At 37.2% G+C, this 144,179-nt stretch overlaps 5 protein-coding genes across 13 annotated transcripts in view; 3 read left to right on the plus strand and 2 right to left on the minus strand.

Annotated features, from left to right (window-relative positions):
• Nucleotides 1-234: 234 nt before the first annotated feature.
• LOC126811368 (dnaJ homolog subfamily B member 13) lies at nucleotides 235-7,767 on the minus strand. The gene is made up of 7 exons (XM_050536937.2): nucleotides 7,618-7,767; nucleotides 6,173-6,279; nucleotides 5,343-5,504; nucleotides 2,515-2,672; nucleotides 1,905-2,037; nucleotides 1,184-1,355; nucleotides 235-424 (listed from the first exon to the last, which is right to left on the minus strand). Exons 1-7 carry the CDS (start codon nucleotides 7,683-7,685, stop codon nucleotides 271-273), a joined length of 954 nt encoding a protein of 317 aa, XP_050392894.1. The 5' UTR covers nucleotides 7,686-7,767; the 3' UTR covers nucleotides 235-270.
• A 294-nt stretch (nucleotides 7,768-8,061) lies between these two features.
• Nucleotides 8,062-63,794, plus strand: LOC126810676 (cilia and flagella-associated protein 47). The gene is made up of 51 exons (XM_056098781.1): nucleotides 8,062-8,262; nucleotides 9,516-9,670; nucleotides 10,629-10,836; nucleotides 11,261-11,307; nucleotides 11,720-11,948; nucleotides 12,829-13,141; nucleotides 14,268-14,528; nucleotides 15,071-15,229; nucleotides 16,158-16,398; nucleotides 16,990-17,142; nucleotides 18,708-18,811; nucleotides 19,578-19,660; nucleotides 21,024-21,120; nucleotides 21,994-22,097; nucleotides 22,764-22,876; nucleotides 23,623-23,756; nucleotides 24,319-24,429; nucleotides 25,162-25,292; nucleotides 26,961-27,083; nucleotides 27,769-27,978; nucleotides 28,993-29,061; nucleotides 29,388-29,469; nucleotides 30,730-30,827; nucleotides 31,282-31,563; nucleotides 35,313-35,514; nucleotides 36,164-36,362; nucleotides 37,306-37,397; nucleotides 38,011-38,140; nucleotides 38,487-38,586; nucleotides 38,869-38,898; nucleotides 39,749-39,943; nucleotides 40,369-40,583; nucleotides 41,059-41,272; nucleotides 44,222-44,399; nucleotides 44,906-45,052; nucleotides 47,498-47,600; nucleotides 49,278-49,490; nucleotides 50,094-50,319; nucleotides 51,463-51,658; nucleotides 52,256-52,353; nucleotides 53,419-53,535; nucleotides 54,045-54,179; nucleotides 55,155-55,418; nucleotides 56,590-56,607; nucleotides 58,898-59,189; nucleotides 60,128-60,382; nucleotides 60,836-60,975; nucleotides 61,543-61,801; nucleotides 62,402-62,607; nucleotides 63,097-63,240; nucleotides 63,729-63,794. Exons 1-51 carry the CDS (start codon nucleotides 8,113-8,115, stop codon nucleotides 63,792-63,794), a joined length of 8,091 nt encoding a protein of 2,696 aa, XP_055954756.1. The 5' UTR covers nucleotides 8,062-8,112.
• Nucleotides 63,795-79,563: 15,769 nt separating this feature from the next.
• Nucleotides 79,564-98,890, plus strand: LOC126811364 (DNA helicase B). The gene is made up of 14 exons (XM_050536932.2): nucleotides 79,564-79,833; nucleotides 81,406-81,685; nucleotides 83,078-83,196; nucleotides 83,982-84,151; nucleotides 84,442-84,836; nucleotides 85,617-85,766; nucleotides 86,682-86,974; nucleotides 87,790-88,557; nucleotides 90,064-90,136; nucleotides 90,542-90,837; nucleotides 91,439-91,551; nucleotides 92,444-92,602; nucleotides 94,021-94,239; nucleotides 96,318-98,890. Exons 1-14 carry the CDS (start codon nucleotides 79,632-79,634, stop codon nucleotides 97,272-97,274), a joined length of 4,194 nt encoding a protein of 1,397 aa, XP_050392889.2. The 5' UTR covers nucleotides 79,564-79,631; the 3' UTR covers nucleotides 97,275-98,890.
• Nucleotides 98,891-100,343: 1,453 nt separating this feature from the next.
• On the minus strand, nucleotides 100,344-114,051 carry LOC126811365 (nucleolar and coiled-body phosphoprotein 1). Of its 3 annotated transcripts, XR_008786006.1 has the most exons (7): nucleotides 113,929-114,051; nucleotides 110,194-110,246; nucleotides 109,737-109,808; nucleotides 106,451-108,998; nucleotides 105,262-105,354; nucleotides 103,556-104,020; nucleotides 100,344-103,520 (listed from the first exon to the last, which is right to left on the minus strand). XR_008786006.1 is itself a non-coding variant. In XM_056098688.1 (6 exons), the coding sequence occupies exons 1-6, from the start codon at nucleotides 114,037-114,039 to the stop codon at nucleotides 103,865-103,867; spliced, it is 3,033 nt and encodes a 1,010-aa protein (XP_055954663.1). In that variant the 5' UTR covers nucleotides 114,040-114,051; the 3' UTR covers nucleotides 100,344-103,864. The 3 variants fall into 3 exon arrangements, 2 of the variants coding, with proteins under 2 accessions (XP_055954663.1, XP_050392890.2); XM_056098688.1 differs by having other exon boundaries at nucleotides 100,344-104,020; XM_050536933.2 differs by lacking the exon at nucleotides 100,344-103,520 and having other exon boundaries at nucleotides 103,841-104,020; nucleotides 105,290-105,354.
• A 16,699-nt stretch (nucleotides 114,052-130,750) lies between these two features.
• Nucleotides 130,751-144,179, plus strand: part of LOC126811363 (trithorax group protein osa) — an 89,848-nt gene continuing 76,419 nt past the window's right edge. For 5 of the 7 annotated variants that reach the window (XM_056098860.1, XM_056098861.1, XM_056098867.1 and 2 more), the window contains exon 1: nucleotides 130,827-132,053. In XM_056098860.1, the coding sequence (XP_055954835.1) occupies nucleotides 131,280-132,053 (774 nt within the window). In that variant the 5' untranslated portion in view covers nucleotides 130,827-131,279. Of the gene's footprint in view, nucleotides 132,054-144,179 lie in introns of all 7 variants that reach the window. The other 2 variants (XM_050536930.2, XM_050536915.2) reach the window with 2 other exon arrangements.

The raw sequence follows: 144,179 nt of genomic DNA on the forward strand, positions 1-144,179 counted from the left end.
ATTTTTTAAAATTCTCACGAGGTGGTAAGATGGACAAAAAGTTTGTTTATAAAATTTAACAGTCAACACAAGATTAATATTAATGCTGTAATATATGGAGAGTTTTTCTGAACATTTATTTCATATTCAATTTAACCCGAAGAGGGAGGTTGTTTTATTTTAGAAAAAAAGTTTGTTCAAGTCTCACATACTGGTAAATAAATTTAATTTGTAAAATTTTCTGAATATTTCATAATTATTTTTCGAGCACTGAGATTTTTTTTTGTTTTTTTAATATAGGAGAGCTCTTCGGACCATATCTTTTCTTTCAGGTGATAATGCTGGAGGGAATTCGATATCAAAATCTATAATAAGATCTCCTTTTTCTGTTGGTTCTGTAGAAATAGGCATACCTTCACCTGGTACTACTTTCTTATAACCTGGCCTGGAAATAGTAAACAGATAATATTAAAGTAACGATGCTTCATAGGAATTTTTTGCTGAATTATAAAATTTCTGATATGTATTCAGATTAATTATTTAACATTTAAACATACATTATGCAAGAGCTAAATGGTAAATCTGCATCCTACATAAGCTTAGGGAGAGAGAGAGAAATGGGGTTTAATGTCCACTCGACACAAACTAGGTCATTTCGGGACTAACACATTGTTCAATTTTATTTCAATAATTCGCTTGTGCGTAGGGGTCTTTAGCAGTGGGAGGAAACTGGAGGACCCAGAGAAAACCCACGAGGTTGGACAGGCGACCCTACTCCTTGTCACGTACAACCGGGGAATCAATACCATGCCAGTTGACTCAATGACAGACTGTATGATACATCGCAGCGCGCACGTGCTAACCATTCGGCCACCTAACCCCCCCATAAGCCTAGGGGGTTGAGTGACCAAATGGTTTAATGCATGCACTTTAAATCATAAGGTCTGTCATTGAGTTAAGTCCAACTTGGGTCGCCTGTCCAACTTTTGAGTTTCTTTCCGGGTCCTCCAGTTTTCTCTCACAGCTAAAAATTCCTACGCGCAAGCGAATTATTGAAATAAAATTGAACCATATGTTAGTCCTGAAATGACCTAATTGGTGTCAAGTGGATTTTAAACCCCATTTCTCTCTCCCTGACTTCTCCATAAACCTCAGACCGGAGTCCCCAAATTCAACTATGGTTACGGTTAATTTTTTTACGCACTTGATAATGTCGTTTATTGGTATGTGTAAGACTCGATCATCCAGTGTATTAATTTCTACTGTACATCCTGTTAAAGCTTTACCAAGCGGAACTTTTGCTGTGTGGATTAAATTGATACCTTCTCGTCTAAATCTAGGATGGGGTTTGTCTTTTACAACAAAAACAATATCAGCTGAAATATCAAATAAACATGGGTTATTGATATATTACTGTTGATAACATTTAAATAAACATGGATTATTAATATATTACCGTTGATAACATTTAAATAACAGGGAAAAACAGAACCGAGAGGGACATATAACAGGGGTTACTAGGTCATTTCAGGACCAACATATCGTTCAATTTTTTTTCAATAATTTGTTTGTGCGTAGATGGGTTTTTAGCAGGAGGAAGAAACCAAAGAACCCAGAGAAAACCCTCAAGGTTGGAGACACAACCTTATTCCGTGTCATGTACAAGCAGGGAATCAAAACTACGCCTGCATTCGGTTAAACCACCCCTTACACAAGGGAACATGGTTTATTGTCCTCCCATTCTACTGATAAACACCTTGTGAGACCGAAGGACACTCCCTACCATCTGACAAGTGACAGTCCCGCCTAAAAAAAAATCACAAATGATTTCATCGTGAGTCAAGTATCCCAGCAGCAAGAGTATCGATTGAGAGGTAAACTCTTAGTACAAATTGCAGCATCCACAAGACTATTGAAGAAATTACCTGGTACATTATTAGGTCCCTGATCGCCTTCTTTAGGGAACGTAATTCTTGTTCCTGGTTTCCATCCTTTTTTAACAATGATTGTTAAAATTTTATCACGAATACTTGATGTATGTCCATCTTCATTCATAACCTAGAAAAGTTTTTAAAATTTTAAATACACATACAGGACTCTTATTATTGGATAACTTGAACATAAAAATAAACACACTTATATGCATATAAGGGGATAAGCCATAATCTAATACAAACGTACCATTACCCAGAAAACTAAAATTGAAACTGTTTCTGAACTAAAAGTTATTCCAATTAAAAAGTACTTTTCTGTAATTCTACCCGCTCACTTCTCCAGACATACCGACCCACCAGGGAACATGTCAAAACATTATTCAAGAGGGACAATAGTGGGTGACTTGCAGTAAAAAGATACAGAGAATGATGAGAAAACCAAGCTTGGGATGGAAACCATACCACCTCACTCAATGACAGAGAGAGAAATGGGGTTTAACATCCACTCGACACAAACTAGGTCATTTCGGGACTAACTCAATGACAGACCTTATGATCTAAACTACATGTGTTAGATCACCCAACATTAAATCAGACTTACCCTGCGAGAAATTTTCATTTTTTTGGTGCAGCCATGAAAGACTTCCTCTAAAGCTAATTGTAAATCTCTCTGTATGGCTGGATCTTGTTTCTTGTGACCTCGACCATTTAAACCACCGAATCCCATACTCAAATCACCATCTACACGATCATAGAACTCTACAAATAACAAAAGCATATGGTTCAATTTTATTTCAATAATTCGCTTGCGTGTAGGGGTCTTTACCAGTGGGAGGAAACTGGAGGACCCGTAGAAAACCCACGGGGATGGACAGGCGACACTACTCCTCGTCACGTACAACAGGGAATCAAAACCATGCCAGTTGACTCAATGCAGACTTTCTGATACAATGTGTACACTTTATTTGTCAACCTAACAGAAATCAAAACTTATTAAAAAATAACATAAATTGCAAGGCTAAAAAATATGTCAGGGCCTTACAAAATCATAGAAAGAGAGACAGACAGGACTTGGCTATTACTTACTTGTAGTAACTGACACCATTGTTAAAATAACTTGTTTATTTTTTCCTATATATCTTCATTCAACAGATTATGAAACCTCCAACCACAGAATGAATAAAATGAGGTTTAAGTTCTACCAAAGACTGTATAATCTACACAAATATAAGTTCCTCAAAATTCAGAAAAGATATCACTGACACTTAACTCTAATTAAATCAAAATATTCCAAACAAAAACTGCTCAAGATAACAAAAAAAAAAAACTATCGTTCAGAAATAACTCAAAATAACTCTGATTGAAATATCCCAAAGATAAAGAATCCTTTAGTTTAGAAATAACTTAGACTGTCTCAGTCTCCACTATCACTGTAATTTGATTGAAATAGAATACAGAACTATTTATAAGAAGTAAAGGTGTGATATACAACCTATTATATATACTGACATCAGAATAACTAGAATAGAATAGATAACATGTGGTTTTTTTTAATTACAACCAATCTATCTGACTACATGATATTTATAATTAATGTACAGTAATAAATAATTCAATAACAAGTCAAGATTCTTCTTTCTTGATGTTTGATTACCTGACAAACTAACACCATGTTTCTAAAGTCTATAGATAAATCAATAGAAATGATACAAAATGCGGTTTAACATATTTTTCTGCTTCATCCTGACTAATTAAGACAGGCAAATGAAATGGGGTTTAACGTCCTACTGTTCTCTTCCAACTGGGCTAATGAAGACGGGCATACTCCATACAGTGTGCTAGGAGGGAAATTTTGCCTGGACAGCGACGCCACAGCCTAATCTTATTTTGAATTCCAACTGACAAGAGTTTGTTAACATGCACGCTGAACCTTGGTTTTCCATACAATACGAGGGACTAGACACAGTTCATGAAACCGCAGATTATATTTTAAACATTGGCCACAAAGTACCAGTGAGTAAAAAAATAATAACAAGAATGACTGTAATATGTACCAGACACCAAGACTGGTGACAAAGCTACCATTTTCATATAAAATAACTATGTGCAAATCTATCAATCCATGCACAATTGTCCAAGAGAACAAGCATGCTGCTAAGTTTCATGTCGATCGTACTTCAATTGGCAAAACTCTAGCCCTGTTTTGAAGAAGTTCAAACATATGAAAATGAGCTCTCAGGGCTTATGACAAACTGATAAGTAAGATATCTAGAACAGAACTAAGTACATTGGGTCTTTAATCAATATATATATATGACCACCCAAGAAACAAACTATAGAGATCAATAGACAGACTTGGTACTTAATTAAATTTTGATTGAATCTCGTTAAATCTACCATAGTTTAATTACTTTAGTTACAATAAACATTGTATACTTGAAACGAACACTGAATAATGAGAGATTAAACATTTTTATCAGGCAAGTTTAAGTTTTATTTACCAACAAACCTTTTCAAAAATATGTTATTTTGTAATTAGACTATATTTTAAAGAAAGGTTATTTTCTTTTCCACAAAATCAAAACAAATCTGTTTTTTGGAAAACATACCGTAAGAAGCTTAAAGGTGAATCTAGAAGCCATGAATGAAGAACTGTATAAAAAAGTTAATTTACCGGTACTATCAGGGATAGAATTTCATCTTAAATGATTTAAGCAAAATTTTGCAGATTAATTTGAAATAAACAAGCACACATTAGATTCTGAAGAAATTCCAAGGATAATAATTTTATGTAATTTATCTTACGATATTTAGTCTAGAACAAAATAATGTATTTATATGTAATATTTGGTGTAAAACAAAATAATGTATTTACAAATGTCTTTCTGTGTAATAATTATTCAGGAAAAATACAATCAAGCTTATTATAATAATAGTAATAGAGACATGTGATCTGATACTATAAATAAACCTTTAAAACGCTGGATGTCGATGTGCGATTTACATTTTGCTCTGTTACTATAAATAAACCTTTAAAACACTGGATATTGATGTGCGATTTACATTTTGGACAACCGGAAATATAACCAATAATTAGGAACAGAATTTTGCGTAAAACTTTTCTGTTCAGTAACAATATGTGAAAATGTATCTTTGTATCACACAGTTTACAAAAACATTTATTGTGTATACGTCCATCAAAATCAATCGCTGTTCAATAACAATATGTGAAAATGTTCCACCGAATTTATTAAATTCACCTCCATCAAAATCAATCGCTGTTCAATAACAATAAGTGAAAATATTTACATGAATTTATTAAGTTCACCTCCATCAAAATCAATCGCTGTTCAATAACAATAAGTCAAAATATTTAAATGAATTTTTTATTTTGACATCCGTCAAAATCAATCCCTGTTTGTAGCTTACCTTGGAATGGATTATCTCCCCCGAAGAAATCTCTGAAGACTTTTTCTGCATTGCCGTGGAAGGTATAACCTTGAGTCCATGCCCCAGCTTCACCGCTGCCTTCTGGTACTCCATTCTTTAAACCTTCCTCACCAAACTGATCATAAACCGCTCGTTTACGTGCTGGAAAATAAATTCACATCAATAATACACAAACCATCTTGAATGAACAGTGGAAATTTATTTTCTTCTAAGATATTTGTGAGATAGTAATTAGCAAATTTCACTATTTATAGAAATTATCGTTGGTTAACCAAATCAATTGAAGGAACAACTTTAAGAGTGCTTTGTTTGTATGAAGGTAACACTAACAGGGGTATGAAGGTCACAGGGGTATGCAATAAAAAAAGGCAAAAAATCTACAAACCATGATTCATTGGAAGACAAAGAGGCACAAAACTCTTCACAGGTTGGATAAATATGAACAAAGAGAGAAATCAGGTTGACTGTTGAATGTCCACTGGACACAAACTAGGTCATTTTGGGACTAACACATGGTTCAATTACATTTAAATTATTTGCTTGCGCATAGGGGTCTTTAACAGTGGAAAGGAAACTGGAGGACCCAGAGAAAACCCACGAGTTTGGAAGGCATCCTTACACCTTGTCACGTTCAAGTGGGGAATCGAAATCATACTACTTGACTTAATGACAGACCTTATGATGGAATGTGCATACCACAAAACCCCCCCAAATACAAACAATGTAAGCTTATTGAAATGACCGAATAACCAGTAACACCCCATGCCATTCCTGTATCTCAAATATTGATAGTAATTTATTAAACTTACGATCAGATAAAATATCATAGGCTTCTGAAACTTGTTTAAATTTATCAGCTGATGTTTGATCTCCCTTATTTTTCTCAGGGTGGAATTTTAAAGACAATTTACGGTAACTGAAATAAAATAATTTGACTATAAAAAGCGTGACCAGAAACAAGAAATATGTAAACCAGACTTCATAATTCATTAATTTTTAAATAAAACATTCACTAATAATACTACATTATTGTACATGAAACAGTTACCTTCAGTATGGATTGTTTAGTCCAAATTGCCTCTGCTTTGACGACAAAGAACAGATATCGGTCTTCTAGATAAATAGAGTCATATTTATGGTACTGTAACTGGTTGTTCACGTACACTTCATGCAATGAGTTATTGGAAATATTGTCACAATCCTCAAGCTAACAATGCATTTCTCACACTTGCAAAGAGAGGTGTTGGTTATTTTTCTTCTCAACCAACAGTGAGCTGTACAGATGTCTCTGTATTAGGCCAGCTGGTGAAAAACTTGGTCTTACGCAAATGTAATGGGACCGACTTATTCTTGTATCTAGTACCGCATGCGCACGTGTGCCAAACACCGGCAACGAATGTTTATGTTCAGGCGATGGATACCAACTGCAGGATTCAGTTGTATGTTTTAAATAGAAGGGGAATGAATAACCTTTGAATAAAAAGGCACCGGACTCGCTCGGACTGTAAAGATAATTCATCATGAGGTCATTTATGTGGTATTCTCACAACTTTCCAGTAAGCTTACACCAGTGCGATTTGGGTATTGGTTTTTCTTCCTCGTCAGATTGTCCATTGGCAGAAACTGCGGCTTCAAATGCGGTTATTTTCGCAAATAAAAGACTGGCTTTTCGCCTCGTTTTCGAATTTTTACTCTAGCTGTGGGGAGAAAGCTAAACATCAAAATGAAAGTAGAAAACAACGCGATTTTAGGGACGGATACCAGGGTTATAAATAACATATTGATTTGAAAATATATTCAACTTTAATTCTTGCAATCTTTGTTCTTCAGACAAAAGGGGCGCTAATTAGCGACAATTAATTAGGCATAACTCAAGTTCATTTTGGTGTTGTTGTAAAGCTGTTGGACAGCCCTATCCAGAAATAACAGAATTAAAGCCATACGGGATAGTTGAATTTTTTGTTGTCAACCCTAAGTACATGGAAATTCAAACAAATCGCGCACGCAAATGATGACATTTCAAGTATCGGAATGTCACATTGCAAAGCACAACAATCGGACAGAATCACGCCGACATAAATACCAGGATAGGATAGAAATCAAGACGAATACAAAATTGTTAGCTATGTAAACTTGCAAGACTATGTGGCTATGATGTGTCACTGACAAAATCTATTGTCAATTTCAGGCGATGTGACACGCCAATCAAATACTGATATTGGTTCAAAATAAACAAAGAAGAAAATTGTATTACCTTTTCTTGATATCTGCATCGGTAGCACTTCTTGTTAAACTCAAAATATTGTAGTAATCCACCCCCATGGCTGATGTTCAATTCAATTTTGGATAAACCGTCAACACGCTTTCACATAAAAGTTGTTTATAATCAAGAAAAATGGCGGCGTCGCGTAGTAACCGAATGAAAATAATCAAATATAGTTTCGTATTATTTCAATTGCATTCATTTTCTTTGAAAATGGAATCAAATTGAACGATAGTAATAATAAGATTGATTTAGTTGATAGAAACAGAACCAAATTCAATTTTTTTTATGACAAATACCGATAATTAAATTATTTTATGGATACGAAACCTCCACTGATTGACCTCTTTGAGCTAAATCCCTGACAACATCCAAACAATATGGATTCCGTGCATCGTCTTTGAAACAAAATTTACAGAAAAAAGTCGAATATTTCTTTTAAAATTTCATGCCGGCTGTTTTTATTAATTTTGGCAAACTTTAAAAATGCAAGGCGACGTATCTGGTGTGCGAATTACTCCACCAATCTTGGAGTTTTACGATACAAAGCCAGATAATGTTTTTCAACTAACCGTAAATGTCAAAAATATCAGTAAAATCAGTCGAAACATTAGATATTATGGACCAAAGAGTCAAGTAAGTTCTTATTGAAATATTACATTTTATTCTGCATTATAAATAAACTATTTGAGTAGCCATTAATGAATCACAAATTCGTTGTTATGATAACAATGTCTGAATTATGAAGCGAATATTTGAAATTGGATTTGATAAAATTAGGCTTGAACCACGCCGCCATGACATAAAAGGCTTTTTTTTTTTTTTACGAGAAACCGATTATGGTTAATAGATTAGCTATTCCTGTTCAAACACATTTACGGCAAAAGTTAGCCAAAACGGTTTCACCTAATTGTCGTATTTACCACGACGATTTGTCAAATCGATTATGCAAATCTTCCAACTTGCTCGCCTGCAGGATTGACGATTCAATTTCCAAGATGGCATTCCTAACAAGGGACACTACGTACCTGACGTTAGTTCATTTTCTTTTGAAATTCACGTTATGATCTGAATATCATGGACATTCCTAATAAATACGAATAGGCCTATGGCTATGGGTCATTTTGGAACAGTCAACTGGTACAACTTCTCGTTTTTATTTTTTGGCCTTGTCTTCAAGAACAGAATAAAGAAAAATGAATTTTTTAACATTTTACCTCAATTCTTCAGTCTTCAGCCATCTTGCAAGGCAACTTGTTGTGTTTACTTTAATCGATTCAAATACCAACTCGAGACCTACGTCATGTATAAAACGAGATAGGTAATCGAAACCGATTTGTTTTCTGGTAAAAAGGCCTTATGATAGGCGATATGATAGAACTATATCCAAACCTTTTTCCAACCCAGATTTCTGCAGGTCAAATTCTAGGCCTTCCCCCAAGAAACCTGGATCCTATAGCTGCACTGTCACTATCAGCACACTTTAACTTAAGTTTAATTTCATTCGCATTTGTGAGTTATTTTACATAGTTTACATTACCGGTATAAGCTTACCTCTACTAGGCATCTTGGAGAGAGAGAGAGAAATGGGGTTAAAGGTCCACTCGACACAAACTAGGTCATTTCGGTCCTAACACATGGTTCAATTTTATTTCAATAATTCGCTTGCGCTTAGGGGTCTTTAACAGTGGGAGGAAACCGGAGGACCCGGAGAAAACCCAAAAGGTTGGACAGGCAACCCTGCTCCTTATCACGTACAACTGGGGAATCGAAACCCTGCCAGTTGACTCAATGACAGGCCTTATGATACAGCACGCACATGCTAACCATTCGGCCATCCAACCCCCCCAGCCACCTTGAAGTAACTTTGTATTTGATTTTATTTCCAGAAATTCAGTATTAAAGTAAAGAATCCTGATCAGCCAGTAGCACCAGGGTTAAGTGTTCAGGCTATTATAGAATATGAACCAACTGATAAAAATGAAGTTAAAGATAGATTAGTTATTACTGTAGATGGTGATGTTATTGAAGTACCTATCAGGGCGTAAGTTTCTTGTCACATTTATTTATTGTATTACCTTTATGTAGAGGATTGTAATCGATCACTCACACTTAATGGAGCTAAATCGCTAATATTTGGGACTTAGAAATTGACACAAATAGGTTGCAACGCATGTAATATAAATGTATATAAACTGATTTACATTACTGTAATCAGTTATGTTTGACAAAATACGCGAAAAGTGCAGATTGAATGGCAGTCTTTGGCATCTGGTTATTCCAGCCTACATCAGTAGTATTCTTCTGTGGGATATTTTTAGCCTCGTTCATCAAGTCAATTCATCACATGTGGTGCTCAAAAGCATTCTGGCATGCATGTGCCAATTTCAAAATTTTCATTTTATCTTAAATATTGGATATCAAAAGTCTATCTTTGCACGGTAATATAACAACATCAATGTTGATTTAAATTGACCAATAAGACTGTGGATGATATTGAGTTAGCGACTTGCCATCTTGAACCTTTCATCTGAAATCGGGGAGCAAAATTAAACTATTTTCTTCCCAAACAGTAATAATAATACGTTGGAATGAATTGGTTATTGTTAAAAATAACCTGAGGCAAGTTAAACCACAAGCCCCCTCTCTCCAAATCGTGTTTTAAACATCAGAATTGGATCATCCAAGCTTAAAAATGTTACAATAATTCAGTAACTACCAGTGGGTTTATATAAATTGTAGATTGTGATGTTTGTCTACATCGAAGAGTTCAATACAAACGAAACGAGTCACTGACAATCGGGATAACCAGGTCTTCATAGCCACTTTTATCTCTTATATATAAATTCATGGAAGAGTGATCCTTTCAGCCAAATCAATTTGATTTTGGGATGTTGATAATTAGCCCTGTATCAGCAATGACAGTGGGAATTCACTTTAAGGTGTATAAAATGTTTAATAAGCTTATACATGCAATAATGATATTTTGTCTCTTTTTCTAGGTTTCCATCACAGCCTGTATTAGAGTTAGAAAAAAGTGTAAATTTTGGTCACATTGTAGCAACAAGTCGTGTAATTGGTAGAGAAATAGCATTAATAAATCATGGATCATTAACGGGACAGTTTAAATTAGAATATAACGGGAATAAACATCTATCCGCACATCCTGCTAGTGGTTCCGTTCCACCGAATAGTGTACAAATAATTAAGGTAAGTTGTGCTGAAAATATATTTATCTTCTCCAGATTAGCTGACAACACTACTCCAATAAAGGTGACAAGGAATAGGGTTGCATGTCCAACCTTGTGGGTTTTCTGAGTTCTTCAGTTTCCTCCAACTGCTAAAGACCCCTACGTGTAAGCGAACTATTGAACACAACACAACACAAACTAGGTAATTGCAGGACTAACACGTGGTTCAATTTTAATTCAATAATTCGCTTGCACATAGGGGTGTTTAGAAGTGGGAGGAAACTGAAGGTCCAGAAGAACACCCACGAGGTTGGACTTTTATGTTGGAATATTATTATAAGTAGAACCTTCATGAATTTTCAAAGTCATTTCCAGCTTGAATGTACTGGAGCTTTAACTCTAGACCTATAGTCACAGAATGATTTCTTACAATTTTATTACAGATTGAATGTGTTACAAAAGAACCTGGAAAATTAGATGAAACTTTTTCGTAAGTTATTTGTTTGTTTTATGATTATGAAATATACCTGGCATTTTTATCTTTGTAGTGGATATGTATTATACATACCAATAAAGAACTAATCAAAAAAACAAATCTCTAACAGACAAAATCACGGACACCAAGCCCTGAGTTCACAAATCATTTTCAGACTTGCGTTAAGAATTTACTCAACTTTTAATCATTGTTTATGAGAAATATCTTTGATCCAGAAACACCAAACTTTGCACATAGTTTCTTTTTGGTGTATTTAATACGTTAAAACAACAAAAGTTTTTAAAAAGGGCTATTTTTTAGTTAAAATAAAGCAACTTAACTTAAGTCTGAGAATGTTTTGTGAAAAGTAGGATGTTAAAAACCATTTCATACATTGTTTAATGAATTTGATTTTGTGTATTTCTAGAGTAACGTTAGAAGGTCAAGAAGATAGTATATTACGAGTAACAGGGAATATCGTCAAACGATCATTACAGTTAGTATCTATACATGATGAACAAACGATAGAATGCGTTAAATTTGGATCAACATATTATGGTACGGATAAAACAGAATACGCTATATTACACAACAATGGACCAGAAACTATCAACTTTGTCGCCATCATGGATGAAGAAGCAGAAGCACAGGAATTGGTAATTATCTGTTGTTATTCAAAAAGGTGTGGGAATAAAGTGTTGCACATGACGTTATTCCATCTGCTGTTACTGCTGTTACCAAGAAAATAGGGGATCACGGTGGGTAAGACGCTGGCTCGATAGTCTGGAGGTTGCGTGTTTGATGCCTGCATTGGCCGAGAAATTTCATCCAGATTTTTCGATGTGATTCCTCCTTGTCAGTGATGCAGGACGGAGGGCCTGACAAGGACAGTTGTCTAGTCATTCAGATGGGATAAAAGAACTGAGGTCCTGTGTACACATTGGTGTGCATGTAAAAGATCCCTTGACAGTTGGAATTCGATATAAGTGTTGGCCGTAGTGCTGCTGTCTGGGCAAAATTTTTCTCATAGCACACTGTATGGTGTATGCCCGTCTTCATTAGCCCAGTTCGGAGCAGAAGAGTAGGACGTTTAACCCCATTTCATTTCATTTTACCAAGAAAATAAAACATTTACTCTCTCAACCACGAGAGATACCATAGAATCAGATTGGTCCAGAGTCCATCTTGTTGAATGGAGATACTCACTCAACAAAGACACATAACTGAAGGATGACCGGGCCTACCTGTCCAGTTAATTCAACGGACAATCTCACCTCGGTCCACAAAAGAGTCTGTACTGGCAGTGAACCTTTCCGGTATTATATTTTTTGGAACACCCAGTGATGTTGAATCTGTAGATTAGGTCTAGAGAGATCCTTCATGTACATAGCTGTTCTACTGACATTAAATGAACACAGAAAACAAGAATCAATTAATGTCTGAAATTAAAATAGAAAATTAATTATAAGACATGATAGAAATAATCTAAACATTTATTTATTTCGTTGTCTTTAATATTTTTTGTTTTGTTTTCAGGGAGTTGATCTCAGTCAAACAACAGCTGCTGCCTTGGCTGAAGAATCAAGTAGTGGATTGAGTAAAGGCAGCACCAATATTTTAACATCATTAATAACAGCCATACCCAATCAAGGTGTTTTACGACCATATGAAAAAATACCTATATTCTTTAGATTCAGTCCAAGATGGTACAGCTCAAAACAAGGTTGGAAATGTCAAGTAACACCGCCACCAAGAAAAGATTTTGCTTTGTTTATGCGTCTACAAATCATTGGTTCAAATAATGGAATATCCAATCAGAAAGATGATGTCGCTAGTGGCAACAAAGATGGTGGGTGATCTGCCTTATTTGTTTAGATTTTAATACATCTGTGCATTTAGTTTCATACGTTATGCTTTATATTTTTTCTCAATTCTACAGAACATGGCTTTGTTTTTCAATTACAGAAGTGAATCGAGACATTTTCAAGGCCCACAAAGCACAAATAAGATTATGCATAGGCCTACACAATCTGATTAAAAACACCGATCTTATTTTGTTTCATATTTTACAGTTCAAAATTTCGTTTTACTTGTCTTTACTACACTAGGATCTGGAAGAGTTGTTATATGACAGGCATTCTGGTTGATGTTAGGGATTAGCCAATGAAACGGTTTGTTGCGGCAAGTTCTTGGCGTGCGTTACACGTAACTGTGGGTATCCTACTAGAAACATCAACGCTGATTGGTTTATCAAATGTCTGATATCATAGGGGCAAAAGCTGCTCGTATGACTCATGATGCGACCTTCCATTACAACTGGTCAGATCTTCATGTAGTGTAGGCCATCGAAAGTATTCGGGTGTTCAATCCCTGCATTGGCCGAGAAAGTTCATCCAGATTTTCCGGCGTGGTTCTCCCTTGTCAGTGATGCAGGACGGAGGGGCTGACAAGGAAAGCTGTCTAGTCGTTCGGATGGGCCGAAAAACCGAGGTCCCGTGTACACATTGGCGTGCACGTAAAAGATCCCTTGGCAGTTTTAATTCGATATAAGAGTAGGCCGTAGTGCCGCTGTCCGGGCAAAATTTCCCTCATAGCACACTGTATGGCGTATGCCCGTCTTCATTAGCCCAGGTTAGGAGCAGAACAGTAGGACGTTAAACCCCATTTCATTTCATTTCATTTCATTTCCATCGAAAGTATAAAAAACAAAAGGAAATATAGATCTGTAATTGAATCAGAGAGAGGCCTACAGGATTTTTTGATTCTCTCTATTTTTTCCTGAATATCACAAAAGGGTTGGATGGCCGAATGGTTAGCACGTTGTATCATAAGGTCTGTCATTGAGTCAACTGGCGTGGGTTTTGATTCCCCGGTTGTTTGTAACAAGGAGTTGGATTGCCTGTCAAACCTTGTGGGTTTTCTCCGGGTCCTCCGGTTCCCTCCCACTGCTAAAGTTATTATTGTGTTTTATTTAGGTTGTTTTGCGGAGGTAGCTCTAACAGGAACAGCATTACCAGTGTTATTAGATATTTCTCCAGCCCCAGTTTTTGATTTTGGGGAATGTCTGGTCGGAGAACATGCAGATGTTCTGTTTACTTTGAAAAACGATTCCACCATCTTGCCAGTAACTTTCCAGTTTAAAAGAATTGCTCATTTTTCGACTCATCCACCAAGCGGCAAGATTTCTCCTGGTCAGACACAAGATGTTATATTCTCATTTTCTCCACGTCAAGTTGGTGAGTTTTGATTTCATTATTTAATCAGATATTTTTAATTTTGAAACCAAAGAACATGTCCACGGCACGGCACTGCATAAAAGATATCTAAGCAAAAAATTATGAAATAAAATCTAGTTCAACGTCCAACTTTTCTGAACCAGACCAGGCTATTTAAGATTGGTGGTGTGTAGTACACTGCACTGTGAGAGAAACTTTTACCTGACAGCGCCTCAGGGCTTAAAGTTCAGATTTTTGTCAGCTGGTCAATTTGTGACATATTTTGTTTGACTCACATTAGCATATTATATAAGATTTAGACAAGAAGCTGGTTGTTCTTGCTATAAGAGTTCAAAAATAGCCAATGAAAAATTGATTTGAAAATTTCATTCAAATTACTTTATTCTGTACCAAGTTATCACTGTTTGAATTTTTGTTAATCGAGACTCAGCCTCGCTTCTCCATTTTCAAAAGAAAAACCTACAGTAGGCAGATTTAGCTCTTAAATAATGCATGTTTATGGTTTAATTGATTGAAGTTATTGATTGAAATAATGTTTTCAGGAACATTTACACCCCAGCAGTTAGTTGATGTTCTGGGTCATATTGCTGATAATCGTAACCCGACCTTGACCCATCTTAAGGTCATACATGTTATGGGTATAAAGTTTAAAGGGACCAGTGATCCCGTGGTAATCAAACCAAGTCCACGATTTAATCCAGGTATTACTTCCGTTCTTTTATAAATACATAATTATTACATCCCAGGTATTACTTTTGTTCTATTGTAAATACATTTTATTATATCCCAATTCAGCCTCATTTCAAATGATATCATTTTGTTTTGGTATTTTTTTTAAATGTATTAGGCTGCGTAATTAAAATTGAGTTTAGTAAAATAAAATTGTGTTTAGTAAAATTGAGTTTACTAAAATGAAATTGAGTTTAGTAAAAAAAAATAATTGTTTTTAGTAAAATTGAGTTTACTAAAATGAAATTGACTTTACTAAAATGAAATTGAGTTTAGTAAAATAAAATGAAATTGAGTTTAGTAAAATAAAACTGAGTTTAGTCAAATATAAAATATGAATGGAAATAGTAAATGGAAAACATCTTATGTTAATCAAAATACCAATTAGGTTGAACTTTCTTCTTTCTTTGGATTTTGGCCTCTAATTCCCTTATGTTAAACCAAAAGGGTTAAATTGATATTTTATGTGCCCACATTATATGTGGACGCATATTGTCGTCACCCCTGTCAGTCCGGACCTATAACGTCCGTCCAAAATTTGTTTGTGGACAGTCTAGAGGTCACAATTTTTATATGGACGTATATTGTCGTCACTCCTGTCAGTCTGAACGGTCTACAGGTCACAATTTTTATCTGATTTTGACGAAATTTGAAATATAGATTTATCTCTCAATGATCTTGGTTCCTTTCGATATTGGCATGTATCGGATAGTAACTTCATGGATTGGGGCCCCTGATTGTACGAAAAATCGAGTTTTTAGCTTATGGACACTCTAGAAGATCAAGATTTGTATCCATATTTCGGAAAACCAAATTCACTTTGAGTGGATATTCAACCCGTTTTCTCTCACTGTTTCAGGTATAAGACCTGTATAACACCTGTATCTCTCACTGTTTCAGGTATAACACCTATGATAAGTAATGAAGTAGGTTTGTACGTAGATGAGACAACATTCGTAAAACTGGATACAAATAAACCTCGTAATGCTCTTATTGGTGCCAATAAAACAAGACTACATGCGTTAAAATCAGCAACAACGTCCAGAGATGATGAAGATGATGATGATAGTCAAGTAAGAATTGCTTATCCCAACGATCGTGCCCAGAGCATCAGGCCGACAGATAAACGGGAACGATACAAGTAAGTTGAGATTTCGTTATTCATATCATCAGGAGAAAAGGGAGACAATTTTTTAATCTGATTGAATACAAACTGGCAGATTATCTACCTTTGGGAGCCACGGTGGCTAAGAGAGTAAGATGCTGACTCGCTAGCCTGGAGGTCGCAGGGTTGATTCAGGTGTTGGCCGAGAAAGTTCTTGGGATTTTCCGGTGTGATTCCCTGTTGTCAGTGATGTAGGGCCTGACAAGGAAAGCTGTCTAGTCGTTCGGATGAGACAAATACCAGAGGTCTCGCGTACACATTGGCGTGCACGTAAGAGATCCCTTGACAGTTGGAATTCAATATAAGTGTAGGCCGTGGCGCCACTGTCAGGGCAAAATTTCCCTCATAGCATATGACAGTCTTCATTAGCCCAGTCGGAGTAGAACGTTAAACCCCATTTCATTTCATTCCTACTTCTGGTGTTATAATGAATAGTAGTATTACTTCACAAAACTGCCCAGTTTGAGCACATTTTAGTTTGGATTAAGCAATGGAAAATTTATATTTTCCAAAGAATGCAAATTACAAATATAAACTTTAATGTGTTCTTTTGTTTTCTTTTTCCAGGACAATTTTTACAAAAGCTGAACGTCATCATTATATTGATCCGGACTATGCCTACACAGACGAGGAGGAAGAAAATATTCGTCAACATTCCAATAAATATCTGGATTTTATCAGAAACTTGAGAGAAAATAGACTCAATAAACAAAAACACAGGTCAGTCGTGGTGAAACTAATTTATCAATAATTAGTCACCAGTCATTTGATTATGATTCATAATATGATTTTTTTAGTCACCAGTCATTTGATTAAAAGTCAGAATGTGAGTTATTAGTTATCATTCATTTGATTAAAAGTCAGAATGTGAGTTATTAGTCACCAGTCATTTGATTAAAATGTCATAATGTAGTTTATTAGTTATCAGTCATTTGATTTTTAAAAAAGTCATAATTTATCCCCCAATAGATGTGTTACCCTGGCAACAACTTTTATTTAAATGCTAGCAGGGGTCAAAATTCACGACGGCACCCGCGGCAATTGCCGTAGTATTTAGCGAAATTGCCGTAGAAAATAAATAATAACTACGGCATATTTAGCCATGATAATCTATTTAAGAATATCACGACGGCAATTTTCCGATGTTGACAATAAAATCACCGTTGTATACGAGCGTAATCCACAGCATAATCGAAAGTAGGAATTTATTGTTTTGTTTCTTTCCTGAGTTCTCGTGACTGTATTTTTCTATCTGACCTAATTCTACCGTAACATCACATGCTGGTGGCTAGAATGGAAATACACATGGCTCGTTGTCTTAGTGTATTTAATCATTTAAGAAGTTCAAAACAATTTCCAGATATAAAGGCTATGAATCATTTACTGGAAAATATGACCAAATAAAAAAATTAGGTACCACAATACTTATATTTGGTGGAATTCACGTGGATACGGATTATAGAATTGCACGAATCTTGGTGTCGCTGAGCCAAAGCAGATTCGCGGACTTGCAAGAATTTTTAGGTCTTCTGATTTCGAAGAAATAAAACGGATTCATATTACGATATTCATATGGACTGCGGTGTACGTAAATTTAAGGGTGTTGTGGTGACCTAATTCTGGACAAATTCTGTAATAATATCGATATATATGTCAAAGTTTCCCAGTTTAAAAAAATGCCGTAATGACGAAAGTAAATTAAAAGTTTTGCCTTAGTGCAAATAAAAACTGCCGTAGTGACGAAGGAATTACTGTGGCATTTTTTTAAAAAAATGCCTTCGTTCCAATTTCACGAATTTTGACCCCTGTGCTAGTTTTCCCTTGTTTATTACATTTCCTAACTACTTAAACTATTTTCAATTCAATAGCTTTAACATTTCAGAATAAAAATTTTTGGATAGCCTTAAACCATTAATTAAATCAGTCATGAAATCATTTGATCACCCAGCTTTATCTTTCAGTCAGTCATTTGATCATTTATACTGTCATTGGATCAGTCAGAGTCATTGGATCATGTATGTGATCATTTTTTTTTTAATACACAATATATTTATTCAGATTTGTATCTGATTAGGGATTTTGGAACAGGCATATCCTAATCAAAACCCTCTCTCCCTATCAGATATAAATACATGTAGTTACCACATAACTAAACAATGCACAAGTGAAAACATAATTACAATGAGTGTGCTATAGTTGTTCCTGGACTTAGTCATTTTAGGAGATCCTCAGTAAATCTATATTATTTGTCTGTTGTTGATATCTTGATGTTTAATTTCTTCCAGTGAATTTACCAAGACCAATAACTCTGTTGATATAGGATTAAAATCAGCTGGTGGATTACGTCCTTTTACCATAAAGACCGATCATATCAAACCAGATCCACAAAGTAAGTTGTCTGATCTGAATTAAATAATTTTTGGCATGTAAATAGCTAAGCTAGTGGTTAATAAAATTATGGGAGTGTTATTTCATGGTGCAAATAATAATGCCAAAATTCCAGTAAATCAAAAAATTTCATAGGTCTTATGTAAACTGGTCTGAAATAAAATCTATTTCATATAATCACAGTTCGTCCAATAGAAATGTTCCCCCGGATGTAGGCTTCAATTTGATGCCAAGTTTGTTTAAATCGGTTGAGTAAAATTTGGATTTTTTCATCATTTTCCTTGGTTTACAAAAAAGGTCCTGAAATATTCATAAGGTAATGCGATTTGTAAAATATTGGACAAAATATCATGAATTAGCAATGAGTAGACTTTCCCACTCCTGTCTGTGTAGTTATGAAAAATTGTATGAGATCTTCGTCCCACAAAACAAAGAAAACAAATAGAGCCAATATTTTCGTTCTCGGCAGCTGTCAAAAAGACTGATTATTTGAGAACAAAATTGAATATATCAAACGAAACACAGCAAGGAGTATGTGAAGAGCCCAGGGGAAGAACAATCTAAATCATTTCTTCCATGAAATTGTATAAGGTGGAACAATTGATTTCAGATAAAATCGATCTGAGTCACATCGAACCAAGGCCCTTTTGAAATGGCCTCCCGGGTGAGAATAATGTGACTTGGACTGTTCTTCCCCATGAGCTCTTCATATGATTATCCCTTTTTAAACAAAAACATAATTGGTTTATATATCTGTTTTTTTTTAGTTCCTCCTCCACCAAATGCCAACTGGAAGTTATTAAGTGCTAAAGAGTTGAGTGAGATCGAGAAGATAGCCATGACCAGAAATGTAAGTTGTTTCTTAATGAATTAAAGTTGAAGCCGCCACATACAGTGTTTGTTCTGTTACTACGCAAGAAAGTCAAAGATTTTAAAAATACTCAAGTCGCATTCCTTGTTATATGCAATGGTTAGCGTGTTGTATCATAAGGTCTCTCATTGAGTCAACTGGTAGGGTTTCGATTCTCCGGTTGTACCTGACAAGGAGTAGGGTTGCCTGTCCAACCTTGTGGGTTTTCTCCGGGTCCTTTAGTTTCCTCCCACTGCTAAAGACCCCTATGTGCAAGCCAATTATTGAATTAAATTGAACCATATGTTAGTCCCGAAATGACCAAGTTTGTGTCGAGTGGACATGAAACCCCATTTTTCATTTTCTCTCCTAGTTATACATTTCTGAATCAGACATTTTACTGATCCTATTACCTGGGTTTTTATTTCAAGATTTTGCCAGTGGGTCAATGTTTCACTCATTTCGTTCAAATCTGATTTCAAGATATTTTTATACACCAAAATTTTCATTTGTTTGTGGACACTCTTCAAGTCACAATTTTTATCCAATTTTGACGAAACTTAAATTACAGGTTCATCTCCCAAAATATCTCGGCTATTTCAATATTGGCATGTAGCGGATTGTAATTTCATGGATTATGCCCCCTGATTGTACGAAAAATCATGTTTTTCGCTTGTGGTCCCTCTAGAGGTCACAATCTGGGTATATCTTGGCATGGCAACCGCTTGTTTAAAGAACGTGACAATTTTAACAATATTCCCAATCAAACTGTATTTACTGTGTGAAAGTTTAAATCTAAACTGACTGACAGACTCTTCATTCAGTTAATTAGACTGCCACTGTCATTTGTAACTCCACTAAACACATAGTATAGCTTCTATTCCTGGCGAAGAAGTTTTCAATCTGTAACAAGATTTCCACATATTGATAAGTATTTTTAGTATAGTAAATTATGGAGGAAATACTCCATTGTTGCTCCACTGCTTTGTAAAAAATAAAGAAGCAACTCAGTGAATACTTGCAAACGGGATTTTGGTGCCTGTCCAACCTTGTGGGTTTTCTCCGGGTCGTCCGGTTTCCTCCCACTGCTAAAGACCACATACGCACAAGCGAATTATTGAAATAATATTAAACTATATGTTAGTCCCAAAATGACCAAGTTTGTGTCGAGTGGACGTTAAATCCCATTTCTTTCTCTCTCTCTCTCTCTCTCTCTCTCTCTCTCACTCTCTCTGATTTTGGAATCATAGATCTAACTGGCTGGTTTGAAAAAAAATGAGAGGACTGAAATGAGTTTTCATAATATCAGTTTCCAAAATAAGTTATCTTGAAATTTGACAAATTCCATTTCATATGTTTTTAGGTGTCTGAAGGTCTGAATGCAGTCCCTACCACACTACAAGAGAAAAAAGATTGTTCAAAATGGCTGACACCCCAGCAGTTACATCAATTAGTAATAGGTTAGTTCAATTCAAGTAAACTTAACTCCTAATTTTATTTCTATTTTGAAGTGTTTGGATGCCTGAGTTGTATGACCATAATATCTGTCGTTGAGAGTGGGGTTGGGTGGCCGAATGGTCTTGTCATTGATTTAAGTGACGTGATTTTGATTCCCTGCTTATACGGGACTAGGAATGAGGTCTTGACAAGGAGTAGGGTTACCTGTCTAACCTCATGGGGTTTTCTCTGGTGACCTCTCACTACTAAAGTAAATGTTCTTTAAATGGCATTTAGTAACTGGATAGAGTAACATTAACAACAAAACACATACTTATGGAAAACAGCTACTAGTGTATTTAAGGCGACGTTTCGTAGAGTATTCTCTCAACGTTATCAAGCTAATACAGTAAAACAGGTATGAGGCAAATATATATAGACAAAATACAACAACATAACCGAAACCATACAAAGCAACAACATGATCAAAGGCCTAAACCAACACTTATTAAGATATACAATAGCAGATAGAGAGTTAATTAACTTATAGTCCATGAGAGAATACTCTACGAAACATCGCCTTAAATACACTAGTAGCTGTTTTCCATAAGTATGTGTTTTGTTGTTACTAAAGTAAAGTGAATTATTGAAGTAAGTTGGTGTTGACTGGATATTAAACCCCTTTTCTCTCTCAAGAAGTAGTATAACCTGCCTAACCTCATGGGTTTCCTCTGAGTCCCCTATTTTCCTCCATCAGTAACTTGATTTGTGTGTAATTTGGTAATTTGATTAAAAACTCTATGGATCATTATTATAAAATCATTCTGTTATTCTATTTGACTAATTCACGATTATTCTGACTCTATATAATATTATTAAACAATGTTTATTTACAGGCCCATCAACAATAGATTTTAGTAAAGTTTGTTTGAGGTCTGTTAGTCAGAAAGATATTGTTATTATCAATAACTTGGATCAGTTTGTACATATAGTAGCAGAGGTAAGCAGGCTTTTACCTTGTCAGTTGTGAAAGGGGGAGCGGGGATGTCATTGAGTCTAGTGGCCTGGTTTCGATTCCCTGCTTGTACGTAACAAGGGGTAGAGTTATCTATCCAAATTTCAGGATTTTCCCTTCAGGTCCTCCAGTTTCTTCCCACCGCAAAAGACCTCTTTTGAACCATATGTTAGTCCTGAAATGACTCTGTCTCTTTTGCCATTAACTACTCAATTTCTCATTGATAAGAAATCTTGACCACTGCCTGGGTAGAATCCTACCCCATTTACAAACTTATTGAACCATATGAAGCTCCACATTTCTTAAATACATCGGAAATCTATGATTTTTAAATTAGTTCACTTAAAACATTGGTGTGCACGTAAAAGAAACCTTGGCAGTTGGAATTCGATATAAGAGTATAGGCCCTATCGCCGCTGTCCGGGCAAACATTTCCCTCATAGCACACTGTATGGCATATGCCCGTCTTCATTAGCCCAGCATAGGAGCAAAACAGTAGGACGTTAAACCCCATTTCATTTCATTTTCGGATTTAATGAATGTACAATTTCTCATCGATAGCACATTTTACGGGGTATGACCGTCTTCATTATCCCAGTCGGAGCAGAACAGTAGGACGTTAAACCCCATTTTATTTTATTATATTTATAGATTGATTGTAAAGAGTTACGACAGAGTAGTCCATTATCACAAGTTCTACCACCCATGTCTAAAGCTGTAATACCTGTTATATTCGAGTCTAGTATACAGGGAACTTTTCAGAGGTAAGTTATAAAAACATTATAGAAATATTGTTCAAAACCTTCACAGGGGGTTGGATAGCCGTATGGTTAGCGCGCACATTGTATCATAAGATCTGTCATTGAATCAACTGGTGTGGTTTCGATTCCCCGGTTGTTTGTGACAAGGAGTAGGGTCATATGTCCAACCTCGTGGGTTTTCTCCGGTTTCCTCCCACTGCTAAAGAAACCTATGCACAAGAAAATTATTGAAATAAAATTAAACCATGTGTTAGTCCCGAAATGACCTAGTTTTGTTGAGTGGATCTTAAACCCCATTTCTCTCTCTCTCTCAAAACCTTCATGTATGTTGTAAAAAGCAATTGGTAGTGTGATATCACCCTTGATGGAGAGAGAGAGAGAAATGGGGTTTAACGACCACTCGACACAAACTAGGTCATTTCGGGACTAACATATGGTTTAATTTTATTTCAATAATTCGCTTGCGCATAGAGGTCTTTAGCAGTGGGAGGAAACCGGAGGACCCGGAGAAAACCCACGAGGTTGGACAGGTGACCCTACTCCTTGTCACGTACAACCGGGGATTCGATACCACGCCAGTCGACTCAATGACAGACTTTATGATACAGCACGCGCACGCTAACCATTCAGCCATCCAACCCCCCACCCTTGATGGAATCGAACATGCATACCCACAAAGAAACAAACAAATATAATCACCACTGTCTCGGCAGAATCTTCCATATCAGGACGTTTGTCTTTTATTACAGGTCAGTATTATACACAGTGAATGGATTCTATCAAGATCATGTGACCGTATTAGCTGAGGTTGTACCGGTCTCAATAGAGTTATCTACCCAAAATCTTGTTCTTAAACCAACCATTGGTTCGCCAGCAGATGCAGGTAAGGGGATGTTACTCTCATTGTTTCTTTATGCATAAAGTAACCATGTTGGTCCTAAAATGACCTAATTTGGTCTTTACCACAGAATATGTTCAATACATAAAACCTACCGCAAAAAAGTTGTATCCATGGTGATAATATATTTTAAACATGTATCCATGGTGATATTATATTTTATACATGTATCCATGGTGATATTATATTTTATACATGTATCCATGGTGATAATATATTTTAAACATGTATCCATGGAGATATATTATATACCTGTATCCATGGTGATAATATATTTTAAACATGTATCCAAGGTGATATATTATATACCTGTATCCATGGTGATATTATATTTTAAACATGTATCCATGGTGATATATTATATACCTGTATCCATGGTGATATTATATTTTAAACATGTATCCATGGTGATATTATATTTTATACATGTATCCATGGTGATATTATATTTTAAACATGTATCCATGGTTATATATTATATTTTAAACATGTATCCATGGTTATATATTATATACCTGTATCCATGGTGATATTATATTTTATACAGGTATACGTGGTGTTATTACATTATATAACAGATATAATCATAATGCTGATTTCGGATGGTCGCCTAAAATCGGTGAAAAGGGCACAGCATTCTCTATTAGACCAGCTTCAGGTAGGACAGGTTTTAACTTGATTTACATTCATTTTAATAAATATCTGTATATTTGATCAGCTTCAGGTACAAAAGGTGGTGTTGCATGGCCGAATTGTCTAACACTTGGACTTTTTGTCATAAGCCCAACCTCGTAGGTTTTCTCCGGGTGCTCCGGTTTACTCCCACGACTAAAGACCCGTATGCACAAACGAATTAATGAAATAAAACATTGTACCATTTGTTAGTTCCAAAATGACCTAGTTTGTGTTGAATGGACTGGGAAAACTCTTTCTCTCTCTCTGTGTCGAATACTACTTTGTTAAAGGGCCATTATAGGAGATTAGATAAAGAGCTGACATTTCTCACTATAATAGTTCAAAAAAAAAAATAACGTAAAGAGAATATGCTGAAAATTTCAGTCCAATTGCTCCATACTGAACCCCGAGATATTAGAGATTGAATTTTAGGCCTAGCCTTGATCATCATTACTAAAGTTGGTACGATAAAAAACAAAGTCTTGACTATCCATTTTGACATTAAATCATCCTTCACAAAATGTATTCAAATCCAGAAAATAACGCAGGCTAGCGAGTTGATTATGGTGTGGATAAGTTTAATAATGTCTAATTAATAATTTAGATAACATTTTAGGCCTAAAGAAAGACCTGCAATAGGCAGATTTAGCTCTTGCATAATATATGTTTAAAGAAAAATTCACAATGCCTTCAATTTATTTTTTTATGATTCCAGGAAGCGTGAAAGCTTTTAAGTCTTTAGATTGTGAAGTAGTCTGGCATCCATCCTACCTGGCACCATTAGATGGAGAATTTTCACTGGATATTATCGGCGGTACGAGTGTTCCGTTACAGTGTTATGCTGAGGTTAGTTTGTTATAGATTAAATTTTATCGCCGGTTGAATTGGGTTGTTGCTCAGCATTCTCGTTATCAGGGGGAATAGTACCTGTTTGTTTGGATGGGAACAAAAAATGGGTTCACATGCATACCATTGGTAGGGTGACCCATGTACTCTACAGAAATAAAGTCCACCGCTGATAGTTCGAGACTACCACTGAAGCGTGCACATTCGCCGTGCCGAGACCAACTTTCTGACAGTATGATACTATGAATAGCCATGGCACGTGCAATTCTCTACAAATCTATCAACTATTACAGCCGTAAAAAATTTATTGTTGACGATTTTGAATAGCAGTGAAGTTAAGCTTCTTGGTTATTACAGCAGATTTAGAAATTACGTTCGTTTCATTTTTTAAATCGCTTTATCATTAACTGTACCGTTAAGAGCGGCATCTTTTGGTTTAGTACAAATAATATCTCTGAATCACTCGGTTTAGACAGGAACATTATACTAGCAGTAGTTTCATTTTACTTTTACAAGGTTCTTAAAACGATTGTTGAGCTACCTAACGTGCTTATTTCTAAATTCAATTTCTTGTTCTAGCTTTCTGTTATGTTTCGTAAAAAAGTAATCTTCATTATCCCGACCTGTCAATCAGACGTAGAATGGTCGATAGACTGGTTAAGCGAGACTAATTTCAAAACAAGGGCACGTAACCTATCTTTTACTCAAAAGTGTCTGGATGTTATGGACGACACTTGGAACCAGTTTTCAGTCTATTATTTATAGATGATTAATGGTCATAGCTTATTAAGTACAACATGATCGTTTATTTAGTGACTATAATTGTGTGAAACTGATTTGAGGCTTGGCATATATATAAATATTGTGGCGTAATTGTCGAGATATATGGAGATATATGAGATATTTATTTATGGTGGGCCACCCTACCATTGGAATCACGTTAAGGATCCCCTGACAGTTGGGGATCAATAAAAGTAGGTCGTAGTACATGACAGTTTCTGATCAAAATATTTAATTTTATTTTACCAGTAACAGTTCGCTAAGTGCTACTCATCTTGTTTTTATTGTTCTTCTTCTTGGGGTGACGCTCTTCGAAAAAGCCTAAGGCTCCGTCAATTAATGAATGGCATACTTCATCTTTGAATAATTCTGCATCGATTTGGTGAATTAAATTTTTGAATTTCATCGAACATTATGGTCAGTTCCTGGTCCATAAAACGATCGTAATTGTTTAATTATTTGTTTACTTTAAAGCATATTAGTATAAAGAATGCAATTTTATTATCATTATATTTTATTATCATTATATTTTATTATATTTTATTATCATTATATTTTATTATCATTATATTTTATTATCATTTTATTATCATTATATTTTATTATCATTATATTTTATTCTTTGAATGGCATATATTATAGTAATTGCAACATTGTCAAATAACAATTACTATGGTTTATTTCACTGCAACATTTCAATGAGATTTCACAAATCGTTAATCGAACATATATCAACACATATTTGTGTATATGTTTGATAATGACTTGTGAAATCTCGTTAAAAGTCACCCTGTAATAAACTATAGTAACTGTTATTCCATAAAGTGTGTTATTTGATTATTATTTATTGTTGTTGTTATTTTACATTTGTTTATATTTATTTTTCAGTTGGGTCATTCAAATGTACATTTTGTTGAGCGTCGTATTATGTTTGGTCAGGTTCCTGTTAATTTATCAACAGTTAGAACAGCTCTATTACATAATACAGGACCAAATCATGCTTACTTTCAGGTATATATAACTCTACTTTCATTTTATACAGGTTCAAACCACGCTTACTTCTATCTATACACAATTCTGCTTTCATTTTACACTGTTTCGATACTGTGTCAATCTGTACCATGTTCAAGTGTTAGTGTTGACTGAGTCAGTTCTGCTGGATTTTCCAGCATGGTAAGGAGACAAGTCTTTCAGATTTGGAGAAAAACCAAGTGTTACCTGTGTAATCTAATCTAATCGTTAACATCTGTGTAATTCCTTGAAAGTTGGAAGTAGAGCAGTTTACCTAATATGAGAAACATCCACGCTGCAATACACTGAACGATTGTTTCGCAATGAAAACTGTGGTAAATCAAGAAACCATGAAAAACATTTTCTCCATGATGGAAACCTTTTGTCTTCGAAACACTCGTTCGTTGTATTGCAGAGTGAATCTTTCTTGTATGAGGTAAATTATTAGAAAAAAGTATAAATTAACGAACAGGCCACCGTTTTTTTGTCTTCCTCCCGTAAGTTTAAACCTGTCATGTTTGTATTTATTTGCCAGCGAGAAAGCGACACCTTGTTTGGTAACCTGCTTCAATAGCCTATCAATGTAAAAAAAAACTGAGAGTAAAGAAACACTTTGTAGGAGGAGCCAATTTGAAATCTTCCTCGTGTAGAATTAAACCTGACCTGTTTGTTTTTTATTTTCTAGGTTTTAGATCCGAATCCATTCCCAGGATTAACAGTATCACCTGTACATGGTGTAATACCAGTAGGTGGCACCACAGAGATAAAAGTAGCGTTAACACCAGACGCGGTATTAAAGTTTGATACAAGGATACAGATTTCAATCAAGGGAGGTAAATGTATTGAGTTACGAATGGGAGGTACCGTGGAGTCACCGGCTGTTGATATTGATCTGGTACGTTCTATATTTTATACTGTGATTTTATGTCGCAATATATGGGCCCTGGGGCCTTAGTAATCATTTTATGTCATGAGATAGGGACCCAGGGGCTTTATTAATCATTTTATGTCATGAGATAGAGGTCCTGGGTTCTTATCCTTGATTCCATGTTGTGGTAGGGGTCCTGGGGCCTTATTAATCATTATATGTTATGACTGAGGTAACGTCATGGGTCCTTATTTAGGATTATTTTTTGAGCTACAGATTGGAGGTGTATCGTTGAGTCTCCTGTTGATATTGATTTGGCATGTTTTATCTTTTATTCTGTGATTTTATTTTCTAAGATCAGGACCCAGGGATTTTGTTCTTTATTGTATGTCATGAAATAGCTAGGACTTTGGGCCTTATTAATGATTGTGTCATGAGATACAGGTCTTAGGGCCTTATTCTCAATTGTGTGTCGTGAGATAAGGTCTTGTTCATGATTTTATGTCAGGGGATTTAGATAGATGTCCTAGGGCCTTGTACTCATCCAAACTTAAGCTAAAATATTTGAAGAATACTGATTGGCCAAGCACTAAAATCGTAACTCAAAATTTAGCTTTCAGCTTTTAGCTTTAAAATAGACATAAAATAGACATTAAATATTATTGTTTATTGTTCCTTTAAATATTTTGTATGTAAATCTTGTTTTATCATCAAAGTATTTGTTGTTTTTGTATTGGTCTCTCTACCATATTCACCATGCAGTTGTGTACGGTAGCGTTATTATTTATATATATTTATAGAGGGTCCAACCTCGTGGGTCTTCTGTCCCTCGATTTCCTCCCACTGCTAAAGACCCCTACGGGCAAGCAAATTATTGAAATAAAATTGAACCATGTGTTACTCCCGAAATGACCTAGTTTGTGTCAGTGGATGTTAAACTCTCTCTCTCTCTCTCTCTCTCTCTCTCTCTTTATTTATTGAGGTTTTGTGAAATTCATTGTATTAGTTTAGCATATATTATTATATTTGTTATTTTTCCAGCCATCTTTCCATCTTGGTGGAGTTTATTGTGGATCTGGAACCCAAGTTCCCTTTAAATTGATTAATAAGGTAGGTAACTCTTACATACATGCCGTTTCTTAAGAGCTAAATCTGCCTTTTGCAGGTCTTTATTTTGGCTTCAAATGTTCTATATAAATTTTTATTGAGACATTTATTATCAAGCCCATAATCAACTCGATCAGATGCACATGATTTACATGTTGAGACTGACCACAAGATTTAAAATTTTTACAATAATTTGGATAATCGATTCGAGACTATATTTTTCAATATATTAATTTTACATATTATCTATTTTTGAACTATTATAGTACGAGCAACCAGTTCTTTATCTAAATCTTACATAGTATATCTTTAACAATTTATAATTACAGACAGTAACTAAAGCAAAAGTAGAATTTGATTTGACAAGATTTAAAGATTTTACTCTCAATTTTCCTGGATCACAGTCACAAGGTAAATATCTGAGGGAATGAGAAGTCATTTAACGCCCGAGTTTAGATCATAAGGTCTGTCATTGACTCAAGTTGTGGTTCGATCCCAGACGTGTATGTAACCCAGGTCGCTTGCCTAATCCCCAGGAGTTTTCTCTGGGTCCTATGGTTCCCCCTGAAAAACTCATAATATCTATGCCATATTTATTCAACCATTAATAACATCAATACAAGCATGTATAAAAACCTGATGGCAAACACAAATTCAACTAAAAGACATGAATTGAAAACTTACCCCCCCCTCCCCCCCCCCCATAACTAAAGACTTATCGAATAAACATTACCATATTATGTTAGTCCCAGAAAAAACTAGTTTATGTACAGTGGATGTTAAACCTACTTTTCTATTGGGAGAATTGCTATGGTGGAAACTGGAAAGTGGAATTGTGTATCCTAGACAATAATTATGGTCGTCTACCCACCCTTGTGGGTTTTCTCTGTGTCCTTTTGTTTCCTTCTCACCCGGGGGGTTGGATGGCTGAATGGTTAGCGTGCGCGCGCTGTATCATAAAGTCTGTCATTGAGTCGACTGGGGTGGTTTCGAATCCCCGGTTGTACGTGGCAAGGAGTAGGGTCGCCTGTCCAGCCTCGTGGGTTTTCTCCGGGTCCTCCGGTTTCCTCCCACTGCTAAAGACCCCTACGCGCAAGCGAATTATTGAAATAAAATTAAACCATATGTTAGTCCCGAAATGACCTAGTTTGTGTCGAGTGGACGTTAAACCCCATTTCTCTCTCTCTCTTTCCTTCTCACCCCAACACAAACAAATTATTTAAATATAGATATCTTACTTTCTGGTGAGTGATTACATCCCATTTTGCTCCCAATAAAGAAATGAAATAAAAAGGGGTTTAACGTTCTACTGTTCTGCTCCTACTGGGCTAATGAAGACGGGCATACGCCATACAGTGTGCTATGAGGGAAAAGTTGGTAGATCACTGGGGATACGGCCACTCTTATTTTGAATTTTGTCCGGACAGCGGCGCTATACGACCTACTCTTATTTCGAATTCCAACTGTCAATGGTTCTTTTGCATGCACGCCAATACCCAAAATCATGGGTTGTCTTTGGGTCCTCCGGTTTCCTCCGACTACTAGCCATATGTTAGTTCCAAAATGACCTAGTTTATGTCCAGTGGGCGTTTAGCTCTCTCTCTCTCTCTCTCTCTCTCTCTCTGTACAATATGTCTCACATATTAAAAAAATAATTTCTATATATTGTAGATGATTATACCTATCAGATGATGAATCCGGGAATGTACAGCGTCGGTCTTCGACCTGAAGAGGTTATAACGGGGGAATTAACATTCATGCCAAGAGAGGTAGGAATATATAAGTTGTGGTCAGACTGTAAAATAAGTCACCTAGGTAACCGCTCAATGCACTTCTTGTGTTATTGATACCTGCCCTGATCGGCTGACTCAAACAGTCATATTCTTCTCAGATTCGTTGGGAGGTTGGATGGCTGAATGGTTAACGTGTGCGTGATGTATCAAAAGGTCTGTCATTGAGTCAACTGGCGTGGTTTCGATTACCCGGTTGTTCGTGACAAGCAGTAGTGTCGCCTGTCCAATCTCGTGGGTTTTCTCTGGTTCCACCAGTTTCCTTCAACTGCTAAAGACCCCAAAGCGCAATCGAATTATTAAAATAAAATTGAACCATATGTTAGTCCCAAAATGACCTAGTTTGTGTCGAGTGGACGTTAAACCCCATTTCTCTCTATTAAACAGTTTATGTATTCATGCATTATATTGAGAGAATAATTTCTGTTTTCAGGTTGCAGCCTATGACTTCATTATGCCAGTGGTTGTAAATCATATCGGAGCCCCCTCACCTGCTCCCACCCCCTTCCCCCCTACTCCAGTACCCTCCCAGAAGAACAGCTTGGAACACATCATCAACCCTCGACCTAGACCTGCTATAGTTGTCACGCCAAGAAAGCATGTGGTTGCCACGGCGTTGCGTCAGCCATTACAGTTATCAACTAATCGTATTGAATTTAATCTGCCGTCAAGTTTTAACGATGTTACGATGAATACAGGTTTTGGAGGATCCAAGGTTTGTTGATTTATTGTGTCTCATTTTAAAGGAGCTAAAATTCTTTGATCTGGACTCCATGTGGCTTATTCACGAAATCTTAAGTTAAAACATTTCAAAGGAGCTAAAATTCTTTGATCTAGACTCCACGGGGCTTACATACATGTGATACCTCCCGCAATTTGCGGGAGTCTCCCGATTTCACCCCTGATCTCCCGAGCTCCCGATCAGGAGACAAATACTCCCGCTTTTTTCAATTCTTGTAATTTTATTTTTTGGGAGTCAAAATTGTAATCAAATAGCATCGAAATAAAACGAGACAGACTTTTTTTTTGTTAAGTGTTGAATGTTGTTACTATAATTAGTAACACGGCGTTACTATAATTAGTAACACAGCGTTATTATAATTAGTAACACGGTCTGAATACATTTTCGATGTTTTTGTATTTGGAACAATACCATTTAAATAACACGATAATTATTGTTTTTATACGAAATTAATAAAGTCCTGGTCGTAATATTCATGATTTTCGATGTTAAATAAATTTTACAATGACCAACACAACGCTCTAATATTACGTAATTAGTCGGAAGCTACGGGCCCCGGAAGCTACCGCTTTGCAAAACTGAAACTTTGACATCGCGCGCTTACGTCAGTCTCGTATTCACGGCAATTTCTGCACAATAAAACATAATTAAAGTCTCCCTCTTTTGACCTTAATTCTCCTGACATTTTTACAAAAATCTCCTGACATTTTACTTGTGGCCAATCACATGTATGGGGGCTTATTCACGAAATCATAAGTTAATGTTTCAAGATATTTATTCATTTTACATTGACAAACCAAAGCACATGTTCTTGGATCCAACAAACAAGATGGCAGACCTCACCTCCTGGGCCCGGTTCCTTGAAAATTCTGAAAAGTAAGCACAAAGTCATGCTTCCCCTTTTTCTTGCGTAAGAAACTGTATAAATTACCGTCTCTAGAAAATTCTTAAGACCGTTTTTACGTAAGCACAAATCAAGTATCAGTCTAATAACGTGTTTGTGCTTACACTGAAATCTACTTTAAATCTAAGCACAAGAACGTTCTGAAAAATTTTCTAGATATCAGGCCCAGGTGACCTCCTGCAAAGAAGCTTACCAAAGACTTCCAATCAAGGGAAGTAACCTACATATGACCAAGGGTTTAGACCACAAATATCATTTAAAACATTTTAAAATGCAGACTTTTGATTGGATAGGCGTTAAAATCCTAGTATTAATCCTGGCTGTTGGCTAACGAAAAGGATACCGTACAGTGATTTAAGTTTTTCTGAATAAAACCCCAGGATTAAAGGAGCTAAACCCCAGGATTAAAGGAGCTATTAAGCAGACCTTTTTTTTTTTTAAATGATTGAAATTTTGTCTACCAATTTGATCTATATAGGTAAAATGTTCATGGTAGACATATTGTCATCTCACAATACAAATCAACATATAAAATCCATGGCAACTGAAAGGTTGTTTTAACCAACATCAAAATAATTATTTTATTCGCTATTCCTTTCTGTACTGCTTTACTAGATTTGCTTGTTAATTAACAAGAATTTTAACAATAATAATAAACTTGTTTCGCTATATATGTTTTGAATTTTCAAACTTTATGCACTGTATTTTGTAATACATGTTTATGACAATTTATATAGGTGGCTTAGTGAGTATTCTGCTAATCGGTTGAAAAAGTTCTTCAGGATGACTGGTCGAACCGTTGCGCTTTAGATCATCAAAAACTTTTTTAAAGAAATAAATCTTATTCCCTTTATTGATTATATTTTTTGTTTGTTTACAGTTAAATGAAAAGGTAGTTATATGTTTGGAGACAGATGTTGTTGTTTATAGTATTGTTCATATAATATCATTAATATCAGTTTGTTCTTTATTGTTCCTATAATATCAAGTTGTTCTTTATTGTTCTTATAATATCATTAATATCAATTGTTCTTTATTGTTCCTATAATAATATTAAGTTGTTTTTCTAACATATCTAATGGTTGCACAGGGCCCTCAACTTAAGCGGTGTGGTTACACAGGGCCCTCAACTTAAGGGGTTTGGTTACACAAGGCCCTCAACTTAAGCAGTGTGGTTACACAGGGCCCTCAACTTAAGGAGTGTGGTTACACAGGGCCCTCTACTCAAGGGGTGTGGTTACACAGGGCCCTCTACTCAAGGGGTGTGGTTACACAGGGCCCTCTACTTAAAAGGTGTGGTTACACAGGGCCCTCAACTAAGAAGTATAGTTGCACAGGGTCTCTACTTAAATGGTGTGGTTGCATACATCCCTCAACTAAGAAGTATGGTTGCACGAAGCCTCTGATTAAGGGATGTGGTTGCGAAGGGTCCTCAGTTAATATTTTTGTGAATGTATATAACAGCTGATGATGTTGACTGACAATTGCATGGATGCATGTGTTTAAATGTTTATACATTTGTCTTCTGTATATATAAAAATTGTAACTGAACATACTGTGACCTCTTTTACCAGGTAAATGAGCATGCCATGACCTCTTTTAATTGAACATGCCGTGGCCTCTTAATTGAGCATGCCACAACCTCTTTTAAATAAGCATGCCATGACTTTTTTTAATTAAACATGCCACAACCTCTTTAAATGTACATGTTATTATCATTTTAAGTGAACATGCCATGATCTCTTTAAGTGAACATGCTATGATCTCTTTAAGTGAATATGCCATGATCTCTTTAATAGGACCATACCATGATCTCTTTAAGTGAATATGCCATGATCGCTTTAATAGGACCATGGCATGATCTCTTTAATAGGACCATACCATGATCTCTGTAATAGGAGCATGCCATGATCTCTTTAATAGGAGCATTCCATGATCTTCAGAATAATTCATACATTAAATTTCTTCCAGCCAACTTCTAAACACGTAATTTTTTCAGGCATTTCGGTTTTGTCCTCACCCCCACTTCCCAATTCATTAATTTTCAATTTCTCAAACTACATGGACATGCAACGAAAACACATACTTATGGAAATCAGCTACTAGTGTATTTTAAAACAATTTTTGAAGAGTAGGCTATTCTCTCAACGTTATCAAGCTAATAAAATAATACAAATATGAGGCAAATATATATATATAGACAAAATACAACAACATAACTGAAACCATACATAACAATGACAAGATGAAATGCCCGCACCAATTTAAATGTACAATGAGCAGATGAGGGAGTTAATTAACTTGATAGTCCATGGCCACGGAGGGTGAGTTAGCTTGATTGTCCATGGTCAGTCAGGGTGAGTTAGCTTGATTATCCATGGTCAGTCAGGGTGAATTAGCTTGATAGTCCATGGTCAGTCAGGGTGAGTTAGCTTGATTGTCCATGGTCAGTCAGGGTGAGTTAGCTTGATTGTCCATGGTCAGTCAGGGCGAGTTAGCTTGATTGTCCATGGTCAGTCAGGGTGAGTTAGCTTGATTGTCCATGGTCAGTCAGGGTGAGTTAGCTTGATAGTCCATGGCCAGTCAGGGTGAGTTAGCTTGATTGTCCATGGTCAGTCATGGTGAGTTAGCTTGATTGTCCATGGTCAGTCAGGGTGAGTTAGCTTGATAGTCCATGGTCAGTCAGGGCGAGTTAGCTTGATTGTCCATGGTCAGTCAGGGTGAGTTAGCTTGATTGTCCATGGTCAGTCAACAAAAATGGTCATGGTTAGAATTATAAAACAAAATTAACATCAAAACTCTTACTGATTTTTTTCAGAATTTTGTATTGGTCAACAACAGTGATAAGATGTTAAAATGGGCATTAGATTTATCCCAACCGTCGAGAGCGTTGGATGAAGGTATCTTGAAGTTCCTTCATCCAACAGGATTACCGTTTATGAAGAGTGGAAGTGGTTGTGGTATAGAAGGAGAATTAGATCCAGGAAAAACTCAGTCTATAGTTATTTTGTTCTGTCCCAGTAAGTATATGTTCATTAGATATTTAAAAATGTCTACTGTCTCTGCCGACATCATAATTTCACCCAGCAGCTACACAGATCTGCCAGCCTGTCCATTCGTTCGTTCGTTCCTAATGTTTTACATCCAATTTCACCTAAGGTGATATCATAGACAAGGCCTGTCCAGTCTCTGCTACTTTTTAATAGAGTGTTGTCGTCCCCTCTCTTGTTTCTGCTGTCCCGAAAAAAATTCCCCCATAGCACACATTCTCGGTATCCGCAGTGGTCTCATTCCATTCTACTCCAACTATGGGGAGACATGTATTCAAATTATCTGCCCTTGATGACTGTGCTATTTTTAACGACCAATCAAAAAAGTCGTTAAATACAAAGGAAGTTGGTGAAAGAAACTAAATCTCATCTTGTTGCAACTTAAACAAGCCACCATATTGTTATGAACGTAAGCAATGAGGCTAAGACTGATTTGTAACCTGTTTTTTTTTATTGGTTCTTAGAATGATAAAGGGCAGATAATTTGAATACATGTCTCCCCCTCAGATGAACCCAGGATATATTGCAGTAGATTGGAATGAGACCACTGAATGCCCGTTGATGCAGATGAGTAGGACATTATAATTACTACATTTCATATTTCTCTCTTATATTTCAGATGCTCCAGGTCGATACGAGGCTGTCGTACCGATTATAGTTAATGAGGAATGGACGAAACCCTATCAATATTTACAAGTTATGGGGGAACTGAAGGCACCCAAGATCTGGTTTGATCCTCCTTCCCTGTGTCTGACTCCTGTTCCGTTACTAACAGAAATATCAGGAGAATTTAATCTTCTAGCTTCGCAATATAAAAAGTAAGATTCTTTTTAATTCTTTTCAGCCTGTACAGTTTTACATGCTAGCGTGGATTCTGCTTCCTAGAGGTGGGAACAAGTCACAGGACCACGAGTTGAGTCCCAAGTCACTGACTTTATACCGAGTTGAGTCTCAAGTCACTGACTTTATACCGAGTTGAGTCTCAAGTCACTGACTTTATACTAAGTTGAGTCTCAAGTCACTGACTTTATACTGAGTTGAGTCTCAAGTCACTGACTTTATACTGAGTTGAGTCTCAAGTCACTGACTTTATACTGAGTTGAGTCTCAAGTCACTGACTTTATACTGAGTTGAGTCTCAAGTCACTGACTTTATACTGAGTTGAGTCTCAAGTCACTGACTTTATACTGAGTTGAGTCTCAAGTCACTGACTTTATACTGAGTTTAGTCTCAAGTCACTGACTTTATACTGAGTTGAGTCTCAAGTCACTGACTTTAGTACCAATTGAGTCCCAAGTCTTAAAAAGTCTTGATCAAGTCACCAGTTCATCAAATGAGTAATTAATTCATTGTAAATGATGCAAGTTAGAGTTATGTCCAGTAGTGAACCCGAGATGAGGGTATGGTGGATGGCCGAATGGTTATCACGTGCACGTTGTATTTTAAGGTCTGTCATTGAGTCAACTGGCGTGGTTTCAATTCCCCGGTTGTACGTGACAAGGAGTAGGGTCGCCTGTCCATTCTCGTGGGTTTTCTCCGGGTTCTCCAGTTTCCTCCCTACAAGCAAACGAATTATTGAAATAAAAATGAATCGTATGTTAGTCCCAAAATGACCTAGTTTGTGTCGAGTGAACGTTAAATCCCATCTCTCTCTGTCTGAACATCCTGGCTTCGAGCCAGCGTTTACTCACTGAGCCACTGCAATTCCCTAAGTTTTGTTATTAAAGCCAATTGTAATTTATGTGTTTAAAATAATTTCAGAGTGACTCCATTAGATGTTGAACTACCACAAGTTGAATGTGAAGATGGCAGCAAAATATCACCGTTAAAAATATCTTTTAGTCAAGGTCACGGTAAGTACCAGAGAGTAAAATATCTGACAGTTGAACTGTCAGTTGGAATTTGATACAGTAGGCGGGAATGTCATCCATTCAAAAGTTCTTTCATAACATACTATATGATGCATGTCATCTTCATTAGTCCTTCATAGCATACTGCATGATGTATGCCCATTTTCATTTGTCCTTCATAGCATACTGTATGGTTTATGCCCATTTTCAATAGTCCTTCAAAGTAGCATGATGTATGCCCTTCTTCATGCGTCCTTCATAGCATACTGCATGATGTATGCGATCATCATTAGTCCTTCTTAACATACTGTGACAAGGAGTAGGGTTGCCTGTCCAACCTCGTGGGTTTTCTCCGGGTCCTCCGGTTTCCTCTCACTGCTAAAGACCCCTACGCGCAAGCGCATTATTGAAATAAAATTAAACCATATGTTACTCCCGAAATGACCTAGTTAAACGTTAAACCCCATTTCTCTCTCTTAGCATACTGCATGATGTATGCCAATTTTAATTAGTCCTTCATAGCATGATGTATGAAGTATTCCATCATCATAAGTCGAAGAGTAGTAGCTTAAACCCATTTGATTTAATATTTTTGTTTATATATTATTTTGATCAGATATCCAGCCATGTTGTGGTGACAGCGGTCAGATGGATCCTTGTAGTTTGAGATGTAAAGTTACGTTTGTCAGTACAAAACCAATCTCATTCTCTCAACCAATCATCTTCAAGGATACAGAAGGTCAAAGGTAAAATATCACATAATTATTTTAGAGGTACCGTTCTTGCTCATTAACCAGGTAGTCACGGGTTCGATCCCAGACTTGGCGAGAAAGTAGCTCAGGCTTCCAGCGTGGTTTTCCCTTTTCAGTGATGCAGGAGGGAGTGCCTTGCAATGGAAACACATTTTGTAGGAATATATGAAATTTAATTTTAATGGGTATATATTATGAAATTATAATGGGAACATATTATGAAATTATGTTTTGGGAAATTATGAAATTATATTGTAAAGCCTGCGTTTGAAAAAATTATATTTTAATGTCTACACATGATATTATTCTATAATGGGAATATATGAAATTATTTTTACAGTTTCAAGATATTTATCACGGCTACAGCTGATAATTGTATTTTATCGTGTTATCCGTTTCTGGCTCTACATCGAACCGATCATCAGATCGTCTGTGAACAGGTACAGCATTATACTTATTAATGGTCTATGATTAATAATTGTATAAACTTGCAGGAGGTGGGGGGGAGCATGAATGGTTTAACATGACGCATTTCAGACCTTAAGGTCTGTCATTGAGTCAAGTGATGTGGTTTCGATATAGAATGGAAAATGAGCTTTCGATAAGTGATTAATTATAGCCGCTATCAAATTACATCCCCCTCGGTCCAAAGTGGCCATTGGCTATCTCATTAAAAAGGTTTAGAGAAATGAAAAATGAATTTAGTGATTTTATTTTTGAAGGATATACAGAATACTTGTTTAAAGAACCAGGTAACTTATTATAGTAAAACACATATTTACAAGTTAACACCACTCTACATGATTCATCAGCACTTTAGATGATTCATCAGCACTTTAGATGATTCACCATCACTTTAGATGATTCATCAGCACTTCAGATGATTCATCAGCACTTTACATGATTCATCAGCACTTTACATGATTCATCAGCACTTTAGATGATTAATCAGCACTTTAGATGATTCATCAGCACTTTACACGATCCATCAGCTGACTCATCAGCACTTTAGATGATTTATCAGTACTTTAGATAATTCACCAGGACTTTAAATGATCCATCAGCACTTCAGATGATTCATCAACACATTAGATGATTCACCAGTACTTTACATTATTCATCAGCACTTTAAATGATTCATCAACACTTTACATGATTCACCAGTACTTTACATAATTCATCACCACTTTGGATAATTTGACGGCACTTTACATAATTCACCAGCATGTCAGATGATTCACCAGAACTTTAGATGATTCATCAGCACTTTACATGATTAACCAATACTTGATATGATTCACCAGTGCCTGATGAAAATATACCAGCACTATACATGTTTCACCACTATCAAGTTTTCTTTTTCACAGTTTTTGAAATTGTTGATGAACCTTACCTTGAGAAGGATAAAATTTTGTTGCTGTTCTTCAAGAGATGACATGATTTGTGGGAGCCGTGGTGGCTCAGCGAGTAAGGCACTGTTTCGCTAACCAGGACACTGTATAGTCTTTATTAGCCCAGTTGATGCAGAACAGTAGGTTTGTAACCCTGTTTGATTCCTACATGACTTCCTTCATAACATGTTGTAATATTTGTTTATTGTAGGCAGTAGCAGGGGATGTGGCATCAGGTGAGACAGATGAAGCTACAGCAGATGCCCAGGCTGTCGTAGAGGAGTGCGAGGCTGAATTAGCTGAATGTGAAGAGAGTTTAGCTGAAGCGTTACCAGCAGTAGAGGCAGCCTTGTCGGCTCTTAATGCATTGCCTAAGAGCGATATTGTATTAATTAGATCTATGATCGTAAGTAATGTTAAATGATCACACTTTACATTCAACACACAGAGTGGGGGGGTCGGGTGGTCGAATGTGGCATTTCATCTTACGGTCTGTCATTGAGTCAAGGGGCTTGTTTTCAATTCCCTGCATGTATGTAACAAGGAGTAGGGTTGCCTATCCAACCTCGTGGGTTTTCTCCAGGTCCTCCACTATTCCTCCTACTGTTAAAGACCCCTACGCGCAGGCGAATTACTGAAATAAAATTAAACCATATGTTAGTCCAGAAATGACGTAGTTTGTGTCAAGTGGATGTTAAACCCCATTTCTCTCTCTTCCTCTCTTCATAGCACACTGTATGGCGTATACCCGTCTTCATTATCTCAGTCGAAGCAGAACAGTAGGACGTTAAACCCCATTTCATATCATTTCATATTTTATGATTATTTTAGAATCCACCTGCTCTAGTAAAACTGGTTCTGGAATCGATCTGTGTTATTTTGGGTATAAAACCAGAACGCAGACCTGTTGAAGGTCAGGCTGGAAAAATGGTTGAAGATTTCTGGATACCATCAAAGAAATTATTAGCATATTGTTTCTTGGATCGAATGAGGAATTTTGATAAAGACAATATTCCGTCAGGTGTGATGAAACGGGTACGAGAAAAGTAAGTATATAATATTCAGCCTTTTCATCATTGATCAACATTTAGAGCTAAAATTTAATCTAGTCCTGCTCACAAATTCTCTGATCAAATGGGGGGGTGGGGTGGGGTGTGTGTGTGGGGGGGGGGGGTGTTCAAATATGTTAAAGCGTGCATTTGTGTTGTATTATAAGGTCTGTCATTTAGTCAACGGGCGTGGTTTCGATTCCCCGCTTGCACATGACAAGGATTAGAGTCGTCTTTCCAACCTTGTTGTGTGTTTTATCCGGGTCCTCTGGTTTGCTCTCTCTCTCTCTCTCTCTCTCTCTCTCTCTCTGATAAAATGTTGTTTACTCTGTCAACCTAACCAGAGTAAACAATATCTGTATAGATGAAATAGATGCATTATGTAAGATTTACCAATCAGGACTGACGGACAGTTAAACTGACATGGCATGCTGTCATAAATAATTCTAAATATTGCTTTTTTTACCTGTAGGTATTTATCAAACCCCGAATTTGAACCTAATTATATTAAGAAAGTTTCGGCAGCATGTGAAGGTTTATGTCGATGGGTTCAAGCTATTGATCTTTACGACAAAGTAGCGAAGATTATTGGAATTGGACCGAAGAAAGCCAAACTAGCAGAAGCAGAGAGTGCGCTGTCCACGCAGATGGAGAAATTGAACGCAAATCGAGGTCAAGAACAAGTTGTAAGTAAAATATTTCCGCTTCTATTTTTATTTTTACAATACTGAACAGATTTTGACTTCTATTATTAATCTGATATTTCGTTTCATTTTACTTGTCTTTACTACACTAGGATCAGGAAGAGTTGTTATCATTGACGTGTTCTGAATGATGTGAGGGATTACCCAATGAAACGGTCTGTTACAGCGAGCTTTAGGCGTGTTTTGCACGGAACTGTGGGTAATCCACTAGTAACATCAATGTTGATTGGTTAATCAAATGTCTGATGTCATAGGTCAAAAGCTGTTCGTATGATCTCTGACGCGACCTATCGCTACAACTGGTCAGATCTCCATGTACTAGTAGAGGCCATCGAAAGTATAAAAAAACGAAACAAAATATAGATCTGTATTTTAATCAGATTGTGCTATTATTTTTAATGGGTTCAATTTTCGTAATATTTCAAGGTACTGTAAAACATGAAATTATTGCGAGCATGAAATTATTGCGAAAATTGCGAGCGAGGCCCTCTTGCAATAATTTCATGTTCGCAATAATTTTGTGAAAATTCGTTAAAATGTCGGCCATATTGAATTACCCCCCCCTCATTACTCTTCACAAGAAAGAGTCCCAATAAGTACATTAGAGGCTGTATGAGCATCCACTCCTATTCAGCGACATCTCCTTGTAAGCGGTCACTTTATTGTTAAACAAACGTTTTAGTGCCTCCTATAATATTACATACAGAGTTACACCCCCTGTAAATAGAAGATAAAATTAGCGGTGTTTTTTTGTTCATGTGCTTTTTTTGATAAAATAAAATTTATTCATCGATTTTCTTCACAAAAATGGATAAATATTATCGAATGCATCACAATGATAGACAGTAGTATCGAAGGTTGGTACCAATGACAAGTTTAAACTATTTGCTGTTACTAATGATCACCAATCAACCGATGTTTTAAAGAGCCGACTGTCACCTCAAAATTAACAATCTACCACATTTTATAGACAAATTTACTAAAAAAAATTATTTAAATTCGTAATAATTTCATGTCGCAATAATTTTTTCCCCACTATAGAAATTCGCAATAATTTCATGTCGCAATTATGTTTCACCACCCCAACTCGCAATAATTTCATGTTTTACAGTATTAACGATTTGTCAAATGTTGATCAGAGTGTATGCAATGTTGTTTATTCACAATCTGATTAAAATACAGATCTATATTTCGTTTCGTTTTTTTATACTTTCGATGACCTACACTACATGAACATCTGACCGGTTGTAGTCGAAGGTCGGATCAGGGGTTATACAAGCGACTTTTGATTCTATGACGTCATCATTGATGTTTCTAGTGGAATACCCACTCGTTTGATTGGCTAATCCATCACAACAACATCAAGCAGTACGCGGGTTATATAACAACTCTTCCAGATCCTAGTGTAGTAAAGAAAAGTAAAATGAAATTTTAAACTACAGTGGACTCTGTCACATCCGATCTCTGATCACTCCGGATTGCTGTGACATCCGGTATGATTTTCATGTCCCGATTTATTTCCTTATTACTTCAGCCAAAAAATCACTGGTAAATCCGAATTCTGTTTGTTCCGGATTCCGAAATCAATCAGCCGTCCCGTCACATAATTTCCATTGAATCGACACCGTATAATCCGTACTTCAAACGGTGGGTGTGAAGCATCCAATTATCGGTGAGATTAAAACTCAATGGGTGTGAAGCCAGAAAAGATTAACAAGTAATCACCAATCAATTATCGGTGAGATTAAAACTGTGTTGATTACTTTGATCGGTAAAGCAGTGAACCTGAGTTGTTTTAAGGGAGTGGACAAGATCTACCTGCCAGTCAATTGGTCGGCCAATCGCAAAGCTTGGATGACAGGTGCCGTTTACTTTGATTGGCTTGAAAAACTGGACATAGAACGACAGATTATAAATGACAATTGACTGAAGACAGGGACGATGAAGAATATACATTAACGACAGACTTGACCTATTCAAAATTCCTACGCATGCTCAACGACAATAAACACTTCGCACAGATTAAGGACGAAAAGATGATCGCAACAATTCATTTGTTAGAAGATGTTGCCCAGGACTCCGCCTTACGATATGCTTCCGGTAATTTTAACTAAGCAAACTACTTTAAACGATTACATGCATTGATATTTATAAATATATTGTACGCATGCATTGATATTACATGTAAACGATTTTATGAATATATTGTACGCATGCATTGTTATTGTTAATTATTTAATATAATAAAATTTTGAAAGTACAGAAAAGTTGATCATTTATAAAGGGAATAGCATTCTGGTGATTCGAAGCTACAATATAAAAATACTTCCGGTTTTCGAAGTTACAGTATTTCCAGTTTTGGAGAAAGCTCGGTATTCCGAAACGCTGTGTGATCCGAATTATTGTAACGATCCCACACGATGTCGGATGTGACAGAGTCCACTGTATATAAAACGAACTGTTCAGGATTTTATAAGTTTGGTCTTAACTTGTTAATGGTCATGTCTGTGGGGCTCATTAAGAAAGTATGCCTAGTCCTTCAGAAGGGATAAAACAGATTTTCTCAGGCAGCTATTGAGCTAACATAGGATAAACCGAAAAGAACCTTTCAGGATTTTTCAAGTCTGGTCTTGTTAGTGGTGATGCCTGTGGGCTTACTAGTAAAGTATGCCTAGTCCTTTGGAAGGTACAAAAAAACATGGGTTTTTTATATCTCAAAATGACTAAGGTATTCTGCTGACGAGATATGAAGCCCCAGGTCATGTTTTTGTTTTTTTTCTTGATATATGTTTCATGACATACAAACAGCCCATGGATTTCAACCAACCACTGAACTGACAATAAATATCCATTAAGAGTCACAGAGCAGTCAGACTGACTGAATGTTCAGCGCTATAGAAAACGATTATTATTATTATTATTTGTTTTCAGGGCTCAGTACCTAAAGGACGTAGAATTCAAGGATCAATTACTAGTGACAGTGTGGGTGAGGCCATTATTGTACCATGTCATACCCCACCTCGGTCACACAGTCGACAGAGTACCAGCGCAACCAGCTCCAACTTCCAGATATCATCATCGAGTTATGAATCGTCTATTGATTGTACAGGTAGAATTAAAAAAACTTATTGAACTGGAAGGGGATACTTGATTGAATTCTCTTAATCCCCAAAATAGTGACAATCGCGTGAAAAGGGAATATTTCGGGCTCTAACGCATGCGCAGACAGAGGAAGACAATATCTCAGCCACAGTTAAAATATATTGGTTGTGTTTAATTACGTCACAAACTACTCACACCACCTCCGTAGTCAGGACTGACAGAACTGTGGCAGGACTGAAATCTGCATCACTCGATTGCAATTCTGTCCATTTCTGTCACTCAGAACTGACTATCGAGCATCTGCAAATTCATGTCAAAATCCTAAAAGGGACATAATGTATGATGGGGATTCTTTTTTAGTAGACCCCAATTTTGTAATATCTAGAAGAAATAGTCATTTGGCCCCCCAGACCACAGACCCCCCCCCTTCCCCCTCCCCCCACTCAGAAATAGGATGTAAATCCCTAATTCATTCATTGCTGTTTTGTAATTAACTAAAAATATATTTTACAGATGGAACGGAAGGGACGACACCGTTAAATAGAGATGGCGCCATGAACAAACAACAGATGGTTGTAGAACAAAATGGACGACCGATACAAGAAATACCGTCCAGATCTGTCGGCTCGGCCATGTTCCCTGATGAAGACACAGAAGAAGGTAGGCATCATTAATAGAAAGATCTTGGATTCTATCAATAGGTGCTGGAGAACCACACAACAAAACTGATAAAACAAACTACCTTCTTATCAGCCTGTTTCATCTGCGATTAGGGCTGGGTATCGATAATGATATTTACTATCGATAATCGGCAATGAAATGTCGGTCGATAATCGATAGTATCGAAAACAACCTTATTTTCACGGTCGTCATCAAGACTGGATACAGTGTAAGTTCAAAGTTCAAAACCATACGAAGTTGCGAAAGATCGTTTGCTCCTGTCTAAGGAGATTTATTTGGAAAACATTAATAAAACTTGTTATATCACGTATATATACGTAAATTGATGTTGTTTATTATTAAAATAATGCAGCCGTGGTTCCGAATGAAGAAATATCGTAAATAATTATGTTAAGGGACCAAAATGAACTTGTTCCGATTCAAAACATTGCATACGTGCGCGCGAAAATATCAATATGGCAGACGAATTCTGAAGCTTGCAAAGGGAAATAACTCTAACTTTATTTACACATCCGAGTATCTCCGATTTAGCGATATTCAACAATAATTTCTTCAAAACTAAAGTAACGTTTCAATGAGAGTGAATTTATGAAAACGGCTGTTCAATAAGCAGTCACAATTTTGTTATGTGTTACATTGATACTTGATAGTAATTAAAGTAAGTGGTGTATTATGATTAACTGAAAGAAAACATTGACATTTCAGACGCAAGAAAAATAGACGAAGAGCGATAATCGATAGTAACCCACCGCTATCGATAGTGCTTTTCTGGGCCGTCCAATCGATACTATCGATTTATATCGATATTTTACCCAGCCCTATCTGCGATCACCACGACGTAAATCAGCAAAGCTCAGTCACGGGGTCACATGGGCACTGAAGGCAGAAAACATTTGCCCAAAATAGACCATCACGTGACAATATTCATTCACTTATTTATCAATGAAGCCATGAAAAAAAATCTTCTTTACACGTTGGACTTTTAAAAATTCGTAGTTATACGGACTTGATTAAAACTTTGGCTAAAACTCAGCAATTTTATTTCTTATTTAGTTGATTGTACGTATATATTGTAACGGTTCTCAGTTCAGAGTCAATTAATGTACTCTTATTTAACCGTAAAACCACATGATTAGTTACCGATGTAGTGAGTTTAAAAGTTGTTGCTAGTTCTAAATACGCACAAAAAAATTGAGACCGGAAATTAACTGAACGAAATGTATTCCCGTAGTCTTGATTAACCAGGCTTGTATGACCAAACTATACTATACTACATGAACAACAATTATCATATCAAGTGAATGGATCCGGGGACCAGCTGTAAGCATCCACTGTACAATCCTAGATCTGTGTTTCAGATCAATCTGATATCATACATTGACTGCATGAGCATTTCTAAATGCTGCTTTTTAAAGGATCGGGGGAAGCATACATAAGGGAAGGGGGAAGCATGGAAGCATACGTAAGGAAAGGGGTAGCATACATAAGGAAAGGTGTAGCATACATAAGGAAAGGGGTAGCATACATAAGGGAAGGAGGAAGCATACATAAGGGAAGGAGGTAGCATACATAAGGAAAGGTGTAGCATACATAAGGGAAGGAGGAAGCATACATAAGGGAAGGAGGAAGCATACATAAGGGAAGGAGGTAGCATACATAAGGGAAGGAGGAAGCATACATAAGGGAAGGAGGTAGCATACATAAGGAAAGGGGTAGCATACATAAGGGAAGGAGGAAGCATACATAAGGGAAGGAGGAAGCATACATAAGGGAAGGAGGTAGCATACATAAGGGAAGGAGGTAGCATACATAAGGAAAGGGGTAGCATACATAAGGGAAGGAGGTAGCATACATAAGGAAAGGGGTAGCATACATAAGGGAAGGAGGAAGCATACATAAGGGAAGGAGGAAGCATACATAAGGGAAGGAGGTAGCATACATAAGGGAAGGAGGAAGCATACATAAGGGAAGGAGGTAGCATACATAAGGAAAGGGGTAGCATACATAAGGGAAGGAGGAAGCATACATAAGGGAAGGAGGAAGCATACATAAGGGAAGGAGGTAGCATACATAAGGGAAGGAGGTAGCATACATAAGGTAAGGGGTAGCATACATAAGGGAAGGAGGTAGCATACATAAGGAAAGGGGTAGCATACATAAGGAAAGGTGTAGCATACATAAGGGAAGGAGGAAGCATACATAAGGGAAGGAAGTAGCATACATAAGGAAGGAGGAAGCATACATAAGGGAAGGAGGTAGCATACATAAGGAGAGGAGTTCATAAAATTAAAAGAAAAAACGTATTTTATTCCATATATGCACAATTCTCATTAGCAGTAGCGAGGTATGACAATAGAAATGATGTAATCAGTTTATAACCATATATGGAATATATCTGCATATTTATGAGATGGTTTATTATAGGTCAATATCATACGGAAGTATTAATGGCTGTACAGAGATGGTTTACAGCTAATGGTTGGCCTGGTGGACCATTTCCTATACAAATACCATATACACTGAGAATGTAAGTATCAACACTACACTAAATCATATATTTTATTAATTATACACTGCCTTTAAAAGCACATTTTTGGGGAAAAAGTATGAAAAACGTAGGTACACCATATCTCTGGCTCTAATAAAGATAAATATCTCATTTTTGGACTGCTTATTTTTTAATGATAACCCCAAAACCAGACAGAGGTTTTTTCTCTATAATTTTTATAGTTTCTTTGAAAATGGTAGATATTAGTTTATATATCCTGCAAATGTGCCGAAGATATCTTAATTAGTTACAGAGATATAGTATACCTACGTTTTTGATAATCATTTCCCCAAAAATGTGTTACCCTGGCAACCCCTTTTTTTTAATGCTAGTTTATTCAATTTCCTAACTACTTGTACTATTTTCAGTTCAATAGCTTTAACATTTCAGAATAAAAATAGTTTCCTCCCTTAAATGCAGAAATCTTAAGTCTTTGCATCTCATTAGTATTTTACAGAAAATATCAAATTTATACGGCTTAATCCCCACTAAAATATAGAGAACTCAACACTCCCTTAAAACATATATTTTATTAATAGTAAACTGCCTTTAAATACATCTGTTGTATTTTTTGGTACGATATTTCTTTAATATTTTACGGAAAATATCAAATTTGCATGGCTTAATCCACGCTAAAATATAGAGAACTCAACACTCCCTTAAAACATATATTTTATTAATAGTAAACTGCCTTTAAATACATCTGTTGTATTTTTGGGTACGATATTTCTTTAATATTTTACGGAAAATATCAAATTTGCATGGCTTAATCCACGCTAAAATATAGAGAACTCAACACTCCCTTAAAACATATATTTTATTAATAGTAAACTGCCTTTAAATACATCTGTTGTATTTTTGGGTACGATATTTCTTTAATATTTTACGGAAAATATCAAATTTGCATGGCTTAATCCCCGCTAAAATATAGCCTACTAAAATTGATTATCTTACATTTAAAGGGGCATTATGGGAGATTAGATAAATAGGTGACAGTTCTCGTTATACTAGTTAACAAGTAGATAACGTAAATAGACTATCTAGATCATTGGATGGGTGTAATGCTATGTCTTCTCTCAGAATAAAGTAATTTGAATGAAATTTTTTCAATATATTCATTTTTCATTATCTATTTTGAACTGTTATAGCAGGAACGTCCAACTCTTTATTAAAATCTTTCTTTATGTATCTTTAATATAACTATTCTAACAAGAATGACCGGCTTTTTATCTAAATCATACATAATGTATCTTTAATATAACTATTATAGCAAGAACGACCAGTCCTTTATCTAAATCTTATTTAATGTATCTTTAATATAACTATTCTAACAAGAACGACCAGCTCTTTATCTAAATCTTACATAATGTATCTTTAATATAACTAGTATAGCGAGAACGACCAGCCCTTTATCTAAATCTTACCTAATGTATCTTTAATATAACTAGTATAGCAAGAACGTCCAGCTCTTTATCTAAATCTTACATAATGTATCTTTAATATAACTATTATAGCGAGAACGGTCAGCTCTTTATCTAAATCTTACATAATGTATCTTAATATAACCATTATATCAAAAATGACCGGCTTTTTATCTAAATCTTACCTAATGCCTCTTTAAACTTAAATTTAAAATTTTTTGTATTCGTATCGTAGAAGTTTGAGTAAAAAGAAAGACGATGAGAAAAGAGGAGGAAGCTGGGATACTACCAGCGTAAAGAAAGATGTTAAAACTATTTACGATATGATCTCACACCTGAGTGGTCGACCTGTACCAGGTATACCTGTTAACGCCTCGTTTCCTGCTAATCCTGTTGAACGAGTTAAACAGATCTACTGGCAACACTCTACGCTGCTTACATTTATCAGGTAATAAAATAAATTGATCATATGTCAGTCTCAAGTTGAACGAGTTACGTACATTAAAGATACTTGTACGTCTCTGTTCAAGAGCACAAGATCTGATGAACACATTATCTAATACATACATCAAATACCTCCAATAAACACAATATACAGTGAACATAATATCAGATACACATTATCCAATACACACAATATACAATACACATAATATACAATAAACACGACATAATATCTAGTAAACACAATATCAAATAAACACAATATCAAATAAACACAATATCAAATAAACACAATATACACTACACATAATATACAATAAACAATATACAATCAACACAATATACAAAATATGCAATACACACAATGTGCAAAACAAACAGCAGATAATAAATACAACACCCGATGAACACCATATCCAATATAAACATTGAAGATAAGAGCACACACCCAAACATGACACATGGAAGAGCACACTCACAGACATGGCAAATGGAAGGGCACAGACATGGCACATGCAAGAGTGCACACACAAACATGGCAAATGGAAGAGAACTCACAAACATGGCACATAGAAAAGATTATGACAAGAATATTTTTGTTTTAAAGATGTCAAGGTGGTAGTGTTTCGGGAATAAGACCAGAACATCTGATGGAACTTGGTGACTGTATTTTATGGAAAGAACTTCAGGCCGAGATAAAACGTGGTCTGTTACAGCAGGGAAAGACAGCAGAAGCAGGAAATATCATAGATTCTGAACCAATTGATGATGAGGATGTATTCGAGGCTTTATCGAAACGAGCTTGGACCGATTTACTCCTACAGATCATGAAGGTAAGATAATCGAGATATCATTGGTTTAGTAGGATCTGTATAGTCAGAGCACAAGATTTTTGGCTAGAATCTCTTGCAGGGGCGGGATGTGGCCGAATGGTTAGCATCTTCAATAAAAGGCTTGATCTGGCTTAAACATTGAAAACAAGAATTATTTGTCAATTTAAATCAACATTGATGTTGTGATCTTACCGGGAAAAGATAGGCTTCTGATATCCAATATTTAAGACAAAATAAACATTTTACCATCGGTACACAAATCGTGTACCGTATCATAGTGCATTTCAGCGTCATATGTAACAAGTGACCAGAAAGAACGAGGCTAGACATATTCCACACCTCATTTCAAACGGTGACGCCATATCTTATCTGGAGAGCATGCACAATAGACTGGAATAACTGATTTGACATTAGAGTCAAAACGGATACAATAGAATGTAAATCAGTTTGTATACAATCAGATCACATTATTATATGCGTTGCGGCCCATTTGGGACAATATCTAGGTGCCAAATATTACCGATTTAATACCTTTAACTATGTACATTTTATCAAGCCCTTCACATAATACTCTGCATATTTCGGCACTAATTTCGATTGGCTGTTCTCCTTGCAAGATAGCTGATCAGATACCTCGAACATCGCAAATACCAAGTTCGTTCAATGTCAAGGTTTCAGTGGAGGTCGCCATGTTTGATTTGAGTGTGTTTGTGTCACAATCTCTGATTGGACGTTATCGTTCACATGTCTGAATATAAGGGAAATAACGTAGCTATAAGTTCGGTAATTGCAGACTAATCTAGCAACGTCTAGTTGTTGTAAAACTTGCTGTTGTTGCTTCAGGAACATGGGAAATCACTTGATCAACTCATTCTTCTTAATCAACTTTTGTTAGCATTCTGGAATAGCCCATACTCACTGGGGAGCAGCTGTGTCTCAGTGAGTAAAACACTGACTTGTAACCGGGAGATCCTGTGTTCGATCCCGATGTAGGCGAAGAAAGTTCCTCAGGATTTTCCAGCTTGGTTCCCCTTGTCAGTGGTCAGGATGAGAAGGCCTGGCAAGAGACAATGTATAGTCGTTTGGATGGGACAAAAAAATGAGTCTGTGCAACCTTATTGTATTATTAATATTGTCTTTCAGTGTTTGGTTTTAGCCAAGGTGACACCCAGAACTTTGAAGAATATTGCTACACCTACTCCTGGCGTTACCATGCCGATTGTAAACCCAGACCCATTGTGTAGTAATATTTATTGTGTGGGAGAGAGAATAATATTAACATGGTTAAATCATCATTACGAACAATATCGACATAAAATCTGGAAAAACTCTACCAAAGGTATTTATAATATTAAACATGTTGTCTCGCTACACTGGCAGCCGCGGTGACTAAGTGGGGAAGACGCTGGCTCGCTAGCCTGGAGGTTGCGTGTTCGAGCCCTGCATTGGACAAGAAAGTTCATCAGGATTTTACTGCGTGGTTTAACCATGTCAGCTGTTTCGGATGGGACGAAAAACTAAGGTTCCTTTATACATTGGCATGCACGGTAAAGATCCCTTGGTAGTTGGAATTCGCTATAAGTGTAGGCTGTGGCGCTGCTGTCCGGGCAAAATTACCCTCATAGCACACTGTATGGCGTATGCCCGTCTTCATTAGACCAGTCGCAGCAGAACTGTAGGACGCTAAACCCCATTTCATTACTCTAGTCTGTGCAGAACAGTAGGACATTAAACCCCATTTCATTTCAATACCCTAGTCGGCTCACTACACAGACTGTTGGATGGTCTACTAGTTTAACAAGGTCTGTCATTGAGTCATGTGGCATGGTTTCAACTCCTCATTTGAACGTAACAAGGAGTAGGGTTGCCTGTCCAACCTCTAGGGTTTTCTCTGGGTCACATGTCTGTAATTACAATAAATGTTTTATTACAACAGGTGGTGTTCCAGCATCTCGATGGATCGTAAATTATGACATGGATTTATTAGATGGTTTAGTTGTCGCATCTGTTCTTGGAGCTCATCTTTCTTTCCTGGTAAATAACATTTTTTTCTGGGAATTTCAAAAAAATTTCTTGATCTTGAACATGTTTTGTATTTTACATTTTTTGGTCTAAAATAAGTATAATGATGTAGATAGATTTAATCGCGCAATTTTTAATCAGGAAATGGTTCTATACACTTGATGGGGGTTTCAGGGGTTTAACGCGTGTGAGTAAGATCCTAAAGTTCGTCATTGAGCTACTGGCGAGGTTTCAATTTCCTGCTTGTATATGACAAGGAGTAGGGTCGCCTGTCCAACCTCCGAGCGTGGGTTTTCTCTGGGTCCCCTCTTACTGCTAAAGAACTCTACGCACAAGCAAATTACGGAAATAAATTTGAACCATAGGTTAGTCCTGATATTACCTAGTTTGTGTCAAGTGGACGTTAAATCCCATCTCTCTTCTTCATCTTGGTTCAAAGCTCTTCCAAAGAAATCTAAGGCATTGCCGATCCAACTACGATCGACATGAAATTTGGCATCCTTGTTCTTTGGACAGTGGGGCATCAATCGACAGACTCAGCATTTTGATAAGATAGGATGAGTTAAGATATTTATTGCATCAAGACGTCGCTTAAGGACGGCATGCACATGTGTAAATATACAATTAAACAGAATAAAATCATGAGACAATTCCAAGATGGCTGGTTCCAGGTTCATGTACAATCTGTTTCACAGAGGATTACGAAGGTCTTTTAATATCTCTGTAAAAGATGACTGGTTCACATCATGTGGCATCAATCAGTGGCTCAATGGCGCGTGCATTGTTTACAGAAAACTTGTACTCATTTTAATACCCATTTACACTAAATAGGAAATAATATTTACCTACAAATACTTCAAACATCTTTATTTATTTTTCTAATACATAAAAAAAAATAATGTTTTAGAATTTAATTTGTTGGAGGAAAAGAGTTAATATTTCTGGCTCATTAAGTTGCATCAATGTCATCCTTATCAGTGATTGTAGCGGCCTAGCAAATATTCACTGCTGATTAGTGTGTGGTTCATATACTGTTGACAATGTAAAAAAAATGGTTAATTTGTTTGTATTTTATAGGTAGATGATTATTTAAGTGATATGTACACCCATCCATCAACAGCTGAACAATGTCTTCATAATGCATTAAAGATTGTTAACGCCATGAGGTTTGCTGGTATTGAATACGACATACAGGTACGCCTATTTTATATTATCATTGATAACACCGTTTGTGATTGCATTTCTTGTTGGTATTGAATTTCTTTTCTTCAATGAGCTATGGTGGCCCAGTGGGTAAGGTGCTTGCTTAGTAACCAGGAAATCGATAATTCCATCACGATAAAGTTCTTTAGGATTTTGCAGCATGAATTCCCCCTTGTCACAGTCACAGAGGGCCTGACAAGGAACAGCGTAAAAATAACAAGGTTCTGTGTACAATATTAGCAAGGTGTATAAAAGAACACTTGGCAGTAGGAGTAGGCTAGGTAAACCTCATGGCACACTACATGGTATGTGCATTATTTCGTTCATTTTTTTCCCTTGTCAGTGGTGCAGGATGGGGGGCCTGACAAGGACAGCTGTTTAATCTTTCTGATGGCGAGTAGGTAAAACATCCAACGGCAGTTAGAATTCGATAGAAAAGTAGGCCATAGCGCCGCTAGTTTGTGATGAGTGTAAATTAAACCCGATCTCTCTCTTTTCAGGCTATAGATATCACGGATCCTAATCCTGTATCCATGTTATTTTTGTGTATGCATCTATATCAGAAGTTACCCCAGTATCTACCTAAAGATGATATTGACTTTACTGGTTCTCTTCATTCTACAGTTACTAGACAGGTCTGTTTACATTCTACTAGACAGGTCTGTTTACATTCTACTAGACAAGTCTGTTTACATTCTACTAGACAGGTCTGTTTACATTCCGCTAGACAGGTTTGTTTACATTCCGCTAGACAGGTTTGTTTACCTTCTACTAGACAAGTTTGTTTACTTCTGCTCTCATGATAATCTCAGACCACCCGAGTCACTCTTTGCAGTGCTAGAATTTCAGAAGAGCCATCATCGACTAAAAGAACCCTTTACAGTTGGAATTCAATGAAGGGTTGACGGAAACCTCGCTATCCAGACAAAATTTTCTTTATGGCGCACTGTCTTCATGGCGCACTGTCTTCATTGAAACATGATCTAAAGACACTGTACATAAATTTACAAGGGTCAACCTGTCTCCACACCTTCACAATGTGAAGTGCGACACTGTCATTCTGTCACTTCCGTTTGCGTTGTCTCAGATAGTCCCCATTAATAAGTATCTCACACGTATCACAATAACGTTCAATAGAAAGGTAGAATGTTAAATCACATTTGATTTAAACATACATTATGCAAGAGCTAAATCTGCCTATTGCAGGTCTTTCTTTAGGCCTGAAATGTTATATAAACTATTAATTAGACATTAATAAACTTATCCATACCATAATCTACTCTCGATGCCATAGGATTTTAAGTAGATTTAAACACGTTTTACGATTGATGATTTAACATAAAAATGGATAATCAAGACTTTGTTTATTATCGTAACAATGATAGCAATCACAATCGAGGCTACACAGTAATTTGACTGGAATTTTCAACATAGTCTGTTTTTATTATCTATATTTTAACTATTATAGCCAGAACTGTCAGCTCTCTCTCTCTCTCTTTCTCTCTCTCTCTCTCTCTCTCTCTCTCTTTAACTATTATAGCCAGAACTGTCACCTCCTTATCTAACTTTACATAATGCCCCTTTAATTATTATTGTTTTTTGATTTTCAGGTGAAGTTAACAAACTCAAGTAATAAATCTTTAAACTACCATGTTCTATTGGCTGGTCGTGACGCTAAAGATTTCCGCGTACCGAAAGGTGATCATGTGACCGTTCCACCAAAAACCACCTACCCTCTGTCTGTAGAACATGTCAGTCGATTCCTGAGACCTGCGGAAGCTGTTCTTGTTTTGGTTGGTCGACGTCAAGGATCGACAACTGGTACAACGATGACCTTTCAACTCCACACACAGATAGATAACATCACTCCATTGGTTAGTTTTTTATCTCTTTACGCATGGTAGTGCAATCTGATCAGCAGTAAATATTCACTTGGCCGCAATAATCACTGAGAGGTATGTCATCGGGTGAAGGAGCTTGTAAATTACATATGGGATTATTTACATGGTTAATTAGAATGTGACTTACAGAAGTATATATAAAGTTGAAACATCAATATCATCTATTAGTATTATCAAAACAAACTTAGGTCAATAAGTTCTAAGCACCTACATGATCGTTCAATTTGATGAAAGTTATACAGTAGGCTACTTTGTCACATTTCGCATTACCGCTGTGAAATAGATTGGTGCTCGTGAGGGTTTGGGTGGTTAAATGGTGTTACACGTGCACTTCAGATCATGAGGTGTGTCATTGAGTCAAGGACTTGATTCTGTGTCATTCCATAATTTGAAACATTTCAGACTTTCGCATTTGATTGCAGTTTTATAGATGTTTGTTTAGTCACAAACTGTCTGCATGTACATCTTCTCAATCTTATTCAAATACACATCTATATTTCGTTACGTGTTTTTATACTTTCGATGGCCTACACTGCATGAAGATCTGACCGCGGTTGTAGCGATAGGTCGCGTCAAAGGTCATACGAGTGGCTTTTGACCCTATGACGTCAGACATTTGATTAACCAATCAGCATTGATGTTACTAGTCGATTACCCATGCAAAACATGTCTAAAGCTCGCTGTAACAGACCATTTCATTGGCTAATAGCTCACATCATTCAGAACATGTCAATGATAACATTACTTCCAGATCCAAGTGTAGTAAAGACAAGTAAAAAGAAATTTTGAACTATAAAAAACAAAACGAAATAGGATCTGTGTTTTAACCAGATTGACATTATCTTGCATGTGCATTGTGTAGTAATGTGCACAATCTTTCAAACTATTCTTATTGTAGTTGCTAGGTGTCACTTTATAGCTATTAGACAATCAACTCTTGATAATAACTCACTTATTTTGAAAATCAAAGTCAGTGACTTGAGCTAAATCAAGTATGAATAATAACTGGAAAAACTAGACTAACATTAGTACTAGTCACAGCATCTGATTAATAGTAACTGGAAAAACTAGACTAACGTTGGTACTAGTAACAGCATCTGATCTATCATTCTATAATCTTTGTCTCTTTCTATCTTTTCTCCAGCCTTCCAGTCATTATCAGGTACCTTTTCATCTTCAATTGTTTCTCACTCACGAAGTCACAGGTTTACGATATATTAACAAAAATGTGAAAATAGGCTGAACATTTTAAGAAAATATAAGTTTTGTCAAATCTAAACTTTTACCTTTCGATAAAAAGATATTCTTAGCCTATTCTCACAGCTTTGTTCCTAATATAAAAGACTGCGATTTCTGACTTATTTTGCTATCACATTTACTTTCTTTAGTTTAGGCTAAGCCAATATTGTTTTTAGTCCTCGTGGTCTTGATAAAATAGATAACCTCTTGAGTCTTGATAAAATAGATAACCTCTTGAGTCTTGATAAAATAGATAACCTCTTGAGTCTTGATAAAATAGATAACCTCTTGAGTCTTGATAAAAAAGATAACCTCTTGAATCTTGATAAAATAGATAACCTCTTGAATCTTGATAAAATAGATAACCTCTTGAGTCTTGATAAAATAGAAGCGAAAATTATTTTTGTTTTATTTTAGAAATAAGCAAAATTTTGGAGAAGAGGGACCAATTATTTTATTTTTGGTTTTAAAATTTTTTTTTTTTCTCAAGAAATAAAAAGCAAAATTTTGATCGTGTGTTCCTGTAGATTTGAAAATCAAATTGGTTCGGCCTAACGCTTTAACTTTCTTCTTTTATTTCGTTCAATCATCATGTTGAAAAAAATACTCAAAATTATAAGTGGCTCAGTGGGTAAGGCATTGGTTCCCTAAGCAGAATGTCTCGGGTTCGATCCTGGTGTTGATGAAGAAAGATCTTTTGTCAGTGACGAAGGATGTAAGGCCTGGAAGGAACATCGTCTACATGATGGTTGATTAACTTGAGTTACATTATGGTTGAACTCGTGTCACATGATGGTTGAACTCGTGTCACATGATGGTTGAAACATGATGGTTGAACTCGCGTCACACGATAGAAGAACTCGTTTTATGTGTATTTTAATTATTGCATGTGTTTTTTTTAATAATGTTGTTCACAATTATTATTCACAATAAATTATATTATCTTATTCCAATCAGAAACTGTTCACAATAAACTTTTGTTTTTGTGAATAAGATCCTGGAAATGTGTGTTTCTCTTATTATTTTCCTTTTTCTTAAAGATACATTATGGGAGATTAGAAAAAGGGCTGGCAGTTCTCACTATAATAGTTAAAAATTAGATAATGTAAAGGCAATTTGCTGAAAATTTCAGTCAAATTGAGCCACTCTGAACCGAGGATTTAGCGATTGAATTTTAGGTCTAGCCTCGATCATCTGCGTTGAGCAACAGATCGGATTATAATCCAATAGGCCTAAATATTGCAGGCTAGCGATGCCATCGAGAGTTGATTATGGTCTGGATAAGTTAATGTCTAATTAATAATTTAGATAACATTTTAGGCCTAAAGAAAGACCTGCAATAGGCAGATTTAGCTCTTGCATAATGTATTTTTAACCTTTCACAAACGTTAAATATTGTACACTCTTAAGAAACATATTGTAATACAATTGCACATTTGACATTTGTACCATTTTCATTGTTAAAAACTCATGACTCTGTGATTCTGGGATCTGAAAGGCAGAGTTGGGTACTTGAGTCCATCGACTCAGACTCGAGTCCGACTCAAGTTACATCAATGACCTGACTTGGCAGATGTGACGACTCCCGACTTGAAAGAGCTGAGGACTCAAGTTGTACCGAGGGGGCATAACTCTAAACTTACCTTATTCGCAATGGCACATGGCTTTATGTCTTTGAGCAATGATTCATTTTGATAATTCTGTTTTTATTGAAAAAAATTTCACAGTTTAATTTAATATATTATTATATATTTATATCAAAACTCAACCTGGGTACCAGGTCCTATTTTATTAGAATGACCTATTATAGAATGACCTATTATAGAATGACCTATTATAGAATGACCTATTTTTAGAAATAGGCAGAATAGGAAATGAAACAGAATGTGGTTTAATGTCTTACTTTTCTTCACGGAGTAGGGTAATGAAATGGAATGTGGTTTAACGTCCTACTGTTCTGCTCCGACTGGGCTGTGAAGAAGGGCATATGCCATACAGTGTGCTATATGGGAAACTTTTGCCTGTACTGCGGTGCTACGGTCTACTCTTATATCGAATTCCAACTGCCAAGGGATCTTTCACGTGCACGCCAATGTATACACAGACCTCGGTTTTTCTTTGTTACAGAGGACCAGGATGTTAAACCCCATTTCAATTTGTTTTCTATTAAACAGTTAAGAATTTCAAAACAAATTGTAACATTTTTTAAACAGATGACTATGAAGACCGAATCTCCATGTTACGAACTTGAAAGAATAATTCTGGATGTCACAAACCCTTTTAACGAAGGTGGAGAATTCAAGATTATTCTCATGGAGACGAACATGGACACGTCAGATCCCTCGAAACCTGCAGCAGCGTCTGTACTACTCCGAACGAAGGATAAGAAGAAGAAGAAAGTTAAAGCTAAAATAGATCATGGTCAGAATCGTCCTGAAACGCCACCCACCCCTCCACCTCCAGTGATCACAGACACACAACAACTGGCAAAAACAAAAAAGGATGGTAAGAAAATGAACCATTTTATTAAAGATGCCATATGTAAGATTTAGATAAAGAGCTGGACGTCCTTGCTATAATAGTTACAAACTAGATAATTCAAAATTATATTGAATATTTAATTCAAATTATTTTATTCTGGGCGAAGTTATGACTATTTGAAGTTCTGACAAGATGTGGCATTGATTGTTTATTATCGCAGCAACAGTACTTGTTAATCCAGACTTGTTAATCCATATTTAAATTAAATCACTAAATCTACTTTAACCTGTTTACATCTCTACCATCCGATGCTATAGAGAGTTGATTATTGTCTTGTCATGTGTATAAATGTCTAAATAATAATTTTATATAGCATTTGAAGCCTCTCAAAAAAACAACATACTTTCACACAAAAGTGGTTATTTACAATAAGAGTATGGCAATTTTGGTATATACGGAAAGTAGAAACATCCAATCTTACTAGAAAAATACTGGTTTCCCTGAAAAACACCCATGGAGCGCATACAGGACAAAAGTGTAAGGGTTTCCCTAATCGACAGCCCGACAATAAGGAATGTCTGGTGGCATGACGTCAAAGGCACACGTGAAGATTGTCTGATTTCTCAGCGTTAGTGAGCACTTGATGTATATGTTTATAAACTTGATGCTGAGCTTAAAAGCACAACAGTTTCTGAGATAAAAACCATGGAAAAAGACATGGTTAGTGGATAATCCGAGAATTTAATTAAGCTTTGATATTATGATAAATGGAAAGCTATTAAAGACAACAACTTTTTGTATATGCAATGAATTCTCCTCCTGCTTTGAACCCGTTGCTAGATACCGCATCAACCAATTCATATGACACATTATTCCTCACACTGTATAGTTTCTGACAACTGGGCAGATTTTATTTGTTTTGTTTTTTGTCCGACTGCTTTTGATGGATATTTTTCTTTCAGATGAGGCGATGACTTTGAGTGCTTTCTCCTCTCCTATGAAAACATTTTATCTGGAAGCAGGAGGTTCAGCTGAGGTCCAGGTCGACTTCCTTCCATTCTTCACCGGAGATCGACAGTGTTCCGTGATATTCCTCAACGACAACATAGGAGAGTTTTTGTATTCCATCGAAGCGAAAGCCACGTTACCTTTGCCGTCACCGCTACCATTTTTACCCAATCAAAACACGATTAGGATTAGCAGTGCGGCTCCTTATGGTAAGTCGCGTTTTGTAATGATTCTGATTGATGTAAAACGGCCGAATGTTTAGCGCATGCATGCTGTATCATATTCATATAAGGTCTGTCATTGAGTCAACTGGCGTGGTTTGGATTCCCCGGTTGTATAGTGACAAGGAGTAGGGTCGCCTGTCCAACCTCGTAGGTTTTCTCCGGGTCCTCCGGTTTCCTCCCACTGCTAAAGACCCCTACATGCAATCAAATTATTGAAATAAAATTGAACTCTGTGTTATTCCCAAAATGAAAAAGTTTGTGTCAAATGGACGTTAAACCCCATTTCTCTCTCTCTCTCTTTGATGTAAAACATGCATGAAATAATGAATTTTTTGTTTCATCTGTCAAAATATCAGCCATTATTGAAGTTTTACCTGACATTTTTGAACGAGAACTGGTTTTATACACCTGTTTAATGTAAGGTATATATTATAACAGGTAATGGACGTGGTTTACAAGGTGGTGAAGAAACTGTAATATATTGGAAGTGTGATTCCGGTCAACCATTAAAACAGACGTTGTTGATACCTGTAACTAACATGACGAAAGAAAAGGCTTTAATATTAGCTGCTCAACAGGTGTGTTTATAGATGTCAACAGGTAGGGTGGTGGTGACTGTCAACAGGTAGGGTGGTGTTAATGGTCAACAGGTAGGGTGGTGGTGCGCAACAGGTGACTGTCAACAGGTAGGGTAGTATTAATGGTCAACAGTTAGGGTGGTGGTGTGCAACAGGTAGATTCAACTGGTAGGGTGGTGGTGATGGTCAACAGGTAGGGTAGTGGTGACTGTCAATAGGTAGGGTGGTGTTAATGGCCAACAGGTAGGGTGGTGGTGTCGCAACAGGTGACTGTCAACAGGTAGGATAGGGTGGTGGTGTGCAACAGGTCGGTTCAACAGGTAGGGTGGTGACTGTCAAAAGGTAGAGTGGTGGTGGTCAACAGGTAGGGTGATGACTGTCAACAGGTAGAGTGGTGGTGGTGGTCAACAGGTAAAGTGGTGGTGGTCAACAGGTAGAGTAGTGGTGGTCAACATAACCAAGAACATGGCACATGCAATGTTGGAAAAGTTTCATTTATAATTGTACATGAAATATTTTGTGGAATAAATTTAAAATATTTTGAAAACATTCCATGTTTTGTTCCAGAGAATGTCAGAACTAGAGATACAGCGACGCAGTGCTACAGGTACCCTGACTAGTTCCAGTGTAGCAGCTAAAACAGTTAAACTCCTCTCATCAGGGACATCAACACTCGCAAAAACACACAAAACAAGGAAACACAACTATAACAAATATACAGTCGAAGTTGATTCGGAATATTATAAAATACCGTCCTCGTTATCAATGCCAAGTCCTCTTGATGCTCGGAGTCACAGCGCACCCACCAGCACTAGAATACCACAAGGTATGAATCTTTCTCTACTCAAAGACAATCATCTACATTAGGTATACATTGGCTCTGAATGGCTGCCATTTTCAGGAATTACTATACTATTTTGTAATGTGGTGCTAATCTTTCATACACACAAAAATTAAATAAATATTTTGGATTTTATTAAATGGGAGTGGAATAAATACCTTAGTGTGTAAGTTGCTGGCTGACAAACCAGGAGGTTCCAAGGTCCATTCCCGGTGGCCGAATGGTTAGATCATAAGATCTGTCATTGAGTCAACTGGCGTAGTTTCGATTCCCCGGTTGTACGTGACGAGGAGCCAGTCACCTGTCCAACCTCGTGGGTTTTCTCCGGGTTCTCCATGTTCCTCCTAAAGACCCCCATGCGCAAGCTTATTATTGAAGTAAAATTGAACCATATGTTAGACCCGAAATGTTAAACCCCATTTCTCTCCATTCCCGGTGTTGGTTGAGAAGTTCCCCAGGATTTTCAATGTTGTTTCACTGGTGCAGGATGGAGAGCCTGGAAAGACAGTGTTAGTAATTTGGATGGGATGAAATACCAAGGGGGAAAGAGAAATGGGTAATGAATTGTGTATTATGTATCTACAGGTATTAAAATAGAAGATGGTATAGTGGAACTACCTGTAACATTTAAAGCTAAAACACCTGGACATTATCCAGCTGAGATTATATTACGAGCTGTAGATGATATCCGTGTTTATCATATAGAAACTACCGTTAATCCTGATGGTAGTATGGCGGAACTAGAGTTATCTATTCCCGTTAATCAATCACTAACGCAGAATATACCTATCGTAAGTAATTTAAAGCTAATATCAACTTACAAACAAAATATTTGTATTTTATGTCGAATTGGGGAATAGGGTGGCTGAATGGTTAACGCTGGAGATCTTAAGGTCTGTCATTGAGTTAAGTGGCGTGGTTTCTATTCCCCACAAGGAGTGGGGTCGCCTGTCAAACCTCGTGGGATTACTCCGGGTCTTCCGGTTTCCTCCCATTGCTAAAGACCCCTATGAAATTAAATTGAGCCATATGTTAGTCCCGAAACAACCTAGTTTGTGTCAAATAAAGTTAAACCCATCTCTCTCTCTCTCTCTCTCTCTCTCTCTCTCTCTCTCTCTCTCTCTCTTTGTGTCTCTTAATCTTTCTCTCTCTCTTTCTCTCTCTCTCCAAAACAAGTTGAAATGAATAGAATGTTGATGACTAAGTCCTGTTGTTGTATATATGGTCAGAAATTACCAATTTTTACCTAGTAATAAAATAATGATTGTTTTATTTTTTAGGTGAATTTGACGAATCACGATTGGCCATTGAGAGCTGAAATAACTGGTGATGGGTTTTCTGGTCCACCATCACATTTAGCCAAGGCATATCAGACAGCTCAGTATCCCCTCGTATATAAACCATTGTATGAAACACCTGTAAAGGTAAAATATTTACAGCTTCAAGGATTAAAGTAACAATGTGACATTCTCATCTTTCGTTAAAATATCGAATTTCTCATGGCTTAATCCACAGCAATCTGATTTAAATACAGATCGATATTTTGTTTGATTTTTTTTTTTTTTTTTTTACTATCGATGGCCTACACTACATGAAGATCCGACCAGTTGCAGGGGTAATACGAGCGACTTTTGATCCTATGACGTCAGACATTTGATTAATCAATCAGCGTTGATGTTTCTAGTGTGTTACCCATTCTCAGACTTAAGTCAAGAATTTACTCAACTTTCAATCACTGTTAATGATAAATATCTTTAATCCAGAAACACAAAACTTTGTACATAGTTTCTTATTGATGTATTTGATACATTAAAATAAAAATTTTATAAAGGGCTGTATTTTACAATTTTAGTTAAAATAAAGCGAACAATTTTGAGTAAATTTTTATTAAGTCTGAGAATTTATATTCCAGGGTAAATTAGTTTTAAGTAATATCGAAGATGGAACAGATCATGTGTTTATTTATATTTCAGGGTAAATTAGTTTTAAGTAATATCGAAGATGGAACGGATCATGTGTTTATTTTATATGGTAAACCTGAAAAACCTCTCGCTGTCGATAATATCCAGATAAACTGTCAAGCTAAACAAAGGTAGGAATTTTACAGCACTTGTCAATGTCTTAAAGTTGCAATTGCAAATTTTCAAGTTATATTTTTAAAATGTATTAAAATAAAGCCTTAAAATAGATGGTATCTATAAACAGTCATACCTTGTTAAAGAATAATCCTATTAATCCTATAATTCACTATTGCCAGTTGAGAAATTGGCAAAAATATCATTTTTAACTTCAAATTCCAACGTTGGAAAATGGCTGCCCCATGTTGTCAATAGCAAAACAGGGGAGGTAATTGTGTTGTTATTTCCTGTGCCATAGATTTTTAAGGGAGGGAAATAATGCCCATGATCGTATAATAGTGATTTGATAACCTATTGAGCAAAAGACATATAAATAATTATGTTTCGACTTTCTTAGAAAATTTGAAATTCTCGCTTTAACCCTTTTTCATGAAGGGGGGGGGTGGTTAGTGCATTCATGTTGTATCATAAGGTCTGTATCATAAGGTCTGTCATTGAGTCAACTGGTGTGGTTTCGATTCCCCAGTTGTTCGTGACGAGGAGTAGGGTCGCCTGTCCAACCTCCTGGGTTTTCTTCGGCTCCTTTGGTTTCCTCCCATTGCCAAAGACCCTATGTGTAAGTGAATTATTGAAATAAAATTGCACTATATGGCTGGGTTTTCTCCGGGTCCTCCGGTTTCCTCCTACTGCTAAAGACCCCTGCGCGCAATCGAATTATTGAAATAAAATTGAACCATATTTTAGTCCTGAAATGACCTAGTTTGTGTCGAGTGGATGTTAAACCACTTTTCTCTCCGTCTTCGACCCTTTTTGATGAAATGAATAAAAAACAGTATCTGTCACTAGATTATCGTTGTCATGGATACCAATTGAGTTAAATATCTTTAAAGGTAAGAATTAAAGAAAACTCGTCACCACCTGAAACTTTCCAGGAAATGAAAAACAAAACTGGCAAGGAAAATTGTCTAGTTGTTTGGATGAGATTAAAAATGAGGTCCTGTGTTCAAATAGCGGGGCAAATAACAGAACCCTTGAGCGAGGGAATTTGATATAGGAGTAGGCTGTAGCGCTGCTGTCTGGGCAAAATTTCTCCTTCAAAGCAAACTCCCCAGTCAATGCAGAAAAGTTGGAAGTTAAATGGTATTTTATTTTATTTCTATCGTTACAGTATAATATACAGTGTCAAAGTACCAAACGCCACCAAGAAAAAACAATCCTATTTTGTAAGTATATCTATATAAGATATGTATGCGTTAACCGAGGGGTGCGGGTATGGGCCGTCTGCTATCAGAGTTCTAAACGCCACCAGTATATAAGATATCTACATGTTAACCTCAGGGTTTGGTTGAGGTCGTACACTGACAGTAAGATATGCACATGTCATCTAAGGTTTGAGGATGAGGACATCCGCTGTCGGAGTCAAACGCCATCAGTAAGATATGTATACGTCAATGGAGGGGTGGTGGTGAGGGTCGTCTGCTATCAGAGTACTAAACGCCACCAGAATATGTATACAAGATATGTTCCAGGAGACTCGGGGCACCACCAGGATTGGGGGGTTAGCTCGGAAAAGTGGCAAAGGCTCATAAACAATTTCTTTGAACCGACATTTGTTGTTTTTTTTAAAAAAAAGGTCTGTTTTTACCAAAAATAGATGTATATCTTTTTATATTTTTATCTGATTTATAATGGTGATTGATTAAACGATTTTACAAGATAGTGGGGTGATTATATTTTCAAAGATCTTACGTTCGCTCCTGGTGTTGGCGATAAAGTTCCTTGTGAATTTCTGAAGTGGTTCCTCCATATCAACAGTGCGGGATGGAAGACCTGGCAAGGGGGACAATGTATAGTCATTCGAATGGAAGGACTCGTCTACACATTGGTGTGCACAGAAAAGAACCCTTGACAGTTGGAATTTGATATGAGAGTAGGCTTACCTCATAGCACACACTGTATGACGTATGTCCGTCTTCATTAGTCCAGTTCAGAGCAGAACAATAGGATCTTAAACCCCATTTCATTTTATTTATGATTTTATTTCTGATTTTTCAGATTGAATCTGATTTAGATTTTACAAGTGGTAAGGATAATATCATGGTTCTCCCAGGAAAGACAGGAACATATGATCTAGTTGTCTCCCCTGATAGACGCGGAACATTTAAAGGAGTGATTACATTCACAGCATCTGATAACCCACCAGTGTAAGTTACAACTTGCAAATATTGATAGTGATTAAACAATAATTAATTTGAATGCAACCTGATTTTGTATGGGATGAATGGTTGAAAAAAATGATGTTGTCGTTTTAATGTCTGTAAAAAAGTTGGTATTTGTATTGGACTCTGATTAAAATACATATCTATATTTCGTTGTTTTATACTTTTGATGGCCTCTACTACATGAAGATCTGACCGGTTGTAGTGGCTTTTGACCCTATGACATCAGACATTTGATTAACCAATCAGCATCAATGTTTCTAGTGGGTTACCCTCAGTTCCGTAAGCGCACGCTAAGAACTCACATCATCCAGCACTCGGGTTATATAACAACTCTTCCAGATCCTAGTGTAGTAACGACAAGTAAATAGGATCTGTATTGGACCGAAATTAGCATTAAGTGACATACTTTGTTTATCAGCGGTTTGCTGGCTGAATGGTCTTGACACATGCACTTAAAATCATAAGTTCTGTCATTGAGTCAACTGGCATTGTACGTGACAAGGAGTAGGGTCGCCGGTTCAAACTTGTGGGTTTTCTCCATGTCCTCCGGTTTCCTTCCACTACTAAAGACTCCTACACGCATGCGATTATTGAAATAAAATTAAACCATGTGTTAGTTCGGAAATGACCTAGTTTGTGTCGAGTGAACGTTAAACCATGCCTCTTACTCTCTCTTGTATGTAACAATGTTGTACTGAATTAAACACAAGCAGATATCACTGTTTTCGAGGGTGATATTCAAAGTTCATCGTTTGTTTTTAAACAACGACTTTATTTATATTGAAGAACAATAGGATGTTATGCTCCATTTTATTTTATTTACAGTGAGGTTGACAGCGATGGTGATGAAGTTCCAACCAATCCTAATGATGCTATGTATAATGGTTATAGAATCTGGTATTCCGTGAAAGTGATAGTGGCTCCACCACCTCCTGAACGATCTCTAGATATCACATGTTCCTGTAGGGTACGTTCCTCACGATTTTCTGGTGCGAGTTCTCCTTGTCCCAATCTGATTCATTTCGGTTTTTTATACTTCCGATGGCCCACACTACATGAAGGTCTGGGAGGTAGTAGTGGGAGATCGCTTCTGATGTCAACCGAGCGGCTTTTGATCATATGACATCAGACATTGATTAATCAATCAGCGTTGACTTTTCTAGTTGTTTACCCACAGTTCTGTGCACCTCACGCCAGAAACTCGTCATAACAGACCATTTCATTGGCTAATCCCTCACATCATCCAGAATGCTGGTTATATAACAACCCTTCCAGATCCTAGTGTAGTAAAGACAAGTAAAACAAAATTTTGAACTATAAAATACCCAACGAAATAGGATCTGTGTTTTAAGCAGGTTGCCCTTGTGAGTGATGAAGGACAGAGGGAACTGACAAGGATAGTGTTTTGTTGTTCGTACAGGACAAAGTCTGATGAACAAATTGGTGTTCATGTAAAACAGCCTGTGGAATTCAAAAAAAGAGTAGGATGTAGGGCCACCATCCAGGCAAAATGTCCCTCTCCTGCATAGCGTAAGCCTATCTTAATTCTCTCAGTCGGTGCTGAAAAGGAGTATGTTTAAACCCATTTCTGGCACATAATAAACCTTCATCATAGAATTAATTCAGCGATGTGCAATACGTTGGCCTGAGTAACCAGCAGATCCCCGGTTCAATCACTATCTTCTAGCGTATTTTCCCGCCGTCAATGGTGTAGTACAGGGGTGGGTGACCGAATGATTGAACGCATGTGTGTGATATAATAAGGTCTGTCATTGAGTCAACTGGCATGGTTTCGATTACCTGCTTGTAAGTGACAAGGAGTAGAGTGGTCTGGGTTCTCTGGTTTCCTCCCATTGCTAAAGACTCCTACGTGCAAGCGAAGTATTGAAATAAAATTGAACCTTATGTTAGTCCCAAAATGACCTAGTTAAACTCCATTCCATTTTTAATAGCAAATTGATATTTGGCAAATGATATTCTCCAAGAATTCGTTTCGGGCTATTTTAAATTTCACATCTTATTTTGATTTTGCACTATAATTTTATTACTGGTAACATATTTCCCATTTTATATTTTTGTAGAAGAGAACTTTAATAGATGTAATAGTGAGAAATCCAACTGTTCAAGATATAATTCTAGAAGCTACAATAACTGGTCGAGATTTAGAAGGACCTACATCATTGACGCTACCTGGTGGTGAGAAAGACGTCTACACGTTGACTTTCTCTCCATCACATGTTGGAAAACAGACGGCCAGGTAAGACATGTTGATTTTAAAGTAGTAACAAAAAGTACAAATTGATTATATTGTTACCTTTTGATATTCTATAACCTAGCTGTTGGAGAGTTGAACTATTAATTGTTTTTATCTATAACCCAGCTGGAGGAGAGTTGAACCATTATCGGTATTTTATCTATAACCCTACTGTAAGAGTTGAACCATTAATTGTGTTTTTTTTCTTACAGTTTAATATTCTATAGTCCAGCTGTCGGAGAATTCTGGTATGAATTATTATGTAACGCAGAACCTCCAGCGCCCTCTGTCTTACAACATATGGAATGTGAAATAGGAAGGTAACTACTCTTTTCTCACCTGGGATTTTTACTACGAGTCTCTGTGTGTTATAGATGTGATGTCTAGAATAAACCCCTCTTGTTGTTTTTGTCGGTGATCAGTAGGACCCCATTGTCGGTATCCCCAGGGGGGGGTGGATGGGCGAATGGTTAGGACGTGCGCGTTGTATCATAAGGTCTGTCATTGAATCGACTGCCGTGGTTTCGAATCCCCGGTTGTATGTGACAAAGAGTAAGGACGTCTGTCCAACCTCTTGGGTTTCTCTCTCTGAGTCCTTTGGTTTCCTTCCACTGCTTAAAGACCCTATGGACAAGCGAATTATTGAAATAAAAAACTAAACCATATGTTAGTCCTGAAATGACCTAGTTTGTGTCGAGCGGACGTTAAACCCCATTTCTCTTTCCCTCTCTCGGAATCCCCCAGTGGTCTCATTCCGTTCTACTCCACTATACCCCGGGTTCATAAACGGGGTATTTATGCATGCAAGTTATCTGCCCTTGATCGTAGTTTAATTCAACGATCCAATCAAAAACAGTTTACAAACCAGTCTTAGCCTCACAACAATATGACTTGTTCAATCGATTATGAAAAATTTTGCAAGAAATTTAATATAAATGAAGTGACATTTTAAAGATGTCCGCAACAACTTTTCAATGGGAAAGATGTTTTTATGTAAATCTAAACAGGCAGTGGCAAATCATTATGTTACCAAGCGTATCCTGTTATTGGTTGATAAAAATAGCACAATCATCAAGGGCCGATAACTTGAATACGTGTCTCCCCCACAGATTAACTCCGGGATTAGTGGAGTGGAACGGAATCAGACCACTGGGGATACCGAGGATGGTAGGATCACAAAATGATTATTTCTTTATATTGGTGAAACTATTTCAATACCTGATAATATAAATACATTTCTATTTTTCAGATGGACAAAACAAATAATACACCTGGATAATCCAACAAACGAGTCTTTAGAGTTAATTCCCTTTGTTTCTAATCTCAATAACTTCTCCTTGGAAGTTGATAATGAAAGACCTTTATCTTTACGGCCAAATTCAACTAAAGATGTTCCTCTCCATTTTATGCCGTCTACTTTAGGAAATGGTTCTCATACAACCAAGATCTCATTCACAAGCAAACAGGTAAAAATAAATCACATCATTTCAGAATTCCAAATGTGGTCAAATATATAGATAATAATTTAAAAAAAACTACAAAAGAATCAAGTCCACATTAATGTAGGGACTATGGAGTACTCAATTGACAGTCTGGAAATGTAGTCAAGTGACTCGGCTAGAATAGTCAAAATTCTGCCAGTCCCGAAAACAGTTGTGGTGTAAGTAGAATCGGGATGTTATTCAGCTGGGGTCATTGGTCGAGATTATATCGTATTCAATTAGCGCATGCCTTGTTGCCTGAAAAACTTGTATTTACTTGATTAAGGCTAGGAGTTAAGAGAATTCAAGTCTGGACCGTTCAGGGTCCCCATACATTGCAGAGGTAGGATTTTATAGGGTCATTGATTCGGATACCATGCAATCTGCTTTATCTTTACGAAGCATCGAAATGATTCCACCAGGGCATATTTTTCTAGATTTGATCTGTCATCATTGGAAGGTCATGGTCACTAGCATACACATAATATACTCGATAGCCTGATGCTATGAAGTTAGGGGGCTGGCCCCTCTACTAGAATGACCTCGGTTCAAATCCTGGAGTAGGCCAAGTAGAATCTTCTGAAGTTTTCAATGATGTTATTATATATTTTTAGTTTGGTGAATGGGTTTTTGAGGCATCAGGAACAGGTTTATTGCCGTCCCCCCAGGATCCTGTCAGTGTTTATACACCAGCTGGTAATAATACCAACCTGATTATACCATTCCGTAATCCCACAGATCACCTGGTACGAGCTGAAGTTACATTAACAGGTAAAACATGTTATGGTGTATTTCACTAACCTGGTTTCCTTCCACTGCTAAAAACCCTACGCGTGCATGCAAATTATTGAAAAAATATTAAACCATATGTTAGTCCCAAAATGACCTAGTTTGTGTCAAGTAGATGTTAAACCCTCTCGCTCCCATATTTCACTAACTCATATGTCTGGTTAATCTCGATGTATTAGAGTTATCTCCCACCCTGTCACTCAAACACAGACATATCAGATACCAGATGATCAGGACTAAACAACAGAGCTTTTGTTTCAGTCTTTAAAAAAAGTAAACAGTTATTAAAAATTCTGTATTGCCTTTTAGTTTGTATTCTATCAACTGGAGTGTGGGGCTCACGTGGCTAAGTGGGTAAGACGCTGGCTCGCCAGCCTGGAGGTCGGGTGTTCGATCCCTGCATTGGCTGAGAAAGTTCATCCAGATTTTCTGGCGTGGTTTCCCCTTGTCAGTGATGCAGGACGGAGGGCCTGACAAGGACAGCTGTATAGCCGTTCAGATGGGACGAAAAACCGAGGTCCCGTGTACATATTGGCGTGCACGTAAAAGATCCCTTGGCAGTTGGAATTCGATATAAGATTAGGCCATAGCGCCGCTGCCCGGGCAAAATTTCCCTCATAGCACACTGTATGGCGTATGCCCATCTTCATTAGCCCAGTTTAGGAGCAGAACAGTAGGACGTTAAACCCCATTTTATTTCATTTCATTTCATCTACTGGAGTGGGGTGGGGTGGCCGAAGGGTAAACATGTACGCATTGCATATGAAGGACTGTCATTGAGTCAAGTGGCATGGTTTTGATTTCCCGTTTGTACGTGACAAGTAAAAGTGTTGCCTGTCCAACCTCGTGAGTTTTCTCCTGGTCTTTCAGTTTCCTCCCACTGCTAAAGCCGGTTGTATGTGACAAGGAGTAGGGTCGCCTGTCCAACCTTGTGGGTTTTCTCCGGGTCCTCCAGTTTCCTCCCACTGCTAAAGCCCCCTACGTGCAAATGAATTATTGAAATTAAATTGTACCAGATGCTAGTCTCGAAATGACGTAGTTTGTGTCGAGTGGACTTTAAACCCCATTCCTCTCTCTCTTGTAGTTTGTTTTTATAACTGGAATTTTTGTTGTTGTTGTTACAGCTGAAGACGAGAATTTACCCGAACGTACGATGGGAATCAAAGATGACCGTAAATCATCTTTCTCTTTATTATTAAAACATAACACAACTTTACGTGTTCCACCGAAAGCTACATTAGATATACCTGTCAACTTCGCACCTGTTGAGATGAAGAAATATCAATCGTTATTGACCGTTATCGTGAAACGGGACGATGGTAAATACTGGGAAGATATACCTAATTCACAGTCGGGGTGAGTTATTAACGATATATTATCTAGAGTCTCTAGTCATTTGGATGATACGCAAATCTGGTGTCATGTGTACATGTTAACTTGTGCATAAAAGATCCCTTGGCAGTTGGAATTCTACAATGAACACTGTATGGCATATGCTTGTCTTTACAGGGGTGTGTGCAGAAAAATGAGCAGGAGTGTGGGGGAGGGGTGGTGTCCCTCTTACGACGTGGCTGACCGTGGAGTTTCAAGGGGGCTGTGGGGTTCTCTTCCCCAGAAAATTCTGAAAGTTTGAAGTTGATTTCCTTGCATCTGAGTCTATTTCTGAAGGAAATTCACTCTTAAATGTATAGGCTCTCTCCTGTGTCCCTCTTGTATAGGCTCCACATGAGCAGATCCTGACACCCTGACACCCCCCACCCCCACCCCCAGGACATGCATCTGCTTCATTTAACTGGTTGGTGCACAAAAGTAGGATGTTAAACAATATTACACTTTCAATCTGCCACCATAAGCTATTAAAGCATTATATTGAATTCAAATTTTATTGTTATTTTGTAGAGAACCAGCTCGCACTGCTAGTGAAGGATTACCAGAAATAAAATGGTTGTTTCCGATTCAAGGTATCCCAGAATCACATCCTGTTCGTGATAGTCAAGCCCCCATTATAGAGTGTCGGGCTCGTGAAACTGTGGAACAGAGGTTAGAGGTCACCCTGGCTGGTGTAGCTCCCTGTTCAGCTGGACCACATAAACAAATGAAAACAAGGGCAATAACTCCTAAAAATCATAAACCTACTTTACCAGATGGTATTGTAGTTGGTGAAAGTAAGTGAGATATTTACAAGTCGCTTCTGTTTAACCTTGTCAATCTGCTTAAAATACAGATCTATATTTGGTTTCGCTTTTTATACTTTCGATAGCCTACACTACATGAAGATCTGACCAGTTGTACTGGGAGTTCACGTTGACGTTTCTAGTGGTTTACCCAAAGTTCTGTGCACCTCACGCCAGAAACTCGCCGTAACGGACCATTTCATTGGCTAATCCCTCACATCATCCAGATCCTAGTGTAGTAAAGACAAATAAAATTAAACCTTGCTGGTTCGGTAGCCAATGGAAATTAGTGCCGAAATATGCAGGGTATTACGTGAAGGTCTTGATAAGATGTACGTAGTTAAAGCGAGATCAAGCCTTTTATTGAAGCTATGTTTATTTCTCCAGGCAGATGGTTCGTGGAGTGATATAAAATGTGCACTTTGAATCATTAAGTCTGTTATTTTGTAAGAGACAAGGAGTAGGGTTACATGTCAAATCTCTTTGTTTTTTTCCGCTTTTGTCTCACTGCTACAGACCCCTACATGTAAACGAATTATTGAGTGGATGTTAAACCCCATCTCTCTCAATATATTTAATACAGAATGAATTATTAAATTTTGTTATCATTTTTTCAGCTCTGGCGACAACAAATGAGTTTATATATGAAATATCGTTTGGTGAATTTGGTGATTCCAAGGCTTTAAAGAATTCTGTTAATTTGAGTTTAGTTCGACAACATCGTGATACTCAAAGTGGACTGGTTGTTCTGGTCTTCAATGTCATCTTCAACCCATTTAAATCACTGAGGTTTGTACAAATCATCCAGCCTTAAAAATTTCTGATTTTTTTTTATGTGATTCAACATTGTCAGGCCCATTGCCAAGAGTTTAAGACGTGGGGTGTCCAGGTCTAAAGGGGGCACTTATATTCTCATTTGTGTTGTTTGTTGGTTAGTTCTGACATGATTGGTCTAACATGTGCACTTTAGATCATAAGGTCTGTAGTTGTAGTCCTTCAAATGAGATGATAAACCGAGGTCCCGTGTATACATTGGAATGCACGTAAAAGATCCCTTGACAGTTGGAATTCGATATAAGAGTAGGCCGTAGTGCTGCTGTCCGGGCAAAATTTCCCTCATAGCACAGTGTATGGCGTATGCCCGTCTTCATTAGCCCAGTTCGGAGCAGAACAGTAGGACGTTAAACCCCATTTCATTTCATTTCTGTAGTTGAGTTAAGTGGCATGGTCATTTGTAACGTGAGTGGTCTGATATACACGTGGTGTATCCCAGTCGTGTACGTGACAAGGTGACAAGGAGTATGGTCCTCCAGTTTCCTGTCACTGCTAAAGAACCCTAGCTCAGGTGAAGTATTGTAGTAGAATGACCTAGTTTGTATCAAGTGGAGGTTACCCCTCCGTCTCTCTCTCTCTCTCAATCTCTCTCTCTCTCTCAATCTCTCTCTCTCTCTCTCCTTATTAATTCATTATGGTTTATTTTACAGCTGTGATGTTCAACTTTTAGTACAAGCTGCTACAGGAGGTTTGTGGAAATTTCCTCTACGATTTAGATCCTCGGAGCCTCCAGCTGATGATGTTATTCAGATTGAGGCTACAGGTTTAAAGAAGCCGTCCAGTGTTGGCTTCCATCTCAATAGTCAATCTATGTAAGTGGTTAATTACTCTTCTTCGAGGGGAGGTGGGGGGGAAGGAGGTGTCAATCTATGTAAGTGGTTAATTACTCTTCTTCGAGGGGAGGTGGGGGGGGAAGGAGGTGTCAATCTATGTAAGTGGTTAATTATTCTTCTTCAGGGTGGGTGGGGGGGGAAGGAGGTGTCAATCTATGTAAGTGGTTAATTATTCTTCTTCAGGGTGGGTGGGGGGGAAGGAGGTGTCAATCTATGTAAGTGGTCAATTATTCTTCTTCAGGGTGGGTGGGGGGGGAAGGAGGTGTCGAATGTTGGTAGTTCTTCCCACGCATTCACAGGTTGTTTTTACTGTGTTTTTTTCTCTGATTAATACTATGGTTTCTTACCTGTTCCATAGAATCCAAGCAAATTATTGAAAACATAAATAAATAAATGAACAAGTGGTCTTTTGGTAGCACTTTATATCCGTCATTGAGTTAAGTGTCATACTTTCGATACCAAGTTTGTACATGACAAGGAGTAGGTTCGCCTGACCTTGTGAGTTCATCAGGATTTCCTGTCTAGTTGTTCAGGTAAGACAAAAACCAAGGTCCTGTGTATACATTGGTGTGCACGTAAAAGATCCCTTGGCAAAATTTCCCTCATAGCACACAGTATAGCGTAAGCCCGTCTTCAGTGGGAGTAGGAGTAGGACCTTAAACCCCATTTCATTTCTATATGAAATTGAGTTTTGAAATTTTCATGATTTACAACAAAAACTAGACGTATATACCAATACACATGATTTGATTAGTCAATAAAGATCACATGATCAGAACATCGTTTTTCTTTCAGGCAACCTGTTCCATTCAATGCATTCTTTCTTGATGGTAGCGACCAGGAAATATCTGTATCTCCACAGACAGGAGAGCTACTACCAAATGACACGGAAGGAACACTGTTTGTTGTTAATTTTCTACCTACAGTTTATGGCAAGGTGTACATGTCAAAACTCATCATACAGGTAGGAAAAACATATTTTCCTTGGGGGGTGGGGAGTGCCCCATGAAAAAATTGGCACACTCAACAATAGAAAATCAATTATTACCCCCAGTTAGGTAGAAAAGTAGTCATTAAGTATGGCATTATGTAATTTGTAAATGACTCGGTTGAATATTGATTTGTAAGCCTCATTTTGATTTGATTGAATGTGTAACAAACTCCAACAAACCGACCGATTATCCCCCCAAAATATGGGCCACTTGACCCATATGCCTTTTTGCACTCAGCCTGGGGGAGCTAGGGGGTGGGGGTTGCTGCACAGCCCTAAAACCACCCTGTTGTGTGCCCCTGTTGATTTTAGTTAGGTGCTGAATTCAGAACCATGCAGCTGCAATGTGTAAAGTTTTACATGTTCATTTAAAAAAGGGCCCCATTTTGACCAAAAGAAAGTGCCTCTGTTTATAAAAGTAGTCCAAAGTTCATATAGAGCGTGTTAGTATTGATTAAAGTGTGCCAATCTTCATAAAAGAAATGGTACCCATGCATGTTGGTTGTCTTCCCCATTGAAGAAAAGTTTGAGATTTTCTGGCATGGTTTCCCCTTGTCAGTGGTGCAGGATGGAGGGCCGGACCAGGACAGCTGTCTAGCTGTTACTGAGGCCCCATGTACACATAGGCGTGCATGTTAAAGATCCCTTGACAGTTGGTATTCGATATAAGAGTAGGCCGTAGTGCAAAATTTCCCTTATAGCACACTGTTTGACGTATGCCCGTCTTCATTAGCCCAGTCGGAGCAGAACAGTAGGATGTTAAACCCCATTTCATTTCATTTTATTGAAAGAAATCTTTTCTGGAATTTTGATAACTTCCGAGGGTGTTCCCCTTATTAAAAAACTTTATTAGCACCACGGAATGCTTTTGATTCAGTCAAACTGATTAGAAATTACAGTAAAAACAGAATAGCGATTAAGCTCCTTTAAAGTGGGGGGAGAGTGACGTGGATGGCCAAATGGTTAGCGCATGAGTGTTGTATCATAAGGTCCGCCATTGAGTCAACTGGCCTGTTTTCGATTCCCCGGTTGTACGTGACAAGGAGTAGGATCGCCTGTCCAGCCTCGTCGGTTTTCTCAGGGTCCTCCAGTTTCCTCCCACTGTTAAAGACCCCTACGCGCAAGCGAATTATTGAAATAAAATCTCTCTCTCCTTTAAAGTGTGGAGTTTCAGAGATTTTCGATGGAAACCTCCTGAATCCTGAGTTATGCCCCGCGTTCTTCATCCAATTTGAAAAAGAAGATTTGCCCCTTGTTTAGCTTGTAACATTTGGGATGACTAAACTTCTGGTGGATGGCTGTTTCATTGCCTGGCAACCTATATTTATTATTATATTTGTTTATTACAGACGGCAGATATGCAGTGGAGTTACGATGTACGAGGTGTGCTGCCGGAGTACTCTCCCCCTAGAGGAACATCATCTAAACCAATCGCTGGACCACATCCTGATCCTCGTCACCGCGGAAAACCCTTAAATTACGTCCAAGAAAATCTCCACCTTTTAACGACGGCCGTATCTTCACCCATTAAAGGATCTAAACTTGTACTGCCACGTGTCATGTGATTTGACATACGGCAACAAAAAAAAAAGATTAAATCCTATTTTTAAATCTGGAACATTTTTTACAAAAACTTAAACTAAAATATTTTCAGTATTCAGTCTTTTGATTGGTTGAAAAACATTTTTTCGATGAGTTGCTAAATATAATTTCAACTACAGTAGACATTTCACTTCCTTTATATATGTTGTAATTAGAAATACTGTGATATTGTATATATATATTTATTTTTAAAATTTGAATATATCGTAGTAAACTCCTTTTAACAGCATTAATCAGTTGATCTTTTCACTATTATCTATTTGAATATATCATATTATATATTAGTTGATGTTTTCACTCATAAAATATTTGTAAATTAAGTTAAAGACCCATTCTCAAATACAACAATACAAGTCTGATGTATCCTACTTCTGTGATACAGGGGCCTATTTATATAGGCCTACTATCTTCATATGTGTAAATTATAATCCATTAATTAATCTTTAATACTGTGTACATATAATTATACCATAATCATAAATAATTAGCCAAATTAAAATCAGCTGATGTGATTTATTGTATAAATAAATTTTTCCTGCCTAAATAAGTGCTCAGTTTTTATAGCAGTGATAAAATTGTTTTTTTTTATTTGAATGTATATTTATTTTAAAAGTGATTTTTTTTATAAATTATTTATTGAATATAGATCTGTTTTAATTGATTTAAGATGATGGTTTTCAAGTCTGGAAATAAGGCACCTGTCACAGACAATGTCAGGTGGTTTTCAACCTTTTTTTTAAAACCTAGTTTGGAACTAGGGTATTCCCACCATCATCATGCTCACCCATCAAATAACATACCATCTCAATTCCTTCTTTAATTAGTGTGTTTAATGGACGTCTTCGCTAGTGATAAAGGGGCATAATTTAACAGTGACATCATAGAGCTATCTGTCCCACGTGACCTCATTGTTTACCTTCAGAATTGGTTTAGTGGTCTAATGAGTCACTTGTGTGCTTTAGATCATTGAGTCAAATGGTGTGGGTTCGATTCCAAGCTTGTACATGACAAGGAGTAGGTTCACCTGCCTAATCACTGGTTTACTTCCACTGTTAAAGACACCTACTGAGATAAATTTGTATCATATGTTAGTCCCAAAATGACCTAGTTTGTGTTAAACCCTCTCTCTCCCGCAATTAGAATTAGATACCACATTGGTTCAGGGAAAGGTAAGGTAATTCTAACCCAGAATCGATAGACATATGTAAATTACCCTCCCCACCACCTGATCCCTCCCCCTTACCCCAGACAACACCTTGATCTTAGGCTCTGTTTGTATAAATAACATATACCTGTAATTATATATACCGTGATATTTATCTAACCAGTTATTGTTTTGTTTTTCATGTAATAAAATTTACAATATGAGAAGATATAACTTCTTTCTTATTTGTTGTACCTAAAAAGTACAGAAGGGAGCACTCCTTATAGCTGCTGTACGTCTTTTCTATTTTTCTTAGAAAATCTAGCACAGCTTCACTATGAAATTGAAATGGCAAGTGATAAATGAAGGTCCGACAATGATGTTGCATGGGATTATAGTGTTTGTGCCCTCTGTCAAATGGAAAACGTCACATGTTTTTAATGCTTATCATGACAGTCAACCTGCATCACTGACAATGGGGAATCATGTCAGAAAATTTCTCGGCTAACACTGGGAGAAAACTCAAGACCTCCAGGTGTAAACCTGCTTCAATAATCAGGATTTAATTTTAATAATTCGCAAAGAAATTATAATGAGGTTTAACATGCACCAGGCTAATAAAGATATTTTTAATTGAATGTGTTTGAAGGAATATTTTGCATTGTTACTCTTCATTAAATTTTTAACTGTTAAGTGTTCTTTTTTATGTGTTGGGGGGTGGATGGCCGAATGGTGTAATGCATGCACTTTAGATCAAAAGGTCTGTCATTGAGATAACTGGCGTGGTTTTGATTCCCTGCTTGTATGCAACAAGGAGTAAAGTTGCCTGTCCAACCTCGTGGGTTTTCTCCGAGTCCTCCAGTTTCCTCCTAATTATAAATACCCCCTACAAGCAAGCAAATTATTGAAATAAAATTTAACCATATGTTAGTCCCGAACATATGTGTCGAGTGGACGTTAAACCCTACATCTCTATCTTTTACGTGCACACTAACATGTACATGCTTCCTTGGTTTGTTGTCCCATCCCAACGACTAGGCTTCATTTTTTTTCTCTTGCCGGACTCTCCATCCTGCCCACTGACATGGGGAAACCAAACTGAAAAATGCTTATATTGAATTGAGTTAAATTCTAAAATAAAATTGGATATATATGTGAAAATATCACAATGAGAAAATACAAAAATAAATTCACAACACCGCCGTTATAACGGATCCCTCACCCAACCGGACTCTAAATTGTTAAACTCAAAAAACATTTAATGGAGTTGTCTCTCTTAGACCATAATTCTCCTTGTAAACGCGATCGATCGGCGGGCGGAAGTTCTAGTTTTAGTTTCTTGTTGTTGTCGTTTGTAAACGTTGTTGTAAACATTATCGAGATCTGAACAGTTTTGTGTGAAGCAGATTTGAAATGTATCGAAGGGGCGCAGGGGCGGCAAGACAGACAACACAAGAAATAACTGGCTATGTTGTCGTTCAAGCGGACCAAAATAATGAGAGTGATGATGATAGTGATGTAGACGAGGATGATGACTGGCTTGATGATGATCAAATGTCGGCCATGTCAATGGGTGGAACTTTGGTCAAAAGAAATTCAGCTAAAAATCAAAGAGGTATGTTGGATAATAAAGTTGCCATGTAGGCAAGTTCCTTTAGAAACGGTCACAGGACAGCGTCCGATCAGAGACCAGGACAGAGGGCCTGACAAGGAGGACAGCAGTCTAGTCGTTTGGATGGGACAAAAAAAAAACAAGCTCCCGTGTATACACTGGTGTGCACGTGAAAGATTCCTTGGCAGTTGGACTTCGATAAGAGTAGGCTATAGTTCCACTGCCCGGCCAAAGTTTCCCTCATAGCACACTGTATGACGTTTGCCTGTCTTCATTAGCCCAGGTTAGGAGCAGAACAGTAGGACGTTAAACCCCCATTTCATTTCATTTGCGATCAGAGACCGTTCCTAAAGGAACTACCTTGTAAGCCTACCACCGTTTTGTAATCCCATTATTTATAATAAATTTAACATCCACTAGCCTACAGGTACCAGCTGGGCAAGGGCGTGGATTTGTCATAACTTTTGGGGGGGGGGGGGGCGGACGAACTCTGGAACCTGGAACATTTCATTACTAAACGAATAAATAATTACGAACAGTTTACTGTACCAGTGTTATTTCGATGAAGGCTGCAACTAGGGGTAATATGATGACAATATGGAAAAATTGACTACCTACATCAAAGCTGCATAAGTATTAATTGTTCATGAAGTTAAGTGAATCGTCCGAAGACGTTCGTTCTACGATCAGGACTGTTCTCTTGGCGACATGCACCGCACACGCCATCAAGTGGTTCATTCGGTTTTGCATCATGGAGTTGCACATCCAAGTTTTGATACGGCGCAGAGTGCTGAAGGATCGCTCGGCTGAGCAGGAACTAGCAGGGTTCAGCAGTATGAGATGAGAAGAGCTTCGACAGAAGGGAACATCTGCCTCACTTCACTTGACATAACGAGGAACGCTTCGTGCACAAGTGAAATAGATTTGGCCGAAAACTGTCGCTTGAAGAATGACAATTCTTGTTCCAAGTCCCGATTCAGTTCCAGATACGTAGAAACAAGCTCACCATCATGTGGATATAAACCTGAAAATCTGTCCTGGCGATCAAAATCATGGGGGGGGGGGGGGACAGAGATCTATTCATCCCACTGACAAGGCAAACCAAACTATCCAATTTTCCACGACTTGATCCACGCTAAATAAAATATAGGCTACTCATAGAAAACGGCGTACCTGGAGTAAACCCACGAGGTTGAGAGGGCGCCCTTATCTCCAATCCACATATGTTCACTCCAGAATTCAAAACCACGACCACAAGCCAAAGATAACCGGCCAACTAGCGGTCGAAGAGTGACACTCTAGTCCATTTACGCCATCCCCCCTCCCCAAGATGACCAATCAGCTAGATTATTTCCTATTAATATTATATTATGTGTAGAAATATTATATTATTATCTGAGTTTATTGGTCAAGTGCGAGACATTTCAACTAGTAATATACGCTTGGCACATTGCCCAGTTTTTGAAATAATGGTACGCCAACATCAAAGTATGACGTCACATCTGTACTTTAATATTAGATATTAACCAATGACGTGTTTAACCCTTGATTATTTACGTATAATATATTTTACAGTTACAATCAAACAAATCTTAGAAGGAGGAAAATCGTATGTTTGTAAAGGTCAGTTCCCATTGGTTGATCCATGGTGGAAGGTCACATGTCATATTTACCAAGGTAATCGGCAACATGTCTTCTTCGTTGACCATACACGACCAATCAAATACGAGATAAGGAAAGATGAAGATGTCATCAGACATAAACTCATGAATATGTTTATCAGTAAAGTTACGAAGCCGCACGATGATTCAGATATGCAAGAGAAAAGAGGAACAGCTTTTGAACAATTTGTTCGGTAAGAAAATGTTTTGATATACCCACATGGAAATGTGAAGACCAATCTGATTAAAATACAGATCTATATTTCATTTTGTTTTTTTATACTTTCGATGGCCTAAACTACTACATGCAGATCTGACCGGTTGTAGTGGAAGGTTGTGTCAGGGGCCATATGAGCAACTTTGACCCTATGACGTCAGACATTTGATAACCAATCGGCGCTGATGTCTCTAGTGGGTTACCCACAGTTCTGTGTACCGCACGCCAACAACTCGCTATAACAGACCGTTTCATTGACTAACACCTCACATCATCCAGAACGCGGGTTATATAACAACTCTTCCAGATCCTAGTGTAGTAAAGACAAGTAAAACCAAATTTTGAACTATAAAAACAAAATGAAATATGATCTGTGTTTTAATCAGATTGGGTGAAGATAAAGGTAATTATCTGATCTGTATGAAATTGATATCAGTGTCTTGTAAAAGAAAATAAATATGCAACAATTTAGCTGTTATGGCATATGTTTTGTTACCTGGCAACCCATCTTAATGATACAAAGGAAATGAAATGAAATGGGGTTTAACATCCTACTGTTCTGCTCTGACTGGGCTAATGAAGACGGGCATACGCCATACAGTCTGGTATGTGCCAATGTCTCCAGACTAGCCACCCAGCGAATTACCCACTTAGCCACTGTGGCTTCCCTAAATGATACAAGTATCTTCAAAACTTTTAGGCTTCAGTTATATAAATCATAAGCCTACATCTAATGGTGGAGGGCACATAAAAATGCTGCTGTCTGGGCAAAATATCCCTCATCTGCCTGTTTTCGTCAGACCAAAAGGAGCAGAACAGTTGGCGTTCAAATTTATCCCATATTTGAGTGATACTGCACTATTTTAATAACTAAACTGTCTATGTAGTTTGTCTGGTTCACAGGTTTGTCTTATCAGGTTTTTTGTGTGTAGTGCAGTCCTCCTGCTCTTACTATTCTATTTGTGATGAATCATTCATATATGAGTATTGAGTAATAACTCTTGATTTATTTACTAATAGGAGGGTTGGATGGCCGACTGGTTAACACGCTGCTCTGTATCATAAGGCCTGTCATTTAGTCTACTAGCGTGGTTTTGATTCCTCGTTGTACGTGACAAGGAGTAGAATCACCTGTCCAACCTTGTGTTTTTTCTCCGGGTCCTCCGGTTTCCTCCAACTGCTAAAGACCCCTACTCACAAGCGAATTATTGAAATAAAATTGAACCATGTGTTAGTCCTGAAATGACCTAGTTTGTGTCTAGTTAAACCCTCTCTCTCTCTCTCTCTCTCTCTCTCTAGTGGACTTAATCTCTCTCTCTCTCTCTATATCTATATCTGTGTTTATTTACTATAATCCTTGTTTTTACAGTGATAATGGATATGATAATAGTCTTTATTTTGAGAATTTTGAAAACTATTATCAACAATTTGATGATGAATCGACCAGATATCAGGTTAACAGTATCTGGCCTCTCATTCGCAAGTCAGGTGAGTGATTTTATATATTTCCCACACACAGACACACACCCACCCGCACACCCACCCACACACACACACACACACACACCCACACACACACCCAGACAGGGGCGACGGCAATATACGTCCACATTATGAATGTGGACGTATAAAAATTCATGATTTTGAGGCGGAAGGATAACGGGTTTATCAAAATTTAGGTGGTCAACCTCATTCAAATTTTAGTGCAAATACATGACCATTTCTTCCTCTGTCTGTAGTGAATACTCACATTCTAAGGGAGGTAATTTAGAAATAACGCAGGATTTATTGTCCATTTATTTCTACTTGAATTATTACAACAATAACAGGTTCTTCAATCCCAGAAATGCTCCGACTGGGCTAATGAAGACGGGCATACGCCATACAGTGTGTTATGAGGGAAATTTTTGCCTCGGTAGTGGTAGGGGGGTGGATGGCCAAATGGTTAGCGCATGCACATTGTATCATAAGGTCTGTCATTGAGTCAACTGGCGTGGATTTGATTCCCCAGTTGTATGTGACAAGGAGTAGGGTCACCTGTCCAACCTCGTGGGTTTTCTCCGGGTCCTCCGGTTTCCTCCCACTGCTAAAGATAGACCCTTACACGCAAGCGAATTATTGAAATAAAATTGAACCATATGTTAGTCCCGAAATGACCTAGTTTTTGTAGAGTGGATGTTAAACCCCATTTCTCTCTCTCCCGTTAAACACTTTATGTACATGCTAATTTTATGAAATACCTATTCATTTTCATAATTTCTTTTTGTCTACAGAGCAAGTTCGACTCCTGCAAGCTGTTGTTGATTTTCCAGAACTGTTTCAATTTCTTGGTCAACTCCGTCCAAAACAATTTCTGTCCATCTTTGAAAATGTTGGTGCACATATTCTTCGTCAACTGGACTCTTGTCGTCAAGAATATCCATGGGAATTTGGATTCTCTTCGGTAAAACATTTTTGACATTATATATTAGGAATATTGCTCGAACACAGAAGTCATTAACTTAGGATCTAAAAAAAAAAACAAAACTACCTACCGACCCTACCCTTGTTTCCATCCATTACAGGAAACAGAACCCTTTTTTTTCTGGCCTAAAACAACAAAAGAGCTATATTTTGGTTAAAAATTTTGAATAAATTCTTATCCTAAGTCTGAGAATGTTTTGTGAACTTGGGGTCAGGATGTTAAACGACTTCAGATTCATGTATTTAAACATACTGTACTTATATTTGTAGATCATGTACAAACAATACGGTTTAATTGGTATGGAGGCTTCGTTAAACGATTTCGTTAGATGTCGTCTTCTCACGTCATTTCCTACCGTTTACCAGGATGCTTTAAATATTTATGACTTCCTGAAAAAAGATGCCAGAGAAAACGGCCATACTTACATAGAAAAATTCCGAATGAAAATGGGAAAATTTTTTAATGATTACCGAGTCGTGAAATGGGAAGAAGCGTTGAAATATTTGGAACAGCACGCAATCATAAAAAGTGAGGGAAAGGATCGTCAGACGAAGATCTATTTAAAGAGAAATTGGCAGGCGGAGAAAGATGTAGCCAAACATTTGAGTGACATGATTAACAATGAAGACAATAGAATGGGTCACTGGGATGTTGATTTTACAAGGTAAGGGATCTTTTATATTGTCAGGGGCCTGGGAGGAGTGAGGTTGATTGGACTTGTGATCAAACACGTCTGCTGGTGATTAATTATGACACGGAAGGTGATTGGCCGCATGGTCGTCTGTCCAACCTTGTGGGATTTCTCTGGGTCCTCCAGTTTCCTTCCCCTGCAAAAGTCTCATACGTGCAAGCAAATTATTGAAATAAAATTTAACCATCAGTTAGTCCCAAAGTGACCTAGTTTGGGTCAAGTGGATGTTATGCCATATCTCTCTCTCTGTCAAATATGACAGTAAAGATTTTGAGATGTAAGCCCAGGTTCTGATATTCCACTGTAACACATGCACTGTAGATCAAAAGCATGTTCGATCCCTGCATTGTTGGTTAAGGCGCTGGCTCGCTAGCCTGGAGGTCACGTGTTCGATCCCTGCATTGGCAGAGAAAGTTCATCAGGATTTTTCGGTGTGGTTTCCCCTTCCCCTAGACAGCTGTCTAGTTATTTGGATGGGATGAAAAATCGAGGACCCATGTATACATTGGCTTGCACGTAAAAGATATAAGACTAGGCCGTAGTGCCGCTGCCTGGGCAAAATTTCCCTCATAGCACATTGTATGGCGTACGCTCGTCTTCAATAGCCCAGTTGGAGCAGAACAGTAGGACGTTAAACCCCATTTCATTTTATTTGATTTCCCCAAAATCTGATGAGTAAAGGAAGTTTTTGAATTTTTTTGCTTTTATTTTGTGATAGGATTGGTACTAAAATTGTTTATTATATGTTTTCAGTGAAGATTTTGATAATCTCTATGGTGATTCTGATCAATGGAGGGCTGTTCATCTTATTACCCAGAATCCTGTAGCAGTGCTTTCTGGGAAGGGTGGATGTGGCAAGACGACTGTAGTTACACAGTTATTAAAACATATCTGTACTAAGAGGTTGGATATAAATTTATTGGATTTCACAGGGTATTTGGGGGGTTGGATGGCCGAATGGTTAGCAGTGCTCTGTATCATAAGGCCTGTCATTGAGTCAACTGGCGTGGTTTCGAATCCCCGGTTGTACGTGACAAGAAGTAGTGTCGCCTGTCCAACCTTGTGGGTTTTCTCCGGGTCCTCTGGTTTCCTCCCACTGCTAAAGACACCTTAGCGCAAGCGAATTATTGAAATAAAAAATTAAACCATATGTTAGTCCCGAAATGATCTAGTTTGTGTCGAGTGGACGTTAAACCCCATTTCTCTCTATCACTCTCTCACAGGGTATTTATTCTTCATATTTCACGAGGGGTCGGTTGGGCGAATGGTTTAACGCGTGCATGTTAGGTCATAAGATCTGTCATTGTATCGGACAAGGACTAGGCTTGTCTGTTTAACTTTGTGGGTTTTTGCTGAGTCTTCCTTTTCCTACTAATGCAAAAGATCACAAATTAAATCAAATACTATGCTATTCCTGACTGTGATAAAACATATTAAAACGTCCCTCATTCTCGTTTGGGGTAATGTCCATTTCCGCTTATTCAATATTTATCAAGTAAGGTCTGTCATTGTCTCATTGAGTCGCAGGGTTGGATGGCCGAATGGTTAGCACGCGCGCGTTGTATCATAACATCTGTCATTTAGTCCGGTGGCGTGGTTTTGATTCTACAGTTGTAGTTTGTACGTGACAAGGAGTAGTGTTGCCCGTCCAATCTCGTGAGTTTTTTTCTGGGTCATCTGCTAAAGACCCCGACACGTAAAGCAAAACAAAATTGGACCATATGTTAGTCGCAAAATGACCTATTTTGTGTTGAGTGGACATTAAACCCCCACTCTCAATCAGTCTCTCAGTTCATGTTCCTCTCCCATATTTTACAGCCACAAAATTGAAACAGAAAACAAAGATGATACCTTGGATAAAACAGGGGCAGATAACTCTAACCAAACTTTAGACGAATCAAGCATTTTACAAGAGAATGAGACAAGTTTTGACCAACCGATACAATATTATAAATCGCCATGGAAATCACAGAAAGAAATGATGAATTCTACGTTACGTAATGGTGACCATGACGACAGTGATGAAAACGAAGATGATAGTGATGACGAAGATGTTCATTATTTATCTAAAACACCTGTCGGTGAAACCATATTACTTACAGCACCAACAGGTAAAACTTGTTCAGATTACAATTTCAATAATATAACCATTGGTCAGGGAGGTCGGAATTCCCACCTGCCGAATTAAGGGTTAGGAGAGAGAGATTTTAACGGCCACTCGACACAAACTAGGTCATTTCGGGACTAACAGATGGTTCAATTTTATTTCACTAATTCGCTTGCACATAGAGCTCTTTAGCAGTGGGAGGAAAACCCACGACGTTGGACAGGCGACCTTATTCCTTGTCACGTACAAGTGGCGAATCATCTTGACTCAACGACAGACCTTATGAGTCAACTGTCGTGGTTTCGATTCCCTGCCAAGTTGTAGGGTCGCTCCTGTCCTACCTTGTGGGTTTTCTCCCACAGCTAAAGACCTGTATGAGCAGGCGAACTATTTGAATGAATTGACCTAGTTTGTGTCGAGTCTACATTAAACCTTGTTTCTCACTATGGTTTCCTCCCACTACCATATGTTAGTCCCAAAATAACCTAGTTTGTGTCGAGTCCACGACAAACCCCATTTCTCACTCTCTCTGTCTGTCTAGTTTGTGTCGAGTCCATGTTAAACCCCATACAAACTCTCTTGTTTTAGCTAGTTTCGGAGGGCCTGACAAGGACAGCTGTCTAGTCGTTCGGATGGGACGAAAAACTGAAGCCCAGTGTATACATTGGCATTCACATAAAAAATCCCTTGGCAGTTGGAATTCAATATAAGGCGTATGGCGTATGCCTGTTTTCATTAGCCCAGTCGCAGCCCAGTTTCATTTTTATCTAGTTTGTGTCAAGTCCACGTTAAACCCTATCTCTGTTTCTCTATTTTAAGGTAAAGCTGCGAATCTGTTGGGACGTAAAGCGTGTATGGAGTCGTTTACGTTACATCATGTTATAATGAGCTACAAGGGTTTCTGTAAACGAAAGGCCGACTACTTTAAAGAAAAGGGGCTGGCTGGTAACCAGGACAACAACAATGATGATGATGGAAGTGATGATGATGAAAAATCACAAAGAAATGCTACGAATTTCGTAAATGAAAAATCTGGCGGTACAAATCAAAATGGAAAATCCAAAAAATATGCTAAAGATTTCGGAGATGAAAATTCTGACGGCCTAAATGAACATGAAGAGGGTCTAAAAAATGGCGTTAGAGACGTAGATTCAGAAATGGACGCGACTCAGAATTCTGAAAATGTCCTTGGTAACGAAGCAAGGTATCCAAACAATGATCCAGAAATGCCAAGATGGAAGTTTGAGAATAAATCTGTTTTAGTTGTTGATGAATGTAGTCTAGTTTCTGTTCGAACGATCGCAACGGTGCTGAATAATCTCAAGAGACTCGCGGGATTACGCAAAATTATTTTGTTAGGTGACGTACGACAGTTGCCCTCCGTGGAACCAGGAAACTTTCTATGTGATATTTTCCATGTGTTATCTCCCCTTGGATGTTGTATGGAATTAAGAACCAATCATCGGTCAGAATCAGAACTTATTGTCAAAAATGCAACAAAGATTTCGCAAATGAAGCTACCAGATTACGACAACAGAAAATTTTGTCTATTGGAGATTGGATTTGAAGAAGGAGATAATGAAATAGGTATTTTTGAAATATCAAATTATCAGAATTTATTCAAAGAAATTGAAATGGGTTTATCTGTCCATCTGTCCATCTGCAACACGTTTTGAAACACAATAAGTCTGCTTCTAACTCAATCTGAATAAAATACAGATCTATATTTTGTTTCGTATTTTATACTTTCGATGGCCTATACTACATTGTAGTCTAAGGTCGCGTTAGGTGTCATACTAGTGGCTTTTGACCCTATGATGCCAGACATCGATTACCGGTAATCAATCAGCGTTGACGTTTCTAGTAGGTTACCCACAGTTCCTTGCACCTCACGCCAAGAAATCGCCGTAACAGACCGTTTTATTGGCTAATCCATCACATCAACCAGAACACGTGTTATATAACAACTCTTCCAAAGTAAAACAAAATTACGAAGTATAAAGGGGATCACGTGGCTAAGTGGGTAAGACGCTAGCTCGCTAGCCTGGAGGTCGGATGTTCGATCCCTGCATTGGCCAAGAAAGTTCATCCAGATTTTCCGGCGTGGTTCTCCCTTGTCAGTGATGCAGGATGGAGGGGCTGACAAGGAAAGCTGTCTAGTCGTTCGGATGGGACGAAAAACCGAGGTCCCATGTACACATTGGCGTGCACGTAAAAGATCCCTTGGCAGTTGGAATTCGATATAAGAGTAGGCCGTAGTGCCGCTGTCCGGGCAAAATTTCCCTCATAGCACACTGTATGGCGTATGCCCGTCTTCATTAGCCCAGGTTAGGAGCAGAAAAGTAGGACGTTAAACTCCATTTCATTTCATTTCATTTCACGAAGTATAAAAAACGAAATGAAATAGGATATGTGTTTTAATCAGATTGCTTGTAACTGAGTTAGAATGTTGGAACTTGGTTTAGGTGATCATTAAACATACATTATACAAGAACTAAATATGTCTATTACAGGTCTTTCTTTAGGCCTGAAATGTTATCTATATTATTAATTAGACATTAATTAACCTATCCAAACCATAATCAACACTAGATGTCATCCCTAGCCTGCGATCTTTAGTGGATTATGAGCCTATTTACTGCATAACTTTCCTTCACGATTTAATGATTAAATGGATAATCAAGACTATGCTGTTTATCGTACTGACTTTAGTAATGATGATCGGGGCTAGGCGGAAATTTCAATCGCTTAGTTCACGGTTCATAGTGGATCAGTGTGAATGAAATTTTCAGCAAATTGCCTTTACATTATGTAGTTTTTAACTATTATAGTGAGAACTGCCAACTCGTTATCGAATCTCCCATAATGTATCTTTAAGTGAAATGTCTTGGCTGAGCTTGATGATGATCACTTTGCACCTGTCTGTCCGTCATACTTTTAAGAACATAACAACACTGCTTCTAAGTGAGGTAGAATGTTCAAACTTGGTATCTAATGGGATTGTTTCTTATTCAAGCATAGAGGCTCAAACACATATGGCTTTACCAGTTCCTTCCCTCCCTTTTTAACTGTTTTTATTTTTCTCAATTTCAGATGCCCAAATCCGCCATCTATTAAAAACATCGAATCTGGATCAGGAGACATCACAGTTTGTTTGTTTTCAAAGGTAAAATTATTACCTATACAACACATTTGATAAAACAGGTCAGAAAGCCTTAAATTTCCATGTAACACCTGAACTATGCCATCTTTATATTTACATCTTTTCACTGAGAAGGAGTAAGGTTGTCTTTCAAACCACGTGGGTTTTCTCTGGGTCTTCTGGTTTACTCCCATTGCTAAAGACCCCTTAAGCTGCGCAAGCGAATTATTGAAGTAAAATTTAACTGTATCTCCCGAAATCTCTCTCTCTCCCTCTCTCTCTCTTTTCACTCCACCTGCATCATCTCTATCTCAATCACACACAGAGATGATAGTGTATGGTGGGGAGGTCTCAAATGACTTAAGAATATTGTAAATAAATATCATAATTTGCTATATAGGATAAAATATGAAATGTTTATTATTTTAGGCGACGCTGTGAAAGCATCAATGAATTATGTTGTAAATTTTACAATGACCACATAACAAAAGACGATCGAAAGAGATATTTGTTTCGACAGGGTGATAAAGTTTGTATGAGTAAAAATGCTGAGATTATCAACTACAGATCTCGATTACCATCTAAGAAGAAGCCAAAACAATGTGATTCTGCCCGGCCAAACGGTTCACAGACAATCAGCCAATCGACTAGAAGTCGTGGGAATGTTAGAAATGGTTTTAGTAGTCAAGAAGCTGCTGATTTCATTATGGAAGACACTGATAAAGGTAGGACCTAAACAAAATAATTTGAAAACCAAAAGTGCTTCTAAACTTTTCTAATTGGCTCGCTTGTCTGGAGGTTGCGGATTCGCTCCCATGTGTTGGCCGAGAAAGTTCATCAGGACTTTTCGGCTTGGTTTCCTCTTGTCAGTGGTGCAGCATAAGGGCCTGACAAAGACAGCTGTCTGGTCGTTCACATAAAAGATCCCTTGACAGTTTGAAATTGATATAAGAGCAGACAAGCACCGCTGTCAGGGTAGAAAGTTCCCTCATAGCACCTGCATCGCATATGGCCGTCTTCATTAGCCCAGTTGGGGGCAGAAGAGTAGGACATTACGGGTTAGACCCCATTTCATTTTTTTTTTGTTAAAAATTGTTCATGAGACTCAACTGTCAATTTATTTATCAATTCCCCAAAGAACTAAGAATTAATTTGATTTAACCTAATGTGAAATAATTTACCTGATGTTATATTTCAGCCTATTTATAATTTGAATGAAAATGTTTAATTAGATTTAGCCTGATGTAAGATTTCAGTTGTCCAGCCTATTTGTAATTCACTGTAATCCTTGAATGAACAAATAAACGGTTGTATTTATCTTTCTAGAATTATTGCCAGTTTCTCAACATAGTTTATCAACTCAGACGCAGAAAAAGAAGAAAGAAAAAAAAAATAAAAATGTTCGACTATGTAATGGTGAAGTGTTCTTTATTATTCATGTAAGTTTTAAAATGTTTCTCCTTTAACTGATGCTGCCTGGGCAAAATATCACTCATTACACTTTGCAGGTTTTCATTAGCCCAGTTGGTACAGAAAAGTAGGACGTTAAATTCTATTCAGTAGCAGACTGGGTCTTAAAACAGGTCCAGTAATCCTTTACCTACTAAAGTAGGTTCATTAATTGTATTTCAGCAGTATTTTTATCCAGTTGAGTACCCCTTTTGTTATCCAACAGTTTCAAACGACAAGCCAATGCCCAAATTCCTGTATGATCATTCCACCCATTTCAAAAAACATATCTGGAGCCTCAGTGGCTCAGTGAGTAAAACATTGACTCGCTAACCTGAGTTCCCTTGTTCATTCCCTACGTTGACCCCACTGCTAAAGACCCCTACACGCAAGCAAATTATTGAAATGAAATTGAACCATGTGTTAGTCCCAAAATGACTTTTTTGTGGCAAGTGGGACGTTAAACCCCATTTCTCTCTTTCTTTCTCCTACATTGACCAAGAAAGTTTATCAGAATTATACCGTGTTATTCAGTGGTGCAGGACAGAGAGTCTGACAAGGGACAACATATAGTTTTTCGGATGGAATGAAGAACTGAGGTCCCGTGTATACAGTGGCATGCATGTAAGAAATCCCTTGGCAGTTGGAATTGTAAATAAAAGTAGGCCATGGTAATACTGTATGTGCAAAATTTCCCTCTGAAGTTTAGATTATCAATAATTTGATATTTATAAAGTTTGTATAGAAAGTATTAGAGTTATTGCCCTTGTTTATATTTTTTACGACCAATATAATTTAATATTTATAAAGTTTGTGTAGAAAGTGTTAAAGAGTATTAGAGTTATTGCCCCTGTTTATATTTACAATCGATATAATTAACAGGATGTTTCGGAAACGTCAGCCGATGGTAAAACAATAAGGTACATAACTCTAACAGATAAAGAAGAACCGAAAGAGAAAATGGTGTGTGTAAATTATCGTGATTTGATAAAGAAATGTAAAATGAGACATGGCTGGGCTCGTACTATTCATACATACCAGGTAATTATCCATCTAGAACACCCAGTAACACTTCTAGTCATACATATCAGGTAAATCCTTCTAGAATATAATCCTTGAGTGGTATTTAGGCCTACATTTTACTGTCTAGGCCTACATTTTATAATTAAGGCCTACATTTGACTATTTGCGGATATATAATGCTTGAGTGTCATTTAGTGATTGAGCACATTAAAAAAACACAACACAATTTATATGGAATACAATCACTGGTTTATACACATATAGTACGACGTTTCGACAAGTATTCTCTTGTTGTATTCAAGTACAAATAGTTTGCTTGAAAACTATAAGAGAATACTTGTTGAAACCTCGTGCTATAAAATTTTTAGTCCTATCTACCACATAAATATCCTTTCTAGAACACTTGGTAACACTTCTACTCATACATACCAGGTAAATATCATTTTAGAACATCCGATAACACTACTCATACATACCAGGGCCTTTATTCATGAAGTCTTAAAACTTAGAATTCAACATTTTCATTGGCTGAGAATTAAAATCTTACTTAGTATAAATATTACATTTAGCCAATGAAAAGGCAGCTCTCTTAAATATTATAATGTAACATTCCATCAAGGACACCCGATATGCAAATTTTTAACTTGAAAAAGTTAGCGAAAAGTGATGTTTTGTGTCTCATTTTGAAAACCGTCCTAAACTACCAGAGGGTTGGATGGCCGAATGATTAGCACATGCGCGCTGTATCATAAGGCCTGTCATTGAGCCATCTGGCGTGGTTTCAAATCCCCGGTTGTATGTGACAAGGAGTAGGGTTGCCTGTCCAACCTCGTGGGTTATCTCCGGGTCCTCCCTCTGCTAAAGACCCCTACACACAAGCAAATTATTGAAATAAAATTAAACCATATGTTAGTCCCAAAATGACCTAGTTTGTGTCGAGTGGACGTTAAACCCCATTTCTCTCTCTCCCTAAACTACCAGTTCTGCGTTCTAGTAAAAGCACCTCAAATTGTCAGATTCAGGGAATTAAATAGTTCACATCTGTTCATGTGCAGAGGGTACAGTAGTTGTGGGCATTCCAAGTACTAAAGAGTTAAGAACAGAATATATAGACCTCACATATGGCTCACTGATCAGGTGTTGGCCGAGAAAGTAACTTGTCAGTGGTGCAGGACAGAAGACCTGTCAAAGAAGAGTGTCTAGTTGTTCGAATGGGACAACAAATCAAGGTCCTGTGAACGTGTTGGCAGGCATGTAAAAGAACCCTTGACCGTTGGAATTTGAAATAAGAGACGGCAATAGCGCCGAAGTTTGAACAAAAATTCCACGCATAGAAAATGCTGGTAGTTTGTGCAGAAGAATGGGACGTTAAACCCCATTTAATTTATTTAAATCTTTTTAGTCTGACATTTCCACTTCCTTTATTTATATTTCAGGGTTCTGAATCGACGGCGGTTGTTTACGTTGTCTACCGATCATTCTACGAAAACTGGCAACATGTCTACACGGCCGTTACTAGAGGGCGCTGTTCTGTTTATATGGTGGGCAAAAAGTGTAATATTGATCGTGCAATAACGACTAGTCATAGACCACGACGAACTTCACTTAAAGAAAAATTACTGGACAACGTACAGAAGTTTCCTGAAATTCTCCAGGTCAGTTGATTAATATTATTTTTTGGGGGTAAGGATTGTATGGAATAGAATTACTGTTTATTACTGAGTGACGTTTTCGACTAGGATTCTCGTGTCATTATTAAACAATGATAAAATATAAAAATATAACAAGACAATATATAGATGTACATAACAATATTTGTAATACTCACCCACCAGAGATAACCTTCTAATTACATGGGAATCTAACTTAAACATACATTATGGGAGATAAGATAAAGAGATGGCAGTTCTCGCTATAATAGTTAAAAACTAGATAGTGTAAAGGTAATTTGCTGGAAATTTCAGTCAAATTGATCCACTATGAGCCGAGAAAGAAGCGGGTGAAATTTTTGGTCATCATTACTAAAATCATTAATATAAACAGCATAGTCTCGATTATCCACTTTTTCTGATTTAATTATCAATAGCTGTTAGCGGCATATAGGAAGCTAATCCAGCCAGCATCGGAGGCTAGCCTTGACATCGAGAGTTTATTATGGTCTGGATAAGTTAATTAATGTCTAATTGATAATTTAGATAACATTTCAGGCCTAAAGAAAGACTTGTAATAAGCAGATTTTGCTCTTGCATAATGCATGTTTAATTAAAGTAATATAATTATGAAAGTGATCATGGTTTATTAATGCAATACTAATAACAACTTCGAATATGACACAGACTACTCTGACTACTTTACCTGAAAATAAAACAAATTGATTAATTGATAACTTGTTGTGAAGTATTGATAAGATTTTAATAATGAAAACGTCACCCAGTAATTAGCAGTAATTGTATTCCATAATATTGAAAAGTTACCTGTATACTCCAGTTCATTTACTACGACAAATGCCATCGAAGCAATTTATCATTTTTATCAGTGTTACTGTTCTGGGCGAGTCTCTTTTTTTATGCATACTTTCTTATCAGTGGGTAGAGTTTACGGATGATGGTCAATAAATATAAAAACAACTTTCTTTTTTTCTAAATATTTCTATATTAATCATCGTAAAAAAAACTGAAAAGATACAATTAACAATATTTATGGATTCATTCTGTCAAAGACATTTACAATATTTAAACATTCATTCATTCTGTCAGACATTTCTATACAAGGGAGGGGATACTGAATTTCACAGCCTAGATGAAAATCAGTACAACTTACACGAGTAGGCCGATTAAAAGGAAACAATCAAATTACACATTTGACATAATTATAACGACATAATTAGTATTTATTACAACTAAATAAACATATACTGCAGCTAAATGAGTCTTGGGAATGACCAGAGCAAAAGGAGGTCAAGTAGGGTCGACACCGCCACCGACCACGCCAAGATTGAAAACTTGGAACAATGCATATTTCCACAAAATTAAAAGCTTATCCAAAATATTAATAAAGTATTATATTATGACTTTCGATACAATTAATACCTCATTTAAAGCCGCTGATGGCCATTCACATTTTTCAACCACGAACTAGTTCATACACTAGGAGACTCGTAAATTGAATAATTTATTCTGATCTCATTTGTATATACACATATACTTAATATATGTATTTAAAAAAAAATTTAAAAAAAAAAAACAACCTATGGCATGCTAGGCTTGTTCTTTCAACATTTGCTCATCGATTGTTGATCTTTTGGATTTTTGGTATGATGTCATAATATGTGATATTGGTAGTCCTCCTATCCTGTATCCTGTATCCTCAATCCACTGACTACATCTAAGTCATTGATAACAATTGATTTGCATTCAATCAAATTATCATCTTTAATGTCCATCTAATTCAAATTGGTTAACCTAATCAAAGAATTTATCGACACCGATTTTCATAGCAATTACCATAAATCACCTCTAGGTGCGAATTGACGATTTGATCGGGTGATCACATGGGTTTTTTTCACATCTATCCAGCCACAAGAATTGTTTACAGTTAATCAGCATTTTTAACAAACTCATTAAAATACTTTGAAATCAACTATACTGTCACATGTCATCTCCACAAAATACAAATCGATTTGGCAAGTGCTATAAAAATGCCTATAAACTACAATATATATTATTTATTTCAGACACTACAAGAAGATCTGGATACTTTTATCAACAACTCAACAGAAGAAAGAAACCAGAAGCAGGTTAATAATAACGGTGTGGCCGAGACCTGGGGCGAGGGAGACGATGATTGGGATGATGAATATATGGACGCTCTCTGTGAATTACTTCCCTCAGATTCTGACTCAGAAAAAGAGGAGGATAATTCAAATTGTGCTAAGGGAAGCTACTCTGTGTCTAGCTGTATTAAGGGCAATAACTCTGTCACAGCTGGATTTGTGGGGAATAGTTCTGCTGCAGGTTCTACTAAGGCAGACAACTATAGTTCTAGTTCTCATAAGGGAGACTACTCTATGGGGAGTGATGAAAAGGGAAACAACTCTAATGAAGATTATGTCAAGGGAAACAACTCTGGGAGTAATTCTGTAAATAAATTTTTATCTAGTGATGGTGCTAATACATCACATGTGAAATTAAAAATTTGTGAAACAATGGATACCTCAAACGAATTCTCCAAAGACGTAGAGAACACTATTTTAAGGGGAGATAATTATATTTCTAAGGGAGATAATTGTGTTTCCAAGGAAGATAATTCAGATTCTTTTTTTGATAGTGATGATTCTTACATTAAGACATTGGATGAATCAGGATTAATTTTACAATCACAACTTGCGGCGTCCAATCAGTTTGCTAAATACAGAACCGATGAACCTGATGACGAAGACGAAAAACTTTTTGATAGTGACAAATCTTATATTAGAGGTTTCGATGACTCTAACTTCACTCAAATCACAAATCGCGATACCTCAGTTAATGTTAGTTTTAACAGCGATGAGGATGGTAGTCATGGTAATATTTTTAAAAGACAATTATCTGCAGCTACTGACTATCTTTCACCCACGAAATCACAGCGCATTCAACAGTCTTCAGAAATAGTTTCTCCAGTACGAAGAAATTTACAGAATACCATGTTATGATGACATTTGAGTTTTTCAGTAATATGAAAATAAGAATATGTGTCTTTTTGGTCACTTAGCAAAAACCATTAGGAGAGTCACCAACCGTTAAAAATATCGTTGTCATGTCATTTTAAATCGATAAAGTGTTTAATATTTATTTACGAACGATTCTAACTTAATTCCTGATTAAGGTTCTGAAAGGTAATGCTTATTTTGGCTGTTGTAAATATGAAAATCTGTCAACAGAAATCACAATAGTAGGGGTTTCAGGTCACGTGACTTTAGCGTGAAATCACAATAGTAGGGGTTTCAGGTCACGTGACTTTAGCGTGAAATCACAATAGTAGGGGTTTCAGGTCACGTGACTTTAGCGTGAAATCACAATAGTAGGGGTTTCAGGTCACGTGACTTTAGCGTGAAATCACAATAGTAGGGGTTTCAGGTCACGTGACTTTAGCGTGAAATCACAATAGACCGATTTATAAGAACTGGTTCCAAGGTCACAAAGCATTCTAAGACTTAAGTTAAGAATTGACTCAACTTTCAATCATTGTTTATGAGAAATATCTTTAATCCAGAAACACAAAACTTTCTACATAGTTTCTTATTGATGTATTTGATTCATAAAAACAACAAAAGTTTTATAAATGGCTATAATTTAGTTAAAATACGGTGAATAATTTTGAGCAAATTCTTAACTTTAGTCTAAGAACGCTTTGTGAACTCGGGCCTGGTAAAAGAGAGAATACCTCTGGGTTTCCAGCTTCATTGCATCCTTGTCATTGTTTTAAAATGTAGGACTTGAGAAGCAACAGTCTAGTCATTCAGATGGGATGAAAAACCGAGGTCCCATGTACACATTTGAACCCTTGACTGGGAATTGAATCAGAGTAGGGTTTGGGTAACATTTGACTCATAACAAAGAAAGTGTAGGGTTAGGGTGATTGATTTTTATTGAAGGGATTATGAATCTCTTGTAAACTACAATATTGTGATAAACTATAACACATACTTATCGAAGAACAATTACTGATTTATTTAGGCGACGTTTCGAAGAGTATTCTCTCAACATTTTCAAGCAAGTGAGAGAATAATCTCCAAAACATCGCCTAAATAAACCAGTAATTGTTCTTCGATAAGTATGGGGGGGGGTTGGATGGCTGAATGGTTAGCGCGCACGCACTGAATCATAAAGTCTGTCATTGTCGACTGGCGTGGTTTCGATTCCCCGGTTGTACGTGACAAGGAGAAGGGTCGCCTGTCCAACCTCGTGGGTTTTATCCGGGTCCTCCAGTTTCCTCCCACTACTATAGACCCCTACGCGCAAGCAAATTATTGAAATAAAATTGAAACCATATGTTAGTCCCAAAATGACCTAGTTTGTGTCGAGTGGACATTAAACCCCATTTTTCTCTCTCTCTCCTCTAAAAGATCATACAATATTGTAATAGTTTAACCTCTAAAAGAAATGTCGATCCAAAATTCAGTATTTTTACGAAGATATGATGAATTGAAAATCTCCCAACATTCACTGCAGATTATATAAACAAGCCGAAGCAGACAATATTTTTTTTTGATTTTCCTGCCTACATTTCTTATATTGCCCATTTTTTATTGTTTTATAAATTTAATTTTTATTATAAAATTGATAAAAGATGAGTCAATCGGAGCGTTCGTTTGTTTGTTTGTTACCAGTGGTTAACATCTGCTTTCACTGAAGATGATATTGCAGACGTTTCCTAAAGAAACTTGCGATAAGAGCAAATCGTGATTGAGAGGTAAGTCCAGTATAGTACAGGGTTGGGGGGATCAAAAAAGGTGATTCACAGTCTTTATTGTTAAAGGTTTGGATGTCCAAATGGGTTAACACGAGAGATTTAGATCATAAGGTCATTCAGTCAAATGCCATGATTTCGATTCCCCGGTTATAGGTGACAAGGATCGAAACCTCGCCAGTTGACTCAATGACAGACGCACGTGCTAACCATCCACCCCCCACCAGGCTAGTAAAGACAGGCCTATGCCACGCAATGTGTAGTCGCTATCATCCAGAAAAATATTCTACGAATATTAGTCTGGATGCGTTGTCAACATTTGAAAATAATAGGTCATTGGCTAGATTATCCAGTCTTTTAAATTATCATAAACAACATCTAAAGGGGGATAACTTTCTAAAACACGATGACACCCATGAAATTAATTTAAGAATGCCATTTCAAATAATCCATTTGATTGCATGCCAGTTCAATATCCAAGACTCATAATTTTTTTTTTATTGTAAAATTTCTCGCTTCATGGGCCATGTGTATGTCACGATTCATGTTTGTTTATATTAATGCAGGAATTATGGGATTTATTGCGGGAAGGGGCGCATCTCTTACTTGACTTGGTCAAAGATACTGGATAATCAACCACATTATAAACCAAACTCACGGTTACGCATGGGCATTTGACTTTACGTCAAATATTGACACAATCCCAGACCCTCCATATGTTGAAGACTAGGAGGTTCTGGGTGACCGAGACTACGCCATGTGCTATGAGGGTAACTTTGGACAGACAGCATTGCTACAGCCTGTTTTTATTTCAAATTACAACGTACGTGTCACATCCGAGCAACTCAGCTCCTTGCCAGATCCTCCGTCCTGCACCAATTACAAGGGAAGCTATGCCGGAAAATCCTAAGATCTCAAGTCAACAGTATTAAGCCAAAGCCTGGTTGGCGAGCCAGTACATTATACACTAAACCACTGCAGCTCCTTAAAATGTTTTGATTCCCCAGTTGTATGAATCAAGGAGTAGGGTCACCTTTCCAACTTCATGGGTTTCCTCCCACTGCTAAAGACCCCTACGCACAGGCAAATTATTGAAATTAAATTGAACCATTTGTTAGTCCCGAAATGACCTAGTTTCTAACAAAGCGGGAAGTCGACTTCTATATCCCCCAACCCCCTATTTGTTAGAAAGCTGGCTTTTAGGACCCTATGCAAATATACAAATGTAAACATGTTCTCAAGAGATGTCAGGAGAGATATTGTTCATATGTTCATGGCACCATTAAACTATTACTTGTAATAAAAATTTGACAATGTTTTAAAAGTTTTATTGACATTCTGTAAATTCTGTGAATAATATGATGCAACACATTCGGTATCTGATAATAATATTTATATACAAAAATCATAAATTTATACAAGAAAAATAATATAACCTCTTTATTCAGGTCAAAATGAAGTCTTGAATCAAGAATAAAATGAAATACTGTTCTGCACCAACTGGGCTAATGAAGACGGGCATACGCCATACAGTATGTTACGAGAGAACATTTGCCTGGACGTTTGTTAATTTTAATCACCTTTAATACTGTATTACTAGACTTTTTTTTTTTTTTTTACATTATTCATTGAAACGTAAGCAAATAAGACACTATTTATGGAATAACATTTATTGTGGTTTATTACAGGGTGACTTTTAACAAGATTTCTCAAGTCGTTAATCAATATAAATAAAATGGATTGATAATGACTTGTGACATCTTTATTTGTACTTATTACTTATATCTGTTGACAATTGGTGTATATATACACAATGTATTCTATACTAACAACGCATGATCAAAAAATCCAAAACAAGAAAAAAAACAAAGCTTTTGATACAGGTGAGAAAATTCATGTTTCTTCAAGACCTTCTTATGAACTTTGGGAAAATATTTTATCAAGCAATTTTCTTGCCGTGACTTGGTCATCACTGTACGTTAAGAGAAAGTAATTCCAGAAGGTTTGATCTACTATCCCATCATGCATCATTAACAGTAAATAATATAAGCATTTTATAAATATAAATATAATAAAATATATGAATAAAATGCTGACTAATGAATTTGAAAACAAGTACCAAGTCTTGATCATACAGTAATACAATAGTTATAGCCTGGGCAAGTACCAAGTCTTGAACATACAGTAATACAATAGTTATAGCCTGGGCAATTACCAAGTCTTGAACATACAGTAATACAATAGTTATAGCTGGGCTAGTACCAAGTCTTGAACATACAGTAAATACATGCTTATACTACACCTTTTAACACTATGACATCATGAATCATAAATGGTAAAAAAAATAATTAACGTAACTTAATATAGGTCTAAGAGAAAAGCACGTTCTGTACAAAACATTCTCCTACACAACTATACCGAAATGATTCAATCTAACTTTGTACGCAAGCCAATATATAGGTTTTTATTCAATGCGCCGTTTGATTTAGTTCACTTGTAATTTTTTTGTATACAAATATTGCAAAAAGAAACCCACCAAAACTGGGCCATGTTATATTCAATAATCTGGTTTATAATTAACAAAAAAACATTAATTAGTTGAATAATTAAAATTCAATCAACAACCCATCCACCATAAATAACAATTCATCAACTGAAGTATAACATTTACTAACCTCTAACAAATAATTCTTGTCACAACTGAGTTAAAGATGCATCATGTAAGAGTTAAATCGGCGTACATGTATAGCAAGTCTTTAATTTGGTACCGATTGTTATATAAATTATTATTTCGACATTAATAACATGACAATCCCATAATCCACTCTCTAGACCATCAAGATGGCATAGATTTAAATGGATTAGATGGCTCACGAGATTTAACGATAAAATGGACAAACGAGATGTACCGATGCTACGAAAGATGAAATGAAGTTTAACGTCCTACTGTTCTGCTCCCATACTGAGCTAATGAAGACGGGCATACGCCATACAGTGTGCTATGAGGGAAATTTTGCCCAGGCAGCGGCACTATCGCCTACTGTTATATCGAATTCCAACTGCCAGGGGCTCTTTTACATGCATTCCAATGTTTACACGGGACCGTTTTTTTGTATCATCCGAAGGACTAGACAGCTGTCCTTGTCAGACCCTCCATTCTGCATCACTGACAAGGGGGAACCACGTCGTAAAATCTGGATGAACTTTCTCGGCCAATGCAGGGATCGAATACCTGACCTCCAGGCTAGCGAGCCAGCGTCTTACCCACGTAGCCACCGTGATCCCCCAACCGATGCTATGATAAAACAATCTAGGCTACAATCCTCCAACACTCATAACTTCACTCGTAATAAAGTAATTTGAATGAAAATTTAAATATCTTCATTTTTCATTATCTATTTTTGAATTAAAATAGAAAGAACTTCCCTCCCTTTATCTAAATCTTACATAATGCACCTTTATTCCTGACCAGTTAAAATATTCATTAAATATGAAGGAAATACGACCTCTAAAAACTTCTGTAAACTTTAACACCAAAAACTGATTCATTAGCATTTATTAAAGATAAAATTTGAAAATCAATATTCTTTATTTTCCACCTTTCAACATCCTTCCCCCAATTATACATATTCTACATTTATTACCACAAGTGTAAATAACTTACCATTGAAGATAAAATGTTCTCAAACATTAGCTGAATTCAAATCCAAACTCAAAACCCTATTTGTTTGTTACTTATTATCAGGCATCGAGTTCACAAAGCATTTTCAGATTTAAGTTAAGAATTTACTCAACTTTCAATCACTGTTTATGAGAAATATCTTTAATCCAGAAACACAAAACTTAGCACATAGTTTCTTATTGATGTACATGTATTTGATAAATTAAAACAAAAGTTTTATAAAGGGCTATATCTTAGTCTTAGTTAAAATAAGGCGAACAATTTTGAGTAAATTCTTAACTTAAGTCTGAGAATGCACTGTGGACTTGGCTTTTATCTTCAATTCGCTCAGAGCATGCAATACGGATGGAGTGAGCGTAACCATAGATGTACATTATTATTATTATTATTATTATTACAAAAACCAGACTTTCTCAAACTCGGTCCCTCTGATGTCCGTCTTTTTTACTTGTACAAATTTGTCTTTTATTGATATCAATCTATGTCCGATACAAAACTCAAAAAACATTTCCGTATAAGTTCATTTCAATGCTTGTTTGTCACGAAAAACATCTTTGAATGAAATGAAATGATATACACACAAACACTTGGTATTTCTTCATTTTTCAAGATATTTTGAATACCGTTTTCTTTCAAGGTATCTTGAAAAGTATACAGTCTTATTGTTCGAGATACTTTGCCCGTTACAGCCACAGTTCATTATATCTTGAATATGGTCGTCTTCTTATCATTCAAGATATCTTGAATATGGTTGTCTTATCATTCAAGATATCTTGAATATGGTTGTCTTCTTATCGTTCAAGATATCTTGAATATGGTCGTCTTCTTATCGTTCAAGATACATTGCACATTACAGCAACAGTTCATTATATCTTGAATACGGTTGTCTTATCGTTCAAGATACATTGCATATTATAGCCACAGTTCATTATATCTTGAATACGGTTGTCTTATCGTTCAAGATACATTGCATATTATAGCAACAGTTCATTATATCTTGAATACGGTTGTCTTATCGTTCAAGATACATTGCATATTATAGTCACAGTTCATTATATCTTGAATCGATTGTCTTCTTATCGTTCAAGATCCATTCTAGATATCTTGAATATGGTTGTCTTATGAATGTTGATGATACACAAACACACAGTTTAATCTTCAAATTTTATTGAATTCACAGAAAAGTCGATGTTACCACCAGCGTAGCTTCCACGTTTTTTCTTGGTTTTTTCATGTCTGAATGATTTTCCTTTTGTATGTTTTAAGTCATAGTTCGCTTTTTCGCCCCATGAGCCTTTTGCGTTTTTCTGAAATAAAAAACATTTTTTTAAAAATCATATAAATATACGTACTGTGAAACAGGTAACACTACAACTCCGGTATCATTTAATTGTGCTGTTTTAGCAGGTGATGTGTAATTAACAGATTAATTAATTACTTAACACTGCTCTAGAAACTAAACAGTTATAAACCCAACACCCATTATCTAATCTAGACAGACCCTTTTAAACTACCTGTACAGTTTTCCAACAATGGTTTAAAACTAAACATAAAATACAGAGACTCCTGCTAAAATAACTCAACTAAATAATACCCAAGTTATAGTGATAAGCTTACAAAATATTTGACATTATCGATATAAATGCAACATAACTTCTAATATTGGAAATCAAAGACAGGCATGTGCCATTCAGTGTCATATGAGCGACATTTTATCGCGACAGTGCCACCTTTTCATTCCAAGTCTAACTGTAAAGGATTGTGTTAATGCTGGGGTTGAAGAGCGTGCTATGGGGGAAGTTTTACATGGACAACGGCGCTACTGCCTGCTGTTAATTCAAATTCTAAATATCAGGGGTTCTTGTACATGCAAGCTGATCTGTATGGACCTAATCTTTTCTTGTTCCCATCCGAACAACTAGACATCAGTCCTTGTCAGGATTATTGTTCTGTAAAATCCCATGAAAGAATGGAATTAAAACAGACTGTTCTGCATATAATGGTAGAAATTACCGTATTTTACAGTTTATAAGTCGATGCCGAGTTTAAATCAAATCGCCATATTTTACTATTTTTCCAACTTTCATCCATAGATAAATGAAATTAATGTCCTACTGTTCTGTTCCGACTGGCCTAATGAAGACAGACATACAGTGTTTAATGTGCGAAATTTTGCCCGCATGGGGTCTTTTATGCACATGCCAATGTGTACACAGGACCTCGTTATTTTGTCCCATCCAAGGAACTGTATGTTGTCCCTTGCCAGGCTCTCTGTCCTAGAATACTGACAAGGGGGACCATGCCAGAAAATGCAGATGAACTTACTCGGATCAAACTTCAAGGTTAGCGAGCCAACAACTTACTGAGCCATCGTGTGACCCTTATCCATAAATCAGTCGAAGCAGTGTATATAGGAGACACATGTTATTCAATTTAGTAACGATCTCTTATCAGGATACGGTCATGTTCCGACCCGACTTCCAAGGAGGGTGAGAGAGTATCGACTTATATCCTGAAAAATACGTTTTTTTTATTCTACCCATGGTACCTTAGCTTCAAAAGAATTATCTTGTAACCTGTGATCAACGTCCATTTCTTCTGCTTTTACTCGACGAAATGGTTCATTCTGTTTACGTGATCCCTGTAAATATAACAAGCATAATGTTACATTCATAAACTGTTAGCTAGAGAAATTTCAAACAATCAAATTCATGTCTATAGCAAAGGGGCAAATGAGACAATGAACAGTGACATGCAGAGAGGAGAGGAGGAGGCAGTCTCAGGCATCCTCTTTAGGTTGGCATTAAATCAAACAGTAAAATTAAATTAACCCGTTAAGTGCGTAGTCGTTATATAACGTCCTGGACAACTGCCACTCACTGTGTGTAGAGCGTAATATAACACCTTGGAGGTATTTTCCCCAACCTATTCTTAGAACGTAGTTTGTCACTTGGGGGAATCCCTTGGAAATTCCCCCACGATCGCAGCATGTGTACGACGTTATATTACGTCCTGGACAACTGCCACTCAATGTGTGTAGGGCGTAATATAACGCCTTGGAGGTATTTTGCCAAGCCTATTCTTAGAACATAGTACATAGTTCTTCGTCACTTCGTCAAATTAATTACACAATAGGGGGTAGTTAACGTTTTAAAAACGTCACACTTAACGGGTTAAGCTTTTTGTAATTTTCTGGTTAATGTTAAAATTAATGTTATTTTAATCACATATTGACATATATGCAGAGACCTACTAGTATTTTAATTTCCAGACCATCTTGAATGTGATGCCGAAGACATACAGGATATGTGTTTATCCGAATGATCTGACACTTTAGGTTGTGTATGTATTACTGACAAGGGGGAAATAATACAGGAATTAGTCAGAAACTTTCTTCCAACAGATCCAGGATAGGACATTGGCCCAGGGTTAACGAAGACAAATTGAACGAAGACAAAATAAGTCATGGCTCCAGAAACATGAAAGAATTACAATGAGAGAGAGAAATGGGGTTTAGCTTCCACTGGACTTCAACTAGGTCATTTGGGGACTAACACATGGTTCAATTCTATTTCAATAATTTGCTTGTGTGTAAGGGTCTCCTAATGGTGGGAGGAAACCGGAGGACCAGGAGAAAACCGACAGGTGGAGAATCAAAACCATGCCAGCTGACTCAATGACAAGACGCCTTAGAGCAACCCCCCGAATTACGAGGAAGATATAAATATATGACAAACCTTGCCGTTAGATAAAGGTGTGTTAGATTTACTGGAGGTTCCGTTTGGTAGTTTAGGAGTTTTGGGATTCTCGTCTTCAGATTCTGAACTACTAGAGTCAGACGAACTAGAGTCTTTTTTATTTTTATTCACAGTGGCTTTTTGTTTGTTTGCGGAGACAGGAGTTTTCGGCTTTTTTGCTTCAGGTTCGGACTCACTATCAGAAGAATCAGAAGAACTTTCATCTTTTTTAACAGTTTTTTTCACAACTTGTGGAGTCTTTACTGCCGGAGATTTTGTTTTCGTTGCTGCTTTTTTCTCATCTTCAGAAGAAGAAGAGTCTGAACTGGAACTACTTTCTTGTTTCTTAACTGGAACTTTTTTCCCATTTACTGGCGTCTTTACAGGAGTCTTTGTTAAAGATTTGACAGGCCTTTTCGGTTTCTCATCTTCAGACTCGCTTGATGAATCAGAACTTGATGAATCCTTCTTGGTTTGTTTAGGGGTAGCTTTAGCAGAGGTAGGAGTCTTGGGGGCTACTTTTTTGTTAGCTGGGGTGGTGGGCTTCTTTTCGTCTTCAGAACTACTGGAACTATCAGAGCTGGAATCTTTCTTGGCTACTTTTGGGGTTGTTTTAGCTGCTGGGCTTTTTGAGGGTGCTGGTGATTTCTTTGCAGCTGTTGGTTTCTTAACTTCTTCCTCTGACTCACTGGAGCTTGAATCACTTGAACTAGCTGCTGCCTTTTTGGGAGCTACTTTGGCTTTCGGCGTTGGAACCTTACCAGCGACTTTCACTACTTTAGACTTTGATTCTTCTTCAGAATCTGAACTAGAGGAGGAGGAAGAGTCCTTCTTGGCAGCGGTTTTTGGGGTTACTTTCGGAGTAGTTTTTAATGGGGTTTTCTTAGCTGCTGGAGTTAATTTATTTTTGGGGGCTTCATCTTCAGAACTTGAATCTGAGCTACTGGAATCTTTTTTTGTTGCAGGTTTTTTGAGAACAGATTTTATTTTTGAAGGTGCTGGTGTGGACTTGGCTAAAGGTGTTGATTTCTTTAAAATTGATTCAGTGACCCGGCTTTCATCTTCACTGGAGGAATCAGAATCTGAACTTGAAGAATCCTTCTTGGCTTTCGGTGTCATCTTGGGAGTCGGCACTGCTTTGGTGGGAGTCTTTGCTCCTGGTTTAACCACTGATTTAGCCTTTGGCTTTTCTTCTTCAGAGCTTGAATCTGAACTTGAACTTTCAGCAGCTTTGGCCACCGGTTTTGGAGATGGTTTAACTGCAGTTTTAGGAGCAACTTTAGGTTTTACTGCAGGTTTTTTTGTGTTTGTATCTGTATCTGATGATGAATCGCTGTCTGAGTCACTAGTCCCGCTATGTTTAGCTGACTTTTTTTGAGCTGATTTTGCTGCAGGTGATTTTGCAGCTACCTTTGACTGTGCAGGTTTTTTAGGCTTTTCATCCTCAGATTCAGAACTGCTGCTATCGCTCGATTCTTGTTTAGTGGCCACCTTTGGTACAACTGCTGGCTTAACAGGTGTTTTCTTTGGGGTAGGTTTCTCTTCTTCAGAGCTTGAATCACTGCTAGAACTTGACTCTTTCTTTTTGGCAGCTACAGCAACCTTTGGGGATGGCTTAGAAATTGCTGCTTTAGGGTTAACTGGTTTGGGTTTTTCATCTTCACTACTGTCTGAAGAATCTGATGAATCATCCTTTTTAGTAGCTGCTTTAGGGGTAGTTTTAGGAGTTGCTTTAGGTGTAACTGTTTTGGGGGTTACAGCCTTAGCAGTTTTGGGTTTTTCTTCTTCGCTGCTATCAGAGGAGTCTGATGAAGAGGATTCATCTTTTTTTACTGGAGCTTTAGGAGTTGTCTTTCCTGCTGCTGCTTTAGGGGTCCCTTTTGGCGTAACTGTAGCTTGTGCTTTAGGGGTTACTTTTGCAGTTGTCTTAGTTTTAGGTTTTTCATCCTCGCTGCTGTCCGAAGATGAAGAATCAGAAGACTCCGGCTTCTTAGGGGTAGATTTAGGAGTTACCTTGGGAGTTACTTTAACCGGAACTTTTGGTGTTACAGGTTTAGCTTTTGTAGTTCTTGGTTTTTCATCTTCACTACTGTCTGAAGAATCAGAAGATGATTCTGCCTTTTTAGGAGCAGCCGCCTTTACAATGTTCTTGACTGGAGTTTTCACAGCGACAGACTTTGCTTTTGGTTTAGTGTCTTCTTCGTCACTGCTATCAGAACTATCAGAAGATTCAGCTTTTTTAGGTGTCACTTTTGGAACAGTTTTAGGCGTAGTTGTTTTAGCCTTGGGTTTGGCTTTTGCTTTAGTAGCTTCATCTTCACTGCTTTCTGAATCTGAGTCGGAATCCGATTCTTTAGCTGCTTTACCTTTTGGTGTCACTTTTGCTACTTTAGCTTGTGGCTTCTTGACAACCTTTTTCTTAGTATCCTCTTCTGAAGAATCAGAGCTATCACTACTGGAAGCTCTGCCTCGTTTACTGGGAGTTTGTTTTGGTGTTGGGCCATTTGTCTTTTTAGTTGGGGGTGTTGTTTCTTCATCTGATGAATCACTGAAAGGACAAGATTAATTGGACATAAGAGATACAACAATTCCTAGAAATGAAAATAAAATAGGGTTTAACATCCTACAGTTCTACTCCGATTGGGACAATGAAGACTGGCATATGACATAGTGTGCTATGCGAGAAATTTTGCGCTACGACCTACTCTTCCAACTTCCGAGGGTTCTTTTATGGGCACACTGTGATTGGACACATGACTTTGGATAAATAACAAGTCTTATGCTGATTACACTATTTTGCCGTATTACACTATTTTGCCTATACCGTTTTTTTAGGACTTCGAATTTTGTCTAATGGTTTGGATTGTTCGTACTTGGTTTTACTTTATGAAGTACACAAAGCTGTAGCCAGCGCTACCCCTTTCTACCGTTCATTTTAAATAGGTAAATGAAATGAAATGGGGTTTAACATCTTACTGTTCTGCACCGAGTTAATGAAGACTGGAATACGCCATGCAGTATGCTTTGAGAGAAATTTTGCACAGACAGCGACACTACAGCCTACGAATTTCAACTGCCAGGGGATCTTTTACGTGTACGCCAATGTGTACAAGAGATCTCGGTTTTTTCGTATCATCAGAAGGACTATATGTTGTCTCTTGCCAGGACCTCTGTCCTACATAACACCAAAAATCCTGATGAACTATCAAGGCCATCACAAGACCTCCCAGTAAGTGACAGATCTAAACATGATCCAAACGTGAACTAAATATAAATTAATGCTAACCTTGAATCAGAAGACTCCTCTTTCTTTGTTTTTTTAGTTGCTGGACCATTCAATGTTTCAGTTTTTCTTTTCCTAAAATAAAACAAAATTGTTAGTTGATATTTTATACTGTGCGACAAGAGCGAGAGAGAGGGGTTAATGTCCACTCGACACAAACTAGGTCATTTCAGGACTAACATATGGTTCAATTTTATTTCAATAATTCGCTTGCGCCTTGGAGTCTTTAGCAGTGGGAGGAACCTGGAGGACCGGAAGAAAACCCACGAGGTGGGAGACGACCCTACTCCTTGTCACGTACAAACGGGGAATCGAAACCATGCCAGTCGACTCAATGACAGACCTTACTTGATAAATAATGAATAAGCGGAAGAGGACATTACGCCGAACAAGAATGAAGGTCGTTTTAATGTGTCTATTCATCTCAGTTGCTTTAAAAATATGTAATAAGTTTACTCACCCAGCCCAGTCTTTGTATATGGAGTGTAACTTTGGAGATTTTGGACTTGGTTTCTGAAACATAATTTGACAATATTAAAATCCAGCCAGCAAGATTACAATGGACAATTGTGCAAGTTCCTGTATTCTTATTTCTTTAATCAAGACGAATTTAAAAAAATAAACTTTCGAACTATGTCCACCAGTAGCCGTCTTTGATACATTTCTTCAATGTTAATCAGAGGAAGCTCACTTTGAGATGCTGGTGGCATCCATCTTGGTTATGTCACGTGATCGCCTATTGCCAATGAAATGATGGCTTTAAGCGATCAAACTGGCTACCCACAACCGATCTCGAAGTGAGCTGTCTGGGATTACCATCCATATATCATGAAAAAAGTTAAGACATTACATTAGTTAAGCATATTCATGAACAAAAATATATCCATATTGACTATCATGTCAGTTTATTTTGTCATACCTAATTACATACAGGAATATCATGTGAAACAGGCGACAGGTAGGCTATTTCCTGAAAGTTCTATGATGGGGCTGCGATTGGATTTAGTGGAGGACACAAAAAATATCTGAGGAACTAAATTCCAAATGGGATATCACTGGGCCACTGTGACTCCCAAAAAAGAGCTTTATACACCCTTTTATTTTAACCGTCCTTCACATTTAAGGGGAACTTTCGTTCCTGCTCCTCTCGACGCACGTCGGCTTTCCTTCGAAGGAGTCATTAAAGACTCCTGCAAATTAGCTAAATCGCTCTCCTAAATATTGAGATTAATAAACTACTTTCAGTTTTTGTTTACTTTTAAACTGCATATATTCAAGGCATCAGGAGCTTTTTATGGCTCCCGCACAATTTTATAAACATGAAGGACTGGTGTAAAAATCTGTAACAGGTCTAATATTGGCACTTTGATTTAAGTTATATAGTCCATTGATTAAACTATGAGGAAGACTAAAAACAAAATGGCATACACGGGACCTCAGCTTTTCCGTACCATCTAAACGACTAGACAGCTGTCCTTGTCAGGCCCTCCGTCCTGCACCACTGACAAAGGGGAACCATACTGGAAAATCTGGATGAACTTTCTCGGCCAATGCAGAGATCGAACACCCGACCTCTAGGCTTGAGCCAGCGTCTTACCCACTTAGCCACCATGACCCCGGATTTTAAAGGAGCTAAATCTCTTAACTGAATATTTTCCATAAGATTCAAAAATAAAAACACGGATTAGAATTCAATATTGGTCAAATTCAATCAATACTGATGTTATATTGCCTAGCAATGGCCTTCGATAGCTTTTACATCGAGGGTCAAAAATTGCTGTCGTAAATTGCGGAAAAAAAATCGATAAAAATACTAGAGCCATTGGCCGAATTACCCTAAATGGCAGTCGATGGCACCTATATTGCTGTCGTAAATTGCAGAAAAAAATCGATAAAAATACTAGAGCCATTGGCCGTAGAATTACCCTAAATGGCAGTCGATGGCACCTATATCGGAAGCCAAAATAAATGAAAAAGTTCACGTATGATATGCATTTTCCCGTAAAACTTGGCTGATCTAAAAACCTCCACGATTAATTTTTTCCTATGCACTGCTGTTCGTAGTTTACCCCCTCCACAGATGCCTGTAACACGTAACAGTCTTATTATACAAGACTACGATAAGCAGACCAAGCAGACGTTAGTCAAGTCTTTTGTGATAAACAAGGCTACGGTTCAAGACAGTGCTTGATAATCAGAGCTAGCAATCGAAAGTGAAATTGAGGACAGTGATGGAGATAAATTTGATGATATGATTCCCTCTTCTCAGTCTGAATAATGATGACTTTTGTTATTATAGACTATTTTATTGACAGACATCTGCAAACAGTCGTGCTTTAAAAAAAAGAAATAATTGTAGGGGGTTAAACGCATGATGTAATACAGTAATTTAGAAGTTTGAGACAAAAAATATCTAGACTTAGATAAGCTTTTAATTTCAGTGTTATCCAAGGACTAAATATATTTATAAACATCTATTTCAGTTTGTCATGATTAACCTGTCCACGTTTTACTAAATGAATATGAAGAATGAAAGACTATTTATTTTTAAAATGTCCAGCAAAATTGGCCCTCGATAATTTCTAAATTGAAAAAATGGCCTCGGTGTTGAACAAAATGGCCTTAGAGAGGCTTCACTGTCTGAGACCATTTTTTGAAAAATGGCCTTAGATACAGGTTAGCGAATTTTGAGCCCTGCATAATTAACATTTTATAATCAGTACGCAAGTCCTGTATTCTTTGGTTTCGGGTGCCATTTTGTAATGAACAAATAAAAACATACACTACAAGACAATGTGAAAGCAATTACGGTAGTAAAGGCTAATTCACAAACGATAAAAAAATAATTAGGGGTTTCAGGTCATGTGACTTTAGCTTGAAATCGGACAGCCACCGGCTGAAATATAGCCCACTTCAATCTACGATTCTGAATTACTTTTTTATGTAAATGTATTACTAGCAATTACTAGTATTGTAATAGTTTAATATCAGTCTCCATATCTGCAAAGATTCAAGCTCAAACATTATCGAAGTGTAGGCAGAATTACTGTTTATTTACATGAGACGCTCGCGGGAAAATACCTCTCTGACGTCACACGGCCGGAGATTTTCTATTGCTACGACTCACTTCATTGGTGAATCCGCACCTTAGTTTTCCGGCGGATTTTGATATAGAACCAATCAAACGATAGATAACATTTTTGTGATTATTATGGTGCATGATATACCCCGATATCCGACAATTACAGCCATAGAAAACAGGATTTATCTGTTTTGATGATTGAAATTTGCTAAATTTCGACTAAATATAAAATACTTTCTTGTGGTATCATCCAGATTATAAATATTTGACATTATCATTCAAATTATTACGATTTTAATAAATCTTAGCTGACAATAACGGGCAGATATTAGTGATTCTGAAGGGAATATACCGCTTATGACGTCACTCAAATATGACTGAAAAGCGCTTATTTTGGTGCCATGCCACGCATTGACTGGTATAGAGCATTTTGATTACATTATTGACGTCGATCTCGAATTTTAAAATTCCAAAACTTTGGATCTAATTAGAATATTTTAATGAAATAAAAAAATCTGGGTAGCATATTATGTATATTTTCACAAAATATTTTTAAAAAAACAATTTTTCTGTCATTTGAAACTTTGACCTAAAACCCCTAGTAGGTAATAATATAAAAATGTGTAGACTGGACTACGCAGGAGTAAATGAATTGTTGTTCAATTTGGACTGTAGTGTTCACGTATTTCTACGAACATTGATTAGAAATTACAATATATTTTTCAAAATTTTGAGTATAAATCACTTTACATACATTCATATTACATTAACATGTGCTTTTACTTTTTAGAACCATTTTGAAGATTAGATATTCGTCTATTTAATTATTTAAAGTTTCCATACGCCCTGGCCTTTAATATATCATCTGATTTGTGTGGAGAAAGTTCAGACAATTCTGTGTGATTAACATTTCCTAACACAAATTTTCCTGTTTCTAGAAAACTGGCTCACTGTCGCCTAATATTTATTATAACAATTCTGTGCGCTAGTATCATCCCTAAAAACACGTGTTCGGTGGTTATTGAAAACATACCAATTTCGGAAAACAGCATTTTTGTCGCCCGTTTCGTGGGGTTATGCGAGAGAGCTGGGGGCAACCTTTAGCATACTTACAAACTTGAATTTCTTCTGAAACGCATCGGCTATTTCTTGGCATGAGTCTTTCAAGTAATCATACACTATTGGCAATAAAGCCGCGTTGTTGTCGCCTCCTGTTGAAGACATTTTGAACGTGGTAAAAAGGGTCGGAAGTTGTTAATGCGCATGTACATAAAGTAGGAAATAAAAGTACACGAATTATCCGGAAACAACAATATTAAGCCCGACATCGTGGAGTCGTGAACTCATTGAATAAATAAGAACTCTGCAAAACGATGTAGACTGTTGCGAACTTTTAAAGTTACAATTTCATATTTTTAAGTTATATTTTTAAAATGTATTAAAATAAAGCCCTAAAATAGATGGTATCTATATACATAATACAGTCCAAGCTTGTTAAAGAATAATCCTATTAATCCTATAATTCACTATTGCTAGTTGAGAAATTGGCAAAAATATCATTTTCAACTTCAAATTCAAACGTTTGAAAGTAGCTATTCCATCGTGAACTCATTGAATAAATAAGAACTCTGCAAAACGATGTCGACTGTTGCGAACTTTTTGGGCTGATATTTCTTTTGAAAATTCAACTGTCATAATACTGAAGATAGCAAGAGATTTTAAATCCCTCCAAGACTTTAATGGGAGGCAACTCTGTAGAGCATAATTGTAAAAAGAAATGAGATGAAAAAACATTTCTTTAATTCGACCTCTCATTGCTTGACTGAAAGTCGGGTGTTCGATCCCTGCATTGGTCGAGAAAGTACACTGTATGGCGTATGCCCGTCTTCATTAGCCCAGTTCGGAGCAGAACTGTAGGACATTAAACCCCATTTCATTCCATTTCTATGCCCGGAATAACTTGCGGTCTGAAAGTCGTGGGCGGCTTTGGATATATACAGGGGAATTTAGGGTTATTCTTCTGAAAGTTTTTCTTTAAAGCGATAATTTGATATTTTCTAAGAAAGTCAAAACATAATTATTTCTATGTCTTTTGCTCAATAGGTTGTCAACTCACTATTATACGATCATAGGCATTATTCTCCCTCTTAAAAATCCTTTGACCCCGGAAAACATAATTATTTCTGTCTTTTGCTCAATAGGTTGTCAACTCACTATTATACGATCATAGGCATTATTCTCCCTCTTAAAAATCATTTGACCCCGGAAATAATAACACAATTACCTCCCTTGTTTTTCTAACCCCCCCCCCCCCATGGAATAGCTATCTTCAAACGTTTGAATTTGAAGTTAAAAATGATATTTTTGCCAAATTCTCAACTGGCAATAGTGAATTATAGGATTAATAGGATTATTCTTTAACAAGGTAGGACTGTTTATAGATACCATCTATTTTAAGGCTTTATTTTAATAAATTTTAAAAATATAACTTAAAAATATGAAATTGCAACTTTAAACCTGTAGCGGATTATTCTTCCAGTGTGTTTCTTTTTTTTCCTATAAGAAAACATGACAAAAGGTTTTTCTTACTGGAATTCTTGGATATCCTCATTTTACGTACATGTAAACATAGACGGTTTATAATCAAGATAAAGTCCTCGACTTCAGTTATCCTGGGGAAGAAAGTCTTCAGAAAAAAAAACCTCGATAGAAAAACCTCGGCCTCGGGTTATATTCTTCAGTCTTTCTTTCCCCAGCATAGTCTCGTGCTTTATACTAATTATATATTATTATTTTTTTTTCAATTTAGACATGCTATTTTATATTCTATTTTGTTTATTATTTTGGAGACGGATTAATATATAGAGGATATTTGTCGTTTTAGAGTGAATAACATATTTTATTTCATCGAGAAGCAAGAAAACTTATAAACGTTTTTTTGCTTAGAGATGAAATAAAATATGTTATTCACGACAAAACGACAAATGTTCTATTTATTTTATGATTTTACAATCATTTTAGGTATAAACAACATAGACTGCTGCTAGCCAGTAGAATAACACTTTTATTTCACTGATATAACGCGGTATTCCACTACTGATCATAAAATAAAAGCTTTTATAGCTAGATTCCAAATCCAAATAATTTATTATATATTGTATATGGTATGAAATTATATGTTAAATAAATACTGTTTAAATCAAATGGTGTGGTTTGGATTCACAGCTAGTACGTGACAGGGAGTAGGGTCGCCTGTTGAACCCCGTGAGTTTTCTCCGGGACCTCTGGTGAACACGCACTGCTGAAGATCCCCTACGCACTAGCGAGATATTGAACTCAAATTGAAACATGTGTTAGTCCCAAAATGACCCAGTGTGTGTCGAGTGGTCCCCCCTCCCTCTCTCTCTCTCTCCCTCTCCCTCTCTCTCTCTCTCTCCCTCTCTCTCTCTCTCTCTCTCTCCTTGTCATGCCCTCCGTTCTCCACTGCTCTGTGTAGCAGGATCGATGGACAACGGACTATCCACTTTCCAGGTCGCGGGTTGAACGAAAAGAGACAAAGACAGGAACACAGCTATACAGTTTATTTACAATACACAGGAACAAAACAGCCAATTATTTACAGAAAGAAGAACAAGTAGAAGACAAGAACACCTGTTAAAGGTGCTCTTAAGAAATGAAGAATTATAGAGCTAATGTATGATGAAAACCATATATACATGTACAAAAGAGCGAAACACTGAGTTAGTGAATTCAGAAAATGATGCATCCAAGATGGAGATGTTAGGATAGTATCTAAGTTACCGAATACTACTCACCATGTTAAAATAACATGTTTAAACTATAAACTAAACTAATTATACCAACTGGAAAAACTAAACTTACTGGATATACAGGACAATAGAACTGGATAAAATACTTAAAGAGAATATCACACCAAATACTTAAAGAGAATATCACACCAAATACTTAAAGAGAATATACCACCCTACTACATCTGCAAACTCCCGAGAAACCCTCTCGGACAACACCAAAATAGAACCCGGCACTGCACCTGCGGGTTAATGAACCAGCCACCGATTTACTGAGCGGTTGTGGCCCCGAAATTACGTTGTAGATGTAACCCCAGTAGAGGTCAGAAAGAGGGGATCTAGGCCTGTTTCACGAAATTTTAACTAAGATAAAATCCAAATTTTAGTAATTTGATTGGGTAATATTAGATTGATTTTAGTGCTTAGCCAATCAAAAATGAAGTATCTACTAAAATACCTGGACTAAGACTACGTGTTAGTCTCAAAATTTCAAATTATTGTACTCGGTGGCTCAGTGAGTAAGACGTTGGCCCGCTAAACAGGAGGTCGCGTCTTGGCCATCAAAGTTCATCTGATTTTTCCGGCGTGGTTCCTGTTTATTAGTGGTGCGGGATAGAGGGCCTGGCAGGGGACAACATAGCGTTGGTGGGGGGTCAAGGGGTCGTATCTGGATTTTGCGAAATTGTCCAGGAGAGCCAAAAATCACACAGAGGTTAAGAATCAAAATGTCTTATAATAAAACCGTCACGTCAAAATGTCGTATGTAAAATGTTGTATTTCTGAAGTTTTTCTCAAATATTTCTGTACAAAATGTATTGGTAGCCATTTTAACAGTATGTAACTATCCGCACATATCAAGCTCAACATCTTGTGTAGAAATAAGGGGTGAAAGCTAGTTATTTGTAATTTTATACAGCAAAGACGTATATCAGGAAAATATTCACCTTTACCTACTTCATTTTTATAGATTTCATACAGTAGAGACTCAACAAGAATTTTAATAATATGCATTTAACCATAAAACAATACTGGCTATATTTCGTTTGATTGTAATACTTTGGTTAGAAACAAAGTTAATTTTTTCAAGAAAATACAACATTTTTGATCTTAATATTTTTTTTTTTTTTTTTTTATTTGGAACACTCCCGAAAACGACATTTTGAAACAGTATCTATAAAACCTCTTTTTATTGGCTTAGAAATTAAAAGAAGAATTAAAAAAGTGAATTTCGCAAAATATGCCAGATACGACCTTTTGACTTCCCATCGACAGTAGGCTAATAGTCTTTCGGGTGTGACGAAAAACCGAAACTCCGTGTATATATTGCCGTGCACAAACAAGAACCATTGACAGTTGGTATTCGATATAAGAGTAGGCTTTAGCGCCGCTGTCCGGACAAAATACTCCATAGCACAATAGTCGTTCGGATGGGACGAAAAACCGAGGTCCGCGTACACATTGGCGTGCACGTAAAAGATCCCTTGGCAGTTGGAATTCGATATAAGAGTAAGCCGGGCAAAATTTCCCTTATAGCACACTGTATGGCGTATGCCCGTCTTCATTAGCAGAACAGTAGGACGTTAAACCCCATTTAAAAAAAACCAAAAAAAACCCCCAATATATGGCGTATATTGCCCGTCTTCATTAAACCAATCGGAGCAGAAAAGTAGGACGTTAAAACCCCATTTCATTTCCTTTGTAATCCACGCAAAACACAACATTTTCTTTCAAGTGATTGTTCATAAATCATTTTTAAAAGAAAGAAACATATTGTGCTATTCTGCCGGCATATTCCTTTACGAACGGTCGATGGCTACAACAAGGAAATTCATTCATAATCCCCGGGTATTTAAAAATAATTAGCCAAGCATTTAAATAGCCAACAACAAACAGTAGTATGCTTGAATGGGCGCGTGATGGAGCGCGAGATAAGCACGTGGTTTCCTGACACCTGTCCATTACATCTGTCCTCGCGCTGACCACATGGTCTCCTATTGGCTGTTGCTAAGAAACTCAATCTTTTGACATTTCTGGCAAATATTTCAGAGAATTGATTTGAAATGAGTGCAAATCAATTAATAGAAAGGTTTATCACGATAGAAGTTCTACCCCTTTTGACTTTATGCTAATTATTGCCAAGAATGCTCACCAGGCTGTTTTTATCAATGAAATCTGGCAAAATCAATTTTTTTTTACAATCATGACATAAGTTGACATAAATTTAAATTACAGCCCGGTTAAATCCTATTCACACACATGTATTATATTTATGCATACTAACTAGTTTACCGATATTTTCATTCATAAATCGACGATTGTAGTCGAAACCACATAAAATATTTCGCAAATTTTGAGAAGTGTTTATTTCGTTTCCATTTAATAAAATAGAAATGGTTTATTTAGTCTTTGTGTGTATGACAGATGTGAACCGGAATAGAGCAGTAGGAAATAGTATACATGTATTAATTTTTAGATTATGGCGGCCGTTCAGAGCAGAGATCTTTTCTCAAAGTATATAGTTCTCCGGGTGAAGTATAATATGATATATGTTGATGTAAATATGTTATTGTTTCTACACAGTATTTATGTACGGATTGGAATAACGAATCTCTCTCTCTCTCTCTCTCTCTCTCTCTCTCTCTCTCTCTCTCTGTACCGTCGTAAAATTGAGAACAGATTCGAGTTATTTCCCTTTAAATGATAATAATTTCGTTTCATATTTTTTAATATTTAAAAACTATATAGAATATTAATGGATACAGAATTACATTATATCAGTATTATTTATTATATGATTCTTTTGTTAAAGTGACAATGGTTCTATACAAGACAGAATAATATGTCGTAAATAATCAGCCATTAATCCTGGTAGGAGAGAGAGAGAGAGAGAGAGAGAGAGAGAGAGAGAGAGAGAAAGAGAGAGAGAGAGATAAATGAGGTTTAGCGTCCACTCGACACAGACTAGGTCATTTCGGGACTAACATATGGTTTAATTTTATTTCAATAATTCGCTTGCGCGTAGGGGTCTTTAGCAGTGGGAGGAAACCGGAGGACCCGGAGAAAACCCACGAGGTCGGACAGGCAACCCTACTCCTTGTCACGTACAACCGGGGATTCGAAACCACGCCAGTTGACTCAATGACAGGCCTTATGATACAGTGCACGCAAGTGCTAACCATTCGGCCATCCCCCCCCCCACCCCCCCCCCCCCCCCCCCATCTATATCATAGCCCTACAGAATAATATTTTAAAGCAATTTCAATAATGGTTAGCACGTGATCATTGTGCCGTTTGTTTATCATCTACGAATGAATAAATACTTTTGAAAGTTAGGTGATAAAAACAAAGAGAAAGAGAGAGAAAAACTAGGTCATTTCGGGACGAACATATGGTTTCAATTTTATTCTGATTCGTTTGCGCGTAGGGGTCTTTAGCAGTGGGAGGAAACGTACAAGCTAGGAATCGAACCACACCACTCTATGACAGACCTTATAATGCAATGCACACGCGTTAACCATTCGGTCACCCAACCCTTACACCTTTATAACCCTGAATGGAGCAGGAAAGTAGGACGTTAAACCCCATTTCATTTCATTTCTTAAATATGCATATTAGTCCAAGCTCCGAAAATTACCCCTGTGCATATCTCTCTAATGTTATTTCCGGTAAACAATTGCGAGGTTTGAGTTTTCAAACGTTGTACTTGATAATTGTCGAGGTTTGTACTAAATGAAATGACATGGGGGTTTGACGTCCTACTGTTCAGGGGGAGGGGGCGAATGGTTAGCACGTGCGCGCTGTATCATAAGTCCTGTCATTGAGTCAACTGGCGTGGTTTCGAATCCTCGGTTATACGTGACAAGGAGTAGGGTCGCCTGTCCAACCTCGTGGGTTTTCTCCGGGTCCTACAGTTTCCTCCCACTGCTAAAGACCCCTACGCGCAAGCGAATTATTGAAATAAAATTAAAACCATATGTTAGTCCCGAAATGACATGGTTTGTGTTGAGTGGACGTTAAACCCCATTTCTCTCTCTCTCTCTCCTATTGTTCTGCTCCTATACTGGGCTAATGAAGACAGACATACGCCATACAGGGAAATTGTGCCCGGCAGCGGCACTATGGCCTACTCTTATATCGAATTCCAACTGCCTAGGGATCTTTTACGTGCACGCCAATGTGTGCAGAGGACCTCGTATTTTCGTCCGATCCAAACGATTAGACACCTGTGCATCACTGAGGAACGTCGGAAAATCCCAAAGAACTTTCTCGGCCAATGCTGGGATCGAGCCACCGTGGATCCCTCGAGGTTTTTAAATTTGTAGATGACCCGATGACCTTCATACATGTTTTAACTGTATATACGGAAATAATGTATGTGGTTGGATAACAATATTGCTCCTTTAAAATATTGTGTATCTACGTCATTCCAGTATAATAGCCTAAAATATACTACAAAAACGACATCCAGAAATTCCAAATCCAGAAATACAGTCATGGTTTGTGTTCTACTTGTCAGCTCTTGGTTTTCAAAATTCGATAAAAGCTTTTAACGCTCTTAAATAAAACAAAAAAACAAAAAGGAAAACAAAAGTATGTATAGTCATTGGTGTGTAAATTGGCAATACATGTAGTGTACATCTATCGTCTATTAAAGACTTGCATGATACCAGCTTCGCCTGTTGTCCGGGAGTCACGGTGGCTAAGTGGGCAAGACGCTGGCTCGCTATAGTCTGGAGGTCGGGTGTTCGATCCATGCATCGGTCGAGAAAGTTCGTCCAGATTTTCCGGCGTGGTTCCCCCTTGTCAGTGATGCAGGGCGGAGGGCCTGACAAGGACAGCTGTCTAGTCGTTCGGATGGTACGAAAAACCGAGGTCCCGTGTACACCTTGGCGTGCACGTTAAATATCCCTTGACAGTTGGAATTCGATATAAGAGTAGGTCGTAGCGCCGCTGTCCGGGCAAAATTTCCCCCATAGCACACTGTATATATAGTGTATGTCCGTCTTCATTAGCACAGTTCGAAGCAGAACAGTGGGACGTTAAACTCCATTGCATTTCATTTCATTTCGCCCGTTGCCCAATTCACTCGGGCCCAAATTTGATTCCCCGCTTGTACGTGACAAGGAGTAGGATCGCCTGTCCAACAACCTCGTGGGTCTTCTCCGGGCCCTCCGGTTTCCTCCCACTGCTAAAGACCCCTACGCGCAAACGAGCTAATGAAATTGAATTGAACCATATCTTAGTCCCGAAATGACCTAGTCTGTGTCGAGTGGATGTTAAACCTCTTTCTCTCTCTCTCGCTCTCTCTCTCTCTCTCGTCAGATCATGTAATTGTATTCCATAGAATTGAGAATTGTGACCTGTATATTCATTATCCCGGTGGTTCAGAATCATAGGACGCGGAACCTCCTTTCATTTACACGGCAGTATATGACTAGTCAATCGTTCGTTCGTTCGTTCTTGGTGTTTAACGTCTGCTTCCACATAAGTGATATCGCAGACAAGATATAGGAGAGCCGAAGCTGATTCCTGTTTTTTAGAATATGATTTTGCAATCTTTCCATTTGGCCTTAGGCCATGGATTTGGTTTAGTGGGAAGTTCTTCCCTTTATTTAATATAAAACATATCGTTTGGTAGATGATCTCGTCTGCTTCTGGATTGGTAGATGTCATCGTTTGGGGTTAGTGTTTAGGTGCCAGGCCCGTCTTATCGTCGCCTCCCCTTACTCCACTATCCCACTCTCTGGGTTTGGTATCAGTTTTATTTGCGGAATAGTGTTTAGGTGCCAAGTTCGTCTGACCGTAACTCCCCCTTACTCCACTATCCTGCTAGTTTGGTAGATGTCATCTTTGTGGGGTTTGTGTTTAGGTGCCAGGCCCGTCTTATCGTGACCTCCCCTTACTCCACTATCCCACTCTGTAGGTTTGGTGTCTGGTTTTGGTGGAATAATGTTTAGATGCCGAGTCCGTCTGATCGTGACTCCCCCTTACTCCACTATCCTGCCAGTTTGGTATAAATCCCCTATGTAGTTTAGTGTTTAGATGCCGGACCCGTCTAACCGTGACCCCCTCTTACTTTACTATTCTACTTAGTCCAACTGTGTCCATTAGGGCGTGGATTTGTTCGAAGATTTGCAGTTTCAGATCTGGTCTCGGGAAGAGTAGGTTCTTAGTGTTGAATGGTATGTTGTTGGACTCCATTGTTCTCACTAGTTCCCTTCTCTCCTCCTCGTATACCTCGCAGTCTACCAGGACATGGTTGGTGGTACATTCTTCTCCGCGCTCACAGATGTTGACTTGGTCTTTGTAGTCTCGCAGCCGCTCTTTCACCCTTAGCTTCGATATAAGTCTACAAATATCTCTTCTAGGGTGATTGAGTGTTGTCTTTGTGTAGATCTTGTCATCCAGCCGGAATCTGTATGTGTCAAGTTCAACGAGATTTAATTCCCAGATTGAATTGACGTGTCTTTTGACCATACTGTAGATTTCCGTGGTGCTGTAATCTATGGTGCGGAGTGGTGCTGTGTCCTTGAGACCTTCATTGGCGAGTCGATCTGCCTCCTCGTTTCCTCTAATGTTGACATGTGATGGAATCCACACGAGTTCTACTTTGCTTCCCTTCTCTAAAACCCTCTGGTACAGCTGCCTGATTTCCAAAATAACTTCTGGTCTTGAGTCCGAGTTGTCATTTTGGATTGAAATCAGACTGCTCAGAGAGTCGCTTGGAATGACGAACTTATTAGTCTTTTGATGGGAAATCCATGATATAGCGTCACGAATGGCCACAAGCTCTGCAGTGTACACCGAACAGTTATTGGGCAGTTTCCTGCTTATTCCCTGTTCCCCATTTGGCAGGTATATTCCAAACGAGCTGGTGCCCCTTTCAGGATTGCGTGAGCCAGCCGTGTACACATGGTCCCAGTCATCAGACGGCCGTTGTCTTCCAGGTGTTCTAGAGAGAAAGCACGTGCAGCAGTGGGGTTGTTTTTCTTGTCGGTTTTCTGTAGTAGATCTAGATTAACCGGCGGTATAGGGAGCGTCCAAGGGGCGATCACTGGGGGGTCGTGTTCATTTATCACGAGCTCCCCCAGTCGCAGTTCCTTGATTGTTTCCCTGATACCCTGGCCGAAGCTTTTCTTTCTAGGATCTCTCACATATCTTGTATTTTGTAGACTGACAAAGGTTGGGGATCTTTCGCCCAGTTGCGAGATCTTAGCCCAGTACCTTGTCGCTAGTTCTTTTCTTCTTAGGGATAGGGGCAACTCCCCGACTTCCTGCAGTAGTGCCTCTCTCCCAGTCCCTTGCCCTACGCCAGTCGCAATACACAGAGCTTTGTATTGGATGGTGTCAAGCTTCCTTAAGAGTAATGGCGCGCAGTTCATGAAGGCCAGAGAGCCGTAGTCTAATACAGATCGTATTAGAGCACGAATATTCAATATTTTATATAAAGTATTTATAGTAACATCTAGACGCCCATATATATTATTTTACTGTATTTTCTAACTATCTCATGATATATGTATTATATTATTTTACTGTATATTCTAACTGTCTATCTGATGATGAAGGATATATACAGCATATATATTTTACTGTATATTCTAACGTCCATTTAATACTGATGCCAAACCAGTTTAATCTTTAGTTGTTCGGGACCCCCCCCCCCCCCCTGATCATTATATATGCTGGGGTTTAACGTCCACTCGACACAAACTAGGTTATTTCGGGACTAACACATGGTTCAATTTTATTTCAATAATTCGTTTGCGCGTAGGGGTCTTTAGCAGTGGGAAGAAACCGGAGGACCCGGAGAAAACCCTACCATATAATGCAATTTTATTTCAATAATTCACTTACACGTAGGGGTCTTTTAGCAGTGGGAGAAAACCCACAAGGTTGGACACGTTAGTCTACTCTTTGTCACGTACAACCGGGGAATCAAAACTACGCCAGTTGACTCAATGAGAGACCTTATGATACAGCGTGCAAGTGTTAACCATTCGGTCATCCACCCCAAAAGCAGGACGTGAAACTCCGTTTGATTTCATATGATATATAACAACCATGATATGATTTATAACGACCATGATATGATACCATGATATGATATAACAACCATGATATGATTTATAACGACCATGATATGATATATAACCACCATGATATGATATATAACAACCATGATATGATTTATAACTACCATGATATGATATATAACAACCATGATATGATTTATAACTTCCATGATATGATATATAACCACCATGATATGATTATAACGACCATGATATGATATATAACAACCATGATATGATTTATAACGACCATGATATGATATTTAACTACCATGATAATTAAATCAATTATCTAGGTGTAAAGGATATCGAATAATTCAACATCCGACTGTGTTTATTACGGTTTGTTATTTCGTCATCATTGTTTATTACGATTTTTAACACGACCGACTTTATACAAAACACCAAAATGGAATTGCTAATTACTAACAGATACGTTATGTAAGATTTAGATAAAGAGCTGACTATTCTTGGTATAATAGCTTAAAAATAGATAATGTAAAATGAATATATTGAAAATTCCATTTCAAATTATTTTTTTCTGGGTGAACATATTAGCCTTTGAATGTTTGACAAGATGTGAGCCTCGCTTCCCCATTTTTACGGTAAATCATTAACTGACTGAACCGTTTTAATCTACTTAAAATCGGGGCCATCCGGTGGCATCGAGGGTTGATTATGGTCTTGGTAAGTTAACAAATATCTAATTAATAGTTTATATAACATTTAAGCCTAAAGAAAGACCTGCAATAGGCAGATTTGGCTCCTGCATAATGCATATTTAACTAATACAGAGTGACACTGAATATAAAATAAGAAAATGAAATGGGGTTTAACGTCCTACTGTTCTGCTCCGACTGGGATAATGAAGACGGGCATACGCCATACAGTGTGCTATGAGGAAAATTTTACCCGGGCAGCGGCACTATGGCCTACTCTTATATCGAATTCCAACTGCTAAGGGATCTTTTACGTGCACGCCAATGTATACACGGGACCTCTGTTTATCGTACCATCCGAACGACTAGACAGCTGTCTTTGCCAGGCCATCCATCCTGCACTACTGCCAAGGGGAAACCCCGATGAACTTTCTTGGACAATGCATGCGATCGAACATGCGACCTCCAGGCTAGCCAGCGACTTACCCACTTTGCCACCATGCCTCCTACAAAATAAGAAAGGAATGTGGGCATGCCGATTTCTTGTCGTTGCTGGTTGCAACGATCGTTCTGACGCAACATGCATGATATATGTGTTTTATGATTTCCACTGAAAATCAAGATTATTATTTTATGATAAATTTTAGCACTTACGTGGGTGCTACTAATCACCAACAAGTAAAAACAGGGGCGTATTTTTATCAATAGCCCCCAGAGTATTACAAAAAGCGTTGTGAAAAGATATTCATATTCTACTTTGGTCTGTAATAATAATGTGTATTATTAGAATAGTGGGTATTTTAAAGTATGATTGATTCCAATATTCGCTGTGCGTTATGTATAGGATAAAGCACGAGACTTGAGGTTATGCTGGGGTAAGAAAGACTGAAGAAAAATAACCCGAGAAAAAGAAAAACCGAGGCCGGTAGATTTTACTTTCGAGGTTTTTTTTATGAAGTCATTCTTCCCCAGCGTAACCAAAGTCGGGGACTTTACTTGCTTATAAACCGTCTATGTTGTCATGTACGTAAAATGAGAATATCCCAGAATTACAGTAAGAAAACCCTTTTATCATGCTTTCTAATGGAGAAAAAAAACCCACCCTGCCTTGGAAGAATAACCCGATACATGTTTGTTTAAAGATAAACTTTCAGAAAAATAACCCCAAATTGCTCTATATATTCAGACCACAAGTTATTCCGGGCATCGAATATACCCCAAGGATCAAAGAGATTTATAATAAGTTATAATTCACGCTTATCCTGTGTATGCGTCATTGAGTTTAATCTATAAGAGTACTGTGCATTATTAGAGTTATTTGATTATAATACACACTTACTATGGTCCGTTAGAATAATGTGTATTATTAGAATTATATGTATTCACTGTGCGTTATTAGCTTATAATATACACTTGTCTATAACAATAATGTGTATTATAACAACTATGATCTTACTATGGACCAGGAACTGGCCGTTGTTGGATGAAAATCAAAAATCTAATTAACCAAATCGACGCAGAAATGTTCAAAGAAGAAGCATGCCAAGTTTCATGTCGATCGGACATAAATTGACGGAGCCTCAGGCTTTTTCGAAGAGCGTCATTCCAAGAAGGAAAAGATGAGTAGCGGTTAGCGATCAGTTGCTGGTCCAAAAAATAAAGTGTATTAGTAAAATAATGTGTATTATCAAAATAATGTGCATTATCAAAATAATGTGCATTATTAAAATAATGTGTATTATCAAAATAATGTGCATTATCAAAATGACGTGTATTATTAAAATAACGTGTATTATTAAAATAATGTGTATTATTAAAATAACGTGTATTATTAAAATAATGTGTATTTTATGGTACTGGGGTATATAAATATTCACTGTGCGTTATAGCAGATAGGATATAATATACACTTCCAATGTTTATTATTATAATAGTGTGTACTTTAAATAATGGGGTATATGAATATTTACTTTGCGTTATTAAGTTATAATTCACACCTCTTTGATCTGTAAGAATAATGTTTATTATTAGAATCGTGTGTATTTTAAAGTCTGGGATATATGAATATTCACTGTGCGTTATTAAGTTATAATTCACACTATGATACAGCATTGAGATGTATTGGTAAAGATATGTTGTTTATGACTGTAGAATATAGATGTCTGTTCGCCTTTATTTCAAACCTTGTAGGAGGACAGCTAAGCCAGTTGTAGGAAGATATTTATGATATTTTTCAAATCCATCATATTTTAAAAACACTGGTTTTATATCATATTATCAATATCAAAATAGATTGTGAAATCACGGGCGAAGGGGCCTTTAGAAGTGGGAGGAAACCGGAGGACCCGGAGAAAACCCACAGGATTGGACAGCGACCCTACTCCTTGTCACGTACAACCGGGGATACGAAACCACGTCAGTTGACTCAATGACAGGCCTTATGATATAGCGCGAAATGACCTCGATTGTGTCTAATGGACGTTAAGCCCCATCTCTCTCTCGCACAATATGAAGGACTAGGCACTGTTCCGTGCCAGGCCCTCCCTCCTGCACAGGAGAGCCGGAACCCGGGTACCAGGGTATACAAATGGTACCCTGCCCTTTTCTGGGGTATGCATGTATACACATGCCCTTATGATGAAAGTTTTCAACCTTTTTACTAGTCTATTCATTTTTAAATGATAGATATGTAAGAATCGTGTCTCTAAATCTACTGTCTCGTTCAAAAAGCTTATTCTATTTTCTTGATGAAGATTGGTGTATTATGAAATGAATTGCTCATGATACGAAAATTGTGAATAATCAGGCTTTTGTCACTTTCATTATCATGTATTTTAAAGGGTTTTATGTTGGAATTTGGAATGCTAGAGGCGCTCTAAACAGCGTTCTCGGAATTCGGAAATTTCAAAATTTTCTAGAGGCCGGGGGGAGAGAACCCACCCGGAACCCACTATCTTTTGGTACCCTGGCCCTCGCGCCACTGCTCCGGCAACACTTCTGAAACCTTGTTGAAACTTTGCAGTGAAATAAACCAGTGTATTTGTTATCCATAATGTGTATTTTTCTTCGGATAGGACGAAAAACCGAGGTCCGTAAGAGAACCCTTGACAGTTGGAATTCGATATAAGAGTAGACTAGAACCGCTGTCTGGGCAAAATGTCCCTCATAGCACGGGGGGTTGGATGTTCGAATGGTTAGCACGTGCGCGCTGTATCATAAAGCCTGTCACTGAGTCAACTGGCGTGGTTTGGAATCCCCGGTTGTACGTGACAAGGAGTAGGGTCGCCTGTCCAACCTCGTGGGTTTTCTCCGGGTCCTCCGGTTTCCTCCCACTGCTAAAGACCCCTACGCGCATGCGAATTATTGAAATAAAATTGAACCATGTGTTAGTCCCGAAATGACCTAGTTTGTGTCGAGTGGACTTTAAAACCCCATTTCTCTCTCTCTCTCTCTCTCTCTCTCATTAGCCCATGCAGTCGGACGTTAAACCCGTTTCATTTCATCAAAACGAATAGACATATTTCCCACGTCAACATGAGATTTAAAAATGATGACATCAAAGTAAACGTAATCAATCTTTCATTCATCATTTCAATAAAGCAGAACACAATTCCATATCGGTCGGCAGCTACACAAACAAACACGTGCAATCTACATATCAATAAATAAAAATAATTTCAATACAGTTGACAATATCGTATAACCTCTAGTAAATATATATATCTCAATCAAACTATATTTCTCATTTGAAATATTCTATAAAGGAATCTCCAATGTTTTTCGTCCCTCAGTCAGCTGGAAGTGTGTAAGAGCACTGGGTGTAAAGAAACACTATATATATTTTCCCAGGAATTATCAAGGCCAAAACCAGGATACATTTAAATATTCAAACATTATTCGTATCGTATAGTGTTATATATATGAAGGAAAATGGAAATGAAATTGATGTGAAAGGGGTTTAATGTCCTACTGTTCTGCTTCTACAATGAAGACGAGCATATGCCAGTTCGAGGGAAATTTTGCCCGGGAAGCGGCACTATGGCTACTATTATATCAAATTCCAACTGCTAAGGGATATTTTCCGTACACGCCAATGTATACACGGGATCTCGTTTTTTTGTTTTTGTTCCATCCGAATAACTAGACGGCTATCCTTGTCAGGTCCTCCCTGCACTACTGACAAGGGGAAACCATGTCGGAAAAAATTGGATTATTTAATAATCAATAAACGGACCCATTTAAAATATATGCAATAATTATATCATGTAATATAAGCACGTGCATATAACCCCCATGACGTACTATTATATATAGTGCATTTTATCTTCGATCTATCGCAGTGTGGATGAAAAAAAAGTAGTTCTTTGTTTATCAGTATGACGTTCTGACCTGTTAACGCAGAGCATACAATATTGTCATACTGGCTATATCCGCTGTGTATAGCCTTCAATCTTAACTACTACGCTATAAAATCACAAACAACTCGAAACCCAACCAAATCAAATAATTTATTCAGATAATATACACAAAAATTGATCGTATAACTAGCTCTCTCTCGAGCAAAATGTTCCACATTGTAAGCGAGGTAATGGCAATCGCTATCAAGAATTATCTTCAACGCAAATTTTTCAGCCATAGCGAATATATAACAGTTTTTACAAGCTGCTAGCGGGCTCTCTAGAGCAAATCCGTCTATTTTCGCCTGTTTTCAGTCACGAACGCGGCTGTCAGTTCGAGTTCATGTCTAATTAGAGGTTGCTTCCCCTGTTTCCTTTTTCACCGTAGTCGACCTTTCCTCGTGCCTTCTACAAACTAACGCATTCGATGCAATCGTTATAATATTACGAGGGAAGGCGCTTTATAACGGGAATAGCCAGAATTTCTTTAAACATTTACCACTAAAAACCTATTAAAATGAATATTTTCATTTAACATTTTTCTAAATCTAGATATAATAAATTTTGCGCGAACTAAGTTTTGAACCAAAAATATGAAATTCTGGCTCAGTTGCTCCCTCACGCCTGGCGTCAAGAAAAAATGAATAACAACAATTGCGTGCCCAATAATCTAAGACTGGTCGCTCGGTTGACGTCAGTACGAAAGCCCTTTGGCAAATGTTCGCCGGTAAAACAACCTCCCCTTTGTCATGTTTATTTTGAGATTTAAATACCTTATAAGGACCAAATGGTCCCGAATTTAGGTTCATTAGTTGGAGAAAAATGCAGTCTAAAATGCATTTTTTATTTGCGCATTTTCCTATCTTTTAACATACATTTCTATATAAATATCTATTAAATGTTGCTCCGGAGGAGGTGAAACTGCCAGCTAATTGAAAGGACAGAATTGAAAAGAATGCCTGAGACGCCTCACGAACCGAGAACTGTGTCCATCCGCTCAGTAGAGGGCCACTAGAAAAGAATTCCAAAGTACTTTACAGCGGATGCTGCGTGCCAAAACCACGCGCTTTAGTGTACCATATTATACATGTCGATCATGGAATATGTGACTGATGTCAGATGAAACTTTGGGACTGTATATTTAGTTTTTGCCCGGAAAACGCCAATGCGCATGAATATAGGGCCGAAATGTTGAGATATTCCCGCTTATTGATGTGTACCATATAATAGCCGTGTGTATGATAAGGCCATGCTTCCATCCGACTAACTTTCCCTGACTTAATCTTTAGCTCATTATCAAAACACGTGTGTACATAATCTTTGGATGGGACATTGGTGAATTGGAGGACATTGTTATTTGTATATGTAGTGATCGACTGTTTTCCTGACTGGGATTTCACAGATCCAGGGTGTGTTGTTGCATTATGCCCGATCAACTCGGCTTCGTAAACAAAAAATCTAGTAGAAAACGACGAACTGAGTCACCGTGGGTTGTTGCCATACATCGGTGAGTATAAATATAGAATGGAAACAGGCACTGCTGAAGATGGAGACGAACGAATGAAATCAAACAACAAACTTCGCTCTCAAAATCAGAGTGATACAAGCAACACAATGGATTCTTTCCAAGATGGAGGCCAACACAACGCGAATTCGGAGTCCACCGACTATTCAATGCAGATGGGAAGTAGTCATATGAACTCAGATATGAATAATTTTCCTCCTAATTCGACAGATCAAAGTATGAATTCTGATAATTTTCATCGGATGAATGATTCCATGCATTTGAATCCGATGCAGCCGTACAACTCGTACTCACGAAGTGGTTTCAATAACATGAATACTTCAGACCATCATGGCGTTCTGAACACAGGAGCAGACTTCAACAACCAGTCTTCTCAGTTTCCTTACTCACAAGGAGGTATTAGACCAGGTTACCCCACTATGGGTAAGCCAGGTATGAGTCCCCCACGACCTGGGATGGTTCCCCCTGGCATGAACATGATGTCGCCTCCGGGATATAATCATCCCCCACAAAGAATGATGTCGGGTCAAAGTGTATCGCAACAAACCGGGCCGACCCCTACTCTAAACCAACTCTTACAGACTTCAAACACTAATCCCAGATTTCCAAATAATTACGACTATCCGCCAGGATCCAAACCCGGAACGGAAATGGGTGGCGGACCAGGAAACATGCCGTACAACATGCAGCAAGGTTGGAACCCAAGTCAAGGCCGTGGGATGCCCTCTTTTCCTCAGGGGCATATGTCAGGAAATTCACCTTACAGAAATCAAGTAAGTACTACTATAATTTGATTAAAATGTTTGTAATGGAATGAAAATCAATTATTATTGACATCTTAGTTTTCTGTTCTCTGAGACTGACTTTGAACATTGTGTTGACAGTGACAGTACCGTCAAATAATCACAAAATCTTCAACTGAGAAAATGGCTTCAGAGAAAACTTGATAAAGAGGGAGTCAGAAACCATGAAAGATTAGTTCTACCCAATGATATTTAAATTTGGAGGCAAAACCATATCCCTCATCTCAGCTGTGCAGTGTTCAATTTGTGACATTCTGATTGGATGATAACATCTGTGTTTTAATCAATTAATCATTTTAGCGTAATAACACCAGTTTGGTTTCCATATTGACCTATCGCGTTTTATCCTGTATATTTCATTGATCTTATTTTCCTCCTGGCTTCCTGTGGTTACCATGACGATTATAAACTATAGATTTGCTGGGATAGATTCAGTGACTGTTTTGTAACACGGCATGGCTTTTCGAAAATAAAAAAAAGAAAAATGATCAATGCACTTTCCTGACTCGCTATTTCTTTTCTCATATTATTTATTAATGACCTTATATAGATTTAAGACATTTTATTTTTACAATTGTCTTGTCGACTTTGTCCATGTTTACATTTTTGGTGAAAAATCAACAAATGTGATCATTTATTTGAGGACCTACTGAAGTTGACTGGATTGTAATTTATTTACATTTTATTTGGTTTTTTATTTGTTAATGTATTTTTAAATGTTTATTTCTTTCGTATCTAAAATAACATCGTAAAATGGTTTGTTCAAGGGTATTAATTTATTTATTTCGTGCAGGATTTTGTGGTCAAATCCAGTGTTTGTATTTTTGTCTGACATATCTTGATCAAAATTTAATCCTTGAGTGGTATTTAGCTAATTAAGCAGAATCAAAGCACAACGTGTTTCGAGAAGTTTTCTCTTAACATTTGTTTTCAAGCACAAGGTGTATGTACCTGGTGATGTTTTTCCATATAAAATTTGTTTATTACCTAAACGGATAAAATGACGTCAATCAAAATATTTTTTAAAGTATTAGAAATAGTGAAGGGGATGCAGGCGTATAGCAATTACTGTTTATATAGTTAGGAAATGACGGGCAGGAGGGATTGTATAGTAACTACTGTATGCGTGCCGTCATTGACATGTACGTAGAGTGCTCAGAGATACTAATTTTTACAAATGCCATATAGTAAAACAAAATGTTTTATTTCATTTTTCTTACTACCCTAATTTACCCCACCAACCCTAATTAATTCTGTTATTCTGGGGATAATTTTGAATATTAATGGTAAATTAACAACCACTCAACATAAACTAGGTAATATCGGGACTAACATATAAAGTTTTTGATTTTAATAATTCACACTTACATGAGAATCTTCAACTAAGGAAGGCAACCAATCTCAGAGAAATGCCACAAGGTTTGACAGGCAAACCTACTCCTTGTTACGGACAGACTTGGTATCCAAACCATGCCACTTGACTCAATGACAGACCTTATGATCTAAAGCGACCGTCCAACCCAACTCAACACAATAAGAAGTTAAAACATGACAAATTTTTGCAAATCTGTTTCTGTGGAAATCGACCCATAAACTAAAATTAGATCTGAATTTTGTGCAAAAAATAGTAATTCATATTTATTCATAATAAGAAAAGTGACTAATGATGGCTTATGGAAATGAAATGAAATGGGGTTTAACATCCTACTGTTTGGCTATGGCAGGGCTAATGAAGACGGGCGTATGTCATATAGTGGGCTATCATGAAAATTTTGCCCAGACAACGATGCTACAGCCTACTCAATATATATCAAATTCCAACTGCCAAGGGTTCTTTTACGTGACACCAATTTGTACACAAGTCCGCAGTTTTTCATCGCATCCAAATTATCTAATGGCTTTTGGTCCTTACTGTAGGAAGTGAAGTGTTGTAATCGGAGGCCTGGCCCGCCCACTGTCAGTTTTTGGGTCTTGGTTTTTAACAGGAAATAATTTACTGCAAAACTGTGAAAAGGGGAAAAGTGAGAAAATCAAGTTGGATGTCAACCCAACCCAAAGTAGCCTTTTGATATCTATTTATTTCCGTAATTCGCTGAAGTGATAAGGTTGTTGTTGTTCTTAGTGTTTAATGTCCGCTTCCACCAAAGGTGATATCGCAGACAAGTTGTCTTATTTTTTTTAATTTTAATTATCTTATCGCATGCCCAGGGGTCTTTTCTGTGGGAGGAAACCGGAGTACATACCTGGAGTAAACCCACAAGTTTGAGAAGGCGCCCCTATCTCCAAGCCACATACACTCACACCAGGGATCGAAACCACAGCCGCAAACCAGAGGTGAATGGCCAGCTAGAGGTCAAAGCGCGGCACTCTAGACCACTAGGCCATCCCAACCCCAAGGTCCTTAGCAACGTGAGAAATCTGGACGACGCAGCGAAAAATCCATGTGGATAATAGTCAAACAATCGAGACCACACCCATTCTCAATCACTCGGCCACTGAACCTGCCTGCGACTATAGTAAGAACATTCAATTCTTCATTTTGTGAATATAGCCGATATTCCTATTCAAAATTCAACTTTCACAACATTTGAGTTTGTGAGGGATTCAAAGTCAAGAGAAATGGGGTTTAATATCCATGGCAAAGTAGGTCATTTCAGGACTAACATCGGTTTCAATTTGATTTCATTAATTCGCTTGCGTGTATGGGTCTTTAGCAGTGGGAGGAAACCGGAGGACCTGTTGAAAACCCAAGGGGTTAGAAAGGTGACCCTGCTCCTTGTCATGTACAACCGGGGAATCGAAAACTGCCACTCGCCTCAAGGACAGACCTTATGATACAGCGAACACGCGCTAACCATTCGGATATCCCCAGTGTTCAGACACTGGTTGAACACATTTGGTCCCTGATGCTATTATCACTTTAACCATTTTTAAAAAAAGGGCAAAATTATAAATTTAATTATTAATTTAGAATTCGGAATTGAAAGGCCAGACTACAAAAAAAAAACCTCACAAAAAATACATTTGAAATGAATGTTTTTTGTTTAAAGTAACTCCATATCATCCAAGGTCTTTGACGTTGAAAACACGAATTATTTGTCAATTTAAATCAACATTGATATTATCTTTCCGTTAAAAGATATGCTTCTGATATCCAATATTTAAGAAAAAATAAACATTTTACCATTTTATCTGGAGAGCATGCGCAAAAAATACTATCAGTGTAGACTGGAATAACCAGACACTAGAGACTGCCATTCGATTAAGTCTTCTGGTGTATTTCGCCGAACATAAGCGACTTGAAATTAGTTTATATACATTCATGTTACAATCATTATTATATGCGTTGCGACCCATTTGTGACAATTTCTAGGTTCCAAATATTAGCGATTTAGTTCCTAGTTTAAAGGGCTTGATACTTTGTCCTAACTACAAATGGGTTGATGTGCATAATGTAATTCTTTTGAAGATTTATTTTGTGTTCCAAAGCCCGGTCTACAGTGTAAGATGGGGGTATGTGTGACCGAATGTTTAACACACGTGTGCGTTTGATCACAAAGTCTGTCATTGAGTTAAGTCAAGTGGTTTTGATTCTCAGCTTGTACAAGACAAGAAGTAGGGTCGTCTGTGCACCCTCGTGGGTTTTCTCTGGTTCCTACTGTTTCTTTCACTGCTAAAGACCCCCTAAGAAGATGCAAATTACTAAAATAAAATTGAACCATATTAGTCACGAAATGACCTAGTTTGTCAGAGTGGATCTTAAACCCCTAAGATGCCCCATGTACTGCTAGGACTTGAATTAAGAGTAGGCTATAGCGTTGCTGTTAAAGCAAGATTTTCCATAGTACACTGTAATGCGTATACCTGTGTTCATTGAGGCAGAAAACTGACAGGGAAATATTGGAAATACTAGTAGACTGTAGCAGTAGCACTCATTGGTGTAGAAAGGTAGAACGTAGGTGGTTGGATGGTCTAGAACAGTGGCTCGTACACCTTGAACTTTCATAATATTTTCTTGTACCCCCTGTTTAAAATGACTTATGGAAATAAATGAAATGATAATAATGGATACAATGTAAGTTTATTTATACAATGCGTTGAATACATATAAATATACTGAATACTGGTACATAAATAGTATTGAATTTGACACCGTATCTTGTGCCCCCTGCTTTGATGCTTCATACCCCCAGAGGTTACACATCCCCCTGCGTGCACATGAAATCACAAGGCCAGTCATTGAGTCAATTGGCATGGTTTCGAATCACTGGTTGGAAGTGACAATGAATAGGTATAGCATTGCCTGTCTGACCTTATGGGTATTCTCCAGGTCCTCCTGTTTCCTCCTCCCATCGCGCAAATGATTTATTGAAATAAAATTGAACTACATGTTGGTCTCAAAATGACCTAGTTTGTTTCTCGCTCTCGGAAGATTTGTTTCTCATCCCAGTGAAAAGTTGTCAGATTATAGGAAATGAAACTAGATATTTTCACGTTTATAAAATGAGGTTATTGTCACAGTACACGTTATGTATAGATTATATCTAGAGATGGCTTCACTGGTAGTGAATCTTTTAAAACACTGGTTATTTTGGACCTAAAAACACATTATTTGGGACTGATCAGACAAGTTATTTTACCGTGACTTATAATAGACTAGAAATATTAGACACTACATACATGTAGGACAGGGTGGTAGTATTCACGAGTACTTGATTATCGGGGGGGGGGGGGGCGCTGTATCATAAGGTCTGTCATTGAGTCAACTGGAGTGGTTTCGATTCCCTGGTTGTACGTGACAGGGTCGACTGTCCAACCTTGTGGGTTTTCTCCAGGTCCCTCCTACTACTAAAGACCCTATATGCAAGCGAATTATTGAAAGAAAATTGAACCATATGTTAGTCCCGAAATTACTTAGTTTGTGTCCAGTGGCCCTTACCTCTCTCTCTCTCCTATCCAGTCACATTATACTGTGCCCAAATCCTAGTATTACTCAAGAAGAACCTTTTTCAATTTGATTCTTCAAGCCAGACCTTCACTTTTCATATGTGTCCAGTTCTGATGATGCCATGCTGAGGTCCCATGACAGTTTGAAGTTGTATATAAGTAGACGGATAATGCCAAAACTTCGATTTGATTCTTCAAGCTAGACCTTCAATGAAACAAAAGTGTGGCTACATGTAATTGTTCTGATGATGCCAAAACTGAGGTCCCATGACAGTTTGAAATTAAAAATGGGTAGACAGAAAGGTCACTTCCTGCCCAAATTCTACTACATCGTAATACATAATATAAATTAACAAGTTCGTCTCAAAATTAAGTTTTGTTGATGAGATATTAATCCCTTTGTACCATATGTTAATCCCGACCTGGTTTGTGTAGAGTTTATGTTAAACCCCATTTTTCCGGGTTTTCTCTTACAGCTAACAATGCTTACGCGCAAACTAATTTTTGAAATAAAAATATTGTACCATATGTTAGTCCCAAAATTATGTTTTGTTGATGAGATATTAATCCCTTTGTACCATATGTTAATCCCGACCTGGTTTGTGTCAAGTGGATGTTAAACCCCATTTATCCCTGTTTCCTCCTACCGCTAGAGACCCATACACGCAAGCGAATTATTGAAATAAAATTGTATTGTATGTTAGTCCCGACCTGATTTGTATCTAGTGGATGTTAAACCTATGACTGTTTCTCTATGTGTAACTATCTTGTAGAAATGTACAGGAAGGCCTTTGATGTAATGGCCTAGTTTGTGTGAAGAAGCGGTTATACCCCATTTCTCTGTTACTCCCTGTATGACTGTTGTCTACTAAATATTGAAGAAGGCCTTTTATAACTCTTAATGGTTCACCTAAAATAACCCTTGACATTTAGATTTTGATATACAAGTAAGCCATAGTGCCACTGTCGGGGCAAAATGTCACTAATAATACACTGTATGGTGTGTGTAAGCCTGTCTTCATTAAGCCAGTTGGTTGAGAAAAGTAGGATGTTAAACTCTATCTGTGTGTATGACTATGTTGTATAGAGTGTGAGGAAGACTTGTATGTGAAAGTGTTGTAAATGACTCACCCACTCTCTGTATTCGATGTTGTTATACTCTCTCTACTCCCACAGTTACATGTATAACTGACACTGTGTTGTAAGATATATTATAGCTGTAAACTCTCTACACAAACTATCATCTTCATATTGTTAAGAGGGTGATAACATTGGCTGTAAACTCTCTACATCTCTACACAAATTATCATCTTCATAATGTTAGGGGGTTGATAACATTGGCTGTAAACTCTCTATATCTCTACACAAACTATCATCTTCATATTGTTAGTAGGGTTATAACATTGGCTGTAAACTCTCTATATCTCTACACAAATTATCATCTTCATAATGTTAGGGGGATGATAATGTTGCCTGTAAACTCACTAGATCATCCCTGATTATCATCTTCATAATGTTAGGGGGATGATAATGTTGCCTGTAAATTCTCTAGATCATCCCTGATTATCATCTTCATAATGTTAGGGGGGGTGGGTATAACGTTGCCTGTAAACTCACTGATCTTCCCTGATTATCATCTTCATAATGCTAGGGGGTGATAACTTGTCTGTAAACTATCTAGATCTTCCCCCAACTATCATCTTCATATAATGTCTGATATACAATACAGGTAAACTTGCTAGATCTTCCCGTTGATATTGAAAGCCTACACAACCCTTTACGATTAACTATTCATAATAAGAAACAACACAAGGTATATAACTATCTCCCTGTTAGTGTTATTAAATAACAACATTTCGTAACACATAAAGGTCATGTTTTTAAGTTAATGACAAATATACATCTAGTATGTGTTATGAACCCTGGATATTAAAGATACGTTCCCGTGTACAAACTGGGTGATTTGATTATATATTTGGACTAAAAACATATTCAAACAAATTAGTTTATCATAATTTTGCTTCAAATCCTTCTCATAACATTGTAATTGCCAAGGAATACCCTGTTATAATAATCGATCAAAAGAGTTCATGTTTGTGTCACGTGACTTACCTCTCTCGGTACCTAAGCAACGGAGTCGGACGAGAATTCATTGTATACACAAGACGATGTTGTCTTTAATCGATGACTATTTATTACAAATATCGAATCCTAATTAAATTTTCGGATTATTCACTGCCCGCGTCTTTTTCCGTGATTTTTATCTCAGAAAGTGTTGTACATCTAACTCTTCATAAAGTTTATCAACATGTACACCAATCGCTCAATTTTCATGTGCAACCTTCGACGTCACGCGTGCAGGTATTCCTAATCCTCGGGCTGTTGATTAGGGGAACCCTTACATTTTTGCCCTGTATACGCTCCATGAGTGTTTTTCAGGGAATCCAGTATTTTGCTAATAAAATTGGATATCTCTGCTTTCCATATATCCCAAAATTGCCGTACTTTTATTGGAAATAACCACCCGATAAATTCTTTTCTTGGGACCCTATCTTTAAATAACAGAAGTAGTTATATCCAGATATATACCTTGTGTTATGTTATCAATAGTTAACTGAGAAGTTGTTATATACATATATACCTTGTGTTATGTTATCAATAGTTAACTGAGAAGTTGTTATATACATATATGCCTTGTGTTATGTTATCAATAGTTAACTGAGAAGTTGTTATATACATATATACATGTACCTTGTGTTATGTTATCAATAGTTAACTGAGAAGTTGTTATATACATATATACCTTGTGTTATGTTATCAATAGTTAACTGAGAAGTTGTTATATACATATATACCGTGTGTTATGTTATGAATACAATGTAGTTAACTGAAAAGTAGTTATATACATATACCCAGTGTTGTGTCTTGTTGTGAACATATGCACAATGTAGTGTGTATACATACAAGAAGATTATTGGTGTTAATTAAAGGAATATTACCATGCATGTTAGGTGGGTGGCAGGTGGGCGTATTTTTTCACCCGATCGCGCCTATTTGTAAAATTGCAAAAAAAAAAAAATCACCCGTTTGCCCCTTCATGGCAACAACGATTCTGTTTGGCGAACCATTCGCCTGATCAATTGCTCGTATCTAGCATGTTAGATATATTCAGGTGAACCATTTTTATAAGCCAATCGGAGACATGATTGATATCACATGATCTCAAAATGTCTGCCTCCACCCCCGAAGCATGGAATCTTTAGAACAAGTCACAATTTTCTCGCAGACCGGCATACTCTCTCAAGATGATCGCTATGTATGCACGTTTGTGATAGGCTGTAAAATATCTTTGGCAAATTTTAATCGATATGATCAGGCAAAAAAAAGCACTCGTGACATTTGATTATGAATTAATGGTATACTTATTTTAAAAGATATAAGTCGTCAAATCTGGTAATGGGGGGTTGGGGAGGGTTGGGATATGTTGTCGGTTATGGCAATGGGGGGTGGGTGGTGGAGGGATGGTGCTTTTGTTTGGTGAATGTTCAATATGTGAAGACGATACATTTGAAGAGTTGAATTTGCCTCCAAGAACTCACAATTCACATAGAGTAATCAAATCTGTTATTGACACATGCTACTGTAAACATCTAAAAGTTAGGATCAACAGACAGGCTATTTGATAATAATTACAGGTTTACAGTAAAACTCCTAAAATAGTTTATTATGGTTTAATTCACCCGCAGGCAATAAAATCAATGCTACCGTAAACATTCTAAAATTAGGTCAAAAACTGGTTTAGTTTGTCTGGTGGGTGTCATCAGTAATGAATAGCACAGTTATAAAGAGTTTTACAACAGAATAGAACATAAGAAAGGTCACCTATAAGGGGTCAAGTATTGTATAGTTCTTGCTTCCTACACCAGTGAAACCATGTGCTTTTATTTACTTTTGTTGTGGATATGTTAATTAGCCATGTGGCTTTTGGCGATCACAGGCAGTCTGGATAACTGATCATAAATAAATCATCTTAAAAGCTTGTCGACTGGGACTACTAATGCATGATAAAAGAAACAATTGAGACTTGTTGATATAATAATGACTGGATAATATAGACTATAATCTAATGTTTTGTAATAAGTCTATTGAAAAACACCAACAGCTGACTGACTGGTGTATATTTGTTGTGTTGACTATTAAATAAAATATCATTTTGTTTTGCATCACTTAACAGGTGTTAAAGAAAAAATTTATGTGTGTAATAATTAAATCAACAATGTGATAGATAAGTTTATTTCTTCCACTATATGCATGAGAATAATACATTTTGAAATTGTGAATGGATTATGCCGGGTGACAGTTAGATAAGATATTTCACTCATTAATTGTGTTAATGGAAATAAGGGTTGAACATTCTACTGCAACAGCTTGGTAAAGTAAAGACAAAACATACGCTAGACTTAGAGAGATGTGAAGGTCCTCAGGTTTCCTCCCACTGTACATGTATATGCAATGGGATATATTCATGGATACCTCGGTTTTGCGTTCTATCCAAACAATTACATGCCTTTTCTCAATCCGTTTTACAGAGCTATTGCGAAAAGTCTTCGTACAGCTCTGTAAAGGATGACTGCTTTGAACATGTGACGTCACGTCACGGGGCGTCAATCATTAGCTCAATGGCGCGTGTATTGTTTACCTAAGACGTTACAGATTTGGAAAGAATGGCGCCTTTTACTTGGTTTACATACCTGTTTACACTAAATAGGAAATATTTTTTACCAACAAATACTTCAAATGTAGGACGATAAACCCCATTTTACACTAAATAGGAAATAATTTTTACCTACAAATACTTCAAACGTAGGACGTTAAACCCCATTTTATTTCTGCTAAATTCATTAAAGGAGCTAAATCGCTAACATTTGGGACCTAGAAATTCACAAAAGTGGGTCGCAACGCATATAATACTGTAATATGAATGTATATAAACTGATTTACATTTAATGGTTTCCGTTTTTACTCCTATTTCAAATCAGTTATGTTCGGCGAAATAAGTCAGCAATCTCAATCGAGTGCAAATTTCTAGCGTCTAGTTATTCTAGTCTACATAACTCCATTTGATTTGGTGCAATGTGTCTAGCCTCGTCCCTCGAGTATCTCAATACAACTGGGGCTGAAGCGCATTATGGTACACGATTCGTGTACCAATGTTAAAAAAATTATTTTATCTTAAATATCGGATATCAGAAACTCATCTTTTCCCGGTAAGTTTACATCATCAATGTTGATTTAAATTGACCAATAATTCGTGTTTTCGATGTCAAAGATTTTGGAGGATTTTGAGTTACGGACTTAGGTCCTTTAATTCATACATTGTACCAAACTACAGTGATGTTAGTCTCAGAATAAACTATGCCATGTTGATGAGTATATTCTGTTTGATAAAATAAACAAAGGAGAGATGAAATAACTGACACAGTAGAAATATTTGTTTTTATGTTAAATAGGATTAATATTTGAATTTCCTTGAGTAAGATGTGAAGCGTAATCTAGTTAGCGTAGTAAATATCACAACCTCTATGACAGGGGATTAATATTATTGTATTTTAGTTCAACTTAAAACTTGTTAAAATATGGCCAACGTTTACTAATACTCATTGTAAAGTCACTAGTTAATCATGGAGGGACCTGAAATATTTCAAAAATGTATTCTTTTATTTATGGGGGATTGGATGGCTGAATGGTTAGCGTGCGCGCGCTGTATCATAAAGTCTGTCATTGAGTCGACTGGCATGGTTTCGAATCCCCGGTTGTACGTGACAAGGAGTAGGGGCGCCTGTCCAACCTCGTGGGTTTTTCTCCGGGTCCTCTGGTTTCCTCCCACTGCTAAAGACCCCTACGCGCAAGCGAACTATGTAAATAAAATTAAACCATATGTTAGTCCCGAAATGACCTAGTTTGTGTCGAGTGGACGTTAAACCCCGTTTCTCTCTCTCTCTTTCTCTTTGATTTATCTGGCAATAGGATCAGAAAATGACCAGCGATTCTATTCATGAACAACTTTTAAAGATGCATGATGTAAGATTTAGATAAAAAGCTGACCCTTCTCGCTATATCTTGTAACAGTTCAAAAATATATAATGAAAAATGAATATATTGCAAATTTATTTTATTAAGTCAAACTTGATGTTAAAATATGGACGACTTTACTAATACTCATTGTAAAGTCACTAACTTGCAGATCATAGATGGACCCGAAATATTTTAAAAATATATTCTTTTATAAAATTTGCTATGGGATAAGAAAATGACCAGCAGCCGTTTTCATGAAAGCTTAAATTAAAATATTTTATTAGAATCCTAATGGTTCATTGATTGTGCTAGGAGGAGAATTTTTTGCCAATTATTTCGAATTCCAACTGTTACGGTTTCTTTTACACGGCAATGTTGTATGTCACGACTAGAGGATAATCCTTGCCTCTGCCAAATGTTCTGCACGGCCGATGAGAAAACATGTCGAAATATCCTGTGGACCTTTCTCTGCCAACGTTGGGATCGAACTACTGGACCTTCAGGTTAACGAAGCAGCTTCTTACTCACTGAGCTGTGTCATAAAATTTCTACATCTTGTTATAGTATTATTATGTTTATCAAGTTAAAGAGGGAGACTTGTATTAATAGTACCATTTAGTATTAACTATACAACTTGAAATTACCGTGATGAAAATAACCCCAAAAAAACTCTTAGGATTATTATGTTAAACAACTAAAAGAAGATGTTGTCAAATCAGTATGGTAACAACTAATGTAAACTTCAAATGATAATAAGATTGAATGTAAGTGGATTTGAAATTTATGAATATATATATGGCAATAATAGAATTGATGAATGACTATAATAAAATTCATATTTCATGGAATTGAAATTTATCAAAGTTTGTGGAATTGAAATTTATCGTTTGTAGATTTGACATTTATGATTTGTGGAATTGAAATTTATTATTGTGATTTGTGGATTGAATTGAAATTTATGATTTGTGGATTGAATTGAAATTTATGATTTGTGGATTGAATTGAAATTTATGATTTGTGGATTGAATTGAAATTTATGATTTGTGGATTGAATTGAAATTTATGATTTGTGGA

The sequence above is a fragment of the Patella vulgata genome, chromosome 2, assembly GCF_932274485.2.
Source record: "Patella vulgata chromosome 2, xgPatVulg1.2, whole genome shotgun sequence".
Lineage (NCBI taxonomy): Eukaryota > Metazoa > Mollusca > Gastropoda > Patellidae > Patella > Patella vulgata.

Coding starts and splice junctions, on each gene's coding strand:
- LOC126811368 (XM_050536937.2), bottom strand. CDS start 7,685: ATGGGGGTGGATTACTACAATATTTTGAGTTTAACAAGAAGTGCTACC. Junction 6,280..7,617: donor GATGCAGATATCAAGAAAAG/GTAATACAATTT, acceptor ATTTTATTTCAG/TTACCGTAAATTGTCTTTAA. Junction 5,505..6,172: donor CTATGATATTTTATCTGATC/GTAAGTTTAATA, acceptor TTTATTTTCCAG/CACGTAAACGAGCGGTTTAT.
- LOC126811365 (XM_056098688.1), bottom strand. CDS start 114,039: ATGTCTTCAACAGGAGGCGACAACAACGCGGCTTTATTGCCAATAGTG. Junction 109,809..110,193: donor ATATACAAAGACTGGGCTGG/GTGAGTAAACTT, acceptor GTTTTATTTTAG/GAAAAGAAAAACTGAAACAT. Junction 108,999..109,736: donor GAGGAGTCTTCTGATTCAAG/GTTAGCATTAAT, acceptor TTGTCCTTTCAG/TGATTCATCAGATGAAGAAA.
- LOC126810676 (XM_056098781.1), top strand. CDS start 8,113: ATGCAAGGCGACGTATCTGGTGTGCGAATTACTCCACCAATCTTGGAG. Junction 38,899..39,748: donor ATACTTGTTTAAAGAACCAG/GTAACTTATTAT, acceptor TGTTTATTGTAG/GCAGTAGCAGGGGATGTGGC. Junction 59,190..60,127: donor GGCAAAAACAAAAAAGGATG/GTAAGAAAATGA, acceptor TTTTTCTTTCAG/ATGAGGCGATGACTTTGAGT.
- LOC126811364 (XM_050536932.2), top strand. CDS start 79,632: ATGTATCGAAGGGGCGCAGGGGCGGCAAGACAGACAACACAAGAAATA. Junction 86,975..87,789: donor ATTACTTACAGCACCAACAG/GTAAAACTTGTT, acceptor CTCTATTTTAAG/GTAAAGCTGCGAATCTGTTG. Junction 90,137..90,541: donor CAGTTTGTTTGTTTTCAAAG/GTAAAATTATTA, acceptor TTATTATTTTAG/GCGACGCTGTGAAAGCATCA.